Source organism: Narcine bancroftii, unplaced genomic scaffold, assembly GCF_036971445.1.
Source record: "Narcine bancroftii isolate sNarBan1 unplaced genomic scaffold, sNarBan1.hap1 Scaffold_159, whole genome shotgun sequence".
Classification (NCBI taxonomy): domain Eukaryota; kingdom Metazoa; phylum Chordata; class Chondrichthyes; order Torpediniformes; family Narcinidae; genus Narcine; species Narcine bancroftii.
In genome coordinates this window covers 10,549,367-10,693,049 of record NW_027211894.1, presented here as the reverse complement: position 1 = coordinate 10,693,049, position 143,683 = coordinate 10,549,367, and positions in this window count along the sequence as shown.

The following is a 143,683-nucleotide window of genomic DNA, read 5'->3' as shown; positions in this document are numbered from 1 at the left end:
CAGAGGCGGGGAATCAGAGCTTGGGAATCAGAGGTGGGGATCACAGTCAGGGAATCAGAGGCAGGGAATCAGATGTGCGGAATCCGAGATGGGGAATCAGAGGTGGGGAATCAGAGGCTGTGAATCAGAGATGGGGAATCAGAGGCGGGGAATCAGAGGCAGGAAATCAGACACGGGGATTCAGAGGCTGGGAATCAGACGGGGGGAATCAAAGGCGGGGAATCAGAGCTGGGGAATCAGAGGCAGGGAATCAGAGTTGGGGATTCAGAGGCGGGGAATCAGATATGGGGAAACAGAGGCGGGGAATCAGAGGCGGGCAAACAGAGGCGGGGAATTAGATATGGGGAATCAGAGGTGGGGAATCAGAGGTGGTGAATCAGAGATCGGGAATCACAGGCGGGGAATCAGAGGCAGGGAATAGAACGCGGGGAATCAGAGGCAGGGAATCAGAGTTGGGGCATCAGAGGTTGGGAATTAGATATGGGGAAACAGAGGCGGGGAATCAGAGGCGGGGAAACAGAGGCGGGAAATCAGATATGGGGAATCAGAGGTGGGGAATCAGAGGCAGGGAATCAGATGTGCGGAATCAGAGATGGGGAATCAGAGGCAGCGAATCAGAATCAGAAGCGGGGAATCAGAGGCCGGGAATCAGAGGCCGGGAATCAGATGCTGGGAATAAGAGGCCGGGAATCAGAGGTGGGGAATCAGAGTCCGGGAATCAGAGATGGGGATTCAGAGGCGGAAAATGAGATATGTAGAATCAGAGGCGGGGAATCAGAGGCGGGGAAACAGAGGTGGGGAATCAGATATGTGGAATCAGAGGTGGCGAATCAAAGGCGGTGAATCAGAGATGGGGAATCAGAGGCTGGGAATCAGAGGCAGGGAATCAAACACGGGAAATCAGGAGCGGGGAATCAGAGCTGGGGAATCAGAGGCGGGGAATCAGAGTTGGGGAATCAGAGGCAGGGAATCAGATATGGGGAAACAAGGGCAGGGAATCAGAGGCGGGGAAACAGAGGCGGGGAATCAGATATGGGGAATCAGAGGTGTGGAATCAGAGGTTGGGAATCAGAGGCAGGGAATCAGAGGCGGCGAAACAGAGGCGGGGAATCAGATATGGGGAATCAGAGGTGGCGAATCAAAGGCGGTGAAACAGAGATGGGGAATCAGGGCAGGGAATCAGATGCAGGGAATCAAACACGGGGAATCAGAGCTGGGGAATCAGAGGCGGGGAATTAGAGTTGGGGAATCAGAGGAGGGGAATCAGAGGCGGGGAAACAGAGGCGGGGAATCAGATATGGGGAATCAGAGGTGGGGAATCAGAGGTTCGGAATCAGAGGCAGGGAATCAGAGGCGGGGAATCAGAGGCAGGGAATCAGATGTGCGGAATCGGAGATGGGGAATCAGAGGTAGGGAATCAGAGGTGGGGAATCAGAGGCGGGGAATAAGAGGCCGGGAATCAGATATGGGGAAACAGAGGTGGGGAATCAGAGGCGGGGAAACACAGGCGGGGAATCAGATATGGGGAATCAGAGGTGGGGAATCAGAGGTTGGGAATCAGAGGCAGGGAATCAGAGGCTTGGAATCAGATGCAGGGAATCAGATGCGGGGAATCAGAGGCGGGGAATCAGAGCTGGGGAATCAGAGGTGGGGAATCAGAGTTGGGGAATCAGAGGCGGGGACTTAGATATTGGGAAACAGAGGCGGGAAATCAGAGGCGGGGAAACAGAGGCGGGGAATCAGATATGGGGAATCAGAGGTGGGGAATCAGAGGCAGGGAATCAGATGTGCGGAATCAGAGATGGGGAATCAGAGGCAGGGAATCAGAATCAGAAGCAGGGAATCAGAGGCCGGGAATCAGAGGCCGGAATCAGATGCCGGGAATAAGAGGCCGGGAATCAGAGATGGGGATTCAGAGGCGGGGAATGAGATATGGGGAATCAGAGGCGGGGAATCAGAGGCGGGGAATCAGAGGCGGGGAAACAGATGCGGGGAATCAGATATGGGGAATCAAAGGTGGCGAATCAAAGGCGGTGAATCAGAGATGCGGAATCAGAGGCCGGGAATCAGAGGCAGGGAATCAAACACGGGGAATCAGAGGCGGGGAATCAGAGCTGGGGAATCAGAGGCGGGGAATCAGAGTTGGGGAATCAGAGGCGGGGAAGCAGAGGCAGGGAATCAGACGCGGGGATTCAGAGGCGGGGAATCATAGTTGGGAATCAGAGGCGGATAATCAGATATGGGGATACAGAGGCGGGGAATCAGGGGCGGGGAAACAGAGGCGGGGAATCAGATATGGGGAATCGGATGCGGGGAATCAGAGGCGGGGAATCAGAGCTGTGTAATCAGAGGCGGGGAATCAGAGTTGGGGCATCAGAGGTGGGGAATTAGATATGGGGAAACAGAGGCGGGGAATCAGAGGTGGGGAATCAGAGTTGGGGAATCAGAGGCGGGGACTTAGATGTTGGGAAACAGAGGCGTGGAATCAGAGGCGGGGAAACAGAGGCGGGGAATCAGATATGGGGAATCAGAGATGGGGAATCAGAGGCAGGGAATCAGATGTGCGGAATCAGAGATGGGGAATCAAAGGCAGGGAATCAGAATCAGAAGCAGGGAATCAGAGGCCGGGAATCAGAGGCCGGAATCAGATGCCGGGAATAAGAGGCCGGGAATCAGAGGTGGGGAATCAGAGTCGGGGAATCAGAGATGGGGATTCAGAGGCGGGGAATGAGATATGGGGAATCAGAGGCGGCGAATCAGAGGCGGGGAAACAGAGGCGGGGAATCAGATATGGGGAATCAGAGGTGGCGAATCAAAGGCGGTGAATCAGAGATGGGGAATCAGATGCCGGGAATCAGAGGCAGGGAATCAAACACGGGGAATCAGAGGCGGGGAATCAGAGCTGGGGAATCAGAGGCTGGGAATCAAAGTTGGGGAATCAGAGGCAGGGAATCAGATATGGGGAAACAGGGGCGGGGAATCAGAGGCGGGGAAACAGAGGCGGGAATCAGATATGGGGAATCAGAGGCGGGGAATTAGAGTTGGGGAATCAGAGGCGGGGAATCAGAGGCGGGGAAACAGAGGCGGGGAATAAAACACGGGGAATCAGTGGTGGGGAATCAGAGGTTGGGAATCAGAGGCAGGGAATCAAAGTTGGGGAATCAGAGTCAGGGAATCAGATATGGGGAAACAGGGGCGGGGAATCAGAGGCGGGGAAACAGAGGCGGGGAATCAGATATGGGGAATCAGAGGCGGGGAATTAGAGTTGGGGAATCAGATGCGGGGAATCAGTGGTGGGGAAACAGAGGCGGGGAATCAAACACGGGGAATCAGAGGTGGGGAATCAGAGGTTGGAAATCAGAGGCAGGGAATCAGCGGCGGGGAATCAGAGGCGGGGAATCAGAGGCAGGGAATCAGATGTGCGGAATCGGTGATGGGGAATCAGAGGCAGGGAATCAGAGGCGGGGAATCAGAGGCCGGGAATCAGATATGGGGAAACAGAGGCGGGGAATCAGAGGCGGGGAAACAGAGGCTGGGAATCAGATATCGGGAATCAGAGGTGGGGATCAGAGGTTGGGAATCAGAGGCAGGGGATCAGAGGCTTGGAATCAGATGCAGGGAATCAGATGCCGGGAATCAGAGGCGGGTAATCAGAGCTGGGGAATCAGAGTCTGGGAATCAAACTTGGGGAATCAGAGTCCGGGAATCAGATATGGGGAAACAGAGGCGGGGAATCAGAGGCGGGGAACCAGAGGCTGGGAATCAAAGTTGGGGAATCAGAGTCAGGGAATCAGATATGGGGAAACAGGGGCGGGGAATCAGAGGCGGGGAAACAGAGGCGGGGAATCAGATATGGGGAATCAGAGGCGGGGAATTAGAGTTGGGGAATCAGATGCGGTGAATCAGTGGTGGGGAAACAGAGGCGGGGAATCAAACACGGGGAATCAGAGGTGGGGAATCAGAGGTTGGAAATCAGAGGCAGGGAATCAGCGGCGGGGAATCAGAGGCGGGGAATCAGAGGCAGGGAATCAGATGTGCGGAATCGGTGATGGGGAATCAGAGGCAGGGAATCAGAGGCGGGGAATCAGAGGCCGGGAATCAGATATGGGGAAACAGAGGCGGGGAATCAGAGGCGGGGAAACAGAGGCTGGGAATCAGATATCGGGAATCAGAGGTGGGGATCAGAGGTTGGGAATCAGAGGCAGGGGATCAGAGGCTTGGAATCAGATGCAGGGAATCAGATGCCGGGAATCAGAGGCGGGTAATCAGAGCTGGGGAATCAGAGTCTGGGAATCAAAGTTGGGGAATCAGAGGCAGGGAATAAGATATGGGGAAACAGGGGCGGGGAATCAGAGGCGGGGAAACAGAGGCGGGGAATCAGATATGGGGAATCAGAGGCGGGGAATTAGAGTTGGGGAATCAGAGGCGGTGAATCAGAGGCGGGGAAACAGAGGCGGGGCATCAAACACGGGGAATCAGAGGCGGGGAATGAGAGGCAGGGAATCAGATGTGCGGAATCGGAGATGGGGAATCAGAGGCAGGGAATCAGAGGCGGGGAATCAGAGGAGGGGAATCAGAGGCCGGGAATCAGATATGGGGAAACAGAAGCGGGGAATCAGAGGCGGGGAAACAGAGGCTGGGAATCAGGTATGGGGAATCAGATGTGGGGAATCAGAGGCGGGGAATCAGAGCTGGGGAATCAGAGGTGGGGAATCAAAGTTGGGGAATCAGAGGCGGGGACTTAGATATGGGAAAACAGAGGCGGGGAATCAGAGACGGGGATTCAGATATGGGGAATCAGAGGTGGGGAATCAGAGGCAGGGAATTAGATGTGCGGAATCAGAAATGGGGAATCAGAGGCAGGGAATCAGAATCAGAAGCAGGGAATCAGAGGCCGGGAATCAGAGGCCGGAATCAGATGCCGGGAATAAGAGGTCGGGAATCAGAGGTGGGGAATCAGAGTCCGGGAATCAGAGATGGGGAATCAGTGGCGGGGAATGAGATATGGGGAATCAGAGGCGGGGAATCAGAGTTGGGGATTCAGAGGCGGGGAATCAGATATGGGGAAACAGAGGCGGGGAATCAGAGGCGGGGAAACAGAGGCTGGGAATCAGATATGGGGAATCAGAGGTGGGGAATCAGAGGTTGGGAATCAGAGGCAGGGAATCAGAGGCTTGGAATCAGATGCAGGGAATCAGATGCGGGGAATCAGAGGCGGGGAATCAGAGCTGGGGAATCAGAGGTGGGGAATCAGAGTTGGGGAATCAGAGGCGGGGACTTAGATGTTGGGAAACAGAGGCGTGGAATCAGAGGCGGGGAAACAGAGGCGGGGAATCAGATATGGGGAATCAGAGATGGGGAATCAGAGGCAGGGAATCAGATGTGCGGAATCAGAGATGGGGAATCAAAGGCAGGGAATCAGAATCAGAAGCAGGGAATCAGAGGCCGGGAATCAGAGGCCGGAATCAGATGCCGGGAATAAGAGGCCGGGAATCAGAGGTGGGGAATCAGAGTCCGGGAATCAGAGATGGGGATTCAGAGGCGGGGAATGAGATATGGGGAATCAGAGGCGGTGAATCAGAGGCGGGGAAACAGAGGCGGGGAATCAGATATGGGGAATCAGAGGTGGCGAATCAAAGGCGGTGAATCAGAGATGGGGAATCAGAGGCCGGGAATCAGAGGCAGGGAATCAAACACGGGGAATCAGAGGCGGGGAATCAGAGCTGGGGAATCAGAGGCTGGGAATCAAAGTTGGGGAATCAGAGGCAGGGAATCAGATATGGGGAAACAGGGGCGGGGAATCAGAGGCGGGGAAACAGAGGCGGGAATCAGATATGGGGAATCAGAGGCGGGGAATTAGAGTTGGGGAATCAGAGGCGGGGAATCAGAGGCGGGGAAAGAGAGGCGGGGAATCAAACACGGGGAATCAGTGGTGGGGAATCAGAGGTTGGGAATCAGAGGCAGGGAATCAGAGGCGGGGAATCAGAGGCGGGGAATCAGAGGCAGGGAATCAGATGTGCGGAATCGGAGATGGGGAATCAGAGGCAGGGAATCAGAGGCGGGGAATCAGAGTCCGGGAATCAGATATGGGGAAACAGAGGCGGGGAATCAGAGGCGGGGAAACAGAGGCTGCGAATCAGATATGGGGAATCAGAGGTGGGGAATCAGAGGTTGTGAATCAGAGGCAGGGAATCAGAGGCTTGGAATCAGATGCAGGGAATCAGATGCAGGGAATCAGAGGCGGGGAATCAGAGCTGGGGAATCAGAGGTGGGGAATCAGAGTTGGGGAATCAGAGGCGGGGACTTAGATATTGGGAAACAGAGGCGGGGAATCAGAGGCGGGGAAACAGAGGCGGGGAATCAGATATGGGGAATCAGAGATGGGGAATCAGAGGCAGGGAATCAGATGTTCGGAATCAGAGATGGGGAATCAAAGGCAGGGAATCAGAATCAGAAGCAGGGAATCAGAGGCCGGGAATCAGAGGCCGGAATCAGATGCCGGGAATAAGAGGCTGGGAATCAGAGGTGGGGAATCAGAGTCCGGGAATCAGAGATGGGGAATCAGAGGCGGGGAATGAGATATGGGGAATCAGAGGCGGGGAATCAGAGGCGGGGAAACAGAGGCGAGGAATCAGATATGGGGATTCAGAGGTGGCGAATCAAAGGCGGTGAATCAGAGATGGGGAATCAGAGGCGGGGAATCAGAGGCAGGGAATGAAACACGGGGAATCAGAGGCGGGGAATCAGAGCTGGGGAATCAGAGGCGGGGAATCAGAGTTGGGGAATCAGAGGCGGGGAATCAGAGCTTGGGAATCAGAGGTGGGGATCAGAGTCAGGGAATCAGAGGCAGGGAATCAGATGTGCGGAATCCGAGATGGGGAATCAGAGGTGGGGAATCAGAGGCTGTGAATCAGAGATGGGGAATCAGAGGCGGGGAATCAGAGGCAGGAAATCAGACACGGGGATTCAGAGGCTGGGAATCAGACGGGGGGAATCAAAGGCGGGGAATCAGAGCTGGGGAATCAGAGGCAGGGAATCAGAGTTGGGGATTCAGAGGCGGGGAATCAGATATGGGGAAACAGAGGCGGGGAATCAGAGGCGGGCAAACAGAGGCGGGGAATTAGATATGGGGAATCAGAGGTGGGGAATCAGAGGTGGTGAATCAGAGATCGGGAATCACAGGCGGGGAATCAGAGGCAGGGAATAGAACGCGGGGAATCAGAGGCAGGGAATCAGAGTTGGGGCATCAGAGGTTGGGAATTAGATATGGGGAAACAGAGGCGGGGAATCAGAGGCGGGGAAACAGAGGCGGGAAATCAGATATGGGGAATCAGAGGTGGGGAATCAGAGGCAGGGAATCAGATGTGCGGAATCAGAGATGGGGAATCAGAGGCAGCGAATCAGAATCAGAAGCGGGGAATCAGAGGCCGGGAATCAGAGGCCGGGAATCAGATGCTGGGAATAAGAGGCCGGGAATCAGAGGTGGGGAATCAGAGTCCGGGAATCAGAGATGGGGATTCAGAGGCGGAAAATGAGATATGTAGAATCAGAGGCGGGGAATCAGAGGCGGGGAAACAGAGGTGGGGAATTAGATATGTGGAATCAGAGGTGGCGAATCAAAGGCGGTGAATCAGAGATGGGGAATCAGAGGCTGGGAATCAGAGGCAGGGAATCAAACACGGGAAATCAGGAGCGGGGAATCAGAGCTGGGGAATCAGAGGCGGGGAATCAGAGTTGGGGAATCAGAGGCAGGGAATCAGATATGGGGAAACAAGGGCAGGGAATCAGAGGCGGGGAAACAGAGGCGGGGAATCAGATATGGGGAATCAGAGGTGTGGAATCAGAGGTTGGGAATCAGAGGCAGGGAATCAGAGGCGGCGAAACAGAGGCGGGGAATCAGATATGGGGAATCAGAGGTGGCGAATCAAAGGCGGTGAAACAGAGATGGGGAATCAGGGCAGGGAATCAGAGGCAGGGAATCAAACACGGGGAATCAGAGCTGGGGAATCAGAGGCGGGGAATTAGAGTTGGGGAATCAGAGGAGGGGAATCAGAGGCGGGGAAACAGAGGCGGGGAATCAGATATGGGGAATCAGAGGTTGGAAATCAGAGGCAGGGAATCAGCGGCGGGGAATCAGAGGCGGGGAATCAGAGGCAGGGAATCAGATGTGCGGAATCGGTGATGGGGAATCAGAGGCAGGGAATCAGAGGCGGGGAATCAGAGGCCGGGAATCAGATATGGGGAAACAGAGGCGGGGAATCAGAGGCGGGGAAACAGAGGCTGGGAATCAGATATCGGGAATCAGAGGTGGGGATCAGAGGTTGGGAATCAGAGGCAGGGGATCAGAGGCTTGGAATCAGATGCATGGAATCAGATGCCGGGAATCAGAGGCGGGTAATCAGAGCTGGGGAATCAGAGTCTGGGAATCAAACTTGGGGAATCAGAGTCCGGGAATCAGATATGGGGAAACAGAGGCGGGGAATCAGAGGCGGGGAATCAGAGGCTGGGAATCAAAGTTGGGGAATCAGAGTCAGGGAATCAGATATGGGGAAACAGGGGCGGGGAATCAGAGGCGGGGAAACAGAGGCGGGGAATCAGATATGGGGAATCAGAGGCGGGGAATTAGAGTTGGGGAATCAGATGCGGGGAATCAGTGGTGGGGAAACAGAGGCGGGGAATCAAACACGGGGAATCAGAGGTGGGGAATCAGAGGTTGGAAATCAGAGGCAGGGAATCAGCGGCGGGGAATCAGAGGCGGGGAATCAGAGGCAGGGAATCAGATGTGCGGAATCGGTGATGGGGAATCAGAGGCAGGGAATCAGAGGCGGGGAATCAGAGGCCGGGAATCAGATATGGGGAAACAGAGGCGGGGAATCAGAGGCGGGGAAACAGAGGCTGGGAATCAGATATCGGGAATCAGAGGTGGGGATCAGAGGTTGGGAATCAGAGGCAGGGGATCAGAGGCTTGGAATCAGATGCAGGGAATCAGATGCCGGGAATCAGAGGCGGGTAATCAGAGCTGGGGAATCAGAGTCTGGGAATCAAAGTTGGGGAATCAGAGGCAGGGAATAAGATATGGGGAAACAGGGGCGGGGAATCAGAGGCGGGGAAACAGAGGCGGGGAATCAGATATGGGGAATCAGAGGCGGGGAATTAGAGTTGGGGAATCAGAGGCGGTGAATCAGAGGCGGGGAAACAGAGGCGGGGCATCAAACACGGGGAATCAGAGGCGGGGAATGAGAGGCAGAGAATCAGATGTGCGGAATCGGAGATGGGGAATCAGAGGCAGGGAATCAGAGGCGGGGAATCAGAGGCGGGGAATCAGAGGCCGGGAATCAGATATGGGGAAACAGAAGCGGGGAATCAGAGGCGGGGAAACAGAGGCTGGGAATCAGGTATGGGGAATCAGATGTGGGGAATCAGAGGCGGGGAATCAGAGCTGGGGAATCAGAGGTGGGGAATCAAAGTTGGGGAATCAGAGGCGGGGACTTAGATATGGGGAAACAGAGGCGGGGAATCAGAGACGGGGATTCAGATATGGGGAATCAGAGGTGGGGAATCAGAGGCAGGGAATTAGATGTGCGGAATCAGAAATGGGGAATCAGAGGCAGGGAATCAGAATCAGAAGCAGGGAATCAGAGGCCGGGAATCAGAGGCCGGAATCAGATGCCGGGAATAAGAGGTCGGGAATCAGAGGTGGGGAATCAGAGTCCGGGAATCAGAGATTGGGAATCAGTGGCGGGGAATGAGATATGGGGAATCAGAGGCGGGGAATCAGAGGCGGGGAAACAGTGGCGAGGAATCAGATATGGGGAATCAGAGGTGGCGAATCAAAGGCGGTGAATCAGAGATGGGGAATCAGAGCTGGGGAATCAGAGGCAGGGGATCAAACACGGGGAATCAGAGGCGAGGAATCAGAGCTGGGGAATCAGAGGCGGGGAATCAGAGTTGGGGAATCAGAGGCGGGGAATCAGAGCTGGGGAATCAGAGGTGGGGAATCAGAGTCGGGGAATCAGAGGCAGGGAATCGGATGTGCGGAATCAGAGATGGGGAATCAGAGGTGGGGAATCAGAGGCGGTGAATCTGAGATGGGGAATCAGAGGCGGGGAATCAGAGGCAGGTTATCAGACACGGGGATTCAGAGGCTGGGAATCAGACGGGGGGAATCAAAGGCGGGGAATGAAGCTGGGGAATCAGAGGCAGGGAATCAGAGTTGGGGATTCAGAGGCGGGGAATCAGATATGGGGAAACAGAGGCGGGGAATCAGAGGCGGGGAAACAGAGGCTGGGAATCAGATATGGGGAATCAGAGGTGGGGAATCAGAGGTTGGGAATCAGAGGCAGGGAATCAGAGGCTTGGAATCAGATGCAGGGAATCAGATGTGGGGAATCAGAGGCGGGGAATCAGAGCTGGGGAATCAGAGGTGGGGAATCAGAGTTGGGGAATCAGAGGCGGGGACTTAGATGTTGGGAAACAGAGGCGTGGAATCAGAGGCGGGGAAACAGAGGCGGGGAATCAGATATGGGGAATCAGAGATGGGGAATCAGAGGCAGGGAATCAGATGTGCGGAATCAGAGATGGGGAATCAAAGGCAGGGAATCAGAATCAGAAGCAGGGAATCAGAGGCCGGGAATCAGAGGCCGGAATCAGATGCCGGGAATAAGAGGCCGGGAATCAGAGGTGGGGAATCAGAGTCCGGGAATCAGAGATGGGGATTCAGAGGCGGGGAATGAGATATGGGGAATCAGAGGCGGTGAATCAGAGGCGGGGAAACAGAGGCGGGGAATCAGATATGGGGAATCAGAGGTGGCGAATCAAAGGCGGTGAATCAGAGATGGGGAATCAGAGGCCGGGAATCAGAGGCAGGGAATCAAACACGGGGAATCAGAGGCGGGGAATCAGAGCTGGGGAATCAGAGGCTGGGAATCAAAGTTGGGGAATCAGAGGCAGGGAATCAGATATGGGGAAACAGGGGCGGGGAATCAGAGGCGGGGAAACAGAGGCGGGAATCAGATATGGGGAATCAGAGGCGGGGAATTAGAGTTGGGGAATCAGAGGCGGGGAATCAGAGGCGGGGAAAGAGAGGCGGGGAATCAAACACGGGGAATCAGTGGTGGGGAATCAGAGGTTGGGAATCAGAGGCAGGGAATCAGAGGCGGGGAATCAGAGGCGGGGAATCAGAGGCAGGGAATCAGATGTGCGGAATCGGAGATGGGGAATCAGAGGCAGGGAATCAGAGGCGGGGAATCAGAGTCCGGGAATCAGATATGGGGAAACAGAGGCGGGGAATCAGAGGCGGGGAAACAGAGGCTGCGAATCAGATATGGGGAATCAGAGGTGGGGAATCAGAGGTTGTGAATCAGAGGCAGGGAATCAGAGGCTTGGAATCAGATGCAGGGAATCAGATGCAGGGAATCAGAGGCGGGGAATCAGAGCTGGGGAATCAGAGGTGGGGAATCAGAGTTGGGGAATCAGAGGCGGGGACTTAGATATTGGGAAACAGAGGCGGGGAATCAGAGGCGGGGAAACAGAGGCGGGGAATCAGATATGGGGAATCAGAGATGGGGAATCAGAGGCAGGGAATCAGATGTTCGGAATCAGAGATGGGGAATCAAAGGCAGGGAATCAGAATCAGAAGCAGGGAATCAGAGGCCGGGAATCAGAGGCCGGAATCAGATGCCGGGAATAAGAGGCTGGGAATCAGAGGTGGGGAATCAGAGTCCGGGAATCAGAGATGGGGAATCAGAGGCGGGGAATGAGATATGGGGAATCAGAGGCGGGGAATCAGAGGCGGGGAAACAGAGGCGAGGAATCAGATATGGGGAATCAGAGGTGGCGAATCAAAGGCGGTGAATCAGAGATGGGGAATCAGAGGCGGGGAATCAGAGGCAGGGAATCAAACACGGGGAATCAGAGGCGGGGAATCAGAGCTGGGGAATCAGAGGCGGGGAATCAGAGTTGGGGAATCAGAGGCGGGGAATCAGAGCTTGGGAATCAGAGGTGGGGATCACAGTCAGGGAATCAGAGGCAGGGAATCAGATGTGCGGAATCCGAGATGGGGAATCAGAGGTGGGGAATCAGAGGCTGTGAATCAGAGATGGGGAATCAGAGGCGGGGAATCAGAGGCAGGAAATCAGACACGGGGATTCAGAGGCTGGGAATCAGACGGGGGGAATCAAAGGCGGGGAATCAGAGCTGGGGAATCAGAGGCAGGGAATCAGAGTTGGGGATTCAGAGGCGGGGAATCAGATATGGGGAAACAGAGGCGGGGAATCAGAGGCGGGCAAACAGAGGCGGGGAATTAGATATGGGGAATCAGAGGTGGGGAATCAGAGGTGGTGAATCAGAGATCGGGAATCACAGGCGGGGAATCAGAGGCAGGGAATAGAACGCGGGGAATCAGAGGCAGGGAATCAGAGTTGGGGCATCAGAGGTTGGGAATTAGATATGGGGAAACAGAGGCGGGGAATCAGAGGCGGGGAAACAGAGGCGGGAAATCAGATATGGGGAATCAGAGGTGGGGAATCAGAGGCAGGGAATCAGATGTGCGGAATCAGAGATGGGGAATCAGAGGCAGCGAATCAGAATCAGAAGCGGGGAATCAGAGGCCGGGAATCAGAGGCCGGGAATCAGATGCTGGGAATAAGAGGCCGGGAATCAGAGGTGGGGAATCAGAGTCCGGGAATCAGAGATGGGGATTCAGAGGCGGAAAATGAGATATGTAGAATCAGAGGCGGGGAATCAGAGGCGGGGAAACAGAGGTGGGGAATCAGATATGTGGAATCAGAGGTGGCGAATCAAAGGCGGTGAATCAGAGATGGGGAATCAGAGGCTGGGAATCAGAGGCAGGGAATCAAACACGGGAAATCAGGAGCGGGGAATCAGAGCTGGGGAATCAGAGGCGGGGAATCAGAGTTGGGGAATCAGAGGCAGGGAATCAGATATGGGGAAACAAGGGCAGGGAATCAGAGGCGGGGAAACAGAGGCGGGGAATCAGATATGGGGAATCAGAGGTGTGGAATCAGAGGTTGGGAATCAGAGGCAGGGAATCAGAGGCGGCGAAACAGAGGCGGGGAATCAGATATGGGGAATCAGAGGTGGCGAATCAAAGGCGGTGAAACAGAGATGGGGAATCAGGGCAGGGAATCAGAGGCAGGGAATCAACCACGGGGAATCAGAGCTGGGGAATCAGAGGCGGGGAATTAGAGTTGGGGAATCAGAGGAGGGGAATCAGAGGCGGGGAAACAGAGGCGGGGAATCAGATATGGGGAATCAGAGGTGGGGAATCAGAGGTTCGGAATCAGAGGCAGGGAATCAGAGGCGGGGAATCAGAGGCAGGGAATCAGATGTGCGGAATCGGAGATGGGGAATCAGAGGTAGGGAATCAGAGGTGGGGAATCAGAGGCGGGGAATAAGAGGCCGGGAATCAGATATGGGGAAACAGAGGTGGGGAATCAGAGGCGGGGAAACAGAGGCGGGGAATCAGATATGGGGAATCAGAGGTGGGGAATCAGAGGTTGGGAATCAGAGGCAGGGAATCAGAGGCTTGGAATCAGATGCAGGGAATCAGATGCGGGGAATCAGAGGCGGGGAATCAGAGCTGGGGAATCAGAGGTGGGGAATCAGAGTTGGGGAATCAGAGGCGGGGACTTAGATATTGGGAAACAGAGGCGGGAAATCAGAGGCGGGGAAACAGAGGCGGGGAATCAGATATGGGGAATCAGAGGTGGGGAATCAGAGGCAGGGAATCAGATGTGCGGAATCAGAGATGGGGAATCAGAGGCAGGGAATCAGAATCAGAAGCAGGGAATCAGAGGCCGGGAATCAGAGGCCGGAATCAGATGCCGGGAATAAGAGGCCGGGAATCAGAGATGGGGATTCAGAGGCGGGGAATGAGATATGGGGAATCAGAGGCGGGGAATCAGAGGCGGGGAATCAGAGGCGGGGAAACAGATGCGGGGAATCAGATATGGGGAATCAGAGGTGGCGAATCAAAGGCGGTGAATCAGAGATGCGGAATCAGAGGCCGGGAATCAGAGGCAGGGAATCAAACACGGGGAATCAGAGGCGGGGAATCAGAGCTGGGGAATCAGAGGCGGGGAATCAGAGTTGGGGAATCAGAGGCGGGGAAGCAGAGGCAGGGAATCAGACGCGGGGATTCAGAGGCGGGGAATCATAGTTGGGAATCAGAGGCGGATAATCAGATATGGGGATACAGAGGCGGGGAATCAGGGGCGGGGAAACAGAGGCGGGGAATCAGATAGGGGAATCGGATGCGGGGAATCAGAGGCGGGGAATCAGAGCTGTGTAATCAGAGGCGGGGAATCAGAGTTGGGGCATCAGAGGTGGGGAATTAGATATGGGGAAACAGAGGCGGGGAATCAGAGGTGGGGAATCAGAGTTGGGGAATCAGAGGCGGGGACTTAGATGTTGGGAAACAGAGGCGTGGAATCAGAGGCGGGGAAACAGAGGCGGGGAATCAGATATGGGGAATCAGAGATGGGGAATCAGAGGCAGGGAATCAGATGTGCGGAATCAGAGATGGGGAATCAAAGGCAGGGAATCAGAATCAGAAGCAGGGAATCAGAGGCCGGGAATCAGAGGCCGGAATCAGATGCCGGGAATAAGAGGCCGGGAATCAGAGGTGGGGAATCAGAGTCGGGGAATCAGAGATGGGGATTCAGAGGCGGGGAATGAGATATGGGGAATCAGAGGCGGCGAATCAGAGGCGGGGAAACAGAGGCGGGGAATCAGATATGGGGAATCAGAGGTGGCGAATCAAAGGCGGTGAATCAGAGATGGGGAATCAGATGCCGGGAATCAGAGGCAGGGAATCAAACACGGGGAATCAGAGGCGGGGAATCAGAGCTGGGGAATCAGAGGCTGGGAATCAAAGTTGGGGAATCAGAGGCAGGGAATCAGATATGGGGAAACAGGGGCGGGGAATCAGAGGCGGGGAAACAGAGGCGGGAATCAGATATGGGGAATCAGAGGCGGGGAATTAGAGTTGGGGAATCAGAGGCGGGGAATCAGAGGCGGGGAAACAGAGGCGGGGAATCAAACACGGGGAATCAGTGGTGGGGAATCAGAGGTTGGGAATCAGAGGCAGGGAATCAGAGGCGGGGAATCAGAGGCGGGGAATCAGAGGCAGGGAATCAGATGTGCGGAATCGGAGATGGGGAATCAGAGGCAGGGAATCAGAGGCGGGGAATCAGAGTCCGGGAATCAGATATGGGGAAACAGAGGCGGGGAATCAGAGGCGGGGAAACAGAGGCTGCGAATCAGATATGGGGAATCAGAGGTGTGGAATCAGAGGTTGTGAATCAGAGGCAGGGAATCAGAGGCTTGGAATCAGATGCAGGGAATCAGATGCAGGGAATCAGAGGCGGGGAATCAGAGCTGGGGAATCAGAGGTGGGGAATCAGAGTTGGGGAATCAGAGGCGGGGACTTAGATATTGGGAAACAGAGGCGGGGAATCAGAGGCGGGGAAACAGAGGCGGGGAATCAGATATGGGGAATCAGATATGGGGAATCAGAGGCAGGGAATCAGATGTTCGGAATCAGAGATGGGGAATCAAAGGCAGGGAATCAGAATCAGAAGCAGGGAATCAGAGGCCGGGAATCAGAGGCCGGAATCAGATGCCGGGAATAAGAGGCTGGGAATCAGAGGTGGGGAATCAGAGTCCGGGAATCAGAGATGGGGAATCAGAGGCGGGGAATGAGATATGGGGAATCAGAGGCGGGGAATCAGAGGCGGGGAAACAGAGGCGAGGAATCAGATATGGGGAATCAGAGGTGGCGAATCAAAGGCGGTGAATCAGAGATGGGGAATCAGAGGCGGGGAATCAGAGGCAGGGAATCAAACACGGGGAATCAGAGGCGGGGAATCAGAGCTGGGGAATCAGAGGCGGGGAATCAGAGTTGGGGAATCAGAGGCGGGGAATCAGAGCTTGGGAATCAGAGGTGGGGATCAGAGTCAGGGAATCAGAGGCGGGGAATCAGATGTGCGGAATCCGAGATGGGGAATCAGAGGTGGGGAATCAGAGGCTGTGAATCAGAGATGGGGAATCAGAGGCGGGGAATCAGAGGCAGGAAATCAGACACGGGGATTCAGAGGCTGGGAATCAGACGGGGGGAATCAAAGGCGGGGAATCAGAGCTGGGGAATCAGAGGCAGGGAATCAGAGTTGGGGATTCAGAGGCGGGGAATCAGATATGGGGAAACAGAGGCGGGGAATCAGAGGCGGGCAAACAGAGGCGGGGAATTAGATATGGGGAATCAGAGGTGGGGAATCAGAGGTGGTGAATCAGAGATGGGGAATCACAGGCGGGGAATCAGAGGCAGGGAATAGAACGCGGGGAATCAGAGGCAGGGAATCAGAGTTGGGGCATCAGAGGTTGGGAATTAGATATGGGGAAACAGAGGCGGGGAATCAGAGGCGGGGAAACAGAGGCGGGAAATCAGATATGGGGAATCAGAGGTGGGGAATCAGAGGCAGGGAATCAGATGTGCGGAATCAGAGATGGGGAATCAGAGGCAGCGAATCAGAATCAGAAGCGGGGAATCAGAGGCCGGGAATCAGAGGCCGGGAATCAGATGCTGGGAATAAGAGGCCGGGAATCAGAGGTGGGGAATCAGAGTCCGGGAATCAGAGATGGGGATTCAGAGGCGGAAAATTAGATATGTAGAATCAGAGGCGGGGAATCAGAGGCGGGGAAACAGAGGTGGGGAATCAGATATGTGGAATCAGAGGTGGCGAATCAAAGGCGGTGAATCAGAGATGGGGAATCAGAGGCTGGGAATCAGAGGCAGGGAATCAAACACGGGAAATCAGGGGCGGGGAATCAGAGCTGGGGAATCAGAGGCGGGGAATCAGAGTTGGGGAATCAGAGGCAGGGAATCAGATATGGGGAAACAAGGGCAGGGAATCAGAGGCGGGGAAACAGAGGCGGGGAATCAGATATGGGGAATCAGAGGTGTGGAATCAGAGGTTGGGAATCAGAGGCAGGGAATCAGAGGCGGCGAAACAGAGGCGGGGAATCAGATATGGGGAATCAGAGGTGGCGAATCAAAGGCGGTGAAACAGAGATGGGGAATCAGGGCAGGGAATCAGAGGCAGGGAATCAAACACGGGGAATCAGAGCTGGGGAATCAGAGGCGGGGAATTAGAGTTGGGGAATCAGAGGAGGGGAATCAGAGGCGGGGAAACAGAGGCGGGGAATCAGATATGGGGAATCAGAGGTGGGGAATCAGAGGTTCGGAATCAGAGGCAGGGAATCAGAGGCGGGGAATCAGAGGCAGGGAATCAGATGTGCGGAATCGGAGATGGGGAATCAGAGGTAGGGAATCAGAGGTGGGGAATCAGAGGCGGGGAATAAGAGGCCGGGAATCAGATATGGGGAAACAGAGGTGGGGAATCAGAGGCGGGGAAACAGAGGCGGGGAATCAGATATGGGGAATCAGAGGTGGGGAATCAGAGGTTGGGAATCAGAGGCAGGGAATCAGAGGCTTGGAATCAGATGCAGGGAATCAGATGCGGGGAATCAGAGGCGGGGAATCAGAGCTGGGGAATCAGAGGTGGGGAATCAGAGTTGGGGAATCAGAGGCGGGGACTTAGATATTGGGAAACAGAGGCGGGAAATCAGAGGCGGGGAAACAGAGGCGGGGAATCAGATATGGGGAATCAGAGGTGGGGAATCAGAGGCAGGGAATCAGATGTGCGGAATCAGAGATGGGGAATCAGAGGCAGGGAATCAGAATCAGAAGCATGGAATCAGAGGCCGGGAATCAGAGGCCGGAATCAGATGCCGGGAATAAGAGGCCAGGAATCAGAGATGGGGATTCAGAGGCGGGGAATGAGATATGGGGAATCAGAGGCGGGGAATCAGAGGCGGGGAATCAGAGGCGGGGAAACAGATGCGGGGAATCAGATATGGGGAATCAGAGGTGGCGAATCAAAGGCGGTGAATCAGAGATGCGGAATCAGAGGCCGGGAATCAGAGGCAGGGAATCAAACACGGGGAATCAGAGGCGGGGAATCAGAGCTGGGGAATCAGAGGCGGGGAATCAGAGTTGGGGAATCAGAGGCGGGGAAGCAGAGGCAGGGAATCAGACGCGGGGATTCAGAGGCGGGGAATCATAGTTGGGAATCAGAGGCGGATAATCAGATATGGGGAAACAGAGGCGGGGAATCAGGGGCCGGGAAACAGAGGCGGGGAATCAGATATGGGGAATCGGATGCGGGGAATCAGAGGCGGGGAATCAGAGCTGTGGAATCAGAGGCGGGGAATCAGAGTTGGGGCATCAGAGGTGGGGAATTAGATATGGGGAAACAGAGGCGGGGAATCAGAGGTGTGGAAACAGAGGCGGGGAATCAGATATGGGGAATCAGACGTGGGGAATCAGAGGCAGGTAATCAGACGTGCGGAATCAGAGATGGGGAATCAGAGGCAGGGAATCAGAATCAGAAGCGGGGAGTCAGAGGCCGGGAATCAGAGGCCTGGAATCAGAGGCTGGGAATAAGAGGACGGGAATCAGAGGTGGGGAATCAGAGTCCGGGAATCAGAGATGGGGAGTCAGAGGCGGGGAATGAGATATGGAGAATCAGAGGCGGGGAATCAGAGGCGGGGAAACAGAGGTGGGGAATCAGATATGGGGAATCAGAGGTGGCGAATCAAAGGCGGTGAATCAGAGATGGGGAATCAGAGGCGGGGAATCAAACACGGGGAATCAGAGGTGGGGAATCAGAGGTTGGGAATCAGAGGCAGGGAATCAGAGGCGTGGAATCAGAGGCGGGGAATCAGAGGCAGGGATTCAGATGTGCGGAATCGGAGATGGGGAATCAGAGGCAGGGAATCAGAGGCGGGGAATCAGAGGCGGGGAATCAGAGGCCGGGAATCAGATATGGGGAATCAGAGGCGGGGAATCAGAGGTGGGGATACAGAGGCTGGGAATCAGATATGGGGAATCAGAGGTGGGGAATCAGAGGTTGGGAATCAGAGGCAGGGAATCAGAGGCTTGGAATCAGATGCAGGGAATCAGATGCGGGAAATCAGAGGCGGGGAATCAGAGCTGGGGAATCAGAGGTGGGGAATCAGAGTTGGGGAATCAGAGGCGGGGACTTAGATATTGGGAAACAGAGGCGTGGAATCAGGGGCGGGGAAACAGAGGCGGGGAATCAGATATGGGGAATCAGAGATGGGGAATCAGAGTCAGGGAATCAGATGTGCGGAATCAGAGATGGGGAATCAAAGGCAGGGAATCAGAATCAGAAGCAGGGAATCAGAGGCCGGGAATCAGAGGCCGGAATCAGATGCCGGGAATAAGAGGCCGGGAATCAGAGGTGGGGATTCAGAGGCGGGGAATGAGATATGGGGAATCAGAGGCGGGGAATCAGAGGCGGGGAAACAGAGGCGGGGAATCAGATATGGGGAATCAGAGGTGGCGAATCAAAGGCGGTGATTCAGAGATGGGGAATCAGAGGACGGGAATCAGAGGCAGGGAATCAAACACGGGGAATCAGAGGCGGGGAATCAGAGCTGGGGAATCAGAGGCTGGGAATCAAAGTTGGGGAATCAGAGGCAGGGAATCAGATATGGGGAAACAGGGGCGGGGAATCAGAGGCAGGGAAACAGAGGCGGGGAATCAGATATGGGGAATCAGAGGCGGGGAATTAGAGTTGGGGAATCAGAGGCGGGGAATCAGAGGCGGGGAAACAGAGACGGGGAATCAAACACGGGGAATCACAGGTGGGGAATCAGAGGTTGGGAATCAGAGGCAGGGAATCAGAGGCGGGGAATGAGATATGGGGAATCAGAGGCGGGGAATCAGAGGCGGGGAATCAGAGGCGGGGAAACAGATGCGGGGAATCAGATATGGGGAATCAGAGGTGGCGAATCAAAGGCGGTGAATCAGAGATGCGGAATCAGAGGCCGGAAATCAGAGGCAGGGAATCAAACACGGGGAATCAGAGGCGGGGAATCAGAGCTGGGGAATCAGAGGCGGGGAATCAGAGTTGGGGAATCAGAGGCGGGGAAGCAGAGGCAGGGAATCAGACGCGGGGATTCAGAGGCGGGGAATCATAGTTGGGAATCAGAGGCGGATAATCAGATATGGGGAAACAGAGGCGGGGAATCAGGGGCGGGGAAACAGAGGCGGGGAATCAGATATGGGAAATCGGATGCGGGGAATCAGAGGCGGGGAATCAGAGCTGTGGAATCAGAGGCGGGGAATCAGAGTTGGGGCATCAGACGTGGGGAATTAGATATGGGGAAACAGAGGCGGGGAATCAGAGGCGTGGAAACAGAGGCGGGGAATCAGATATGGGGAATCAGACGTGGGGAATCAGAGGCAGGTAATCAGACGTGCGGAATCAGAGATGGGGTATCAGAGGCAGGGAATCAGAATCAGAAGCGGGGAGTCAGAGGCCGGGAATCAGAGGCCTGGAATCAGATGCTGGGAATAAGAGGCCGGGAATCAGAGGTGGGGAATCAGAGTCCGGGAATCAGAGATGGGGAGTCAGAGGCGGGGAATGAGATATGGAGAATCAGAGGCGGGGAATCAGAGGCGGGGAAACAGAGGTGGGGAATCAGATATGGGGAATCAGAGGTGGCGAATCAAAGGCGGTGAATCAGAGATGGGGAATCAGAGGCGGGGAATCAGAGGCAGGGAATCAAACACGGGGAATCAGAGGCGGGGAATCAGAGCTGGGGAATCAGAGGCTGGGAATCAAAGTTGGGGAATCAGAGTCAGGGAATCAGATATGGGGAAACAGGGGCGGGGAATCAGAGGCGGGGAAACAGAGGCGGGGAATCAGATATGGGGAATCAGAGGCGGGGAATTAGAGGCGTGGAAACAGAGGCGGGGAATCAGATATGGGGAATCAGAGGCGGGGAATCAGAGGCTTGGAAACAGAGGCGGGGAATCAGATATGGGGAATCAGAGGTGGGGAATCAGAGGCAGGGAATCAGATATGGGGAAACAGGGGCGGGGAATCAGAGGCGGGGAAACAGAGGCGGGGAATCAGATATGGGGAATCAGACGCGGGGAATTAGAGCTGGGGGAATCAGAGGCTGGGAATCAAAGTTGTGGAATCAGAGGCAGGGAATCAGATATGGGGAATCAGAGGCGGGGAATCAGAGCTGGGGGAATCAGAGGCTGGGAATCAAAGTTGTGGAATCAGAGGCAGGGAATCAGATATGGGGAAACAGGGGCGGGGAATCAGAGGCGGGGAAACAGAGGCGGGGAATCAGATATGGGGAATCAGAGGCGGGGAATTAGAGTTGGGGAATCAGAGGCGGGGAATCAGAGGTGGGGAAACAGAGGCGGGGAATCAAACACGGGGAATCAGAGGTGGGGAATCAGAGGTTGGGAATCAGAGGCAGGGAATCAGAGGCGTGGAATCAGAGGCGGGGAATCAGAGGCAGGGATTCAGATGTGCGGAATCGGAGATGGGGAATCAGAGGCAGGGAATCAGAGGCGGGGAATCAGAGGCGGGGAATCAGAGGCCGGGAATCAGATATGGGGAATCAGAGGCGGGGAATCAGAGGTGGGGAAACAGAGGCTGGGAATCAGATATGGGGAATCAGAGGTGGGGAATCAGAGGTTGGGAATCAGAGGCAGGGAATCAGAGGCTTGGAATCAGATGCAGGGAATCAGATGCGGGAAATCAGAGGCGGGGAATCAGAGCTGGGGAATCAGAGGTGGGGAATCAGAGTTGGGGAATCAGAGGCGGGGACTTAGATATTGGGAAACAGAGGCGTGGAATCAGAGGCGGGGAAACAGAGGCGGGGAATCAGATATGGGGAATCAGAGATGGGGAATCAGAGTCAGGGAATCAGATGTGCGGAATCAGAGATGGGGAATCAAAGGCAGGGAATCAGAATCAGAAGCAGGGAATCAGAGGCCGGGAATCAGAGGCCGGAATCAGTTGCCGGGAATAAGAGGCCGGGAATCAGAGGTGGGGATTCAGAGGCGGGGAATGAGATATGGGGAATCAGAGGCGGGGAATCAGAGACGGGGAAACAGAGGCGGGGAATCAGATATGGGGAATCAGAGGTGGCGAATCAAAGGCGGTGATTCAGAGATGGGGAATCAGAGGACGGGAATCAGAGGCAGGGAATCAAACACGGGGAATCAGAGGCGGGGAATCAGAGCTGGGGAATCAGAGGCTGGGAATCAAAGTTGGGGAATCAGAGGCAGGGAATCAGATATGGGGAAACAGGGGCGGGGAATAAGAGGCAGGGAAACAGAGGCGGGGAATCAGATATGGGGAATCAGAGGCGGGGAATTAGAGTTGGGGAATCAGAGGCGGGGAATCAGAGGCGGGGAAACAGAGACGGGGAATCAAACACGGGGAATCAGAGGTGGGGAATCAGAGGTTGGGAATCAGAGGCAGGGAATCAGAGGCGGGGAATCAGAGGCGGGGAATCAGAGGCAGGGAATCAGAGGCAGGGAATCAGATGTTCGGAATCAGAGATGGGGAATCAAAGGCAGGGAATCAGAATCAGAAGCAGGGAATCAGAGGCCGGGAATCAGAGGCCGGAATCAGATGCCGGGAATAAGAGGCTGGGAATCAGAGGTGGGGAATCAGAGTCCGGGAATCAGAGATGGGGAATCAGAGGCGGGGAATGAGATATGGGGAATCAGAGGCGGGGAATCAGAGGCGGGGAAACAGAGGCGAGGAATCAGATATGGGGAATCAGAGGTGGCGAATCAAAGGCGGTGAATCAGAGATGGGGAATCAGAGGCGGGGAATCAGAGGCAGGGAATCAAACACGGGGAATCAGAGGCGGGGAATCAGAGCTGGGGAATCAGAGGCGGGGAATCAGAGTTGGGGAATCAGAGGCGGGGAATCAGAGCTTGGGAATCAGAGGTGGGGATCAGAGTCAGGGAATCAGAGGCAGGGAATCAGATGTGCGGAATCCGAGATGGGGAATCAGAGGTGGGGAATCAGAGGCTGTGAATCAGAGATGGGGAATCAGAGGCGGGGAATCAGAGGCAGGAAATCAGACACGGGGATTCAGAGGCTGGGAATCAGACGGGGCGAATCAAAGGCGGGGAATCAGAGCTGGGGAATCAGAGGCAGGGAATCAGAGTTGGGGATTCAGAGGCGGGGAATCAGATATGGGGAAACAGAGGCGGGGAATCAGAGCCGGGGAAACAGAGGCGGGAAATCAGATATGGGGAATCAGAGGTGGGGAATCAGAGGCAGGGAATCAGATGTGCGGAATCAGAGATGGGGAATCAGAGGCAGCGAATCAGAATCAGAAGCGGGGAATCAGAGGCCGGGAATCAGAGGCCGGGAATCAGATGCTGGGAATAAGAGGCCGGGAATCAGAGGTGGGGAATCAGAGTCCGGGAATCAGAGATGGGGATTCAGAGGCGGAAAATGAGATATGTAGAATCAGAGGCGGGGAATCAGAGGCGGGGAAACAGAGGTGGGGAATCAGATATGTGGAATCAGAGGTGGCGAATCAAAGGCAGTGAATCAGAGATGGGGAATCAGAGGCGGGGAATCAGAGGAAGGGAATCAAACACGGGAAATCAGGGGCGGGGAATCAGAGCTGGGGAATCAGAGGCGGGGAATCAGAGTTGGGGAATCAGAGGCAGGGAATCAGATATGGGGAAACAAGGGCAGGGAATCAGAGGCGGGGAAACAGAGGCGGGGAATCAGATATGGGGAATCAGAGGTGTGGAATCAGAGGTTGGGAATCAGAGGCAGGGAATCAGAGGCGGCGAAACAGAGGCGGGGAATCAGATATGGGGAATCAGAGGTGGCGAATCAAAGGCGGTGTAACAGAGATGGGGAATCAGGGCAGGGAATCAGAGGCAGGGAATCAAACACGGGGAATCAGAGCTGGGGAATCAGAGGCGGGGAATTAGAGTTGGGGAATCAGAGGAGGGGAATCAGAGGCGGGGCAACAGAGGCGGGGAATCAGATATGGGGAATCAGAGGTGGGGAATCAGAGGTTCGGAATCAGAGGCAGGGAATCAGAGGCGGGGAATCAGAGGCAGGGAATCAGATGTGCGGAATCGGAGATGGGGAATCAGAGGTAGGGAATCAGAGGTGGGGAATCAGAGGCGGGGAATAAGAGGCCGGGAATCAGATATGGGGAAACAGAGGTGGGGAATCAGAGGCGGGGTAACAGAGGCGGGGAATCAGATATGGGGAATCAGAGGTGGGGAATCAGAGGTTGGGAATCAGAGGCAGCGAATCAGAGGCTTGGAATCAGATGCAGGGAATCAGATGCGGGGAATCAGAGGCGGGGAATCAGAGCTGGGGAATCAGAGGTGGGGAATCAGAGTTGGGGAATCAGAGGCGGGGACTTAGATATTGGGAAACAGAGGCGGGAAATCAGAGGCGGGGAAACAGAGGCGGGGAATCAGATATGGGGAATCAGAGGTGGGGAATCAGAGGCAGGGAATCAGATGTGCGGAATCAGAGATGGGGAATCAGAGGCAGGGAATCAGAATCAGAAGCAGGGAATCAGAGGCCGGGAATCAGAGGCCGGAATCAGATGCCGGGAATAAGAGGCCGGGAATCAGAGGTGGGGAATCAGAGTCCGGGAATCAGAGATGGGGATTCAGAGGCGGGGAATGAGATATGGGGAATCAGAGGCGGGGAATCAGAGGCGGGGAAACAGATGCGGGGAATCAGATATGGGGAATCAGAGGTGGCGAATCAAAGGTGGTGAATCAGGGATGCGGAATCAGAGGCCGGGAATCAGAGGCAGGGAATCAAACACGGGGAATCAGAGGCGGGGAATCAGAGCTGGGGAATCAGAGGCGGGGAATCAGAGTTGGGGAATCAGAGGCGGGGAAGCAGAGGCAGGGAATCAGACGCGGGGATTCAGAGGCGGGGAATCATAGTTGGGAATCAGAGGCGGATAATCAGATATGGGGAAACAGAGGCGGGGAATCAGGGGCGGGGAAACAGAGGCGGGGAATCAGATATGGGGAATCGGATGCGGGGAATCAGAGGCGGGGAATCAGAGCTGTGGAATCAGAGGCGGGGAATCAGAGTTGGGGCATCAGAGGTGGGGAATTAGATATGGGGAAACAGAGGCGGGGAATCAGAGGCGTGGAAAGAGAGGCGGGGAATCAGATATGGGGAATCAGACGTGGGGAATCAGAGGCAGGGAATCAGAATCAGAAGCGGGGAGCCAGAGGCCGGGAATCAGAGGCCTGGAATCAGATGCTGGGAATAAGAGGCCGGGAATCAGAGGTGGGGAATCAGAGTCCGGGAATCAGAGATGGGGAGTCAGAGGCGGGGAATGAGATATGGAGAATCAGAGGCGGGGAATCAGAGGCGGGGAAACAGAGGTGGGGAATCAGATATGGGGAATCAGAGGTGGCGAATCAAAGGCGGTGAATCAGAGATGGGGAATCAGAGGCGGGGAATCAGAGGCAGGGAATCAAACACGGGGAATCAGAGGCGGGGAATCAGAGCTGGGGAATCAGAGGCTGGGAATCAAAGTTGGGGAATCAGAGTCAGGGAATCAGATATGCGGAATCGGAGATGGGGAATCAGAGGCAGGGAATCAGAGGCGGGGAATCAGAGTCCGGGAATCAGATATGGGGAAACAGAGGCGGGGAATCAGAGGCGGGGAAACAGAGGCTGCGAATCAGATATGGGGAATCAGAGGTGGGGAATCAGAGGTGGGGATTCAGAGGCGGGGAATGAGATATGGGGAATCAGAGGCGGGGAATCAGAGGCGGGGAAACAGAGGCGGGGAATCAGATATGGGGAATCAGAGGTGGCGAATCAAAGGCGGTGATTCAGAGATGGGGAATCAGAGGACGGGAATCAGAGGCAGGGAATCAAACACGGGGAATCAGAGGCGGGGAATCAGAGCTGGGGAATCAGAGGCTGGGAATCAAAGTTGGGGAATCAGAGGCAGGGAATCAGATATGGGGAAACAGGGGCGGGGAATCAGAGGCAGGGAAACAGAGGCGGGGAATCAGATATGGGGAATCAGAGGCGGGGAATTAGAGTTGGGGAATCAGAGGCGGGGAATCAGAGGCGGGGAAACAGAGACGGGGAATCAAACACGGGGAATCAGAGGTGGGGAATCAGAGGTTGGGAATCAGAGGCAGGGAATCAGAGGCGGGGAATGAGATATGGGGAATCAGAGGCGGGGAATCAGAGGCGGGGAATCAGAGGCGGGGAAACAGATGCGGGGAATCAGATATGGGGAATCAGAGGTGGCGAATCAAAGGCGGTGAATCAGAGATGCGGAATCAGAGGCCGGGAATCAGAGGCAGGGAATCAAACACGGGGAATCAGAGGCGGGGAATCAGAGCTGGGGAATCAGAGGCGGGGAATCAGAGTTGGGGAATCAGAGGCGGGGAAGCAGAGGCAGGGAATCAGACGCGGGGATTCAGAGGCGGGGAATCATAGTTGGGAATCAGAGGCGGATAATCAGATATGGGGAAACAGAGGCGGGGAATCAGGGGCGGGGAAACAGAGGCGGGGAATCAGATATGGGAAATCGGATGCGGGGAATCAGAGGCGGGGAATCAGAGCTGTGGAATCAGAGGCGGGGAAGCAGAGTTGGGGCATCAGACGTGGGGAATTAGATATGGGGAAACAGAGGCGGGGAATCAGAGGCGTGGAAACAGAGGCGGGGAATCAGATATGGGGAATCAGACGTGGGGAATCAGAGGCAGGTAATCAGACGTGCAGAATCAGAGATGGGGAATCAGAGGCAGGGAATCAGAATCAGAAGCGGGGAGTCAGAGGCCGGGAATCAGAGGCCTGGAATCAGATGCTGGGAATAAGAGGCCGGGAATCAGAGGTGGGGAATCAGAGTCCGGGAATCAGAGATGGGGAGTCAGAGGCGGGGAATGAGATATGGAGAATCAGAGGCGGGGAATCAGAGGCGGGGAAACAGAGGTGGGGAATCAGATATGGGGAATCAGAGGTGGCGAATCAAAGGTGGTGAATCAGAGATGGGGAATCAGAGGCGGGGAATCAGAGGCAGGGAATCAAACACGGGGAATCAGAGGCGGGGAATCAGAGCTGGGGAATCAGAGGCTGGGAATCAAAGTTGGGGAATCAGAGTCAGGGAATCAGATATGGGGAAACAGGGGCGGGGAATCAGAGGCGGGGAAACAGAGGCGGGGAATCAGATATGGGGAATCAGAGGCGGGGAATTAGAGGCGTGGAAACAGAGGCGGGGAATCAGATATGGGGAATCAGAGGCGGGGAATCAGAGGCTTGGAAACAGAGGCGGGGAATCAGATATGGGGAATCAGAGGTGGGGAATCAGAGGCAGGTAATCAGATGTGCGGAATCAGAGATGGGGAATCAGAGGCAGGGAATCAGAATCAGAAGCGGGGAGTCAGAGGCCGGGAATCAGAGGCCTGGAATCAGATGCTGGGAATAAGAGGCCGGGAATCAGAGGTGGGGAATCAGAGTCCGGGAGTCAGAGATGGGGATTCAGAGGCGGGGAATGAGGTATGGAGAATCAGAGGCGGGGAATCAGAGGCGGGGAAACAGAGGTGGGGAATCAGATATGGGGAATCAGAGGTGGCGAATCAAAGGCGGTGAATCAGAGATGGGGAATCAGAGGCGGGGAATCAGAGGCAGGGAATCAAACACGGGGAATCAGAGGCGGGGAATCAGAGCTGGGGTAATCAGAGGCTGGGAATCAAAGTTGTGGAATCAGAGGCAGGGAATCAGATATGGGGAAACAGGGGCGGGGAATCAGAGGCGGGGAAACAGAGGCGGGGAATCAGATATGGGGAATCAGAGGCGGGGAATTAGAGTTGGGGAATCAGAGGCGGGGAATCAGAGGTGGGCAAACAGAGGCGGGGAATCAAACACGGGGAATCAGAGGTGGGGAATCAGAGGTTGGGAATCAGAGGCAGGGAATCAGAGGCGTGGAATCAGAGGCGGGGAATCAGAGGCAGGGATTCAGATGTGCGGAATCGGAGATGGGGAATCAGAGGCAGGGAATCAGAGGCGGGGAATCAGAGGCGGGGAATCAGAGGCCGGGAATCAGATATGGGGAATCAGAGGCGGGGAATCAGAGGTGGGGAAACAGAGGCTGGGAATCAGATATGGGGAATCAGAGGTGGGGAATCAGAGGTTGGGAATCAGAGGCAGGGAATCAGAGGCTTGGAATCAGATGCAGGGAATCAGATGCGGGAAATCAGAGGCGGGGAATCAGAGCTGGGGAATCAGAGGTGGGGAATCAGAGTTGGGGAATCAGAGGCGGGGACTTAGATATTGGGAAACAGAGGCGTGGAATCAGAGGCGGGGAAACAGAGGCGGGGAATCAGATATGGGGAATCAGAGATGGGGAATCAGAGTCAGGGAATCAGATGTGCGGAATCAGAGATGGGGAATCAAAGGCAGGGAATCAGAATCAGAAGCAGGGAATCAGAGGCCGGGAATCAGAGGCCGGAATCAGTTGCCGGGAATAAGAGGCCGGGAATCAGAGGTGGGGATTCAGAGGCGGGGAATGAGATATGGGGAATCAGAGGCGGGGAATCAGAGGCGGGGAAACAGAGGCGGGGAATCAGATATGGGGAATCAGAGGTGGCGAATCAAAGGCGGTGATTCAGAGATGGGGAATCAGAGGACGGGAATCAGAGGCAGGGAATCAAACACGGGGAATCAGAGGCGGGGAATCAGAGCTGGGGAATCAGAGGCTGGGAATCAAAGTTGGGGAATCAGAGGCAGGGAATCAGATATGGGGAAACAGGGGCGGGGAATCAGAGGCAGGGAAACAGAGGCGGGGAATCAGATATGGGGAATCAGAGGCGGGGAATTAGAGTTGGGGAATCAGAGGCGGGGAATCAGAGGCGGGGAAACAGAGACGGGGAATCAAACACGGGGAATCAGAGGTGGGGAATCAGAGGTTGGGAATCAGAGGCAGGGAATCAGAGGCGGGGAATCAGAGGCGGGGAATCAGAGGCAGGGAATCAGAGGCAGGGAATCAGATGTTCGGAATCAGAGATGGGGAATCAAAGGCAGGGAATCAGAATCAGAAGCAGGGAATCAGAGGCCGGGAATCAGAGGCCGGAATCAGATGCCGGGAATAAGAGGCTGGGAATCAGAGGTGGGGAATCAGAGTCCGGGAATCAGAGATGGGGAATCAGAGGCGGGGAATGAGATATGGGGAATCAGAGGCGGGGAATCAGAGGCGGGGAAACAGAGGCGAGGAATCAGATATGGGGAATCAGAGGTGGCGAATCAAAGGCGGTGAATCAGAGATGGGGAATCAGAGGCGGGGAATCAGAGGCAGGGAATCAAACACGGGGAATCAGAGGCGGGGAATCAGAGCTGGGGAATCAGAGGCGGGGAATCAGAGTTGGGGAATCAGAGGCGGGGAATCAGAGCTTGGGAATCAGAGGTGGGGATCAGAGTCAGGGAATCAGAGGCAGGGAATCAGATGTGCGGAATCCGAGATGGAGAATCAGAGGTGGGGAATCAGAGGCTGTGAATCAGAGATGGGGAATCAGAAGCGGGGAATCAGAGGCAGGAAATCAGACACGGGGATTCAGAGGCTGGGAATCAGACGGGGCGAATCAAAGGCGGGGAATCAGAGCTGGGGAATCAGAGGCAGGGAATCAGAGTTGGGGATTCAGAGGCGGGGAATCAGATATGGGGAAACAGAGGCGGGGAATCAGAGCCGGGCAAACAGAGGCGGGGAATTAGATATGGGGAATCAGAGGTGGGGAATCAGAGGTGGTGAATCAGAGATGGGGAATCACAGGCGGGGAATCAGAGGCAGGGAATAGAACGCGGGGAATCAGAGGCAGGGAATCAGAGTTGGGGCATCAGAGGTTGGGAATTAGATATGGGGAAACAGAGGCGGGGAATCAGAGGCGGGGAAACAGAGGCGGGAAATCAGATATGGGGAATCAGAGGTGGGGAATCAGAGGCAGGGAATCAGATGTGCGGAATCAGAGATGGGGAATCAGAGGCAGCGAATCAGAATCAGAAGCGGGGAATCAGAGGCCGGGAATCAGAGGCCGGGAATCAGATGCTGGGAATAAGAGGCCGGGAATCAGAGGTGGGGAATCAGAGTCCGGGAATCAGAGATGGGGATTCAGAGGCGGAAAATGAGATATGTAGAATCAGAGGCGGGGAATCAGAGGCGGGGAAACAGAGGTGGGGAATCAGATATGTGGAATCAGAGGTGGCGAATCAAAGGCAGTGAATCAGAGATGGGGAATCAGAGGCGGGGAATCAGAGGCAGGGAATCAAACACGGGAAATCAGGGGCGGGGAATCAGAGCTGGGGAATCAGAGGCGGGGAATCAGAGTTGGGGAATCAGAGGCAGGGAATCAGATATGGGGAAACAAGGGCAGGGAATCAGAGGCGGGGAAACAGAGGCGGGGAATCAGATATGGGGAATCAGAGGTGTGGAATCAGAGGTTGGGAATCAGAGGCAGGGAATCAGAGGCGGCGAAACAGAGGCGGGGAATCAGATATGGGGAATCAGAGGTGGCGAATCAAAGGCGGTGTAACAGAGATGGGGAATCAGGGCAGGGAATCAGAGGCAGGGAATCAAACACGGGGAATCAGAGCTGGGGAATCAGAGGCGGGGAATTAGAGTTGGGGAATCAGAGGAGGGGAATCAGAGGCGGGGCAACAGAGGCGGGGAATCAGATATGGGGAATCAGAGGTGGGGAATCAGAGGTTCGGAATCAGAGGCAGGGAATCAGAGGCGGGGAATCAGAGGCAGGGAATCAGATGTGCGGAATCGGAGATGGGGAATCAGAGGTAGGGAATCAGAGGTGGGGAATCAGAGGCGGGGAATAAGAGGCCGGGAATCAGATATGGGGAAACAGAGGTGGGGAATCAGAGGCGGGGTAACAGAGGCGGGGAATCAGATATGGGGAATCAGAGGTGGGGAATCAGAGGTTGGGAATCAGAGGCAGCGAATCAGAGGCTTGGAATCAGATGCAGGGAATCAGATGCGGGGAATCAGAGGCGGGGAATCAGAGCTGGGGAATCAGAGGTGGGGAATCAGAGTTGGGGAATCAGAGGCGGGGACTTAGATATTGGGAAACAGAGGCGGGAAATCAGAGGCGGGGAAACAGAGGCGGGGAATCAGATATGGGGAATCAGAGGTGGGGAATCAGAGGCAGGGAATCAGATGTGCGGAATCAGAGATGGGGAATCAGAGGCAGGGAATCAGAATCAGAAGCATGGAATCAGAGGCCGGGAATCAGAGGCCGGAATCAGATGCCGGGAATAAGAGGCCGGGAATCAGAGGTGGGGAATCAGAGTCCGGGAATCAGAGATGGGGATTCAGAGGCGGGGAATGAGATATGGGGAATCAGAGGCGGGGAATCAGAGGCGGGGAAACAGATGCGGGGAATCAGATATGGGGAATCAGAGGTGGCGAATCAAAGGCGGTGAATCAGAGATGCGGAATCAGAGGCCGGGAATCAGAGGCAGGGAATCAAACACGGGGAATCAGAGGCGGGGAATCAGAGCTGGGGAATCAGAGGCGGGGAATCAGAGTTGGGGAATCAGAGGCGGGGAAGCAGAGGCAGGGAATCAGACGCGGGGATTCAGAGGCGGGGAATCATAGTTGGGAATCAGAGGCGGATAATCAGATATGGGGAAACAGAGGCGGGGAATCAGGGGCGGGGAAACAGAGGCGGGGAATCAGATATGGGGAATCGGATGCGGGGAATCAGAGGCGGGGAATCAGAGCTGTGGAATCAGAGGCGGGGAATCAGAGTTGGGGCATCAGAGGTGGGGAATTAGATATGGGGAAACAGAGGCGGGGAATCAGAGGCGTGGAAAGAGAGGCGGGGAATCAGATATGGGGAATCAGACGTGGGGAATCAGAGGCAGGGAATCAGAATCAGAAGCGGGGAGCCAGAGGCCGGGAATCAGAGGCCTGGAATCAGATGCTGGGAATAAGAGGCCGGGAATCAGAGGTGGGGAATCAGAGTCCGGGAATCAGATGGGGAGTCAGAGGCGGGGAATGAGATATGGAGAATCAGAGGCGGGGAATCAGAGGCGGGGAAACAGAGGTGGGGAATCAGATATGGGGAATCAGAGGTGGCGAATCAAAGGCGGTGAATCAGAGATGGGGAATCAGAGGCGGGGAATCAGAGGCAGGGAATCAAACACGGGGAATCAGAGGCGGGGAATCAGAGCTGGGGAATCAGAGGCTGGGAATCAAAGTTGGGGAATCAGAGTCAGGGAATCAGATATGCGGAATCGGAGATGGGGAATCAGAGGCAGGGAATCAGAGGCGGGGATTCAGAGTCCGGGAATCAGATATGGGGAAACAGAGGCGGGGAATCAGAGGCGGGGAAACAGAGGCTGCGAATCAGATATGGGGAATCAGAGGTGGGGAATCAGAGGTTGTGAATCAGAGGCAGGGAATCAGAGGCTTGGAATCAGATGCAGGGAATCAGAGGCAGGGAATCAGAGGCGGGGAATCAGAGCTGGGGAATCAGAGGTGGGGAATCAGAGTTGGGGAATCAGAGGCGGGGACTTAGATATTGGGAAACAGAGGCGGGGAATCAGAGGCGGGGAAACAGAGGCGGGGAATCAGATATGGGGAATCAGAGATGGGGAATCAGAGGCAGGGAATCAGATGTTCGGAATCAGAGATGGGGAATCAAAGGCAGGGAATCAGAATCAGAAGCAGGGAATCAGAGGCCGGGAATCAGAGGAGGGATCAGATGCCGGGAATAAGTGCCTGGGAATCAGAGGTGGGGAATCAGAGTCCGGGAATCAGAGATGGGGAATCAGAGGCGGGGAATGAGATATGGGGAATCAGAGGCGGGGAATCAGAGGCGGGGAAACAGAGGCGAGGAATCAGATATGGGGAATCAGAGGTGGCGAATCAAAGGCGGTGAATCAGAGATGTGGAATCAGAGGCGGGGAATCAGAGGCAGGGAATCAAACACGGGGAATCAGAGGCGGGGAATCAGAGCTGGGGAATCAGAGGCGGGGAATCAGAGCTGGGGAATCAGAGGCGGGGAATCAGAGCTTGGGAATCAGAGGTGGGGATCAGAGTCAGGGAATCAGAGGCAGGGAATCAGATGTGCGGAATCCGAGATGGGGAATCAGAGGTGGGGAATCAGAGGCTGTGAATCAGAGATGGGGAATCAGAGGCGGGGAATCAGAGGCAGGAAATCAGACACGGGGATTCAGAGGCTGGGAATCAGACGGGGCGAATCAAAGGCGGGGAATCAGAGCTGGGGAATCAGAGGCAGGGAATGAGAGTTGGGGATTCAGAGGCGGGGAATCAGATATGGGGAAACAGAGGCGGGGAATCAGAGGCGGGCAAACAGAGGCGGGGAATTAGATATGGGGAATCAGAGGTGGGGAATCAGAGGTGGTGAATCAGAGATGGGGAATCACAGGCGGGGAATCAGAGGCAGGGAATAGAACGCGGGGAATCAGAGGCAGGGAATCAGAGTTGGGGCATCAGAGGTTGGGAATTAGATATGGGGAAACAGAGGCGGGGAATCAGAGGCGGGGAAAAGAGGCGGGAAATCAGATATGGGGAATCAGAGGTGGGGAATCAGAGGCAGGGAATCAGATGTGCGGAATCAGAGATGGGGAATCAGAGGCAGCGAATCAGAATCAGAAGCGGGGAATCAGAGGCCGGGAATCAGAGGCCGGGAATCAGATGCTGGGAATAAGAGGCCGGGAATCAGAGGTGGGGAATCAGAGTCCGGGAATCAGAGATGGGGATTCAGAGGCGGAAAATGAGATATGTAGAATCAGAGGCGGGGAATCAGAGGCGGGGAAACAGAGGTGGGGAATCAGATATGTGGAATCAGAGGTGGCGAATCAAAGGCGGTGAATAAGAGATGGGGAATCAGAGGCTGGGAATCAGAGGCAGGGAATCAAACACGGGAAATCAGGGGCGGGGAATCAGAGCTGGGGAATCAGAGGCGGGGAATCAGAGTTGGGGAATCAGAGGCAGGGAATCAGATATGGGGAAACAAGGGCAGGGAATCAGAGGCGGGGAAACAGAGGCGGGGAATCAGATATGGGGAATCAGAGGTGTGGAATCAGAGGTTGGGAATCAGAGGCAGGGAATCAGACACGGGGATTCAGAGGCTGGGAATCAGACGGGGCGAATCAAAGGCGGGGAATCAGATATGGGGAATCAGAGGTGGGGAATTAGATATGGGGAAACAGAGGCGGGGAATCAGAGGCGTGGAAAGAGAGGCGGGGAATCAGATATGGGGAATCAGACGTGGGGAATCAGAGGCAGGGAATCAGAATCAGAAGCGGGGAGCCAGAGGCCGGGAATCAGAGGCCTGGAATCAGATGCTGGGAATAAGAGGCCGGGAATCAGAGGTGGGGAATCAGAGTCCGGGAATCAGATGGGGAGTCAGAGGCGGGGAATGAGATATGGAGAATCAGAGGCGGGGAATCAGAGGCGGGGAAACAGAGGTGGGGAATCAGATATGGGGAATCAGAGGTGGCGAATCAAAGGCGGTGAATCAGAGATGGGGAATCAGAGGCGGGGAATCAGAGGCAGGGAATCAAACACGGGGAATCAGAGGCGGGGAATCAGAGCTGGGGAATCAGAGGCTGGGAATCAAAGTTGGGGAATCAGAGTCAGGGAATCAGATATGCGGAATCGGAGATGGGGAATCAGAGGCAGGGAATCAGAGGCGGGGAATCAGAGTCCGGGAATCAGATATGGGGAAACAGAGGCGGGGAATCAGAGGCGGGGAAACAGAGGCTGCGAATCAGATATGGGGAATCAGAGGTGGGGAATCAGAGGTTGTGAATCAGAGGCAGGGAATCAGAGGCTTGGAATCAGATGCAGGGAATCAGATGCAGGGAATCAGAGGCGGGGAATCAGAGCTGGGGAATCAGAGGTGGGGAATCAGAGTTGGGGAATCAGAGGCGGGGACTTAGATATTGGGAAACAGAGGCGGGGAATCAGAGGCGGGGAAACAGAGGCGGGGAATCAGATATGGGGAATCAGAGATGGGGAATCAGAGGCAGGGAATCAGATGTTCGGAATCAGAGATGGGGAATCAAAGGCAGGGAATCAGAATCAGAAGCAGGGAATCAGAGGCCGGGAATCAGAGGAGGGATCAGATGCCGGGAATAAGTGCCTGGGAATCAGAGGTGGGGAATCAGAGTCCGGGAATCAGAGATGGGGAATCAGAGGCGGGGAATGAGATATGGGGAATCAGAGGCGGGGAATCAGAGGCGGGGAAACAGAGGCGAGGAATCAGATATGGGGAATCAGAGGTGGCGAATCAAAGGCGGTGAATCAGAGATGGGGAATCAGAGGCGGGGAATCAGAGGCAGGGAATCAAACACGGGGAATCAGAGGCGGGGAATCAGAGCTGGGGAATCAGAGGCGGGGAATCAGAGTTGGGGAATCAGAGGCGGGGAATCAGAGCTTGGGAATCAGAGGTGGGGATCAGAGTCAGGGAATCAGAGGCAGGGAATCAGATGTGCGGAATCCGAGATGGGGAATCAGAGGTGGGGAATCAGAGGCTGTGAATCAGAGATGGGGAATCAGAGGCGGGGAATCAGAGGCAGGAAATCAGACACGGGGATTCAGAGGCTGGGAATCAGACGGGGGGAATCAAAGGCGGGGAATCAGAGCTGGGGAATCAGAGACAGGGAATGAGAGTTGGGGATTCAGAGGCGGGGAATCAGATATGGGGAAACAGAGGCGGGGAATCAGAGGCGGGCAAACAGAGGCGGGGAATTAGATATGGGGAATCAGAGGTGGGGAATCAGAGGTGGTGAATCAGAGATGGGGAATCACAGGCGGGGAATCAGAGGCAGGGAATAGAACGCGGGGAATCAGAGGCAGGGAATCAGAGTTGGGGCATCAGAGGTTGGGAATTAGATATGGGGAAACAGAGGCGGGGAATCAGAGGCGGGGAAAAGAGGCGGGAAATCAGATATGGGGAATCAGAGGTGGGGAATCAGAGGCAGGGAATCAGATGTGCGGAATCAGAGATGGGGAATCAGAGGCAGCGAATCAGAATCAGAAGCGGGGAATCAGAGGCCGGGAATCAGAGGCCGGGAATCAGATGCTGGGAATAAGAGGCCGGGAATCAGAGGTGGGGAATCAGAGTCCGGGAATCAGAGATGGGGATTCAGAGGCGGAAAATGAGATATGTAGAATCAGAGGCGGGGAATCAGAGGCGGGGAAACAGAGGTGGGGAATCAGATATGTGGAATCAGAGGTGGCGAATCAAAGGCGGTGAATCAGAGATGGGGAATCAGAGGCTGGGAATCAGAGGCAGGGAATCAAACACGGGAAATCAGGGGCGGGGAATCAGAGCTGGGGAATCAGAGGCGGGGAATCAGAGTTGGGGAATCAGAGGCAGGGAATCAGATATGGGGAAACAAGGGCAGGGAATCAGAGGCGGGGAAACAGAGGCGGGGAATCAGATATGGGGAATCAGAGGTGTGGAATCAGAGGTTGGGAATCAGAGGCAGGGAATCAGAGGCGGCGAAACAGAGGCGGGGAATCAGATATGGGGAATCAGAGGTGGCGAATCAAAGGCGGTGAAACAGAGATGGGGAATCAGGGCAGGGAATCAGAGGCAGGGAATCAAACACGGGGAATCAGAGCTGGGGAATCAGAGGCGGGGAATTAGAGTTGGGGAATCAGAGGAGGGGAATCAGAGGCGGGGAAACAGAGGCGGGGAATCAGATATGGGGAATCAGAGGTGGGGAATCAGAGGTTCGGAATCAGAGGCAGGGAATCAGAGGCGGGGAATCAGAGGCAGGGAATCAGATGTGCGGAATCGGAGATGGGGAATCAGAGGTAGGGAATCAGAGGTGGGGAATCAGAGGCGGGGAATAAGAGGCCGGGAATCAGATATGGGGAAACAGAGGTGGGGAATCAGAGGCGGGGAAACAGAGGCGGGGAATCAGATATGGGGAATCAGAGGTGGGGAATCAGAGGTTGGGAATCAGAGGCAGGGAATCAGAGGCTTGGAATCAGATGCAGGGAATCAGATGCGGGGAATCAGAGGCGGGGAATCAGAGCTGGGGAATCAGAGGTGGGGAATCAGAGTTGGGGAATCAGAGGCGGGGACTTAGATATTGGGAAACAGAGGCGGGAAATCAGAGGCGGGGAAACAGAGGCGGGGAATCAGATATGGGGAATCAGAGGTAGCGAATCAGAGGCAGGGAATCAGATGTGCGGAATCAGAGATGGGGAATCAGAGGCAGGGAAGCAGAATCAGAAGCAGGGAATCAGAGGCCGGGAATCAGAGGCCGGAATCAGATGCCGGGAATAAGAGGCCGGGAATCAGAGATGGGGATTCAGAGGCGGGGAATGAGATATGGGGAATCAGAGGCGGGGAATCAGAGGCGGGGAATCAGAGGCGGGGAAACAGATGCGGGGAATCAGATATGGGGAATCAGAGGTGGCGAATCAAAGGCGGTGAATCAGAGATGCGGAATCAGAGGCCGGCAATCAGAGGCAGGGAATCAAACACGGGGAATCAGAGGCGGGGAATCAGAGCTGGGGAATCAGAGGCGGGGAATCAGAGTTGGGGAATCAGAGGCGGGGAAGCAGAGACAGGGAATCAGACGCGGGGATTCAGAGGCGGGGAATCATAGTTGGGAATCAGAGGCGGATAATCAGATATGGGGAAACAGAGGCGGGGAAACAGGGGCGGGGAAACAGAGGCGGGGAATCAGATATGGGGAATCGGATGCGGGGAATCAGAGGCGGGGAATCAGAGCTGTGGAATCAGAGGCGGGGAATCAGAGTTGGGGCATCAGAGGTGGGGAATTAGATATGGGGAAACAGAGGCGGGGAATCAGAGGCGTGGAAACAGAGGCGGGGAATCAGATATGGGGAATCAGACGTGGGGAATCAGAGGCAGGTAATCAGACGTGCGGAATCAGAGATGGGGAATCAGAGGCAGGGAATCAGAATCAGAAGCGGGGAGTCAGAGGCCTGGAATCAGAGGCCTGGAATCAGATGCTGGGAATAAGAGGCCGGGAATCAGAGGTGGGGAATCAGAGTCCGGGAATCAGAGATGGGGAGTCAGAGGCGGGGAATGAGATATGGAGAATCAGAGGCGGGGAATCAGAGGCGGGGAAACAGAGGTGGGGAATCAGATATGGGGAATCAGAGGTGGCGAATCAAAGGCGGTGAATCAGAGATGGGGAATCAGAGGCGGGGAATCAGAGGCAGGGAATCAAACACGGGGAATCAGAGGCGGGGAATCAGAGCTGGGGAATCAGAGGCTGGGAATCAAAGTTGGGGAATCAGAGTCATGGAATCAGATATGGGGAAACAGGGGCGGGGAATCAGAGGCGGGGAAACAGAGGCGGGGAATCAGATATGGGGAATCAGAGGCGGGGAATTAGAGGCGTGGAAACAGAGGCGGGGAATCAGATATGGGGAATCAGATGCGGGGAATCAGAGGCGTGGAAACAGAGGCGTGGAATCAGATATGGGGAATCAGAGGCAGGGAATCAGATATGGGGAAACAGGGGCGGGGAATCAGAGGCGGGGAAACAGAGGCGGGGAATCAGATATTGGGAATCAGGGGCGGGGAATTAGAGTTGGGGAATCAGAGGCGGGGAATCAGAGGTGGGGAAACAGAGGCGGGGAATCAAACACGGGGAATCAGAGGTGGGGAATCAGAGGTTGGGAATCAGAGGCAGGGAATCAGAGGCGGGGAATCAGAGGCGGGGAATCAGAGGCAGGGATTCAGATGTGCGGAATCGGAGATGGGGAATCAGAGGCAGGGAATCAGAGGCGGGGAATCAGAGGCGGGGAATCAGAGGCCGGGAATCAGATATGGGGAATCAGAGGCGGGGAATCAGAGGTGCGGAAACAGAGGCTGGGAATCAGATATGGGGAATCAGAGGTGGGGAATCAGAGGTTGGGAATCAGAGGCAGGGAATCAGAGGCTTGGAATCAGATGCAGGGAATCAGATGCGGGGAATCAGAGGCGGGGAATCAGAGCTGGGGAATCAGAGGTGGGGAATCAGAGTTGGGGAATCAGAGGCGGGGACTTAGATATTGGGAAACAGAGGCGTGGAATCAGAGGCGGGGAAACGGAGGCAGGGAATCAAATATGGGGAATCAGAGATGGGGAATCAGAGGCAGGGAATCAGATGTGCGGAATCAGAGATGGGTAATCAAAGGCAGGGAATCAGAATCAGAAGCAGGGAATCAGAGGCCGGGAATCAGAGGCCGGAATCAGATGCCGGGAATAAGAGGCCGGGAATCAGAGGTGGGGATTCAGAGGCGGGGAATGAGATATGGGGAATCAGAGGCGGGGAATCAGAGGCGGGGAAACAGAGGCGGGGAATCAGATATGGGGAATCAGAGGTGGCGAATCAAAGGCGGTGATTCAGAGATGGGGAATCAGAGGACGGGAATCAGAGGCGGGGAATCAAACACGGGGAATCAGAGGCGGGGAATCAGAGCTGGGGAATCAGAGGCTGGGAATCAAAGTTGGGGAATCAGAGGCAGGGAATCAGATATGGGGAAACAGGGGCGGGGAATCAGAGGCAGGGAAACAGAGGCGGGGAATCAGATATGGGGAATCAGAGGCGGGGAATTAGAGTTGGGGAATCAGAGGCGGGGAATCAGAGGCGGGGAAACAGAGACGGGGAATCAAACACGGGGAATCAGAGGTGGGGAATCAGAGGTTGGGAATCAGAGGCAGGGAATCAGAGGCGGGGAATCAGAGGCGGGGAATCAGAGGCAGGGAATCAGATGGGCGGAATCGGAGATGGGGAATCAGAGGCAGGGAATCAGAGGCGGGGAATCAGAGTCCGGGAATCAGATATGGGGAAACAGAGGCGGGGAATCAGAGGCGGGGAAACAGAGGCTGGGAATCAGATATGGGGAATCAGAGGTGGGGAATCAGAGGTTGGGAATCAGAGGCAGGGAATCAGAGGCTTGGAATCAGATGCAGGGAATCAGATGCAGGGAATCAGAGGCGGGGAATCAGAGCTGGGGAATCAGAGGTGGGGAATCAGAGTTGGGGAATCAGAGGCGGGGACTTAGATATTGGGAAACAGAGGCAGGGAATCAGAGGCGGGGAAACAGAGGCGGGGAATCAGATATGGGGAATCAGAGATGGGGAATCAGAGGCAGGGAATCAGATGTTCGGAATCAGAGATGGGGAATCAAAGGCAGGGAATCAGAATCAGAAGCAGGGAATCAGAGGCCGGGAATCAGAGGCCGGAATCAGATGCCGGGAATAAGAGGCTGGGAATCAGAGGTGGGGAATCAGAGTCCAGGAATCAGAGATGGGGAATCAGAGGCGGGGAATGAGATATGGGGAATCAGAGGCGGGGAATCAGAGGCGGGGAAACAGAGGCGAGGAATCAGATATGGGGAATCAGAGGTGGCGAATCAAAGGCGGTGAATCAGAGATGGGGAATCAGAGGCGGGGAATCAGAGGCAGGGAATCAAACACGGGGAATCAGAGGCGGGGAATCAGAGCTGGGGAATCAGAGGCGGGGAATCAGAGTTGGGGAATCAGAGGCGGGGAATCAGAGCTTGGGAATCAGAGGTGGGGATCAGAGTCAGGGAATCAGAGGCAGGGAATCAGATGTGCGGAATCCGAGATGGGGAATCAGAGGTGGGGAATAAGAGGCTGTGAATCAGAGATGGGGAATCAGAGGCGGGGAATCAGAGGCAGGAAATCAGACACGGGGATTCAGAGGCTGGGAATCAGACGGGGCGAATCAAAGGCGGGGAATCAGAGCTGGGGAATCAGAGGCAGGGAATCAGAGTTGGGGATTCAGAGGCGGGGAATCAGATATGGGGAAACACAGGCGGGGAATCAGAGGCGGGCAAACAGAGGCGGGGAATTAGATATGGGGAATCAGAGGTGGGGAATCAGAGGTGGTGAATCAGAGATGGGGAATCACAGGCGGGGAATCAGAGGCAGGGAATAGAACGCGGGGAATCAGAGGCAGGGAATCAGAGTTGGGGCATCAGAGGTTGGGAATTAGATATGGGGAAACAGAGGCGGGGAATCAGAGGCGGGGAAACAGAGGCGGGAAATCAGATATGGGGAATCAGAGGTGGGGAATCAGAGGCAGGGAATCAGATGTGCGGAATCAGAGATGGGGAATCAGAGGCAGCGAATCAGAATCAGAAGCGGGGAATCAGAGGCCGGGAATCAGAGGCCGGGAATCAGATGCTGGGAATAAGAGGCCGGGAATCAGAGGTGGGGAATCAGAGTCCGGGAATCAGAGATGGGGATTCAGAGGCGGAAAATGAGATATGTAGAATCAGAGGCGGGGAATCAGAGGCGGGGAAACAGAGGTGGGGAATCAGATATGTGGAATCAGAGGTGGCGAATCAAAGGCAGTGAATCAGAGATGGGGAATCAGAGGCGGGGAATCAGAGGCAGGGAATCAAACACGGGAAATCAGGGGCGGGGAATCAGAGCTGGGGAATCAGAGGCGGGGAATCAGAGTTGGGGAATCAGAGGCAGGGAATCAGATATGGGGAAACAAGGGCAGGGAATCAGAGGCGGGGAAACAGAGGCGGGGAATCAGATATGGGGAATCAGAGGTGTGAAATCAGAGGTTGGGAATCAGAGGCAGGGAATCAGAGGCGGCGAAACAGAGGCGGGGAATCAGATATGGGGAATCAGAGGTGGCGAATCAAAGGCGGTGTAACAGAGATGGGGAATCAGGGCAGGGAATCAGAGGCAGGGAATCAAACACGGGGAATCAGAGCTGGGGAATCAGAGGCGGGGAATTAGAGTTGGGGAATCAGAGGAGGGGAATCAGAGGCGGGGCAACAGAGGCGGGGAATCAGATATGGGGAATCAGAGGTGGGGAATCAGAGGTTCGGAATCAGAGGCAGGGAATCAGAGGCGGGGAATCAGAGGCAGGGAATCAGATGTGCGGAATCGGAGATGGGGAATCATAGGTAGGGAATCAGAGGTGGGGAATCAGAGGCGGGGAATAAGAGGCCGGGAATCAGATATGGGGAAACAGAGGTGGGGAATCAGAGGCGGGGTAACAGAGGCGGGGAATCAGATATGGGGAATCAGAGGTGGGGAATCAGAGGTTGGGAATCAGAGGCAGCGAATCAGAGGCTTGGAATCAGATGCAGGGAATCAGATGCGGGGAATCAGAGGCGGGGAATCAGAGCTGGGGAATCAGAGGTGGGGAATCAGAGTTGGGGAATCAGAGGCGGGGACTTAGATATTGGGAAACAGAGGCGGGAAATCAGAGGCGGGGAAACAGAGGCGGGGAATCAGATATGGGGAATCAGAGGTGGGGAATCAGAGGCAGGGAATCAGATGTGCGGAATCAGAGATGGGGAATCAGAGGCCGGAATCAGATGCCGGGAATAAGAGGCCGGGAATCAGAGGTGGGGAATCAGAGTCCGGGAATCAGAGATGGGGATTCAGAGGCGGGGAATGAGATATGGGGAATCAGAGGCGGGGAATCAGAGGCGGGGAAACAGATGCGGGGAATCAGATATGGGGAATCAGAGGTGGCGAATCAAAGGCGGTGAATCAGAGATGCAGAATCAGAGGCCGGGAATCAGAGGCAGGGAATCAAACACGGGGAATCAGAGGCGGGGAATCAGAGCTGGGGAATCAGAGGCGGGGAAGCAGAGGCAGGGAATCAGACGCGGGGATTCAGAGGCGGGGAATCATAGTTGGGAATCAGAGACGGATAATCAGATATGGGGAAACAGAGTCGGGGAATCAGGGGCGGGGAAACAGAGGCGGGGAATCAGATATGGGGAATCGGATGCGGGGAATCAGAGGCGGGGAATCAGAGCTGTGGAATCAGAGGCGGGGAATCAGAGTTGGGGCATCAGAGGTGGGGAATTAGATATGGGGAAACAGAGGCGGGGAATCAGAGGCGTGGAAACAGAGGCGGGGAATCAGATATGGGGAATCAGACGTGGGGAATCAGAGGCAGGGAATCAGAATCAGAAGCGGGGAGCCAGAGGCCGGGAATCAGAGGCCTGGAATCAGATGCTGGGAATAAGAGGCCGGGAATCAGAGGTGGGGAATCAGAGTCCGGGAATCAGAGATGGGGAGTCAGAGGCGGGGAATGAGATATGGAGAATCAGAGGCGGGGAATCAGAGGCGGGGAAACAGAGGCGGTGAATCAGAGATGGGGAATCAGAGGCGGGGAATCAGAGGCAGGGAATCAAACACGGGGAATCAGAGGCGGGGAATCAGAGCTGGGGAATCAGAGGCTGGGAATCAAAGTTGGGGAATCAGAGTCAGGGAATCAGATATGGGGAAACAGGGGCGGGGAATCAGAGGCGGGGAAACAGAGGCGGGGAATCAGATATGGGGAATCAGAGGCGGGGAATTAGAGTTGGGGAATCAGAGGCGGGGAATTAGTGGTGGGGAAACAGAGGCGGGGAATCAAACACGGGGAATCAGAGGTGGGGAATCAGAGGTTGGAAATTAGAGGCAGGGAATCAGCGGCGGGGAATCAGAGGCGGGGAATCAGAGGCAGGGAATCAGATGTGCGGAATCGGTGATGGGGAATCAGAGGCAGGGAATCAGAGGCGGGGAATCAGAGGCCGGGAATCAGATATGGGGAAACAGAGGCGGGGAATCAGAGGCGGGGAAACAGAGGCTGGGAATCATATATGGGGAATCAGAGGTGGGGAATCAGAGGTTGGGAATCAGAGGCAGGGGATCAGAGGCTTGGAATCAGATGCAGGGAATCAGATGCGGGGAATCAGAGGCGGGGAATCAGAGCTGGGGAATCAGAGTCTGGGAATCAAAGTTGGGGAATCAGAGGCAGGGAATCAGATATGGGGAAACAGGGTCGGGGAATCAGAGGCGGGGAAACAGAGGCGGGGAATCAAATATGGGGAATCAGGGGCGGGGAATTAGAGTTGGGGAATCAGAGGCGGGGAATCAGAGGCGGGGAAACAGAGGCGGGGAATCAAACACGGGGAATCAGAGGTGGGGAATCAGAGGTTGGGAATCAGAGGCAGGGAATCAGAGGCGGGGAATCAGAGGCGGGGAATGAGAGGCAGGGAATCAGATGTGCGGAATCGGAGATGGGGAATCAGAGGCAGGGAATCAGAGGCGGGGAATCAGAGGCGGGGAATCAGAGGCCGGGAATCAGATATGGGGAAACAGAAGCGGGGAATCAGTGGCGGGGAAACAGAGGCTGGGAATCAGGTATGGGGAATCAGATGTGGGGAATCAGAGGCGGGGAATCAGAGCTGGGGAATCAGAGGTGGGGAATCAAAGTTGGGGAATCAGAGGCGGGGACTTAGATATGGGGAAACAGAGGCGTGGAATCAGAGATGGGGAAACAGAGGCGGGGATTCAGATATGGGGAATCAGAGGTGGGGAATCAGAGGCAGGGAATTAGATGTGCGGAATCAGAAATGGGGAATCAGAGGCAGGGAATCAGAATCAGAAGCAGGGAATCAGAGGCCGGGAATCAGAGGCCGGAATCAGATGCCGGGAATAAGAGGTCGGGAATCAGAGGTGGGGAATAAGAGTCCGGGAATCAGAGATGGGGAATCAGAGGTGGGGAATGAGATATGGGGAATCAGAGGCGGGGAATCAGAGGCGGGGAAACAGTGGCGAGGAATCAGATATGGGGAATCAGAGGTGGCGAATCAAAGGCGGTGAATCAGAGATGGGGAATCAGAGCTGGGGAATCAGAGGCAGGGGATCAAACACGGGGAATCAGAGGCGGGGAATCAGATATGGGGAAACAAGGGCAGGGAATCAGAGGCGGGGAAACAGAGGCGGGGAATCAGATATGGGGAATCAGAGGTGTGAAATCAGAGGTTGTGAATCAGAGGCAGGGAATCAGAGGCGGCGAAACAGAGGCGGGGAATCAGATATGGGGAATCAGAGGTGGCGAATCAAAGGCGGTGTAACAGAGATGGGGAATCAGGGCAGGGAATCAGAGGCAGGGAATCAAACACGGGGAATCAGAGCTGGGGAATCAGAGGCGGGGAATTAGAGTTGGGGAATCAGAGGAGGGGAATCAGAGGCGGGGCAACAGAGGCGGGGAATCAGATATGGGGAATCAGAGGTGGGGAATCAGAGGTTCGGAATCAGAGGCAGGGAATCAGAGGCGGGGAATCAGAGGCAGGGAATCAGATGTGCGGAATCGGAGATGGGGAATCATAGGTAGGGAATCAGAGGTGGGGAATCAGAGGCGGGGAATAAGAGGCCGGGAATCAGATATGGGGAAACAGAGGTGGGGAATCAGAGGCGGGGTAACAGAGGCGGGGAATCAGATATGGGGAATCAGAGGTGGGGAATCAGAGGTTGGGAATCAGAGGCAGCGAATCAGAGGCTTGGAATCAGATGCAGGGAATCAGATGCGGGGAATCAGAGGCGGGGAATCAGAGCTGGGGAATCAGAGGTGGGGAATCAGAGTTGGGGAATCAGAGGCGGGGACTTAGATATTGGGAAACAGAGGCGGGAAATCAGAGGCGGGGAAACAGAGGCGGGGAATCAGATATGGGGAATCAGAGGTGGGGAATCAGAGGCAGGGAATCAGATGTGCGGAATCAGAGATGGGGAATCAGAGGCCGGAATCAGATGCCGGGAATAAGAGGCCGGGAATCAGAGGTGGGGAATCAGAGTCCGGGAATCAGAGATGGGGATTCAGAGGCGGGGAATGAGATATGGGGAATCAGAGGCGGGGAATCAGAGGCGGGGAAACAGATGCGGGGAATCAGATATGGGGAATCAGAGGTGGCGAATCAAAGGCGGTGAATCAGAGATGCAGAATCAGAGGCCGGGAATCAGAGGCAGGGAATCAAACACGGGGAATCAGAGGCGGGGAATCAGAGCTGGGGAATCAGAGGCGGGGAAGCAGAGGCAGGGAATCAGACGCGGGGATTCAGAGGCGGGGAATCATAGTTGGGAATCAGAGACGGATAATCAGATATGGGGAAACAGAGTCGGGGAATCAGGGGCGGGGAAACAGAGGCGGGGAATCAGATATGGGGAATCGGATGCGGGGAATCAGAGGCGGGGAATCAGAGCTGTGGAATCAGAGGCGGGGAATCAGAGTTGGGGCATCAGAGGTGGGGAATTAGATATGGGGAAACAGAGGCGGGGAATCAGAGGCGTGGAAACAGAGGCGGGGAATCAGATATGGGGAATCAGACGTGGGGAATCAGAGGCAGGGAATCAGAATCAGAAGCGGGGAGCCAGAGGCCGGGAATCAGAGGCCTGGAATCAGATGCTGGGAATAAGAAGCCGGGAATCAGAGGTGGGGAATCAGAGTCCGGGAATCAGAGATGGGGAGTCAGAGGCGGGGAATGAGATATGGAGAATCAGAGGCGGGGAATCAGAGGCGGGGAAACAGAGGCGGTGAATCAGAGATGGGGAATCAGAGGCGGGGAATCAGAGGCAGGGAATCAAACACGGGGAATCAGAGGCGGGGAATCAGAGCTGGGGAATCAGAGGCTGGGAATCAAAGTTGGGGAATCAGAGTCAGGGAATCAGATATGGGGAAACAGGGGCGGGGAATCAGAGGCGGGGAAACAGAGGCGGGGAATCAGATATGGGGAATCAGAGGCGGGGAATTAGAGTTGGGGAATCAGAGGCGGGGAATTAGTGGTGGGGAAACAGAGGCGGGGAATCAAACACGGGGAATCAGAGGTGGGGAATCAGAGGTTGGAAATTAGAGGCAGGGAATCAGCGGCGGGGAATCAGAGGCGGGGAATCAGAGGCAGGGAATCAGATGTGCGGAATCGGTGATGGGGAATCAGAGGCAGGGAATCAGAGGCGGGGAATCAGAGGCCGGGAATCAGATATGGGGAAACAGAGGCGGGGAATCAGAGGCGGGGAAACAGAGGCTGGGAATCATATATGGGGAATCAGAGGTGGGGAATCAGAGGTTGGGAATCAGAGGCAGGGGATCAGAGGCTTGGAATCAGATGCAGGGAATCAGATGCGGGGAATCAGAGGCGGGGAATCAGAGCTGGGGAATCAGAGTCTGGGAATCAAAGTTGGGGAATCAGAGGCAGGGAATCAGATATGGGGAAACAGGGTCGGGGAATCAGAGGCGGGGAAACAGAGGCGGGGAATCAAATATGGGGAATCAGGGGCGGGGAATTAGAGTTGGGGAATCAGAGGCGGGGAATCAGAGGCGGGGAAACAGAGGCGGGGAATCAAACACGGGGAATCAGAGGTGGGGAATCAGAGGTTGGGAATCAGAGGCAGGGAATCAGAGGCGGGGAATCAGAGGCGGGGAATGAGAGGCAGGGAATCAGATGTGCGGAATCGGAGATGGGGAATCAGAGGCAGGGAATCAGAGGCGGGGAATCAGAGGCGGGGAATCAGAGGCCGGGAATCAGATATGGGGAAACAGAAGCGGGGAATCAGTGGCGGGGAAACAGAGGCTGGGAATCAGGTATGGGGAATCAGATGTGGGGAATCAGAGGCGGGGAATCAGAGCTGGGGAATCAGAGGTGGGGAATCAAAGTTGGGGAATCAGAGGCGGGGACTTAGATATGGGGAAACAGAGGCGTGGAATCAGAGATGGGGAAACAGAGGCGGGGATTCAGATATGGGGAATCAGAGGTGGGGAATCAGAGGCAGGGAATTAGATGTGCGGAATCAGAAATGGGGAATCAGAGGCAGGGAATCAGAATCAGAAGCAGGGAATCAGAGGCCGGGAATCAGAGGCCGGAATCAGATGCCGGGAATAAGAGGTCGGGAATCAGAGGTGGGGAATAAGAGTCCGGGAATCAGAGATGGGGAATCAGAGGTGGGGAATGAGATATGGGGAATCAGAGGCGGGGAATCAGAGGCGGGGAAACAGTGGCGAGGAATCAGATATGGGGAATCAGAGGTGGCGAATCAAAGGCGGTGAATCAGAGATGGGGAATCAGAGCTGGGGAATCAGAGGCAGGGGATCAAACACGGGGAATCAGAGGCGGGGAATCAGAGCTGGGGAATCAGAGGCGGGGAATCAGAGTTGGGGAATCAGAGGCGGGGAATCAGAGCTGGGGAATCAGAGGTGGGGAATCAGAGTCGGGGAATCAGAGGCAGGGAATCGGATGTGCGGAATCAGAGATGGGGAATCAGAGGTGGGGAATCAGAGGCCGTGAATCTGAGATGGGGAATCAGAGGCGGGGAATCAGAGGCAGGTTATCAGACACGGGGATTCAGAGTCTGGGAATCAGACGGGGGGAATCAAAGGCGGGGAATGAAGCTGGGGAATCAGAGGCAGGGAATCAGAGTTGGGGATTCAGAGGCGGGGAATCAGATATGGGGAAACAGAGGCGGGGAATCAGAGGCGGGCAAACAGAGGCGGGGAATTAGATATGGGGAATCAGTGGTGGGGAATCAGAGGTGGTGAATCAATGATGGGGAACCACAGGCGGGGAATCAGAGGCAGGGAATAGAACGCGGGGAATCAGAGGCAGGGAATCAGAGCTGGGGAATAAGAGGCGGGGAATCATAGTTGGGAATCAGAGGCGGGGAATCAGATATGGGGAAACAGAGGCGGGGAATCAGGGGCGGGGAAACAGAGGCGGGGAATCAGATATGGGGAATCGGATGTGGAGAATCAGAGGCAGGGAATCAGAGCTGGGGAATCAGAGGCGGGAAATCAGAGATGGGGCATCAGAGGTGGGGAATTAGATCTGGGGAAACAGAGGCGGGGAATCAGATGTGCGGAATCAGAGGCGGGGAATCAGAGGCAGGGAATCAGAATCAGAAGCGGGGAGTCAGAGGCCGGGAATCAGAGGCCTGGAATCAGATGCTGGGAATAAGAGGCCGGGAATCAGAGGTGGGGAATCAGAGTCCGGGAATCAGAGATGGGGAGTCAGAGGCGGGGAATGAGATATGGAGAATCAGAGGCGGGGAATCAGAGGTGGGGAAACAGAGGTGGGGAATCAGATATGGGGAATCAGAGGTGGCGAATCAAAGGCTGTGAATCAGAGATGGGGAATCAGAGGCGGGGAATCAGAGGCAGGGAATCAAACACGGGGAATTAGAGGCGGGGAATCAGAGCTGGGGAATCAAAGGCTGGGAATCAAAGTTGGGGAATCAGAGGCAGGGAATCAGATATGGGGAAACAGGGGCGGGGAATCAGAGGCGGGGAAACAGAGGCAGGGAATCAGATATGGGGAATCAGAGGCGGGGAATTAGAGTTGGGGAATCAGAGGCGGGGAATCAGAGGCGGGGAAACAGAGGCGGGGAATCAAACACGGGGAATCAGAGGTGGGGAATCAGAGGTTGGGAATCAGAGGCAGGGAATCAGAGGCGGGGAATCAGAGGCGGGGAATCAGAGGCAGGGAATCAGATGTGCGGAATCGGAGATGAGGAATCAGAGGCAGGGAATCAGAGGCGGGGAATCAGATGCGGGGAATCAGAGGCCGGGAATCAGATATGGGGAAACAGAGGCGGGGAATCAGAGGCGGGGAAACAGAGGCTGGGAATCAGATATGGGGAATCAGAGGTGGGGAAACAGAGGTTGGGAATCAGAGGCAGGGAATCAGAGGCTTGGAATCAGATGCAGGGAATCAGATGCGGGGAATCAGAGGCGGGGAATCAGAGCTGGGGAATCAGAGGCTGGGAATCAAAGTTGGGGAATCAGAGGCAGGGAATCAGAGGCGGGGAATCAGATGCGGGGAATCAGAGGCCGGGAATCAGATTTGGGGAAACAGAGGCGGGGAATCAGAGGCGGGGAAACAGAGGCTGGGAATCAGATATGGGGAATCAGAGGTGGGGAATCAGAGGTTGGGAATCAGAGGCAGGGAATCAGAGGCTTGGAATCAGATGCAGGGAATCAGATGCGGGGAATCAGAGGCGGGGAATCAGAGCTGGGGAATCAGAGGCTGGGAATCAAAGTTGGGGAATCAGAGGCAGGGAATCAGATATGGGGAAACAGGGGCGGGGAATCAGAGGCGGGGAAACAGAGGCGGGGAATCAGATATGTGGAATCAGAGGCGGGGAATTAGAGTTGGGGAATCAGAGGCGGGGAATCAGAGGCGGGGTTACAGAGGCGGGGAATCAAACACGGGGAATCAGAGGTGGGGAATCAGAGGTTGGGAATCAGAGGCAGGGAATCAGAGGCGGGGAATAAGAGGCGGGGAATCAGAGGCAGGGAATCAGATGTGCGGAATCGGAGATGGGGAATCAGAGGCAGGGAATCAGAGGCGGGGAATCAGAGGCGGGGAACCAGAGGCCGGGAATCAGATATGGGGAAACAGAGGCGGGGAATCAGAGGCGGGGAAACAGATGCTGGGAATCAGATATGGGGAATCAGAGGTGGGGAATCAGAGGTTGGGAATCAGAGGCAGGGGATCAGAGGCTTGGAATCAGATGCAGGGAATCAGATGCGGGGAATCAGAGGCGGGGAATCAGAGCTGGGGAATCAGAGTCCGGGAATCAAAGTTGGGGAATCAGAGGCGGGGAATCAGATATGGGGAAACAGGGGCGGGGAATCAGAGGCGGGGAAACAGAGGCGGGGAATCAGATATGGGGAAGCAGAGGCGGGGAATTAGAGTTGGGGAATCAGAGGCGGGGAATCAGAGGCGGGGAGACAGAGGCGGGGAATCAAACACGGGGAATCAGAGGTGGGGAATCAGAGGTTGGGAATCAGAGGCAGGGAATCAGAGGCGGGGAATCAGAGGCGGGGAATGAGAGGCAGGGAATCAGATGTGCGGAATCGGAGATGGGGAATCAGAGGCACGGAATCAGAGGCGGGGAATCAGAGGCGGGGAATCAGAGGCCGGGAATCAGATATGGGGAAACAGAAGCGGGGAATCAGAGGCGGGGAAACAGAGGCTGGGAATCAGGTATGGGGAATCAGATGTGGGGAATCAGAGGCGGGGAATCAGAGCTGGGGAATCAGAGGTGGGGAATCAAAGTTGGGGAATCAGAGGCGGGGACTTAGATATGGGGAAACAGAGGCGGGGAATCAGAGACGGGGAAACAGAGGCGGGGATTCAGATATGGGGAATCAGAGGTGGGGAATAAGAGGCAGGGAATTAGATGTGCGGGATCAGAAATGGGGAATCAGAGGCAGGGAATCAGAATCAGAAGCAGGGAATCAGAGGCCGGGAATCAGAGGCCGGAATCAGATGCCGGGAATAAGAGGTCGGGAATCAGAGGTGGGGAATCAGAGTCCGGGAATCAGAGATGGGGAATCAGAGGCGGGGAATGAGATATGGGGAATCAGAGGCGGGGAATCAGAGGCGGGGAAACAGTGGCGAGGAATCAGATATGGGGAATCAGAGGTGGCGAATCAAAGGCGGTGAATCAGAGATGGGGAATCAGAGCTGGGGAATCAGAGGCAGGGGATCAAACACGGGGAATCAGAGGCGGGGAATCAGAGCTGGGGAATCAGAGGCGGGGAATCAGAGTTGGGGAATCAGAGGCGGGGAATCAGAGCTGGGGAATCAGAGGTGGGGAATCAGAGTCGGGGAATCAGAGGCAGGGAATCGGATGTGCGGAAACAGAGATGGGGAATCAGAGGTGGGGAATCAGAGGCGGTGAATCTGAGATGGGGAATCAGAGGCGGGGAATCAGAGGCAGGTTATCAGACACGGGGATTCAGAGGCTGGGAATCAGACGGGGGGAATCAAAGGCGGGGAATGAAGCTGGGGAATCAGAGGCAGGGAATCAGAGTTGGGGATTCAGAGGCGGGGAATCAGATATGGGGAAACAGAGGCGGGGAATCAGAGGCGGGCAAACAGAGGCGGGGAATTAGATATGGGGAATCAGTGGTGGGGAATCAGAGGTGGTGAATCAATGATGGGGAATCACAGGCGGGGAATCAGAGGCAGGGAATAGAACGCGGGGAATCAGAGGCAGGGAATCAGAGCTGGGGAATAAGAGGCGGGGAATCATAGTTGGGAATCAGAGGCGGGGAATCAGATATGGGGAAACAGAGGCGGGGAATCAGGGGCGGGGAAACAGAGGCGGGGAATCAGATATGGGGAATCGGATGTGGAGAATCAGAGGCTGGGAATCAGAGCTGGGGAATCAGAGGCGGGAAATCAGAGTTGGGGCATCAGAGGTGGGGAATTAGATCTGGGGAAACAGAGGCGGGGAATCAGATGTGCGGAATCAGAGGCGGGGAATCAGAGGCAGGGAATCAGAATCAGAAGCGGGGAGTCAGAGGCCGGGAATCAGAGGCCTGGAATCAGATGCTGGGAATAAGAGGCCGGGAATCAGAGGTGGGGAATCAGAGTCCGGGAATCAGAGATGGGGAGTCAGAGGCGGGGAATGAGATATGGAGAATCAGAGGCGGGGAATCAGAGGTGGGGAAACAGAGGTGGGGAATCAGATATGGGGAATCAGAGGTGGCGAATCAAAGGCTGTGAATCAGAGATGGGGAATCAGAGGCGGGGAATCAGAGGCAGGGAATCAAACACGGGGAATCAGAGGCGGGGAATCAGAGCTGGGGAATCAAAGGCTGGGAATCAAAGTTGGGGAATCAGAGGCAGGGAATCAGATATGGGGAAACAGGGGCGGGGAATCAGAGGCGGGGAAACAGAGGCAGGGAATCAGATATGGGGAATCAGAGGCGGGGAATTAGAGTTGGGGAATCAGAGGCGGGGAATCAGAGGCGGGGAAACAGAGGCGGGGAATCAAACACGGGGAATCAGAGGTGGGGAATCAGAGGTTGGGAATCAGAGGCAGGGAATCAGAGGCGGGGAATCAGAGGCGGGGAATCAGAGGCAGGGAATCAGATGTGCGGAATCGGAGATGAGGACTTAGAGGCAGGGAATCAGAGGCGGGGAATCAGATGCGGGGAATCAGAGGCCGGGAATCAGATATGGGGAAACAGAGGCGGGGAATCAGAGGCGGGGAAACAGAGGCTGGGAATCAGATATGGGGAATCAGAGGTGGGGAAACAGAGGTTGGGAATCAGAGGCAGGGAATCAGAGGCTTGGAATCAGATGCAGGGAATCAGATGCGGGGAATCAGAGGCGGGGAATCAGAGCTGGGGAATCAGAGGCTGGGAATCAAAGTTGGGGAATCAGAGGCAGGGAATCAGAGGCGGGGAATCAGATGCGGGGAATCAGAGGCCGGGAATCAGATATGGGGAAACAGAGGCGGGGAATCAGAGGCGGGGAAACAGAGGCTGGGAATCAGATATGGGGAATCAGAGCTGGGGAATCAGAGGTTGGGAATCAGAGGCAGGGAATAAGAGGCTTGGAATCAGATGCAGGGAATCAGATGCGGGGAATCAGAGGCGGGGAATCAGAGCTGGGGAATCAGAGGCTGGGAATCAAAGTTGGGGAATCAGAGGCAGGGAATCAGATATGGGGAAACAGGGGCGGGGATACAGAGGCGGGGAACCAAACACGGGGAATCAGAGGTGGGGAATCAGAGGTTGGGAATCAGAGGCAGGGAATCAGAGGCGGGGAATCAGATATGGGGAAGCAGAGGCGGGGAATTAGAGTTGGGGAATCAGAGGCGGGGAATCAGAGGCGGGGAGACAGAGGCGGGGAATCAAACACGGGGAATCAGAGGTGGGGAATCAGAGGTTGGGAATCAGAGGCAGGGAATCAGAGGCGGGGAATCAGAGGCGGGGAATGAGAGGCAGGGAATCAGATGTGCGGAATCGGAGATGGGGAATCAGAGGCACGGAATCAGAGGCGGGGAATCAGAGGCGGGGAATCAGAGGCCGGGAATCAGATATGGGGAAACAGAAGCGGGGAATCAGAGGCGGGGAAACAGAGGCTGGGAATCAGGTATGGGGAATCAGATGTGGGGAATCAGAGGCGGGGAATCAGAGCTGGGGAATCAGAGGTGGGGAATCAAAGTTGGGGAATCAGAGGCGGGGACTTAGATATGGGGAAACAGAGGCGGGGAATCAGAGACGGGGAAACAGAGGCGGGGATTCAGATATGGGGAATCAGAGGTGGGGAATAAGAGGCAGGGAATTAGATGTGCGGAATCAGAAATGGGGAATCAGAGGCAGGGAATCAGAATCAGAAGCAGGGAATCAGAGGCCGGGAATCAGAGGCTGGAATCAGATGCCGGGAATAAGAGGTCGGGAATCAGAGGTGGGGAATCAGATTCCGGGAATCAGAGATGGGGAATCAGAGGCGGGGAATGAGATATGGGGAATCAGAGGCGGGGAATCAGAGGCGGGGAAACAGTGGCGAGGAATCAGATATGGGGAATCAGAGGTGGCGAATCAAAGGCGGTGAATCAGAGATGGGGAATCAGAGCTGGGGAATCAGAGGCAGGGGATCAAACACGGGGAATCAGAGGCGGGGAATCAGAGCTGGGGAATCAGAGGCGGGGAATCAGAGTTGGGGAATCAGAGGCGGGGAATCAGAGCTGGGGAATCAGAGGTGGGGAATCAGAGTCGGGGAATCAGAGGCAGGGAATCGGATGTGCGGAAACAGAGATGGGGAATCAGAGGTGGGGAATCAGAGGCGGTGAATCTGAGATGGGGAATCAGAGGCGGGGAATCAGAGGCAGGTTATCAGACACGGGGATTCAGAGGCTGGGAATCAGACGGGGGGAATCAAAGGCGGGGAATGAAGCTGGGGAATCAGAGGCAGGGAATCAGAGTTGGGGATTCAGAGGCGGGGAATCAGATATGGGGAAACAGAGGCGGGGAATCAGAGGCGGGCAAACAGAGGCGGGGAATTAGATATGGGGAATCAGTGGTGGGGAATCAGAGGTGGTGAATCAGTGATGGGGAATCACAGGCGGGGAATCAGAGGCAGGGAATAGAACACGGGGAATCAGAGGCAGGGAATCAGAGCTGGGGAATAAGAGGCGGGGAAACAGAGGTTGGGAATCAGAGGCAGGGAATCAGAGGCTTGGAATCAGATGCAGGGAATCAGATGCGGGGAATCAGAGGCGGGGAATCAGAGCTGGGGAATCAGAGGCTGGGAATCAAAGTTGGGGAATCAGAGGCAGGGAATCAGAGGCGGGGAATCAGATGCGGGGAATCAGAGGCCGGGAATCAGATTTGGGGAAACAGAGGCGGGGAATCAGAGGCGGGGAAACAGAGGCTGGGAATCAGATATGGGGAATCAGAGGTGGGGAATCAGAGGTTGGGAATCAGAGGCAGGGAATCAGAGGCTTGGAATCAGATGCAGGGAATCAGATGCGGGGAATCAGAGGCGGGGAATCAGAGCTGGGGAATCAGAGGCTGGGAATCAAAGTTGGGGAATCAGAGGCAGGGAATCAGATATGGGGAAACAGGGGCGGGGAATCAGAGGCGGGGAAACAGAGGCTGGGAATCAGATATGGGGAATCAGAGCTGGGGAATCAGAGGTTGGGAATCAGAGGCAGGGAATAAGAGGCTTGGAATCAGATGCAGGGAATCAGATGCGGGGAATCAGAGGCGGGGAATCAGAGCTGGGGAATCAGAGGCTGGGAATCAAAGTTGGGGAATCAGAGGCAGGGAATCAGATATGGGGAAACAGGGGCGGGGATACAGAGGCGGGGAATCAAACACGGGGAATCAGAGGTGGGGAATCAGAGGTTGGGAATCAGAGGCAGGGAATCAGAGGCGGGGAATCAGAGGCGGGGAATCAGAGGAATGGAATCAGATGTGCGGAATCGGAGATGGGGAATCAGAGGCAGGGAATCAGAGGCGGGGAATCAGAGGCGGGGAACCAGAGGCCGGGAATCAGATATGGGGAAACAGAGGCGGGGAATCAGAGGCGGGGAAACAGATGCTGGGAATCAGATATGGGGAATCAGAGGTGGGGAATCAGAGGTTTGGAATCAGAGGCAGGGGATCAGAGGCTTGGAATCAGATGCAGGGAATCAGATGCGGGGAATCAGAGGCGGGGAATCAGAGCTGGGGAATCAGAGTCTGGGAATCAAAGTTGGGGAATCAGAGGCGGGGAATCAGATATGGGGAAACAGGGGCGGGGAATCAGAGGCGGGGAAACAGAGGCGGGGAATCAGATATGGGGAAGCAGAGGCGGGGAATTAGAGTTGGGGAATCAGAGGCGGGGAATCAGAGGCGGGGAGACAGAGGCGGGGAATCAAACACGGGGAATCAGAGGTGGGGAATCAGAGGTTGGGAATCAGAGGCAGGGAATCAGAGGCGGGGAATCAGAGGCGGGGAATGAGAGGCAGGGAATCAGATGTGCGGAATCGGAGATGGGGAATCAGAGGCACGGAATCAGAGGCGGGGAATCAGAGGCGGGGAATCAGAGGCCGGGAATCAGATATGGGGAAACAGAAGCGGGGAATCAGAGGCGGGGAAACAGAGGCTGGGAATCAGGTATGGGGAATCAGATGTGGGGAATCAGAGGCGGGGAATCAGAGCTGGGGAATCAGAGGTGGGGAATCAAAGTTGGGGAATCAGAGGCGGGGACTTAGATATGGGGAAACAGAGGCGGGGAATCAGAGACGGGGAAACAGAGGCGGGGATTCAGATATGGGGAATCAGAGGTGGGGAATAAGAGGCAGGGAATTAGATGTGCGGAATCAGAAATGGGGAATCAGAGGCAGGGAATCAGAATCAGAAGCAGGGAATCAGAGGCCGGGAATCAGAGGCTGGAATCAGATGCCGGGAATAAGAGGTCGGGAATCAGAGGTGGGGAATCAGATTCCGGGAATCAGAGATGGGGAATCAGAGGCGGGGAATGAGATATGGGGAATCAGAGGCGGGGAATCAGAGGCGGGGAAACAGTGGCGAGGAATCAGATATGGGGAATCAGAGGTGGCGAATCAAAGGCGGTGAATCAGAGATGGGGAATCAGAGCTGGGGAATCAGAGGCAGGGGATCAAACACGGGGAATCAGAGGCGGGGAATCAGAGCTGGGGAATCAGAGGCGGGGAATCAGAGTTGGGGAATCAGAGGCGGGGAATCAGAGCTGGGGAATCAGAGGTGGGGAATCAGAGTCGGGGAATCAGAGGCAGGGAATCGGATGTGCGGAAACAGAGATGGGGAATCAGAGGTGGGGAATCAGAGGCGGTGAATCTGAGATGGGGAATCAGAGGCGGGGAATCAGAGGCAGGTTATCAGACACGGGGATTCAGAGGCTGGGAATCAGACGGGGGGAATCAAAGGCGGGGAATGAAGCTGGGGAATCAGAGGCAGGGAATCAGAGTTGGGGATTCAGAGGCGGGGAATCAGATATGGGGAAACAGAGGCGGGGAATCAGAGGCGGGCAAACAGAGGCGGGGAATTAGATATGGGGAATCAGTGGTGGGGAATCAGAGGTGGTGAATCAGTGATGGGGAATCACAGGCGGGGAATCAGAGGCAGGGAATAGAACACGGGGAATCAGAGGCAGGGAATCAGAGCTGGGGAATAAGAGGCGGGGAAACAGAGGTTGGGAATCAGAGGCAGGGAATCAGAGGCTTGGAATCAGATGCAGGGAATCAGATGCGGGGAATCAGAGGCGGGGAATCAGAGCTGGGGAATCAGAGGCTGGGAATCAAAGTTGGGGAATCAGAGGCAGGGAATCAGAGGCGGGGAATCAGATGCGGGGAATCAGAGGCCGGGAATCAGATTTGGGGAAACAGAGGCGGGGAATCAGAGGCGGGGAAACAGAGGCTGGGAATCAGATATGGGGAATCAGAGGTGGGGAATCAGAGGTTGGGAATCAGAGGCAGGGAATCAGAGGCTTGGAATCAGATGCAGGGAATCAGATGCGGGGAATCAGAGGCGGGGAATCAGAGCTGGGGAATCAGAGGCTGGGAATCAAAGTTGGGGAATCAGAGGCAGGGAATCAGATATGGGGAAACAGGGGCGGGGAATCAGAGGCGGGGAAACAGAGGCGGGGAATCAGATATGTGGAATCAGAGGCGGGGAATTAGAGTTGGGGAATCAGAGGCGGGGAATCAGAGGCGGGGATACAGAGGCGGGGAATCAAACACGGGGAATCAGAGGTGGGGAATCAGAGGTTGGGAATCAGAGGCAGGGAATCAGAGGCGGGGAATCAGAGGCGGGGAATCAGAGGCAGGGAATCAGATGTGCGGAATCGGAGATGGGGAATCAGAGGCAGGGAATCAGAGGCGGGGAATCAGAGGCGGGGAACCAGAGGCCGGGAATCAGATATGGGGAAACAGAGGCGGGGAATCAGAGGCGGGGAAACAGATGCTGGGAATCAGATATGGGGAATCAGAGGTGGGGAATCAGAGGTTGGGAATCAGAGGCAGGGGATCAGAGGCTTGGAATAAGATGCAGGGAATCAGATGCGGGGAATCAGAGGCGGGGAATCAGAGCTGGGGAATCAGAGTCTGGGAATCAAAGTTGGGGAATCAGAGGCGGGGAATCAGATATGGGGAAACAGGGGCGGGGAATCAGAGGCGGGGAAGCAGAGGCGGGGAATTAGAGTTGGGGAATCAGAGGCGGGGAATCAGAGGCGGGGAGACAGAGGCGGGGAATCAAACACGGGGAATCAGAGGTGGGGAATCAGAGGTTGGGAATCAGAGGCAGGGAATCAGAGGCGGGGAATCAGAGGCGGGGAATGAGAGGCAGGGAATCAGATGTGCGGAATCGGAGATGGGGAATCAGAGGCACGGAATCAGAGGCGGGGAATCAGAGGCGGGGAATCAGAGGCCGGGAATCAGATATGGGGAAACAGAAGCGGGGAATCAGAGGCGGGGAAACAGAGGCTGGGAATCAGGTATGGGGAATCAGATGTGGGGAATCAGAGGCGGGGAATCAGAGCTGGGGAATCAGAGGTGGGGAATCAAAGTTGGGGAATCAGAGGCGGGGACTTAGATATGGGGAAACAGAGGCGGGGAATCAGAGACGGGGAAACAGAGGCGGGGATTCAGATATGGGGAATCAGAGGTGGGGAATAAGAGGCAGGGAATTAGATGTGCGGAATCAGAAATGGGGAATCAGAGGCAGGGAATCAGAATCAGAAGCAGGGAATCAGAGGCCGGGAATCAGAGGCCGGAATCAGATGCCGGGAATAAGAGGTCGGGAATCAGAGGTGGGGAATCAGAGTCCGGGAATCAGAGATGGGGAATCAGAGGCGGGGAATGAGATATGGGGAATCAGAGGCGGGGAATCAGAGGCGGGGAAACAGTGGCGAGGAATCAGATATGGGGAATCAGAGGTGGCGAATCAAAGGCGGTGAATCAGAGATGGGGAATCAGAGCTGGGGAATCAGAGGCAGGGGATCAAACACGGGGAATCAGAGGCGGGGAATCAGAGCTGGGGAATCAGAGGCGGGGAATCAGAGTTGGGGAATCAGAGGCGGGGAATCAGAGCTGGGGAATCAGATATGTGGAATCAGAGGCGGGGAATTAGAGTTGGGGAATCAGAGGCGGGGAATCAGAGGCGGGGATACAGAGGCGGGGAATCAAACACGGGGAATCAGAGGTGGGGAATCAGAGGTTGGGAATCAGAGGCAGGGAATCAGAGGCGGGGAATCAGAGGCGGGGAATCAGAGGCAGGGAATCAGATGTGCGGAATCGGAGATGGGGAATCAGAGGCAGGGAATCAGAGGCGGGGAATCAGAGGCGGGGAACCAGAGGCCGGGAATCAGATATGGGGAAACAGAGGCGGGGAATCAGAGGCGGGGAAACAGATGCTGGGAATCAGATATGGGGAATCAGAGGTGGGGAATCAGAGGTTGGGAATCAGAGGCAGGGGATCAGAGGCTTGGAATAAGATGCAGGGAATCAGATGCGGGGAATCAGAGGCGGGGAATCAGAGCTGGGGAATCAGAGTCTGGGAATCAAAGTTGGGGAATCAGAGGCGGGGAATCAGATATGGGGAAACAGGGGCGGGGAATCAGAGGCGGGGAAGCAGAGGCGGGGAATTAGAGTTGGGGAATCAGAGGCGGGGAATCAGAGGCGGGGAGACAGAGGCGGGGAATCAAACACGGGGAATCAGAGGTGGGGAATCAGAGGTTGGGAATCAGAGGCAGGGAATCAGAGGCGGGGAATCAGAGGCGGGGAATGAGAGGCAGGGAATCAGATGTGCGGAATCGGAGATGGGGAATCAGAGGCACGGAATCAGAGGCGGGGAATCAGAGGCGGGGAATCAGAGGCCGGGAATCAGATATGGGGAAACAGAAGCGGGGAATCAGAGGCGGGGAAACAGAGGCTGGGAATCAGGTATGGGGAATCAGATGTGGGGAATCAGAGGCGGGGAATCAGAGCTGGGGAATCAGAGGCGGGGAATCAGAGCTGGGGAATCAGAGGCTGGGAATCAAAGTTGGGGAATCAGAGGCAGGGAATCAGATATGGGGAAACAGGGGCGGGGAATCAGAGGCGGGGAAACAGAGGCGGGGAATCAGATATGTGGAATCAGAGGCGGGGAATTAGAGTTGGGGAATCAGAGGCGGGGAATCAGAGGCGGGGATACAGAGGCGGGGAATCAAACACGGGGAATCAGAGGTGGGGAATCAGAGGTTGGGAATCAGAGGCAGGGAATCAGAGGCGGGGAATCAGAGGCGGGGAATCAGAGGCAGGGAATCAGATGTGCGGAATCGGAGATGGGGAATCAGAGGCAGGGAATCAGAGGCGGGGAATCAGAGGCGGGGAACCAGAGGCCGGGAATCAGATATGGGGAAACAGAGGCGGGGAATCAGAGGCGGGGAAACAGATGCTGGGAATCAGATATGGGGAATCAGAGGTGGGGAATCAGAGGTTGGGAATCAGAGGCAGGGGATCAGAGGCTTGGAATAAGATGCAGGGAATCAGATGCGGGGAATCAGAGGCGGGGAATCAGAGCTGGGGAATCAGAGGCGGGGAATCAGAGGCGGGGAGACAGAGGCGGGGAATCAAACACGGGGAATCAGAGGTGGGGAATCAGAGGTTGGGAATCAGAGGCAGGGAATCAGAGGCGGGGAATCAGAGGCGGGGAATGAGAGGCAGGGAATCAGATGTGCGGAATCGGAGATGGGGAATCAGAGGCACGGAATCAGAGGCGGGGAATCAGAGGCGGGGAATCAGAGGCCGGGAATCAGATATGGGGAATCAGAGGTGGGGAATCAGAGGTTGGGAATCAGAGGCAGGGGATCAGAGGCTTGGAATAAGATGCAGGGAATCAGATGCGGGGAATCAGAGGCGGGGAATCAGAGCTGGGGAATCAGAGTCTGGGAATCAAAGTTGGGGAATCAGAGGCGGGGAATCAGATATGGGGAAACAGGGGCGGGGAATCAGAGGCGGGGAAACAGAGGCGGGGAATCAGATATGGGGAAGCAGAGGCGGGGAATTAGAGTTGGGGAATCAGAGGCGGGGAATCAGAGGCGGGGAGACAGAGGCGGGGAATCAAACACGGGGAATCAGAGGTGGGGAATCAGAGGTTGGGAATCAGAGGCAGGGAATCAGAGGCGGGGAATCAGAGGCGGGGAATGAGAGGCAGGGAATCAGATGTGCGGAATCGGAGATGGGGAATCAGAGGCACGGAATCAGAGGCGGGGAATCAGAGGCGGGGAATCAGAGGCCGGGAATCAGATATGGGGAAACAGAAGCGGGGAATCAGAGGCGGGGAAACAGAGGCTGGGAATCAGGTATGGGGAATCAGATGTGGGGAATCAGAGGCGGGGAATCAGAGCTGGGGAATCAGAGGTGGGGAATCAAAGTTGGGGAATCAGAGGCGGGGACTTAGATATGGGGAAACAGAGGCGGGGAATCAGAGACGGGGAAACAGAGGCGGGGATTCAGATATGGGGAATCAGAGGTGGGGAATAAGAGGCAGGGAATTAGATGTGCGGAATCAGAAATGGGGAATCAGAGGCAGGGAATCAGAATCAGAAGCAGGGAATCAGAGGCCGGGAATCAGAGGCCGGAATCAGATGCCGGGAATAAGAGGTCGGGAATCAGAGGTGGGGAATCAGAGTCCGGGAATCAGAGATGGGGAATCAGAGGCGGGGAATGAGATATGGGGAATCAGAGGCGGGGAATCAGAGGCGGGGAAACAGTGGCGAGGAATCAGATATGGGGAATCAGAGGTGGCGAATCAAAGGCGGTGAATCAGAGATGGGGAATCAGAGCTGGGGAATCAGAGGCAGGGGATCAAACACGGGGAATCAGAGGCGGGGAATCAGAGCTGGGGAATCAGAGGCGGGGAATCAGAGTTGGGGAATCAGAGGCGGGGAATCAGAGCTGGGGAATCAGAGGTGGGGAATCAGAGTCGGGGAATCAGAGGCAGGGAATCGGATGTGCGGAAACAGAGATGGGGAATCAGAGGTGGGGAATCAGAGGCGGTGAATCTGAGATGGGGAATCAGAGGCGGGGAATCAGAGGCAGGTTATCAGACACGGGGATTCAGAGGCTGGGAATCAGACGGGGGGAATCAAAGGCGGGGAATGAAGCTGGGGAATCAGAGGCAGGGAATCAGAGTTGGGGATTCAGAGGCGGGGAATCAGATATGGGGAAACAGAGGCGGGGAATCAGAGGCGGGCAAACAGAGGCGGGGAATTAGATATGGGGAATCAGTGGTGGGGAATCAGAGGTGGTGAATCAATGATGGGGAATCACAGGCGGGGAATCAGAGGCAGGGAATAGAACGCGGGGAATCAGAGGCAGGGAATCAGAGCTGGGGAATAAGAGGCGGGGAATCATAGTTGGGAATCAGAGGCGGGGAATCAGATATGGGGAAACAGAGGCGGGGAATCAGGGGCGGGGAAACAGAGGCGGGGAATCAGATATGGGGAATCGGATGTGGAGAATCAGAGGCAGGGAATCAGAGCTGGGGAATCAGAGGCGGGAAATCAGAGTTGGGGCATCAGAGGTGGGGAATTAGATCTGGGGAAACAGAGGCGGGGAATCAGATGTGCGGAATCAGAGGCGGGGAATCAGAGGCAGGGAATCAGAATCAGAAGCGGGGAGTCAGAGGCCGGGAATCAGAGGCCTGGAATCAGATGCTGGGAATAAGAGGCCGGGAATCAGAGGTGGGGAATCAGAGTCCGGGAATCAGAGATGGGGAGTCAGAGGCGGGGAATGAGATATGGAGAATCAGAGGCGGGGAATCAGAGGTGGGGAAACAGAGGTGGGGAATCAGATATGGGGAATCAGAGGTGGCGAATCAAAGGCTGTGAATCAGAGATGGGGAATCAGAGGCGGGGAATCAGAGGCAGGGAATCAAACACGGGGAATCAGAGGCGGGGAATCAGAGCTGGGTAATCAAAGGCTGGGAATCAAAGTTGGGGAATCAGAGGCAGGGAATCAGATATGGGGAAACAGGGGCGGGGAATCAGAGGCGGGGAAACAGAGGCAGGGAATCAGATATGGGGAATCAGAGGCGGGGAATTAGAGTTGGGGAATCAGAGGCGGGGAATCAGAGGCGGGGAAACAGAGGCGGGGAATCAAACACGGGGAATCAGAGGTGGGGAATCAGAGGTTGGGAATCAGAGGCAGGGAATCAGAGGCGGGGAATCAGAGGCGGGGAATCAGAGGCAGGGAATCAGATGTGCGGAATCGGAGATGAGGACTCAGAGGCAGGGAATCAGAGGCGGGGAATCAGATGCGGGGAATCAGAGGCCGGGAATCAGATATGGGGAAACAGAGGCGGGGAATCAGAGGCGGGGAAACAGAGGCTGGGAATCAGATATGGGGAATCAGAGGTGGGGAAACAGAGGTTGGGAATCAGAGGCAGGGAATCAGAGGCTTGGAATCAGATGCAGGGAATCAGATGCGGGGAATCAGAGGCGGGGAATCAGAGCTGGGGAATCAGAGGCTGGGAATCAAAGTTGGGGAATCAGAGGCAGGGAATCAGAGGCGGGGAATCAGATGCGGGGAATCAGAGGCCGGGAATCAGATATGGGGAAACAGAGGCGGGGAATCAGAGGCGGGGAAACAGAGGCTGGGAATCAGATATGGGGAATCAGAGGTGGGGAATCAGAGGTTGGGAATCAGAGGCAGGGAATAAGAGGCTTGGAATCAGATGCAGGGAATCAGATGCGGGGAATCAGAGGCGGGGAATCAGAGCTGGGGAATCAGAGGCTGGGAATCAAAGTTGGGGAATCAGAGGCAGGGAATCAGATATGGGGAAACAGGGGCGGGGATACAGAGGCGGGGAATCAAACATGGGGAATCAGAGGTGGGGAATCAGAGGTTGGGAATCAGAGGCAGGGAATCAGAGGCGGGGAATCAGAGGCGGGGAATCAGAGGCAGGGAATCAGATGTGCGGAATCGGAGATGGGGAATCAGAGGCAGGGAATCAGAGGCGGGGAATCAGAGGCGGGGAACCAGAGGCCGGGAATCAGATATGGGGAAACAGAGGCGGGGAATCAGAGGCGGGGAAACAGATGCTGGGAATCAGATATGGGGAATCAGAGGTGGGGAATCAGAGGTTGGGAATCAGAGGCAGGGGATCAGAGGCTTGGAATCAGATGCAGGGAATCAGATGCGGGGAATCAGAGGCGGGGAATCAGAGCTGGGGAATCAGAGTCTGGGAATCAAAGTTGGGGAATCAGAGGCGGGGAATCAGATATGGGGAAACAGGGGCGGGGAATCAGAGGCGGGGAAACAGAGGCGGGGAATCAGATATGGGGAAGCAGAGGCGGGGAATTAGAGTTGGGGAATCAGAGGCGGGGAATCAGAGGCGGGGAGACAGAGGCGGGGAATCAAACACGGGGAATCAGAGGTGGGGAATCAGAGGTTGGGAATCAGAGGCAGGGAATCAGAGGCGGGGAATCAGAGGCGGGGAATGAGAGGCAGGGAATCAGATGTGCGGAATCGGAGATGGGGAATCAGAGGCACGGAATCAGAGGCGGGGAATCAGAGGCGGGGAATCAGAGGCCGGGAATCAGATATGGGGAAACAGAAGCGGGGAATCAGAGGCGGGGAAACAGAGGCTGGGAATCAGGTATGGGGAATCAGATGTGGGGAATCAGAGGCGGGGAATCAGAGCTGGGGAATCAGAGGTGGGGAATCAAAGTTGGGGAATCAGAGGCGGGGACTTAGATATGGGGAAACAGAGGCGGGGAATCAGAGACGGGGAAACAGAGGCGGGGATTCAGATATGGGGAATCAGAGGTGGGGAATAAGAGGCAGGGAATTAGATGTGCGGAATCAGAAATGGGGAATCAGAGGCAGGGAATCAGAATCAGAAGCAGGGAATCAGAGGCCGGGAATCAGAGGCTGGAATCAGATGCCGGGAATAAGAGGTCGGGAATCAGAGGTGGGGAATCAGAGTCCGGGAATCAGAGATGGGGAATCAGAGGCGGGGAATGAGATATGGGGAATCAGAGGCGGGGAATCAGAGGCGGGGAAACAGTGGCGAGGAATCAGATATGGGGAATCAGAGGTGGCGAATCAAAGGCGGTGAATCAGAGATGGGGAATCAGAGCTGGGGAATCAGAGGCAGGGGATCAAACACGGGGAATCAGAGGCGGGGAATCAGAGCTGGGGAATCAGAGGCGGGGAATCAGAGTTGGGGAATCAGAGGCGGGGAATCAGAGCTGGGGAATCAGAGGTGGGGAATCAGAGTCGGGGAATCAGAGGCAGGGAATCGGATGTGCGGAAACAGAGATGGGGAATCAGAGGTGGGGAATCAGAGGCGGTGAATCTGAGATGGGGAATCAGAGGCGGGGAATCAGAGGCAGGTTATCAGACACGGGGATTCAGAGGCTGGGAATCAGACGGGGGGAATCAAAGGCGGGGAATGAAGCTGGGGAATCAGAGGCAGGGAATCAGAGTTGGGGATTCAGAGGCGGGGAATCAGATATGGGGAAACAGAGGCGGGGAATCAGAGGCGGGCAAACAGAGGCGGGGAATTAGATATGGGGAATCAGTGGTGGGGAATCAGAGGTGGTGAATCAGTGATGGGGAATCACAGGCGGGGAATCAGAGGCAGGGAATAGAACACGGGGAATCAGAGGCAGGGAATCAGAGCTGGGGAATAAGAGGCGGGGAAACAGAGGTTGGGAATCAGAGGCAGGGAATCAGAGGCTTGGAATCAGATGCAGGGAATCAGATGCGGGGAATCAGAGGCGGGTAATCAGAGCTGGGGAATCAGAGGCTGGGAATCAAAGTTGGGGAATCAGAGGCAGGGAATCAGAGGCGGGGAATCAGATGCGGGGAATCAGAGGCCGGGAATCAGATTTGGGGAAACAGAGGCGGGGAATCAGAGGCGGGGAAACAGAGGCTGGGAATCAGATATGGGGAATCAGAGGTGGGGAATCAGAGGTTGGGAATCAGAGGCAGGGAATCAGAGGCTTGGAATCAGATGCAGGGAATCAGATGCGGGGAATCAGAGGCGGGGAATCAGAGCTGGGGAATCAGAGGCTGGGAATCAAAGTTGGGGAATCAGAGGCAGGGAATCAGATATGGGGAAACAGGGGCGGGGAATCAGAGGCGGGGAAACAGAGGCGGGGAATCAGATATGTGGAATCAGAGGCGGGGAATTAGAGTTGGGGAATCAGAGGCGGGGAATCAGAGGCGGGGATACAGAGGCGGGGAATCAAACACGGGGAATCAGAGGTGGGGAATCAGAGGTTGGGAATCAGAAGCAGGGAATCAGAGGCGGGGAATCAGAGGCGGGGAATCAGAGGCAGGGAATCAGATGTGCGGAATCGGAGATGGGGAATCAGAGGCAGGGAATCAGAGGCGGGGAATCAGAGGCGGGGAACCAGAGGCCGGGAATCAGATATGGGGAAACAGAGGCGGGGAATCAGAGGCGGGGAAACAGATGCTGGGAATCAGATATGGGGAATCAGAGGTGGGGAATCAGAGGTTGGGAATCAGAGGCAGGGGATCAGAGGCTTGGAATCAGATGCAGGGAATCAGATGCGGGGAATCAGAGGCGGGGAATCAGAGCTGGGGAATCAGAGTCTGGGAATCAAAGTTGGGGAATCAGAGGCGGGGAATCAGATATGGGGAAACAGGGGCGGGGAATCAGAGGCGGGGAAACAGAGGCGGGGATTCAGATATGGGGAAGCAGAGGCGGGGAATTAGAGTTGGGGAATCAGAGGCGGGGAATCAGAGGCGGGGAGACAGAGGCGGGGAATCAAACACGGGGAATCAGAGGTGGGGAATCAGAGGTTGGGAATCAGAGGCAGGGAATCAGAGGCGGGGAATCAGAGGCGGGGAATGAGAGGCAGGGAATCAGATGTGCGGAATCGGAGATGGGGAATCAGAGGCACGGAATCAGAGGCGGGGAATCAGAGGCGGGGAATCAGAGGCCGGGAATCAGATATGGGGAAACAGAAGCGGGGAATCAGAGGCGGGGAAACAGAGGCTGGGAATCAGGTATGGGGAATCAGATGTGGGGAATCAGAGGCGGGGAATCAGAGCTGGGGAATCAGAGGTGGGGAATCAAAGTTGGGGAATCAGAGGCGGGGACTTAGATATGGGGAAACAGAGGCGGGGAATCAGAGACGGGGAAACAGAGGCGGGGATTCAGATATGGGGAATCAGAGGTGGGGAATAAGAGGCAGGGAATTAGATGTGCGGAATCAGAAATGGGGAATCAGAGGCAGGGAATCAGAATCAGAAGCAGGGAATCAGAGGCCGGGAATCAGAGGCCGGAATCAGATGCCGGGAATAAGAGGTCGGGAATCAGAGGTGGGGAATCAGAGTCCGGGAATCAGAGATGGGGAATCAGAGGCGGGGAATGAGATATGGGGAATCAGAGGCGGGGAATCAGAGGCGGGGAAACAGTGGCGAGGAATCAGATATGGGGAATCAGAGGTGGCGAATCAAAGGCGGTGAATCAGAGATGGGGAATCAGAGCTGGGTAATCAGAGGCAGGGGAATCAGAGGCAGGGAATCAAACACGGGGAATCAGAGGCGGGGAATCAGAGCTGGGGAATCAGAGGCGGGGAATCAGAGTTGGGGAATCAGAGGCGGGGAATCAGAGCTTGGGAATCAGAGGTGGGGATCAGAGTCAGGGAATCAGAGGCAGGGAATCAGATGTGCGGAATCCGAGATGGGGAATCAGAGGTGGGGAATCAGAGGCTGTGAATCAGAGATGGGGAATCAGAAGCGGGGAATCAGAGGCAGGAAATCAGACACGGGGATTCAGAGGCTGGGAATCAGACGGGGCGAATCAAAGGCGGGGAATCAGAGCTGGGGAATCAGAGGCAGGGAATCAGAGTTGGGGATTCAGAGGCGGGGAATCAGATATGGGGAAACAGAGGCGGGGAATCAGAGCCGGGCAAACAGAGGCGGGGAATTAGATATGGGGAATCAGAGGTGGGGAATCAGAGGTGGTGAATCAGAGATGGGGAATCACAGGCGGGGAATCAGAGGCAGGGAATAGAACGCGGGGAATCAGAGGCAGGGAATCAGAGTTGGGGCATCAGAGGTTGGGAATTAGATATGGGGAAACAGAGGCGGGGAATCAGAGGCGGGGAAACAGAGGCGGGAAATCAGATATGGGGAATCAGAGGTGGGGAATCAGAGGCAGGGAATCAGATGTGCGGAATCAGAGATGGGGAATCAGAGGCAGCGAATCAGAATCAGAAGCGGGGAATCAGAGGCCGGGAATCAGAGGCCGGGAATCAGATGCTGGGAATAAGAGGCCGGGAATCAGAGGTGGGGAATCAGAGTCCGGGAATCAGAGATGGGGATTCAGAGGCGGAAAATGAGATATGTAGAATCAGAGGCGGGGAATCAGAGGCGGGGAAACAGAGGTGGGGAATCAGATATGTGGAATCAGAGGTGGCGAATCAAAGGCAGTGAATCAGAGATGGGGAATCAGAGGCGGGGAATCAGAGGAAGGGAATCAAACACGGGAAATCAGGGGCGGGGAATCAGAGCTGGGGAATCAGAGGCGGGGAATCAGAGTTGGGGAATCAGAGGCAGGGAATCAGATATGGGGAAACAAGGGCAGGGAATCAGAGGCGGGGAAACAGAGGCGGGGAATCAGATATGGGGAATCAGAGGTGTGGAATCAGAGGTTGGGAATCAGAGGCAGGGAATCAGAGGCGGCGAAACAGAGGCGGGGAATCAGATATGGGGAATCAGAGGTGGCGAATCAAAGGCGGTGTAACAGAGATGGGGAATCAGGGCAGGGAATCAGAGGCAGGGAATCAAACACGGGGAATCAGAGCTGGGGAATCAGAGGCGGGGAATTAGAGTTGGGGAATCAGAGGAGGGGAATCAGAGGCGGGGCAACAGAGGCGGGGAATCAGATATGGGGAATCAGAGGTGGGGAATCAGAGGTTCGGAATCAGAGGCAGGGAATCAGAGGCGGGGAATCAGAGGCAGGGAATAAGATGTGCGGAATCGGAGATGGGGAATCAGAGGTAGGGAATCAGAGGTGGGGAATCAGAGGCGGGGAATAAGAGGCCGGGAATCAGATATGGGGAAACAGAGGTGGGGAATCAGAGGCGGGGTAACAGAGGCGGGGAATCAGATATGGGGAATCAGAGGTGGGGAATCAGAGGTTGGGAATCAGAGGCAGCGAATCAGAGGCTTGGAATCAGATGCAGGGAATCAGATGCGGGGAATCAGAGGCGGGGAATCAGAGCTGGGGAATCAGAGGTGGGGAATCAGAGTTGGGGAATCAGAGGCGGGGACTGAGATATTGGGAAACAGAGGCGGGAAATCAGAGGCGGGGAAACAGAGGCGGGGAATCAGATATGGGGAATCAGAGGTGGGGAATCAGAGGCAGGGAATCAGATGTGCGGAATCAGAGATGGGGAATCAGAGGCAGGGAATCAGAATCAGAAGCAGGGAATCAGAGGCCGGGAATCAGAGGCCGGAATCAGATGCCGGGAATAAGAGGCCGGGAATCAGAGGTGGGGAATCAGAGTCCGGGAATCAGAGATGGGGATTCAGAGGCGGGGAATGAGATATGGGGAATCAGAGGCGGGGAATCAGAGGCGGGGAAACAGATGCGGGGAATCAGATATGGGGAATCAGAGGTGGCGAATCAAAGGCGGTGAATCAGAGATGCGGAATCAGAGGCCGGGAATCAGAGGCAGGGAATCAAACACGGGGAATCAGAGGCGGGGAATCAGAGCTGGGGAATCAGAGGCGGGGAATCAGAGTTGGGGAATCAGAGGCGGGGAAGCAGAGGCAGGGAATCAGACGCGGGGATTCAGAGGCGGGGAATCATAGTTGGGAATCAGAGGCGGATAATCAGATATGGGGAAACAGTGGCGGGGAATCAGGGGCGGGGAAACAGAGGCGGGGAATCAGATATGGGGAATCGGATGCGGGGAATCAGAGGCGGGGAATCAGAGCTGTGGAATCAGAGGCGGGGAATCAGAGTTGGGGCATCAGAGGTGGGGAATTAGATATGGGGAAACAGAGGCGGGGAATCAGAGGCGTGGAAAGAGAGGCGGGGAATCAGATATGGGGAATCAGACGTGGGGAATCAGAGGCAGGGAATCAGAATCAGAAGCGGGGAGCCAGAGGCCGGGAATCAGAGGCCTGGAATCAGATGCTGGGAATAAGAGGCCGGGAATCAGAGGTGGGGAATCAGAGTCCGGGAATCAGATGGGGAGTCAGAGGCGGGGAATGAGATATGGAGAATCAGAGGCGGGGAATCAGAGGCGGGGAAACAGAGGTGGGGAATCAGATATGGGGAATCAGAGGTGGCGAATCAAAGGCGGTGAATCAGAGATGGGGAATCAGAGGCGGGGAATCAGAGGCAGGGAATCAAACACGGGGAATCAGAGGCGGGGAATCAGAGCTGGGGAATCAGAGGCTGGGAATCAAAGTTGGGGAATCAGAGTCAGGGAATCAGATATGCGGAATCGGAGATGGGGAATCAGAGGCAGGGAATCAGAGGCGGGGAATCAGAGTCCGGGAATCAGATATGGGGAAACAGAGGCGGGGAATCAGAGGCGGGGAAACAGAGGCTGCGAATCAGATATGGGGAATCAGAGGTGGGGAATCAGAGGTTGTGAATCAGAGGCAGGGAATCAGAGGCTTGGAATCAGATGCAGGGAATCAGATGCAGGGAATCAGAGGCGGGGAATCAGAGCTGGGGAATCAGAGGTGGGGAATCAGAGTTGGGGAATCAGAGGCGGGGACTTAGATATTGGGAAACAGAGGCGGGGAATCAGAGGCGGGGAAACAGAGGCGGGGAATCAGATATGGGGAATCAGAGATGGGGAATCAGAGGCAGGGAATCAGATGTTCGGAATCAGAGATGGGGAATCAAAGGCAGGGAATCAGAATCAGAAGCAGGGAATCAGAGGCCGGGAATCAGAGGAGGGATCAGATGCCGGGAATAAGTGCCTGGGAATCAGAGGTGGGGAATCAGAGTCCGGGAATCAGAGATGGGGAATCAGAGGCGGGGAATGAGATATGGGGAATCAGAGGCGGGGAATCAGAGGCGGGGAAACAGAGGCGAGGAATCAGATATGGGGAATCAGAGGTGGCGAATCAAAGGCGGTGAATCAGAGATGGGGAATCAGAGGCGGGGAATCAGAGGCAGGGAATCAAACACGGGGAATCAGAGGCGGGGAATCAGAGCTGGGGAATCAGAGGCGGGGAATCAGAGTTGGGGAATCAGAGGCGGGGAATCAGAGCTTGGGAATCAGAGGTGGGGATCAGAGTCAGGGAATCAGAGGCAGGGAATCAGATGTGCGGAATCCGAGATGGGGAATCAGAGGTGGGGAATCAGAGGCTGTGAATCAGAGATGGGGAATCAGAGGCGGGGAATCAGAGGCAGGAAATCAGACACGGGGATTCAGAGGCTGGGAATCAGACGGGGGGAATCAAAGGCGGGGAATCAGAGCTGGGGAATCAGAGGCAGGGAATGAGAGTTGGGGATTCAGAGGCGGGGAATCAGATATGGGGAAACAGAGGCGGGGAATCAGAGGCGGGCAAACAGAGGCGGGGAATTAGATATGGGGAATCAGAGGTGGGGAATCAGAGGTGGTGAATCAGAGATGGGGAATCACAGGCGGGGAATCAGAGGCAGGGAATAGAACGCGGGGAATCAGAGGCAGGGAATCAGAGTTGGGGCATCAGAGGTTGGGAATTAGATATGGGGAAACAGAGGCGGGGAATCAGAGGCGGGGAAAAGAGGCGGGAAATCAGATATGGGGAATCAGAGGTGGGGAATCAGAGGCAGGGAATCAGATGTGCGGAATCAGAGATGGGGAATCAGAGGCAGCGAATCAGAATCAGAAGCGGGGAATCAGAGGCCGGGAATCAGAGGCCGGGAATCAGATGCTGGGAATAAGAGGCCGGGAATCAGAGGTGGGGAATCAGAGTCCGGGAATCAGAGATGGGGATTCAGAGGCGGAAAATGAGATATGTAGAATCAGAGGCGGGGAATCAGAGGCGGGGAAACAGAGGTGGGGAATCAGATATGTGGAATCAGAGGTGGCGAATCAAAGGCGGTGAATCAGAGATGGGGAATCAGAGGCTGGGAATCAGAGGCAGGGAATCAAACACGGGAAATCAGGGGCGGGGAATCAGAGCTGGGGAATCAGAGGCGGGGAATCAGAGTTGGGGAATCAGAGGCAGGGAATCAGATATGGGGAAACAAGGGCAGGGAATCAGAGGCGGGGAAACAGAGGCGGGGAATCAGATATGGGGAATCAGAGGTGTGGAATCAGAGGTTGGGAATCAGAGGCAGGGAATCAGAGGCGGCGAAACAGAGGCGGGGAATCAGATATGGGGAATCAGAGGTGGCGAATCAAAGGCGGTGAAACAGAGATGGGGAATCAGGGCAGGGAATCAGAGGCAGGGAATCAAACACGGGGAATCAGAGCTGGGGAATCAGAGGCGGGGAATTAGAGTTGGGGAATCAGAGGAGGGGAATCAGAGGCGGGGAAACAGAGGCGGGGAATCAGATATGGGGAATCAGAGGTGGGGTATCAGAGGTTCGGAATCAGAGGCAGGGAATCAGAGGCGGGGAATCAGAGGCAGGGAATCAGATGTGCGGAATCGGAGATGGGGAATCAGAGGTAGGGAATCAGAGGTGGGGAATCAGAGGCGGGGAATAAGAGGCCGGGAATCAGATATGGGGAAACAGAGGTGGGGAATCAGAGGCGGGGAAACAGAGGCGGGGAATCAGATATGGGGAATCAGAGGTGGGGAATCAGAGGTTGGGAATCAGAGGCAGGGAATCAGAGGCTTGGAATCAGATGCAGGGAATCAGATGCGGGGAATCAGAGGCGGGGAATCAGAGCTGGGGAATCAGAGGTGGGGAATCAGAGTTGGGGAATCAGAGGCGGGGACTTAGATATTGGGAAACAGAGGCGGGAAATCAGAGGCGGGGAAACAGAGGCGGGGAATCAGATATGGGGAATCAGAGGTAGCGAATCAGAGGCAGGGAATCAGATGTGCGGAATCAGAGATGGGGAATCAGAGGCAGGGAAGCAGAATCAGAAGCAGGGAATCAGAGGCCGGGAATCAGAGGCCGGAATCAGATGCCGGGAATAAGAGGCCGGGAATCAGAGATGGGGATTCAGAGGCGGGGAATGAGATATGGGGAATCAGAGGTGGCGAATCAAAGGCGGTGAATCAGAGATGCGGAATCAGAGGCCGGCAATCAGAGGCAGGGAATCAAACACGGGGAATCAGAGGCGGGGAATCAGAGCTGGGGAATCAGAGGCGGGGAATCAGAGTTGGGGAATCAGAGGCGGGGAAGCAGAGACAGGGAATCAGACGCGGGGATTCAGAGGCGGGGAATCATAGTTGGGAATCAGAGGCGGATAATCAGATATGGGGAAACAGAGGCGGGGAAACAGGGGCGGGGAAACAGAGGCGGGGAATCAGATATGGGGAATCGGATGCGGGGAATCAGAGGCGGGGAATCAGAGCTGTGGAATCAGAGGCGGGGAATCAGAGTTGGGGCATCAGAGGTGGGGAATTAGATATGGGGAAACAGAGGCGGGGAATCAGAGGCGTGGAAACAGAGGCGGGGAATCAGATATGGGGAATCAGACGTGGGGAATCAGAGGCAGGTAATCAGACGTGCGGAATCAGAGATGGGGAATCAGAGGCAGGGAATCAGAATCAGAAGCGGGGAGTCAGAGGCCGGGAATCAGAGGCCTGGAATCAGATGCTGGGAATAAGAGGCCGGGAATCAGAGGTGGGGAATCAGAGTCCGGGAATCAGAGATGGGGAGTCAGAGGCGGGGAATGAGATATGGAGAATCAGAGGCGGGGAATCAGAGGCGGGGAAACAGAGGTGGGGAATCAGATATGGGGAATCAGAGGTGGCGAATCAAAGGCGGTGAATCAGAGATGGGGAATCAGAGGCGGGGAATCAGAGGCAGGGAATCAAACACGGGGAATCAGAGGCGGGGAATCAGAGCTGGGGAATCAGAGGCTGGGAATCAAAGTTGGGGAATCAGAGTCATGGAATCAGATATGGGGAAACAGGGGCGGGGAATCAGAGGCGGGGAAACAGAGGCGGGGAATCAGATATGGGGAATCAGAGGCGGGGAATTAGAGGCGTGGAAACAGAGGCGGGGAATCAGATATGGGGAATCAGATGCGGGGAATCAGAGGCGTGGAAACAGAGGCGGGGAATCAGATATGGGGAATCAGAGGCAGGGAATCAGATATGGGGAAACAGGGGCGGGGAATCAGAGGCGGGGAAACAGAGGCGGGGAATCAGATATTGGGAATCAGGGGCGGGGAATTAGAGTTGGGGAATCAGAGGCGGGGAATCAGAGGTGGGGAAACAGAGGCGGGGAATCAAACACGGGGAATCAGAGGTGGGGAATCAGAGGTTGGGAATCAGAGGCAGGGAATCAGAGGCGGGGAATCAGAGGCGGGAAATCAGAGGCAGGGATTCAGATGTGCGGAATCGGAGATGGGGAATCAGAGGCAGGGAATCAGAGGCGGGGAATCAGAGGCGGGGAATCAGAGGTGGGGAAACAGAGGCTGGGAATCAGAGGTGGGGAATCAGAGGTTGGGAATCAGAGGCAGGGAATCAGAGGCTTGGAATCAGATGCAGGGAATCAGATGCGGGGAATCAGAGGCGGGGAATCAGAGCTGGGGAATCAGAGGTGGGGAATCAGAGTTGGGGAATCAGAGGCGGGGACTTAGATATTGGGAAACAGAGGCGTGGAATCAGAGGCGGGGAAACAGAGGCGGGGAATCAAATATGGGGAATCAGAGATGGGGAATCAGAGGCAGGGAATCAGATGTGCGGAATCAGAGATGGGTAATCAAAGGCAGGGAATCAGAATCAGAAGCAGGGAATCAGAGGCCGGGAATCAGAGGCCGGAATCAGATGCCGGGAATAAGAGGCCGGGAATCAGAGGTGGGGATTCAGAGGCGGGGAATGAGATATGGGGAATCAGAGGCGGGGAATCAGAGGCGGGGAAACAGAGGCGGGGAATCAGATATGGGGAATCAGAGGTGGCGAATCAAAGGCGGTGATTCAGAGATGGGGAATCAGAGGACGGGAATCAGAGGCAGGGAATCAAACACGGGGAATCAGAGGCGGGGAATCAGAGCTGGGGAATCAGAGGCTGGGAATCAAAGTTGGGGAATCAGAGGCAGGGAATCAGATATGGGGAAACAGGGGCGGGGAATCAGAGGCAGGGAAACAGAGGCGGGGAATCAGATATGGGGAATCAGAGGCGGGGAATTAGAGTTGGGGAATCAGAGGCGGGGAATCAGAGGCGGGGAAACAGAGACGGGGAATCAAACACGGGGAATCAGAGGTGGGGAATCAGAGGTTGGGAATCAGAGGCAGGGAATCAGAGGCGGGGAATCAGAGGCGGGGAATCAGAGGCAGGGAATCAGATGTGCGGAATCGGAGATGGGGAATCAGAGGCAGGGAATCAGAGGCGGGGAATCAGAGTCCGGGAATCAGATATGGGGAAACAGAGGCGGGGAATCAGAGGCGGGGAAACAGAGGCTGGGAATCAGATATGGGGAATCAGAGGTGGGGAATCAGAGGTTGGGAATCAGAGGCAGGGAATCAGAGGCTTGGAATCAGATGCAGGGAATCAGATGCAGGGAATCAGAGGCGGGGAATCAGAGCTGGGGAATCAGAGGTGGGGAATCAGAGTTGGGGAATCAGAGGCGGGGACTTAGATATTGGGAAACAGAGGCAGGGAATCAGAGGCGGGGAAACAGAGGCGGGGAATCAGATATGGGGAATCAGAGATGGGGAATCAGAGGCAGGGAATCAGATGTTCGGAATCAGAGATGGGGAATCAAAGGCAGGGAATCAGAATCAGAAGCAGGGAATCAGAGGCCGGGAATCAGAGGCCGGAATCAGATGCCGGGAATAAGAGGCTGGGAATCAGAGGTGGGGAATCAGAGTCCAGGAATCAGAGATGGGGAATCAGAGGCGGGGAATGAGATATGGGGAATCAGAGGCGGGGAATCAGAGGCGGGGAAACAGAGGCGAGGAATCAGATATGGGGAATCAGAGGTGGCGAATCAAAGGCGGTGAATCAGAGATGGGGAATCAGAGGCGGGGAATCAGAGGCAGGGAATCAAACACGGGGAATCAGAGGCGGGGAATCAGAGCTGGGGAATCAGAGGCGGGGAATCAGAGTTGGGGAATCAGAGGCGGGGAATCAGAGCTTGGGAATCAGAGGTGGGGATCAGAGTCAGGGAATCAGAGGCAGGGAATCAGATGTGCGGAATCCGAGATGGGGAATCAGAGGTGGGGAATCAGAGGCTGTGAATCAGAGATGGGGAATCAGAGGCGGGGAATCAGAGGCAGGAAATCAGACACGGGGATTCAGAGGCTGGGAATCAGACGGGGCGAATCAAAGGCGGGGAATCAGAGCTGGGGAATCAGAGGCAGGGAATCAGAGTTGGGGATTCAGAGGCGGGGAATCAGATATGGGGAAACACAGGCGGGGAATCAGAGGCGGGCAAACAGAGGCGGGGAATTAGATATGGGGAATCAGAGGTGGGGAATCAGAGGTGGTGAATCAGAGATGGGGAATCACAGGCGGGGAATCAGAGGCAGGGAATAGAACGCGGGGAATCAGAGGCAGGGAATCAGAGTTGGGGCATCAGAGGTTGGGAATTAGATATGGGGAAACAGAGGCGGGGAATCAGAGGCGGGGAAACAGAAGCGGGAAATCAGATATGGGGAATCAGAGGTGGGGAATCAGAGGCAGGGAATCAGATGTGCGGAATCAGAGATGGGGAATCAGAGGCAGCGAATCAGAATCAGAAGCGGGGAATCAGAGGCCGGGAATCAGAGGCCGGGAATCAGATGCTGGGAATAAGAGGCCGGGAATCAGAGGTGGGGAATCAGAGTCCGGGAATCAGAGATGGGGATTCAGAGGCGGAAAATGAGATATGTAGAATCAGAGGCGGGGAATCAGAGGCGGGGAAACAGAGGTGGGGAATCAGATATGTGGAATCAGAGGTGGCGAATCAAAGGCAGTGAATCAGAGATGGGGAATCAGAGGCGGGGAATCAGAGGCAGGGAATCAAACACGGGAAATCAGGGGCGGGGAATCAGAGCTGGGGAATCAGAGGCGGGGAATCAGAGTTGGGGAATCAGAGGCAGGGAATCAGATATGGGGAAACAAGGGCAGGGAATCAGAGGCGGGGAAACAGAGGCGGGGAATCAGATATGGGGAATCAGAGGTGTGAAATCAGAGGTTGGGAATCAGAGGCAGGGAATCAGAGGCGGCGAAACAGAGGCGGGGAATCAGATATGGGGAATCAGAGGTGGCGAATCAAAGGCGGTGTAACAGAGATGGGGAATCAGGGCAGGGAATCAGAGGCAGGGAATCAAACACGGGGAATCAGAGCTGGGGAATCAGAGGCGGGGAATTAGAGTTGGGGAATCAGAGGAGGGGAATCAGAGGCGGGGCAACAGAGGCGGGGAATCAGATATGGGGAATCAGAGGTGGGGAATCAGAGGTTCGGAATCAGAGGCAGGGAATCAGAGGCGGGGAATCAGAGGCAGGGAATCAGATGTGCGGAATCGGAGATGGGGAATCATAGGTAGGGAATCAGAGGTGGGGAATCAGAGGCGGGGAATAAGAGGCCGGGAATCAGATATGGGGAAACAGAGGTGGGGAATCAGAGGCGGGGTAACAGAGGCGGGGAATCAGATATGGGGAATCAGAGGTGGGGAATCAGAGGTTGGGAATCAGAGGCAGCGAATCAGAGGCTTGGAATCAGATGCAGGGAATCAGATACGGGGAATCAGAGGCGGGGAATCAGAGCTGGGGAATCAGAGGTGGGGAATCAGAGTTGGGGAATCAGAGGCGGGGACTTAGATATTTGGAAACAGAGGCGGGAAATCAGAGGCGGGGAAACAGAGGCGGGGAATCAGATATGGGGAATCAGAGGTGGGGAATCAGAGGCAGGGAATCAGATGTGCGGAATCAGAGATGGGGAATCAGAGGCAGGGAATCAGAATCAGAAGCAGGGAATCAGAGGCCGGGAATCAGAGGCCGGAATCAGATGCCGGGAATAAGAGGCCGGGAATCAGAGGTGGGGAATCAGAGTCCGGGAATCAGAGATGGGGATTCAGAGGCGGGGAATGAGATATGGGGAATCAGAGGCGGGGAATCAGAGGCGGGGAAACAGATGCGGGGAATCAGATATGGGGAATCAGAGGTGGCGAATCAAAGGCGGTGAATCAGAGATGCAGAATCAGAGTCCGGGAATCAGAGGCAGGGAATCAAACACGGGGAATCAGAGGCGGGGAATCAGAGCTGGGGAATCAGAGGCGGGGAATCAGAGTTGGGGAATCAGAGGCGGGGAAGCAGAGGCAGGGAATCAGACGCGGGGATTCAGAGGCGGGGAATCATAGTTGGGAATCAGAGACGGATAATCAGATATGGGGAAAAAGAGTCGGGGAATCAGGGGCGGGGAAACAGAGGCGGGGAATCAGATATGGGGAATCGGATGCGGGGAATCAGAGGCGGGGAATCAGAGCTGTGGAATCAGAGGCGGGGAATCAGAGTTGGGGCATCAGAGGTGGGGAATTAGATATGGGGAAACAGAGGCGGGGAATCAGAGGCGTGGAAACAGAGGCGGGGAATCAGATATGGGGAATCAGACGTGGGGAATCAGAGGCAGGGAATCAGAATCAGAAGCGTGGAGCCAGAGGCCGGGAATCAGAGGCCTGGAATCAGATGCTGGGAATAAGAGGCCGGGAATCAGAGGTGGGGAATCAGAGTCCGGGAATCAGAGATGGGGAGTCAGAGGCGGGGAATGAGATATGGAGAATCAGAGGCGGGGAATCAGAGGCGGGGAAACAGAGGTGGGGAATCAGATATGGGGAATCAGAGGTGGCGAATCAAAGGCGGTGAATCAGAGATGGGGAATCAGAGGCGGGGAATCAGAGGCAGGGAATCAAACACGGGGAATCAGAGGCGGGGAATCAGAGCTGGGGAATCAGAGGCTGGGAATCAAAGTTGGGGAATCAGAGTCAGGGAATCAGATATGGGGAAACAGGGGCGGGGAATCAGAGGCGGGGAAACAGAGGCGGGGAATCAGATATGGGGAATCAGAGGCGGGGAATTAGAGTTGGGGAATCAGAGGCGGGGAATTAGTGGTGGGGAAACAGAGGCGGGGAATCAAACACGGGGAATCAGAGGTGGGGAATCAGAGGTTGGAAATTAGAGGCAGGGAATCAGCGGCGGGGAATCAGAGGCGGGGAATCAGAGGCAGGGAATCAGATGTGCGGAATCGGTGATGGGGAATCAGAGGCAGGGAATCAGAGGCGGGGAATCAGAGGCCGGGAATCAGATATGGGGAAACAGAGGCGGGGAATCAGAGGCGGGGAAACAGAGGCTGGGAATCATATATGGGGAATCAGAGGTGGGGAATCAGAGGTTGGGAATCAGAGGCAGGGGATCAGAGGCTTGGAATCAGATGCAGGGAATCAGATGCGGGGAATCAGAGGCGGGGAATCAGAGCTGGGGAATCAGAGTCTGGGAATCAAAGTTGGGGAATCAGAGGCAGGGAATCAGATATGGGGAAACAGGGTCGGGGAATCAGAGGCGGGGAAACAGAGGCGGGGAATCAAATATGGGGAATCAGGGGCGGGGAATTAGTGTTGGGGAATCAGAGGCGGGGAATCAGAGGCGGGGAAACAGAGGCGGGGAATCAAACACGGGGAATCAGAGGTGGGGAATCAGAGGTTGGGAATCAGAGGCAGGGAATCAGAGGCGGGGAATCAGAGGCGGGGAATGAGAGGCAGGGAATCAGATGTGCGGAATCGGAGATGGGGAATCAGAGGCAGGGAATCAGAGGCGGGGAATCAGAGGCGGGGAATCAGAGGCCGGGAATCAGATATGGGGAAACAGAAGCGGGGAATCAGTGGCGGGGAAACAGAGGCTGGGAATCAGGTATGGGGAATCAGATGTGGGGAATCAGAGGCGGGGAATCAGAGCTGGGGAATCAGAGGTGGGGAATCAAAGTTGGGGAATCAGAGGCGGGGACTTAGATATGGGGAAACAGAGGCGTGGAATCAGAGATGGGGAAACAGAGGCGGGGATTCAGATATGGGGAATCAGAGGTGGGGAATCAGAGGCAGGGAATTAGATGTGCGGAATCAGAAATGGGGAATCAGAGGCAGGGAATCAGAATCAGAAGCAGGGAATCAGAGGCCGGGAATCAGAGGCCGGAATCAGATGCCGGGAATAAGAGGTCGGGAATCAGAGGTGGGGAATAAGAGTCCGGGAATCAGAGATGGGGAATCAGAGGCGGGGAATGAGATATGGGGAATCAGAGGCGGGGAATCAGAGGCGGGGAAACAGTGGCGAGGAATCAGATATGGGGAATCAGAGGTGGCGAATCAAAGGCGGTGAATCAGAGATGGGGAATCAGAGCTGGGGAATCAGAGGCAGGGGATCAAACACGGGGAATCAGAGGCGTGGAATCAGAGCTGGGGAATCAGAGGCGGGGAATCAGAGTTGGGGAATCAGAGGCGGGGAATCAGAGCTGGGGAATCAGAGGTGGGGAATCAGAGTCGGGGAATCAGAGGCAGGGAATCGGATGTGCGGAATCAGAGATGGGGAATCAGAGGTGGGGAATCAGAGGCCGTGAATCTGAGATGGGGAATCAGAGGCGGGGAATCAGAGGCAGGTTATCAGACACGGGGATTCAGAGTCTGGGAATCAGACGGGGGGAATCAAAGGCGGGGAATGAAGCTGGGGAATCAGAGGCAGGGAATCAGAGTTGGGGATTCAGAGGCGGGGAATCAGATATGGGGAAACAGAGGCGGGGAATCAGAGGCGGGCAAACAGAGGCGGGGAATTAGATATGGGGAATCAGTGGTGGGGAATCAGAGGTGGTGAATCAATGATGGGGAACCACAGGCGGGGAATCAGAGGCAGGGAATAGAACGCGGGGAATCAGAGGCAGGGAATCAGAGCTGGGGAATAAGAGGCGGGGAATCATAGTTGGGAATCAGAGGCGGGGAATCAGATATGGGGAAACAGAGGCGGGGAATCAGGGGCGGGGAAACAGAGGCGGGGAATCAGATATGGGGAATCGGATGTGGAGAATCAGAGGCAGGGAATCAGAGCTGGGGAATCAGAGGCGGGAAATCAGAGTTGGGGCATCAGAGGTGGGGAATTAGATCTGGGGAAACAGAGGCGGGGAATCAGATGTGCGGAATCAGAGGCGGGGAATCAGAGGCAGGGAATCAGAATCAGAAGCGGGGAGTCAGAGGCCGGGAATCAGAGGCCTGGAATCAGATGCTGGGAATAAGAGGCCGGGAATCAGAGGTGGGGAATCAGAGTCCGGGAATCAGAGATGGGGAGTCAGAGGCGGGGAATGAGATATGGAGAATCAGAGGCGGGGAATCAGAGGTGGGGAAACAGAGGTGGGGAATCAGATATGGGGAATCAGAGGTGGCGAATCAAAGGCTGTGAATCAGAGATGGGGAATCAGAGGCGGGGAATCAGAGGCAGGGAATCAAACACGGGGAATCAGAGGCGGGGAATCAGAGCTGGGGAATCAAAGGCTGGGAATCAAAGTTGGGGAATCAGAGGCAGGGAATCAGATATGGGGAAACAGGGGCGGGGAATCAGAGGCGGGGAAACAGAGGCAGGGAATCAGATATGGGGAATCAGAGGCGGGGAATTAGAGTTGGGGAATCAGAGGCGGGGAATCAGAGGCGGGGAAACAGAGGCGGGGAATCAAACACGGGGAATCAGAGGTGGGGAATCAGAGGTTGGGAATCAGAGGCAGGGAATCAGAGGCGGGGAATCAGAGGCGGGGAATCAGAGGCAGAGAATCAGATGTGCGGAATCGGAGATGAGGAATCAGAGGCAGGGAATCAGAGGCGGGGAATCAGATGCGGGGAATCAGAGGCCGGGAATCAGATATGGGGAAACAGAGGCGGGGAATCAGAGGCGGGGAAACAGAGGCTGGGAATCAGATATGGGGAATCAGAGGTGGGGAAACAGAGGTTGGGAATCAGAGGCAGGGAATCAGAGGCTTGGAATCAGATGCAGGGAATCAGATGCGGGGAATCAGAGGCGGGGAATCAGAGCTGGGGAATCAGAGGCTGGGAATCAAAGTTGGGGAATCAGAGGCAGGGAATCAGAGGCGGGGAATCAGATGCGGGGAATCAGAGGCCGGGAATCAGATTTGGGGAAACAGAGGCGGGGAATCAGAGGCGGGGAAACAGAGGCTGGGAATCAGATATGGGGAATCAGAGGTGGGGAATCAGAGGTTGGGAATCAGAGGCAGGGAATCAGAGGCTTGGAATCAGATGCAGGGAATCAGATGCGGGGAATCAGAGGCGGGGAATCAGAGCTGGGGAATCAGAGGCTGGGAATCAAAGTTGGGGAATCAGAGGCAGGGAATCAGATATGGGGAAACAGGGGCGGGGAATCAGAGGCGGGGAAACAGAGGCGGGGAATCAGATATGTGGAATCAGAGGCGGGGAATTAGAGTTGGGGAATCAGAGGCGGGGAATCAGAGGCGGGGATACAGAGGCGGGGAATCAAACACGGGGAATCAGAGGTGGGGAATCAGAGGTTGGGAATCAGAGGCAGGGAATCAGAGGCGGGGAATCAGAGGCGGGGAATCAGAGGCAGGGAATCAGATGTGCGGAATCGGAGATGGGGAATCAGAGGCAGGGAATCAGAGGCGGGGAATCAGAGGCGGGGAACCAGAGGCCGGGAATCAGATATGGGGAAACAGAGGCGGGGAATCAGAGGCGGGGAAACAGATGCTGGGAATCAGATATGGGGAATCAGAGGTGGGGAATCAGAGGTTGGGAATCAGAGGCAGGGGATCAGAGGCTTGGAATCAGATGCAGGGAATCAGATGCGGGGAATCAGAGGCGGGGAATCAGAGCTGGGGAATCAGAGTCTGGGAATCAAAGTTGGGGAATCAGAGGCGGGGAATCAGATATGGGGAAACAGGGGCGGGGAATCAGAGGCGGGGAAACAGAGGCGGGGAATCAGATATGGGGAAGCAGAGGCGGGGAATTAGAGTTGGGGAATCAGAGGCGGGGAATCAGAGGCGGGGAGACAGAGGCGGGGAATCAAACACGGGGAATCAGAGGTGGGGAATCAGAGGTTGGGAATCAGAGGCAGGGAATCAGAGGCGGGGAATCAGAGGCGGGGAATGAGAGGCAGGGAATCAGATGTGCGGAATCGGAGATGGGGAATCAGAGGCACGGAATCAGAGGCGGGGAATCAGAGGCGGGGAATCAGAGGCCGGGAATCAGATATGGGGAAACAGAAGCGGGGAATCAGAGGCGGGGAAACAGAGGCTGGGAATCAGGTATGGGGAATCAGATGTGGGGAATCAGAGGCGGGGAATCAGAGCTGGGGAATCAGAGGTGGGAAATCAAAGTTGGGGAATCAGAGGCGGGGACTTAGATATGGGGAAACAGAGGCGGGGAATCAGAGACGGGGAAACAGAGGCGGGGATTCAGATATGGGGAATCAGAGGTGGGGAATAAGAGGCAGGGAATTAGATGTGCGGAATCAGAAATGGGGAATCAGAGGCAGGGAATCAGAATCAGAAGCAGCGAATCAGAGGCCGGGAATCAGAGGCCGGAATCAGATGCCGGGAATAAGAGGTCGGGAATCAGAGGTGGGGAATCAGAGTCCGGGAATCAGAGATGGGGAATCAGAGGCGGGGAATGAGATATGGGGAATCAGAGGCGGGGAATCAGAGGCGGGGAAACAGTGGCGAGGAATCAGATATGGGGAATCAGAGGTGGCGAATCAAAGGCGGTGAATCAGAGATGGGGAATCAGAGCTGGGGAATCAGAGGCAGGGGATCAAACACGGGGAATCAGAGGCGGGGAATCAGAGCTGGGGAATCAGAGGCGGGGAATCAGAGTTGGGGAATCAGAGGCGGGGAATCAGAGCTGGGGAATCAGAGGTGGGGAATCAGAGTCGGGGAATCAGAGGCAGGGAATCGGATGTGCGGAAACAGAGATGGGGAATCAGAGGTGGGGAATCAGAGGCGGTGAATCTGAGATGGGGAATCAGAGGCGGGGAATCAGAGGCAGGTTATCAGACACGGGGATTCAGAGGCTGGGAATCAGACGGGGGGAATCAAAGGCGGGGAATGAAGCTGGGGAATCAGAGGCAGGGAATCAGAGTTGGGGATTCAGAGGCGGGGAATCAGATATGGGGAAACAGAGGCGGGGAATCAGAGGCGGGCAAACAGAGGCGGGGAATTAGATATGGGGAATCAGTGGTGGGGAATCAGAGGTGGTGAATCAATGATGGGGAATCACAGGCGGGGAATCAGAGGCAGGGAATAGAACGCGGGGAATCAGAGGCAGGGAATCAGAGCTGGGGAATAAGAGGCGGGGAATCATAGTTGGGAATCAGAGGCGGGGAATCAGATATGGGGAAACAGAGGCGGGGAATCAGGGGCGGGGAAACAGAGGCGGGGAATCAGATATGGGGAATCGGATGTGGAGAATCAGAGGCAGGGAATCAGAGCTGGGGAATCAGAGGCGGGAAATCAGAGTTGGGGCATCAGAGGTGGGGAATTAGATCTGGGGAAACAGAGGCGGGGAATCAGATGTGCGGAATCAGAGGCGGGGAATCAGAGGCAGGGAATCAGAATCAGAAGCGGGGAGTCAGAGGCCGGGAATCAGAGGCCTGGAATCAGATGCTGGGAATAAGAGGCCGGGAATCAGAGGTGGGGAATCAGAGTCCGGGAATCAGAGATGGGGAGTCAGAGGCGGGGAATGAGATATGGAGAATCAGAGGCGGGGAATCAGAGGTGGGGAAACAGAGGTGGGGAATCAGATATGGGGAATCAGAGGTGGCGAATCAAAGGCTGTGAATCAGAGATGGGGAATCAGAGGCGGGGAATCAGAGGCAGGGAATCAAACACGGGGAATCAGAGGCGGGGAATCAGAGCTGGGGAATCAAAGGCTGGGAATCAAAGTTGGGGAATCAGAGGCAGGGAATCAGATATGGGGAAACAGGGGCGGGGAATCAGAGGCGGGGAAACAGAGGCAGGGAATCAGATATGGGGAATCAGAGGCGGGGAATTAGAGTTGGGGAATCAGAGGCGGGGAATCAGAGGCGGGGAAACAGAGGCGGGGAATCAAACACGGGGAATCAGAGGTGGGGAATCAGAGGTTGGGAATCAGAGGCAGGGAATCAGAGGCGGGGAATCAGAGGCGGGGAATCAGAGGCAGGGAATCAGATGTGCGGAATCGGAGATGAGGACTCAGAGGCAGGGAATCAGAGGCGGGGAATCAGATGCGGGGAATCAGAGGCCGGGAATCAGATATGGGGAAACAGAGGCGGGGAATCAGAGGCGGGGAAACAGAGGCTGGGAATCAGATATGGGGAATCAGAGGTGGGGAAACAGAGGTTGGGAATCAGAGGCAGGGAATCAGAGGCTTGGAATCAGATGCAGGGAATCAGATGCGGGGAATCAGAGGCGGGGAATCAGAGCTGGGGAATCAGAGGCTGGGAATCAAAGTTGGGGAATCAGAGGCAGGGAATCAGAGGCGGGGAATCAGATGCGGGGAATCAGAGGCCGGGAATCAGATATGGGGAAACAGAGGCGGGGAATCAGAGGCGGGGAAACAGAGGCTGGGAATCAGATATGGGGAATCAGAGCTGGGGAATCAGAGGTTGGGAATCAGAGGCAGGGAATAAGAGGCTTGGAATCAGATGCAGGGAATCAGATGCGGGGAATCAGAGGCGGGGAATCAGAGCTGGGGAATCAGAGGCTGGGAATCAAAGTTGGGGAATCAGAGGCAGGGAATCAGATATGGGGAAACAGGGGCGGGGATACAGAGGCGGGGAATCAAACACGGGGAATCAGAGGTGGGGAATCAGAGGTTGGGAATCAGAGGCAGGGAATCAGAGGCGGGGAATCAGAGGCGGGGAATCAGAGGCAGGGAATCAGATGTGCGGAATCGGAAATGGGGAATCAGAGGCAGGGAATCAGAGGCGGGGAATCAGAGGCGGGGAACCAGAGGCCGGGAATCAGATATGGGGAAACAGAGGCGGGGAATCAGAGGCGGGGAAACAGATGCTGGGAATCAGATATGGGGAATCAGAGGTGGGGAATCAGAGGTTGGGAATCAGAGGCAGGGGATCAGAGGCTTGGAATCAGATGCAGGGAATCAGATGCGGGGAATCAGAGGCGGGGAATCAGAGCTGGGGAATCAGAGTCTGGGAATCAAAGTTGGGGAATCAGAGGCGGGGAATCAGATATGGGGAAACAGGGGCGGGGAATCAGAGGCGGGGAAACAGAGGCGGGGAATCAGATATGGGGAAGCAGAGGCGGGGAATTAGAGTTGGGGAATCAGAGGCGGGGAATCAGAGGCGGGGAGACAGAGGCGGGGAATCAAACACGGGGAATCAGAGGTGGGGAATCAGAGGTTGGGAATCAGAGGCAGGGAATCAGAGGCGGGGAGTCAGAGGCGGGGAATGAGAGGCAGGGAATCAGATGTGCGGAATCGGAGATGGGGAATCAGAGGCACGGAATCAGAGGCGGGGAATCAGAGGCGGGGAATCAGAGGCCGGGAATCAGATATGGGGAAACAGAAGCGGGGAATCAGAGGCGGGGAAACAGAGGCTGGGAATCAGGTATGGGGAATCAGATGTGGGGAATCAGAGGCGGGGAATCAGAGCTGGGGAATCAGAGGTGGGGAATCAAAGTTGGGGAATCAGAGGCGGGGACTTAGATATGGGGAAACAGAGGCGGGGAATCAGAGACGGGGAAACAGAGGCGGGGATTCAGATATGGGGAATCAGAGGTGGGGAATAAGAGGCAGGGAATTAGATGTGCGGAATCAGAAATGGGGAATCAGAGGCAGGGAATCAGAATCAGAAGCAGGGAATCAGAGGCCGGGAATCAGAGGCTGGAATCAGATGCCGGGAATAAGAGGTCGGGAATCAGAGGTGGGGAATCAGAGTCCGGGAATCAGAGATGGGGAATCAGAGGCGGGGAATGAGATATGGGGAATCAGAGGCGGGGAATCAGAGGCGGGGAAACAGTGGCGAGGAATCAGATATGGGGAATCAGAGGTGGCGAATCAAAGGCGGTGAATCAGAGATGGGGAATCAGAGCTGGGGAATCAGAGGCAGGGGATCAAACACGGGGAATCAGAGGCGGGGAATCAGAGCTGGGGAATCAGAGGCGGGGAATCAGAGTTGGGGAATCAGAGGCGGGGAATCAGAGCTGGGGAATCAGAGGTGGGGAATCAGAGTCGGGGAATCAGAGGCAGGGAATCGGATGTGCGGAAACAGAGATGGGGAATCAGAGGTGGGGAATCAGAGGCGGTGAATCTGAGATGGGGAATCAGAGGCGGGGAATCAGAGGCAGGTTATCAGACACGGGGATTCAGAGGCTGGGAATCAGACGGGGGGAATCAAAGGCGGGGAATGAAGCTGGGGAATCAGAGGCAGGGAATCAGAGTTGGGGATTCAGAGGCGGGGAATCAGATATGGGGAAACAGAGGCGGGGAATCAGAGGCGGGCAAACAGAGGCGGGGAATTAGATATGGGGAATCAGTGGTGGGGAATCAGAGGTGGTGAATCAGTGATGGGGAATCACAGGCGGGGAATCAGAGGCAGGGAATAGAACACGGGGAATCAGAGGCAGGGAATCAGAGCTGGGGAATAAGAGGCGGGGAAACAGAGGTTGGGAATCAGAGGCAGGGAATCAGAGGCTTGGAATCAGATGCGGGGAATCAGATGCGGGGAATCAGAGGCCGGGAATCAGATATGGGGAAACAGAGGCGGGGAATCAGAGGCGGGGAAACAGAGGCTGGGAATCAGATATGGGGAATCAGAGCTGGGGAATCAGAGGTTGGGAATCAGAGGCAGGGAATAAGAGGCTTGGAATCAGATGCAGGGAATCAGATGCGGGGAATCAGAGGCGGGGAATCAGAGCTGGGGAATCAGAGGCTGGGAATCAAAGTTGGGGAATCAGAGGCAGGGAATCAGATATGGGGAAACAGGGGCGGGGATACAGAGGCGGGGAATCAAACACGGGGAATCAGAGGTGGGGAATCAGAGGTTGGGAATCAGAGGCAGGGAATCAGAGGCGGGGAATCAGAGGCGGGGAATCAGAGGCAGGGAATCAGATGTGCGGAATCGGAAATGGGGAATCAGAGGCAGGGAATCAGAGGCGGGGAATCAGAGGCGGGGAACCAGAGGCCGGGAATCAGATATGGGGAAACAGAGGCGGGGAATCAGAGGCGGGGAAACAGATGCTGGGAATCAGATATGGGGAATCAGAGGTGGGGAATCAGAGGTTGGGAATCAGAGGCAGGGGATCAGAGGCTTGGAATCAGATGCAGGGAATCAGATGCGGGGAATCAGAGGCGGGGAATCAGAGCTGGGGAATCAGAGTCTGGGAATCAAAGTTGGGGAATCAGAGGCGGGGAATCAGATATGGGGAAACAGGGGCGGGGAATCAGAGGCGGGGAAACAGAGGCGGGGAATCAGATATGGGGAAGCAGAGGCGGGGAATTAGAGTTGGGGAATCAGAGGCGGGGAATCAGAGGCGGGGAGACAGAGGCGGGGAATCAAACACGGGGAATCAGAGGTGGGGAATCAGAGGTTGGGAATCAGAGGCAGGGAATCAGAGGCGGGGAATCAGAGGCGGGGAATGAGAGGCAGGGAATCAGATGTGCGGAATCGGAGATGGGGAATCAGAGGCACGGAATCAGAGGCGGGGAATCAGAGGCGGGGAATCAGAGGCCGGGAATCAGATATGGGGAAACAGAAGCGGGGAATCAGAGGCGGGGAAACAGAGGCTGGGAATCAGGTATGGGGAATCAGATGTGGGGAATCAGAGGCGGGGAATCAGAGCTGGGGAATCAGAGGTGGGGAATCAAAGTTGGGGAATCAGAGGCGGGGACTTAGATATGGGGAAACAGAGGCGGGGAATCAGAGACGGGGAAACAGAGGCGGGGATTCAGATATGGGGAATCAGAGGTGGGGAATCAGAGGAAGGTAATCAGATGTGCGGAATCAGAAATGGGGAATCAGAGGCAGGGAATCAGAATCAGAAGCAGGGAATCAGAGGCCGGGAATCAGAGGCTGGAATCAGATGCCGGGAATAAGAGGTCGGGAATCAGAGGTGGGGAATAAGAGGCAGGGAATTAGATGTGCGGAATCAGAAATGGGGAATCAGAGGCAGGGAATCAGAATCAGAAGCAGGGAATCAGAGGCCGGGAATCAGAGGCTGGAATCAGATGCCGGGAATAAGAGGTCGGGAATCAGAGGTGGGGAATCAGAGTCCGGGAATCAGAGATGGGGAATCAGAGGCGGGGAATGAGATATGGGGAATCAGAGGCGGGGAATCAGAGGCGGGGAAACAGTGGCGAGGAATCAGATATGGGGAATCAGAGGTGGCGAATCAAAGGCGGTGAATCAGAGATGGGGAATCAGAGCTGGGGAATCAGAGGCAGGGGATCAAACACGGGGAATCAGAGGCGGGGAATCAGAGCTGGGGAATCAGAGGCGGGGAATCAGAGTTGGGGAATCAGAGGCGGGGAATCAGAGCTGGGGAATCAGAGGTGGGGAATCAGAGTCGGGGAATCAGAGGCAGGGAATCGGATGTGCGGAAACAGAGATGGGGAATCAGAGGTGGGGAATCAGAGGCGGTGAATCTGAGATGGGGAATCAGAGGCGGGGAATCAGAGGCAGGTTATCAGACACGGGGATTCAGAGGCTGGGAATCAGACGGGGGGAATCAAAGGCGGGGAATGAAGCTGGGGAATCAGAGGCAGGGAATCAGAGTTGGGGATTCAGAGGCGGGGAATCAGATATGGGGAAACAGAGGCGGGGAATCAGAGGCGGGCAAACAGAGGCGGGGAATTAGATATGGGGAATCAGTGGTGGGGAATCAGAGGTGGTGAATCAGTGATGGGGAATCACAGGCGGGGAATCAGAGGCAGGGAATAGAACACGGGGAATCAGAGGCAGGGAATCAGAGCTGGGGAATAAGAGGCGGGGAAACAGAGGTTGGGAATCAGAGGCAGGGAATCAGAGGCTTGGAATCAGATGCAGGGAATCAGATGCGGGGAATCAGAGGCGGGGAATCAGAGCTGGGGAATCAGAGGCTGGGAATCAAAGTTGGGGAATCAGAGGCAGGGAATCAGAGGCGGGGAATCAGATGCGGGGAATCAGAGGCCGGGAATCAGATTTGGGGAAACAGAGGCGGGGAATCAGAGGCGGGGAAACAGAGGCTGGGAATCAGATATGGGGAATCAGAGGTGGGGAATCAGAGGTTGGGAATCAGAGGCAGGGAATCAGAGGCTTGGAATCAGATGCAGGGAATCAGATGCGGGGAATCAGAGGCGGGGAATCAGAGCTGGGGAATCAGAGGCTGGGAATCAAAGTTGGGGAATCAGAGGCAGGGAATCAGATATGGGGAAACAGGGGCGGGGAATCAGAGGCGGGGAAACAGAGGCGGGGAATCAGATATGTGGAATCAGAGGCGGGGAATTAGAGTTGGGGAATCAGAGGCGGGGAATCAGAGGCGGGGATACAGAGGCGGGGAATCAAACACGGGGAATCAGAGGTGGGGAATCAGAGGTTGGGAATCAGAGGCAGGGAATCAGAGGCGGGGAATCAGAGGCGGGGAATCAGAGGCAGGGAATCAGATGTGCGGAATCGGAGATGGGGAATCAGAGGCAGGGAATCAGAGGCGGGGAATCAGAGGCGGGGAACCAGAGGCCGGGAATCAGATATGGGGAAACAGAGGCGGGGAATCAGAGGCGGGGAAACAGATGCTGGGAATCAGATATGGGGAATCAGAGGTGGGGAATCAGAGGTTGGGAATCAGAGGCAGGGGATCAGAGGCTTGGAATCAGATGCAGGGAATCAGATGCGGGGAATCAGAGGCGGGGAATCAGAGCTGGGGAATCAGAGTCTGGGAATCAAAGTTGGGGAATCAGAGGCGGGGAATCAGATATGGGGAAACAGGGGCGGGGAATCAGAGGCGGGGAAACAGAGGCGGGGAATCAGATATGGGGAAGCAGAGGCGGGGAATTAGAGTTGGGGAATCAGAGGCGGGGAATCAGAGGCGGGGAGACAGAGGCGGGGAATCAAACACGGGGAATCAGAGGTGGGGAATCAGAGGTTGGGAATCAGAGGCAGGGAATCAGAGGCGGGGAATCAGAGGCGGGGAATGAGAGGCAGGGAATCAGATGTACGGAATCGGAGATGGGGAATCAGAGGCACGGAATCAGAGGCGGGGAATCAGAGGCGGGGAATCAGAGGCCGGGAATCAGATATGGGGAAACAGAAGCGGGGAATCAGAGGCGGGGAAACAGAGGCTGGGAATCAGGTATGGGGAATCAGATGTGGGGAATCAGAGGCGGGGAATCAGAGCTGGGGAATCAGAGGTGGGGAATCAAAGTTGGGGAATCAGAGGCGGGGACTTAGATATGGGGAAACAGAGGCGGGGAATCAGAGACGGGGAAACAGAGGCGGGGATTCAGATATGGGGAATCAGAGGTGGGGAATAAGAGGCAGGGAATTAGATGTGCGGAATCAGAAATGGGGAATCAGAGGCAGGGAATCAGAATCAGAAGCAGGGAATCAGAGGCCGGGAATCAGAGGCCGGAATCAGATGCCGGGAATAAGAGGTCGGGAATCAGAGGTGGGGAATCAGAGTCCGGGAATCAGAGATGGGGAATCAGAGGCGGGGAATGAGATATGGGGAATCAGAGGCGGGGAATCAGAGGCGGGGAAACAGTGGCGAGGAATCAGATATGGGGAATCAGAGGTGGCGAATCAAAGGCGGTGAATCAGAGATGGGGAATCAGAGCTGGGGAATCAGAGGCAGGGGATCAAACACGGGGAATCAGAGGCGGGGAATCAGAGCTGGGGAATCAGAGGCGGGGAATCAGAGTTGGGGAATCAGAGGCGGGGAATCAGAGCTGGGGAATCAGAGGTGGGGAATCAGAGTCGGGGAATCAGAGGCAGGGAATCGGATGTGCGGAAACAGAGATGGGGAATCAGAGGTGGGGAATCAGAGGCGGTGAATCTGAGATGGGGAATCAGAGGCGGGGAATCAGAGGCAGGTTATCAGACACGGGGATTCAGAGGCTGGGAATCAGACGGGGGGAATCAAAGGCGGGGAATGAAGCTGGGGAATCAGAGGCAGGGAATCAGAGTTGGGGATTCAGAGGCGGGGAATCAGATATGGGGAAACAGAGGCGGGGAATCAGAGGCGGGCAAACAGAGGCGGGGAATTAGATATGGGGAATCAGTGGTGGGGAATCAGAGGTGGTGAATCAATGATGGGGAATCACAGGCGGGGAATCAGAGGCAGGGAATAGAACGCGGGGAATCAGAGGCAGGGAATCAGAGCTGGGGAATAAGAGGCGGGGAATCATAGTTGGGAATCAGAGGCGGGGAATCAGATATGGGGAAACAGAGGCGGGGAATCAGGGGCGGGGAAACAGAGGCGGGGAATCAGATATGGGGAATCGGATGTGGAGAATCAGAGGCAGGGAATCAGAGCTGGGGAATCAGAGGCGGGAAATCAGAGTTGGGGCATCAGAGGTGGGGAATTAGATCTGGGGAAACAGAGGCGGGGAATCAGATGTGCGGAATCAGAGGCGGGGAATCAGAGGCAGGGAATCAGAATCAGAAGCGGGGAGTCAGAGGCCGGGAATCAGAGGCCTGGAATCAGATGCTGGGAATAAGAGGCCGGGAATCAGAGGTGGGGAATCAGAGTCCGGGAATCAGAGATGGGGAGTCAGAGGCGGGGAATGAGATATGGAGAATCAGAGGCGGGGAATCAGAGGTGGGGAAACAGAGGTGGGGAATCAGATATGGGGAATCAGAGGTGGCGAATCAAAGGCTGTGAATCAGAGATGGGGAATCAGAGGCGGGGAATCAGAGGCAGGGAATCAAACACGGGGAATCAGAGGCGGGGAATCAGAGCTGGGGAATCAAAGGCTGGGAATCAAAGTTGGGGAATCAGAGGCAGGGAATCAGATATGGGGAAACAGGGGCGGGGAATCAGAGGCGGGGAAACAGAGGCAGGGAATCAGATATGGGGAATCAGAGGCGGGGAATTAGAGTTGGGGAATCAGAGGCGGGGAATCAGAGGCGGGGAAACAGAGGCGGGGAATCAAACACGGGGAATCAGAGGTGGGGAATCAGAGGTTGGGAATCAGAGGCAGGGAATCAGAGGCGGGGAATCAGAGGCGGGGAATCAGAGGCAGGGAATCAGATGTGCGGAATCGGAGATGAGGACTCAGAGGCAGGGAATCAGAGGCGGGGAATCAGATGCGGGGAATCAGAGGCCGGGAATCAGATATGGGGAAACAGAGGCGGGGAATCAGAGGCGGGGAAACAGAGGCTGGGAATCAGATATGGGGAATCAGAGGTGGGGAAACAGAGGTTGGGAATCAGAGGCAGGGAAACAGAGGCTTGGAATCAGATGCAGGGAATCAGATGCGGGGAATCAGAGGCGGGGAATCAGAGCTGGGGAATCAGAGGCTGGGAATCAAAGTTGGGGAATCAGAGGCAGGGAATCAGAGGCGGGGAATCAGATGCGGGGAATCAGAGGCCGGGAATCAGATATGGGGAAACAGAGGCGGGGAATCAGAGGCGGGGAAACAGAGGCTGGGAATCAGATATGGGGAATCAGAGGTGGGGAATCAGAGGTTGGGAATCAGAGGCAGGGAATAAGAGGCTTGGAATCAGATGCAGGGAATCAGATGCGGGGAATCAGAGGCGGGGAATCAGAGCTGGGGAATCAGAGGCTGGGAATCAAAGTTGGGGAATCAGAGGCAGGGAATCAGATATGGGGAAACAGGGGCGGGGATACAGAGGCGGGGAATCAAACACGGGGAATCAGAGGTGGGGAATCAGAGGTTCGGAATCAGAGGCAGGGAATCAGAGGCGGGGAATCAGAGGCGGGGAATCAGAGGCAGGGAATCAGATGTGCGGAATCGGAGATGGGGAATCAGAGGCAGGGAATCAGAGGCGGGGAATCAGAGGCGGGGAACCAGAGGCCGGGAATCAGATATGGGGAAACAGAGGCGGGGAATCAGAGGCGGGGAAACAGATGCTGGGAATCAGATATGGGGAATCAGAGGTGGGGAATCAGAGGTTGGGAATCAGAGGCAGGGGATCAGAGGCTTGGAATCAGATGCAGGGAATCAGATGCGGGGAATCAGAGGCGGGGAATCAGAGCTGGGGAATCAGAGTCTGGGAATCAAAGTTGGGGAATCAGAGGCGGGGAATCAGATATGGGGAAACAGGGGCGGGGAATCAGAGGCGGGGAAACAGAGGCGGGGAATCAGATATGGGGAAGCAGAGGCGGGGAATTAGAGTTGGGGAATCAGAGGCGGGGAATCAGAGGCGGGGAGACAGAGGCGGGGAATCAAACACGGGGAATCAGAGGTGGGGAATCAGAGGTTGGGAATCAGAGGCAGGGAATCAGAGGCGGGGAATCAGAGGCGGGGAATGAGAGGCAGGGAATCAGATGTGCGGAATCGGAGATGGGGAATCAGAGGCACGGAATCAGAGGCGGGGAATCAGAGGCGGGGAATCAGAGGCCGGGAATCAGATATGGGGAAACAGAAGCGGGGAATCAGAGGCGGGGAAACAGAGGCTGGGAATCAGGTATGGGGAATCAGATGTGGGGAATCAGAGGCGGGGAATCAGAGCTGGGGAATCAGAGGTGGGGAATCAAAGTTGGGGAATCAGAGGCGGGGACTTAGATATGGGGAAACAGAGGCGGGGAATCAGAGACGGGGAAACAGAGGCGGGGATTCAGATATGGGGAATCAGAGGTGGGGAATAAGAGGCAGGGAATTAGATGTGCGGAATCAGAAATGGGGAATCAGAGGCAGGGAATCAGAATCAGAAGCAGGGAATCAGAGGCCGGGAATCAGAGGCTGGAATCAGATGCCGGGAATAAGAGGTCGGGAATCAGAGGTGGGGAATCAGAGTCCGGGAATCAGAGATGGGGAATCAGAGGCGGGGAATGAGATATGGGGAATCAGAGGCGGGGAATCAGAGGCGGGGAAACAGTGGCGAGGAATCAGATATGGGGAATCAGAGGTGGCGAATCAAAGGCGGTGAATCAGAGATGGGGAATCAGAGCTGGGGAATCAGAGGCAGGGGATCAAACACGGGGAATCAGAGGCGGGGAATCAGAGCTGGGGAATTAGAGGCGGGGAATCAGAGTTGGGGAATCAGAGGCGGGGAATCAGAGCTGGGGAATCAGAGGTGGGGAATCAGAGTCGGGGAATCAGAGGCAGGGAATCGGATGTGCGGAAACAGAGATGGGGAATCAGAGGTGGGGAATCAGAGGCGGTGAATCTGAGATGGGGAATCAGAGGCGGGGAATCAGAGGCAGGTTATCAGACACGGGGATTCAGAGGCTGGGAATCAGACGGGGGGAATCAAAGGCGGGGAATGAAGCTGGGGAATCAGAGGCAGGGAATCAGAGTTGGGGATTCAGAGGCGGGGAATCAGATATGGGGAAACAGAGGCGGGGAATCAGAGGCGGGCAAACAGAGGCGGGGAATTAGATATGGGGAATCAGTGGTGGGGAATCAGAGGTGGTGAATCAGTGATGGGGAATCACAGGCGTGGAATCAGAGGCAGGGAATAGAACACGGGGAATCAGAGGCAGGGAATCAGAGCTGGGGAATAAGAGGCGGGGAAACAGAGGTTGGGAATCAGAGGCAGGGAATCAGAGGCTTGGAATCAGATGCAGGGAATCAGATGCGGGGAATCAGAGGCGGGGAATCAGAGCTGGGGAATCAGAGGCTGGGAATCAAAGTTGGGGAATCAGAGGCAGGGAATCAGAGGCGGGGAATCAGATGCGGGGAATCAGAGGCCGGGAATCAGATTTGGGGAAACAGAGGCGGGGAATCAGAGGCGGGGAAACAGAGGCTGGGAATCAGATATGGGGAATCAGAGGTGGGGAATCAGAGGTTGGGAATCAGAGGCAGGGAATCAGAGGCTTGGAATCAGATGCAGGGAATCAGATGCGGGGAATCAGAGGCGGGGAATCAGAGCTGGGGAATCAGAGGCTGGGAATCAAAGTTGGGGAATCAGAGGCAGGGAATCAGATATGGGGAAACAGGGGCGGGGAATCAGAGGCGGGGAAACAGAGGCGGGGAATCAGATATGTGGAATCAGAGGCGGGGAATTAGAGTTGGGGAATCAGAGGCGGGGAATCAGAGGCGGGGATACAGAGGCGGGGAATCAAACACGGGGAATCAGAGGTGGGGAATCAGAGGTTGGGAATCAGAGGCAGGGAATCAGAGGCGGGGAATCAGAGGCGGGGAATCAGAGGCAGGGAATCAGATGTGCGGAATCGGAGATGGGGAATCAGAGGCAGGGAATCAGAGGCGGGGAATCAGAGGCGGGGAACCAGAGGCCGGGAATCAGATATGGGGAAACAGAGGCGGGGAATCAGAGGCGGGGAAACAGATGCTGGGAATCAGATATGGGGAATCAGAGGTGGGGAATCAGAGGTTGGGAATCAGAGGCAGGGGATCAGAGGCTTGGAATCAGATGCAGGGAATCAGATGCGGGGAATCAGAGGCGGGGAATCAGAGCTGGGGAATCAGAGTCTGGGAATCAAAGTTGGGGAATCAGAGGCGGGGAATCAGATATGGGGAAACAGGGGCGGGGAATCAGAGGCGGGGAAACAGAGGCGGGGATTCAGATATGGGGAAGCAGAGGCGGGGAATTAGAGTTGGGGAATCAGAGGCGGGGAATCAGAGGCGGGGAGACAGAGGCGGGGAATCAAACACGGGGAATCAGAGGTGGGGAATCAGAGGTTGGGAATCAGAGGCAGGGAATCAGAGGCGGGGAATCAGAGGCGGGGAATGAGAGGCAGGGAATCAGATGTGCGGAATCGGAGATGGGGAATCAGAGGCACGGAATCAGAGGCGGGGAATCAGAGGCGGGGAATCAGAGGCCGGGAATCAGATATGGGGAAACAGAAGCGGGGAATCAGAGGCGGGGAAACAGAGGCTGGGAATCAGGTATGGGGAATCAGATGTGGGGAATCAGAGGCGGGGAATCAGAGCTGGGGAATCAGAGGTGGGGAATCAAAGTTGGGGAATCAGAGGCGGGGACTTAGATATGGGGAAACAGAGGCGGGGAATCAGAGACGGGGAAACAGAGGCGGGGATTCAGATATGGGGAATCAGAGGTGGGGAATAAGAGGCAGGGAATTAGATGTGCGGAATCAGAAATGGGGAATCAGAGGCAGGGAATCAGAATCAGAAGCAGGGAATCAGAGGCCGGGAATCAGAGGCCGGAATCAGATGCCGGGAATAAGAGGTCGGGAATCAGAGGTGGGGAATCAGAGTCCGGGAATCAGAGATGGGGAATCAGAGGCGGGGAATGAGATATGGGGAATCAGAGGCGGGGAATCAGAGGCGGGGAAACAGTGGCGAGGAATCAGATATGGGGAATCAGAGGTGGCGAATCAAAGGCGGTGAATCAGAGATGGGGAATCAGAGCTGGGGAATCAGAGGCAGGGGATCAAACACGGGGAATCAGAGGCGGGGAATCAGAGCTGGGGAATCAGAGGCGGGGAATCAGAGTTGGGGAATCAGAGGCGGGGAATCAGAGCTGGGGAATCAGAGGTGGGGAATCAGAGTCGGGGAATCAGAGGCAGGGAATCGGATGTGCGGAAACAGAGATGGGGAATCAGAGGTGGGGAATCAGAGGCGGTGAATCTGAGATGGGGAATCAGAGGCGGGGAATCAGAGGCAGGTTATCAGACACGGGGATTCAGAGGCTGGGAATCAGACGGGGGGAATCAAAGGCGGGGAATGAAGCTGGGGAATCAGAGGCAGGGAATCAGAGTTGGGGATTCAGAGGCGGGGAATCAGATATGGGGAAACAGAGGCGGGGAATCAGAGGCGGGCAAACAGAGGCGGGGAATTAGATATGGGGAATCAGTGGTGGGGAATCAGAGGTGGTGAATCAATGATGGGGAATCACAGGCGGGGAATCAGAGGCAGGGAATAGAACGCGGGGAATCAGAGGCAGGGAATCAGAGCTGGGGAATAAGAGGCGGGGAATCATAGTTGGGAATCAGAGGCGGGGAATCAGATATGGGGAAACAGAGGCGGGGAATCAGGGGCGGGGAAACAGAGGCGGGGAATCAGATATGGGGAATCGGATGTGGAGAATCAGAGGCAGGGAATCAGAGCTGGGGAATCAGAGGCGGGAAATCAGAGTTGGGGCATCAGAGGTGGGGAATTAGATCTGGGGAAACAGAGGCGGGGAATCAGATGTGCGGAATCAGAGGCGGGGAATCAGAGGCAGGGAATCAGAATCAGAAGCGGGGAGTCAGAGACCGGGAATCAGAGGCCTGGAATCAGATGCTGGGAATAAGAGGCCGGGAATCAGAGGTGGGGAATCAGAGTCCGGGAATCAGAGATGGGGAGTCAGAGGCGGGGAATGAGATATGGAGAATCAGAGGCGGGGAATCAGAGGTGGGGAAACAGAGGTGGGGAATCAGATATGGGGAATCAGAGGTGGCGAATCAAAGGCTGTGAATCAGAGATGGGGAATCAGAGGCGGGGAATCAGAGGCAGGGAATCAAACACGGGGAATCAGAGGCGGGGAATCAGAGCTGGGGAATCAAAGGCTGGGAATCAAAGTTGGGGAATCAGAGGCAGGGAATCAGATATGGGGAAACAGGGGCGGGGAATCAGAGGCGGGGAAACAGAGGCAGGGAATCAGATATGGGGAATCAGAGGCGGGGAATTAGAGTTGGGGAATCAGAGGCGGGGAATCAGAGGCGGGGAAACAGAGGCGGGGAATCAAACACGGGGAATCAGAGGTGGGGAATCAGAGGTTGGGAATCAGAGGCAGGGAATCAGAGGCGGGGAATCAGAGGCGGGGAATCAGAGGCAGGGAATCAGATGTGCGGAATCGGAGATGAGGAATCAGAGGCAGGGAATCAGAGGCGGGGAATCAGATGCGGGGAATCAGAGGCCGGGAATCAGATATGGGGAAACAGAGGCGGGGAATCAGAGGCGGGGAAACAGAGGCTGGGAATCAGATATGGGGAATCAGAGGTGGGGAAACAGAGGTTGGGAATCAGAGGCAGGGAATCAGAGGCTTGGAATCAGATGCAGGGAATCAGATGCGGGGAATCAGAGGCGGGGAATCAGAGCTGGGGAATCAGAGGCTGGGAATCAAAGTTGGGGAATCAGAGGCAGGGAATCAGAGGCGTGGAATCAGATGCGGGGAATCAGAGGCCGGGAATCAGATATGGGGAAACAGAGGCGGGGAATCAGAGGCGGGGAAACAGAGGCTGGGAATCAGATATGGGGAATCAGAGGTGGGGAATCAGAGGTTGGGAATCAGAGGCAGGGAATAAGAGGCTTGGAATCAGATGCAGGGAATCAGATGCGGGGAATCAGAGGCGGGGAATCAGAGCTGGGGAATCAGAGGCTGGGAATCAAAGTTGGGGAATCAGAGGCAGGGAATCAGATATGGGGAAACAGGGGCGGGGAATCAGAGGCGGGGAAACAGAGGCGGGGAATCAGATATGGGGAATCAGAGGCGGGGAATTAGAGTTGGGGAATCAGAGGCGGGGAATCAGAGGCGGGGATACAGAGGCGGGGAATCAAACACGGGGAATCAGAGGTGGGGAATCAGAGGTTGGGAATCAGAGGCAGGGAATCAGAGGCGGGGAATCAGAGGCGGGGAATCAGAGGCAGGGAATCAGATGTGCGGAATCGGAGATGGGGAATCAGAGGCAGGGAATCAGAGGCGGGGAATCAGAGGCGGGGAACCAGAGGCCGGGAATCAGATATGGGGAAACAGAGGCGGGGAATCAGAGGCGGGGAAACAGATGCTGGGAATCAGATATCGGGAATCAGAGGTGGGGAATCAGAGGTTGGGAATCAGAGGCAGGGGATCAGAGGCTTGGAATCAGATGCAGGGAATCAGATGCGGGGAATCAGAGGCGGGGAATCAGAGCTGGGGAATCAGAGTCTGGGAATCAAAGTTGGGGAATCAGAGGCGGGGAATCAGATATGGGGAAACAGGGGCGGGGAATCAGAGGCGGGGAAACAGAGGCGGGGAATCAGATATGGGGAAGCAGAGGCGGGGAATTAGAGTTGGGGAATCAGAGGCGGGGAATCAGAGGCGGGGAGACAGAGGCGGGGAATCAAACACGGGGAATCAGAGGTGGGGAATCAGAGGTTGGGAATCAGAGGCAGGGAATCAGAGGCGGGGAATCAGAGGCGGGGAATGAGAGGCAGGGAATCAGATGTGCGGAATCGGAGATGGGGAATCAGAGGCACGGAATCAGAGGCGGGGAATCAGAGGCGGGGAATCAGAGGCCGGGAATCAGATATGGGGAAACAGAAGCGGGGAATCAGAGGCGGGGAAACAGAGGCTGGGAATCAGGTATGGGGAATCAGATGTGGGGAATCAGAGGCGGGGAATCAGAGCTGGGGAATCAGAGGTGGGGAATCAAAGTTGGGGAATCAGAGGCGGGGACTTAGATATGGGGAAACAGAGGCGGGGAATCAGAGACGGGGAAACAGAGGCGGGGATTCAGATATGGGGAATCAGAGGTGGGGAATAAGAGGCAGGGAATTAGATGTGCGGAATCAGAAATGGGGAATCAGAGGCAGGGAATCAGAATCAGAAGCAGGGAATCAGAGGCCGGGAATCAGAGGCTGGAATCAGATGCCGGGAATAAGAGGTCGGGAATCAGAGGTGGGGAATCAGAGTCCGGGAATCAGAGATGGGGAATCAGAGGCGGGGAATGAGATATGGGGAATCAGAGGCGGGGAATCAGAGGCGGGGAAACAGTGGCGAGGAATCAGATATGGGGAATCAGAGGTGGCGAATCAAAGGCGGTGAATCAGAGATGGGGAATCAGAGCTGGGGAATCAGAGGCAGGGGATCAAACACGGGGAATCAGAGGCGGGGAATCAGAGCTGGGGAATCAGAGGCGGGGAATCAGAGTTGGGGAATCAGAGGCGGGGAATCAGAGCTGGGGAATCAGAGGTGGGGAATCAGAGTCGGGGAATCAGAGGCAGGGAATCGGATGTGCGGAAACAGAGATGGGGAATCAGAGGTGGGGAATCAGAGGCGGTGAATCTGAGATGGGGAATCAGAGGCGGGGAATCAGAGGCAGGTTATCAGACACGGGGATTCAGAGGCTGGGAATCAGACGGGGGGAATCAAAGGCGGGGAATGAAGCTGGGGAATCAGAGGCAGGGAATCAGAGTTGGGGATTCAGAGGCGGGGAATCAGATATGGGGAAACAGATGCGGGGAATCAGAGGCGGGCAAACAGAGGCAGGGAATTAGATATGGGGAATCAGTGGTGGGGAATCAGAGGTGGTGAATCAGTGATGGGGAATCACAGGCGGGGAATCAGAGGCAGGGAATAGAACACGGGGAATCAGAGGCAGGGAATCAGAGCTGGGGAATAAGAGGCGGGGAATCATAGTTGGGAATCAGAGGCGGGGAATCAGATATGGGGAAACAGAGGCGGGGAATCAGGGGCTGGGAAACAGAGGCGGGGAATCAGATATGGGGAATCGGATGTGGAGAATCAGAGGCAGGGAATCAGAGCTGGGGAATCAGAGGCGGGGAATCAGAGTTGGGGCATCAGAGGTGGGGAATTAGATCTGGGGAAACAGAGGCGGGGAATCAGATGTGCGGAATCAGAGGCGGGGAATCAGAGGCAGGGAATCAGAATCAGAAGCGGGGAGTCAGAGGCCGGGAATCAGAGGCCTGGAATCAGATGCTGGGAATAAGAGGCCGGGAATCAGAGGTGGGGAATCAGAGTCCGGGAATCAGAGATGGGGAGTCAGAGGCGGGGAATGAGATATGGAGAATCAGAGGCGGGGAATCAGAGGTGGGGAAACAGAGGTGGGGAATCAGATATGGGGAATCAGAGGTGGCGAATCAAAGGCTGTGAATCAGAGATGGGGAATCAGAGGCGGGGAATCAGAGGCAGGGAATCAAACACGGGGAATCAGAGGCGGGGAATCAGAGCTGGGGAATCAGAGGCTGGGAATCAAAGTTGGGGAATCAGAGGCAGGGAATCAGATATGGGGAAACAGGGGCGGGGAATCAGAGGCGGGGAAACAGAGGCAGGGAATCAGATATGGGGAATCAGAGGCGGGGAATTAGAGTTGGGGAATCAGAGGCGGGGAATCAGAGGCGGGGAAACAGAGGCGGGGAATCAAACACGGGGAATCAGAGGTGGGGAATCAGAGGTTGGGAATCAGAGGCAGGGAATCAGAGGCGGGGAATCAGAGGCGGGGAATCAGAGGCAGGGAATCAGATGTGCGGAATCGGAGATGAGGAATCAGAGGCAGGGAATCAGAGGCGGGGAATCAGATGCGGGGAATCAGAGGCCGGGAATCAGATATGGGGAAACAGAGGCGGGGAATCAGAGGCGGGGAAACAGAGGCTGGGAATCAGATATGGGGAATCAGAGGTGGGGAATCAGAGGTTGGGAATCAGAGGCAGGGAATCAGAGGCTTGGAATCAGATGCAGGGAATCAGATGCGGGGAATCAGAGGCGGGGAATCAGAGCTGGGGAATCAGAGGCTGGGAATCAAAGTTGGGGAATCAGAGGCAGGGAATCAGAGGCGGGGAATCAGATGCGGGGAATCAGAGGCCGGGAATCAGATATGGGGAAACAGAGGAGGGGAATCAGAGGCGGGGAAACAGAGGCTGGGAATCAGATATGGGGAATCAGAGGTGGGGAATCAGAGGTTGGGAATCAGAGGCAGGGAATCAGAGGCTTGGAATCAGATGCAGGGAATCAGATGCGGGGAATCAGAGGCGGGGAATCAGAGATGGGGAATCAGAGGCTGGGAATCAAAGTTGGGGAATCAGAGGCAGGGAATCAGATATGGGGAAACAGGGGCGGGGAATCAGAGGCGGGGAAACAGAGGCGGGGAATCAGATATGGGGAATCAGAGGCGGGGAATTAGAGTTGGGGAATCAGGCGGGGAATCAGAGGCGGGGATACAGAGGCGGGGAATCAAACACGGGGAATCAGAGGTGGGGAATCAGAGGTTGGGAATCAGAGGCAGGGAATCAGAGGCGGGGAATCAGAGGCGGGGAATCAGAGGCAGGGAATCAGATGTGCGGAATCGGAGATGGGGAATCAGAGGCAGGGAATCAGAGGCGGGGAATCAGAGGCGGGGAACCAGAGGCCGGGAATCAGATATGGGGAAACAGAGGCGGGGAATCAGAGGCGGGGAAACAGATGCTTGGAATCAGATATGGGGAATCAGAGGTGGGGAATCAGAGGTTGGGAATCAGAGGCAGGGAATCAGAGGCTTGGAATCAGATGCAGGGAATCAGATGCAGGGAATCAGAGGCGGGGAATCAGAGCTGGGGAATCAGAGGTGGGGAATTAGAGTTGGGGAATCAGAGGCGGGGACTTAGATATTGGGAAACAGAGGCGGGGAATCAGAGGCGGGGAAACATAGGCGGGGAATCAAACACGGGGAATCAGAGGTGGGGAATCAGAGGTTGGAAATCAGAGGCAGGGAATCAGAGGCGGGGAATCAGATGCGGGGAATCAGAGGCAGGGAATCACATGTGCGGAATCGGAGATGGGAATCAGAGGCAGGGAATCAGAGGCGGGGAATCAGAGGCGGGGAATCAGAGGCCGGGAATCAGATATGGGGAAACAGAGGCGGGGAATCAGAGGTGGGGAAACAGAGGCTGGGAATCAGATATGGGGAATCAGAGGTGGGGAATCAGAGGTTGGGAATCAGAGGCAGGGAATCAGAGGCTTGGAATCAGATGCAGGGAATCAGATGCGGGGAATCAGAGGCGGGGAATCAGAGCTGGGGAATCAGAGGCTGGGAATCAAAGTTGGGGAATCAGAGGCAGGGAATCAGATATGGGGAAACAGGGGCGGGGAATCAGAGGCGGGGAAACAGAGACGGGGAATCAGATATGGGGAATCAGAGGCGGGGAATTAGAGTTGGGGAATCAGAGGCGGGGAATCAGAGGCGGGGAAACAGAGGCGGGGAATCAAACACGCGGAATCAGAGGTGGGGAATCAGAGGTTGGGAATCAGAGGCAGGGAATCAGAGGCGGGGAATCAGAGGCGGGGAATGAGAGGCAGGGAATCAGATGTGCGGAATCGGAGATGGGGAATCAGAGGCAGGGAATCAGAGGCGGGGAATCAGAGGCAGGGAATCAGAGGCCGGGAATCAGATATGGGGAAACAGAGGCGGGGAATCAGAGGCGGGGAAACAGAGTCTGGGAATCAGATATGGGGAATCAGAGGTGGGGAATCAGAGGCGGGGAATCAGAGCTGGGGAATCAGAGGTGGGGATTCAAAGTTGGGGAATCAGAGGCGGGGACTTAGATATGGGGAAACAGAGGCGGGGAATCAGAGACGGGGAAACAGAGGCGGGGATTCAGATATGGGGAATCAGAGGTGGGGAATCAGAGGCAGGGAATTAGATGTACGGAATCAGAAATGGGGAATCAGAGGCAGGGAATCAGAACCAGAAGCAGGGAATCAGAGGCCGGGAATCAGAGGCCGGAATCAGATGCCGGGAATAAGAGGTCGGGAATCAGAGGTGGGGAATCAGAGTCCGGGAATCAGAGATGGGGAATCAGAGGCGGGGAATGAGATATGGGGAATCAGAGGCGGGGAATCAGAGGCGGGGAAACAGTGGCGAGGAATCAGATATGGGGAATCAGAGGTGGCGAATCAAAGGCGGTGAATCAGAGATGGGGAATCAGAGCTGGGGAATCAGAGGCAGGGGATCAAACACGCGGAATCAGAGGCGGGGAATCAGAGCTGGGGAATCAAAGGCTGGGAATCAAAGTTGGGGAATCAGAGGCAGGGAATCAGATATGGGGAAACAGGGGCGGGGAATCAGAGGCGGGGAAACAGAGGCAGGGAATCAGATATGGGGAATCAGAGGCGGGGAATTAGAGTTGGGGAATCAGAGGCGGGGAATCAGAGGCGGGGAAACAGAGGCGGGGAATCAAACACGGGGAATCAGAGGTGGGGAATCAGAGGTTGGGAATCAGAGGCAGGGAATCAGAGGCGGGGAATCAGAGGCGGGGAATCAGAGGCAGGGAATCAGATGTGCGGAATCGGAGATGAGGAATCAGAGGCAGGGAATCAGAGGCGGGGAATCAGATGCGGGGAATCAGAGGCCGGGAATCAGATATGGGGAAACAGAGGCGGGGAATCAGAGGCGGGGAAACAGAGGCTGGGAATCAGATATGGGGAATCAGAGGTGGGGAAACAGAGGTTGGGAATCAGAGGCAGGGAATCAGAGGCTTGGAATCAGATGCAGGGAATCAGATGCGGGGAATCAGAGGCGGGGAATCAGAGCTGGGGAATCAGAGGCTGGGAATCAAAGTTGGGGAATCAGAGGCAGGGAATCAGAGGCGTGGAATCAGATGCGGGGAATCAGAGGCCGGGAATCAGATATGGGGAAACAGAGGCGGGGAATCAGAGGCGGGGAAACAGAGGCTGGGAATCAGATATGGGGAATCAGAGGTGGGGAATCAGAGGTTGGGAATCAGAGGCAGGGAATAAGAGGCTTGGAATCAGATGCAGGGAATCAGATGCGGGGAATCAGAGGCGGGGAATCAGAGCTGGGGAATCAGAGGCTGGGAATCAAAGTTGGGGAATCAGAGGCAGGGAATCAGATATGGGGAAACAGGGGCGGGGAATCAGAGGCGGGGAAACAGAGGCGGGGAATCAGATATGGGGAATCAGAGGCGGGGAATTAGAGTTGGGGAATCAGAGGCGGGGAATCAGAGGCGGGGATACAGAGGCGGGGAATCAAACACGGGGAATCAGAGGTGGGGAATCAGAGGTTGGGAATCAGAGGCAGGGAATCAGAGGCGGGGAATCAGAGGCGGGGAATCAGAGGCAGGGAATCAGATGTGCGGAATCGGAGATGGGGAATCAGAGGCAGGGAATCAGAGGCGGGGAATCAGAGGCGGGGAACCAGAGGCCGGGAATCAGATATGGGGAAACAGAGGCGGGGAATCAGAGGCGGGGAAACAGATGCTGGGAATCAGATATCGGGAATCAGAGGTGGGGAATCAGAGGTTGGGAATCAGAGGCAGGGGATCAGAGGCTTGGAATCAGATGCAGGGAATCAGATGCGGGGAATCAGAGGCGGGGAATCAGAGCTGGGGAATCAGAGTCTGGGAATCAAAGTTGGGGAATCAGAGGCGGGGAATCAGATATGGGGAAACAGGGGCGGGGAATCAGAGGCGGGGAAACAGAGGCGGGGAATCAGATATGGGGAAGCAGAGGCGGGGAATTAGAGTTGGGGAATCAGAGGCGGGGAATCAGAGGCGGGGAGACAGAGGCGGGGAATCAAACACGGGGAATCAGAGGTGGGGAATCAGAGGTTGGGAATCAGAGGCAGGGAATCAGAGGCGGGGAATCAGAGGCGGGGAATGAGAGGCAGGGAATCAGATGTGCGGAATCGGAGATGGGGAATCAGAGGCACGGAATCAGAGGCGGGGAATCAGAGGCGGGGAATCAGAGGCCGGGAATCAGATATGGGGAAACAGAAGCGGGGAATCAGAGGCGGGGAAACAGAGGCTGGGAATCAGGTATGGGGAATCAGATGTGGGGAATCAGAGGCGGGGAATCAGAGCTGGGGAATCAGAGGTGGGGAATCAAAGTTGGGGAATCAGAGGCGGGGACTTAGATATGGGGAAACAGAGGCGGGGAATCAGAGACGGGGAAACAGAGGCGGGGATTCAGATATGGGGAATCAGAGGTGGGGAATAAGAGGCAGGGAATTAGATGTGCGGAATCAGAAATGGGGAATCAGAGGCAGGGAATCAGAATCAGAAGCAGGGAATCAGAGGCCGGGAATCAGAGGCTGGAATCAGATGCCGGGAATAAGAGGTCGGGAATCAGAGGTGGGGAATCAGAGTCCGGGAATCAGAGATGGGGAATCAGAGGCGGGGAATGAGATATGGGGAATCAGAGGCGGGGAATCAGAGGCGGGGAAACAGTGGCGAGGAATCAGATATGGGGAATCAGAGGTGGCGAATCAAAGGCGGTGAATCAGAGATGGGGAATCAGAGCTGGGGAATCAGAGGCAGGGGATCAAACACGGGGAATCAGAGGCGGGGAATCAGAGCTGGGGAATCAGAGGCGGGGAATCAGAGTTGGGGAATCAGAGGCGGGGAATCAGAGCTGGGGAATCAGAGGTGGGGAATCAGAGTCGGGGAATCAGAGGCAGGGAATCGGATGTGCGGAAACAGAGATGGGGAATCAGAGGTGGGGAATCAGAGGCGGTGAATCTGAGATGGGGAATCAGAGGCGGGGAATCAGAGGCAGGTTATCAGACACGGGGATTCAGAGGCTGGGAATCAGACGGGGGGAATCAAAGGCGGGGAATGAAGCTGGGGAATCAGAGGCAGGGAATCAGAGTTGGGGATTCAGAGGCGGGGAATCAGATATGGGGAAACAGATGCGGGGAATCAGAGGCGGGCAAACAGAGGCAGGGAATTAGATATGGGGAATCAGTGGTGGGGAATCAGAGGTGGTGAATCAGTGATGGGGAATCACAGGCGGGGAATCAGAGGCAGGGAATAGAACACGGGGAATCAGAGGCAGGGAATCAGAGCTGGGGAATAAGAGGCGGGGAATCATAGTTGGGAATCAGAGGCGGGGAATCAGATATGGGGAAACAGAGGCGGGGAATCAGGGGCTGGGAAACAGAGGCGGGGAATCAGATATGGGGAATCGGATGTGGAGAATCAGAGGCAGGGAATCAGAGCTGGGGAATCAGAGGCGGGGAATCAGAGTTGGGGCATCAGAGGTGGGGAATTAGATCTGGGGAAACAGAGGCGGGGAATCAGATGTGCGGAATCAGAGGCGGGGAATCAGAGGCAGGGAATCAGAATCAGAAGCGGGGAGTCAGAGGCCGGGAATCAGAGGCCTGGAATCAGATGCTGGGAATAAGAGGCCGGGAATCAGAGGTGGGGAATCAGAGTCCGGGAATCAGAGATGGGGAGTCAGAGGCGGGGAATGAGATATGGAGAATCAGAGGCGGGGAATCAGAGGTGGGGAAACAGAGGTGGGGAATCAGATATGGGGAATCAGAGGTGGCGAATCAAAGGCTGTGAATCAGAGATGGGGAATCAGAGGCGGGGAATCAGAGGCAGGGAATCAAACACGGGGAATCAGAGGCGGGGAATCAGAGCTGGGGAATCAGAGGCTGGGAATCAAAGTTGGGGAATCAGAGGCAGGGAATCAGATATGGGGAAACAGGGGCGGGGAATCAGAGGCGGGGAAACAGAGGCAGGGAATCAGATATGGGGAATCAGAGGCGGGGAATTAGAGTTGGGGAATCAGAGGCGGGGAATCAGAGGCGGGGAAACAGAGGCGGGGAATCAAACACGGGGAATCAGAGGTGGGGAATCAGAGGTTGGGAATCAGAGGCAGGGAATCAGAGGCGGGGAATCAGAGGCGGGGAATCAGAGGCAGGGAATCAGATGTGCGGAATCGGAGATGAGGAATCAGAGGCAGGGAATCAGAGGCGGGGAATCAGATGCGGGGAATCAGAGGCCGGGAATCAGATATGGGGAAACAGAGGCGGGGAATCAGAGGCGGGGAAACAGAGGCTGGGAATCAGATATGGGGAATCAGAGGTGGGGAATCAGAGGTTGGGAATCAGAGGCAGGGAATCAGAGGCTTGGAATCAGATGCAGGGAATCAGATGCGGGGAATCAGAGGCGGGGAATCAGAGCTGGGGAATCAGAGGCTGGGAATCAAAGTTGGGGAATCAGAGGCAGGGAATCAGAGGCGGGGAATCAGATGCGGGGAATCAGAGGCCGGGAATCAGATATGGGGAAACAGAGGAGGGGAATCAGAGGCGGGGAAACAGAGGCTGGGAATCAGATATGGGGAATCAGAGGTGGGGAATCAGAGGTTGGGAATCAGAGGCAGGGAATCAGAGGCTTGGAATCAGATGCAGGGAATCAGATGCGGGGAATCAGAGGCGGGGAATCAGAGATGGGGAATCAGAGGCTGGGAATCAAAGTTGGGGAATCAGAGGCAGGGAATCAGATATGGGGAAACAGGGGCGGGGAATCAGAGGCGGGGAAACAGAGGCGGGGAATCAGATATGGGGAATCAGAGGCGGGGAATTAGAGTTGGGGAATCAGAGGCGGGGAATCAGAGGCGGGGATACAGAGGCGGGGAATCAAACACGGGGAATCAGAGGTGGGGAATCAGAGGTTGGGAATCAGAGGCAGGGAATCAGAGGCGGGGAATCAGAGGCGGGGAATCAGAGGCAGGGAATCAGATGTGCGGAATCGGAGATGGGGAATCAGAGGCAGGGAATCAGAGGCGGGGAATCAGAGGCGGGGAACCAGAGGCCGGGAATCAGATATGGGGAAACAGAGGCGGGGAATCAGAGGCGGGGAAACAGATGCTTGGAATCAGATATGGGGAATCAGAGGTGGGGAATCAGAGGTTGGGAATCAGAGGCAGGGAATCAGAGGCTTGGAATCAGATGCAGGGAATCAGATGCAGGGAATCAGAGGCGGGGAATCAGAGCTGGGGAATCAGAGGTGGGGAATTAGAGTTGGGGAATCAGAGGCGGGGACTTAGATATTGGGAAACAGAGGCGGGGAATCAGAGGCGGGGAAACATAGGCGGGGAATCAAACACGGGGAATCAGAGGTGGGGAATCAGAGGTTGGAAATCAGAGGCAGGGAATCAGAGGCGGGGAATCAGATGCGGGGAATCAGAGGCAGGGAATCACATGTGCGGAATCGGAGATGGGAATCAGAGGCAGGGAATCAGAGGCGGGGAATCAGAGGCGGGGAATCAGAGGCCGGGAATCAGATATGGGGAAACAGAGGCGGGGAATCAGAGGTGGGGAAACAGAGGCTGGGAATCAGATATGGGGAATCAGAGGTGGGGAATCAGAGGTTGGGAATCAGAGGCAGGGAATCAGAGGCTTGGAATCAGATGCAGGGAATCAGATGCGGGGAATCAGAGGCGGGGAATCAGAGCTGGGGAATCAGAGGCTGGGAATCAAAGTTGGGGAATCAGAGGCAGGGAATCAGATATGGGGAAACAGGGGCGGGGAATCAGAGGCGGGGAAACAGAGACGGGGAATCAGATATGGGGAATCAGAGGCGGGGAATTAGAGTTGGGGAATCAGAGGCGGGGAATCAGAGGCGGGGAAACAGAGGCGGGGAATCAAACACGCGGAATCAGAGGTGGGGTATCAGAGGTTGGGAATCAGAGGCAGGGAATCAGAGGCGGGGAATCAGAGGCGGGGAATGAGAGGCAGGGAATCAGATGTGCGGAATCGGAGATGGGGAATCAGAGGCAGGGAATCAGAGGCGGGGAATCAGAGGCAGGGAATCAGAGGCCGGGAATCAGATATGGGGAAACAGAGGCGGGGAATCAGAGGCGGGGAAACAGAGTCTGGGAATCAGATATGGGGAATCAGAGGTGGGGAATCAGAGGCGGGGAATCAGAGCTGGGGAATCAGAGGTGGGGATTCAAAGTTGGGGAATCAGAGGCGGGGACTTAGATATGGGGAAACAGAGGCGGGGAATCAGAGACGGGGAAACAGAGGCGGGGATTCAGATATGGGGAATCAGAGGTGGGGAATCAGAGGCAGGGAATTAGATGTACGGAATCAGAAATGGGGAATCAGAGGCAGGGAATCAGAACCAGAAGCAGGGAATCAGAGGCCGGGAATCAGAGGCCGGAATCAGATGCCGGGAATAAGAGGTCGGGAATCAGAGGTGGGGAATCAGAGTCCGGGAATCAGAGATGGGGAATCAGAGGCGGGGAATGAGATATGGGGAATCAGAGGCGGGGAATCAGAGGCGGGGAAACAGTGGCGAGGAATCAGATATGGGGAATCAGAGGTGGCGAATCAAAGGCGGTGAATCAGAGATGGGGAATCAGAGCTGGGGAATCAGAGGCAGGGGATCAAACACGCGGAATCAGAGGCGGGGAATCAGAGCTGGGGAATCAGAGGCGGGGAATCAGAGTTGGGGAATCAGAGGCGGGGAATCAGAGCTGGGGAATCAGAGGTGGGGAATCAGAGTCGGGGAATCAGAGGCAGGGAATCGGATGTGCGGAATCAGAGATGGGGAATCAGAGTTGGGGAATCAGAGGCGGTGAATCTGAGATGGGGAATCAGAGGCGGGGAATCAGAGGCAGGTTATCAGACACGGGGATTCAGAGGCTGGGAATCAGACGGGGGGAATCAAAGGCGGGGAATGAAGCTGGGGAATCAGAGGCAGGGAATCAGAGTTGGGGATTCAGAGGCGGGGAATCAGATATGGGGAAACAGAGGCGGGGAATCAGAGGCGGGCAAACAGAGGCGGGGAATTAGATATGGGGAATCAGTGGTGGGGAATCAGAGGTGGTGAATCAGAGATGGGGAATCACAGGCGGGGAATCAGAGGCAGGGAATAGAACGCGGGGAATCAGAGGCAGGGAATCAGAGCTGGGGAATAAGAGGCGGGGAATCATAGTTGGGAATCAGAGGCGGGGAATTAGATATGGGGAAACAGAGGCGGGGAATCAGGGGCGGGGAAACAGAGGCGGGGAATCAGATATGGGGAATCGGATGTGGGGAATCAGAGGCGGGGAATCAGAGCTGTGGAATCAGAGGCGGGGAAACAGAGGCGGGGAATCAAACACGGGGAATCAGAGGTGGGGAATCAGAGGTTGGGAATCAGAGGCAGGGAATCAGAGGCGGGGAATCAGAGGCGGTGAATCAGAGGCAGGGAATCAGATGTGCGGAATCGGAGATGAGGAATCAGAGGCAGGGAATCAGAGGCGGGGAATCAGATGCGGGGAATCAGAGGCCGGGAATCAGATATGGGGAAACAGAGGCGGGGAATCAGAGGCGGGGAAACAGAGGCTGGGAATCAGATATGGGGAATCAGAGGTGGGGAATCAGAGGTTGGGAATCAGAGGCAGGGAATCAGAGGCTTGGAATCAGATGCAGGGAATCAGATGCGGGGAATCAGAGGCGGGGAATCAGAGCTGGGGAATCAGAGGCTGGGAATCAAAGTTGGGGAATCAGAGGCAGGGAATCAGATATGGGGAAACAGGGGCAGGGAATCAGAGGCGGGGAAACAGAGGCGGGGAATCAGATATGGGGAATCAGAGGCGGGGAATTAGAGTTGGGGAATCAGAGGAGGGGAATCAGAGGCGGGGATACAGAGGCGGGGAATCAAACACGGGGAATCAGAGGTGGGTAATCAGAGGTTGGGAATCAGAGGCAGGGAATCAGAGGCGGGGAATCAGAGGCGGGGAATCAGAGGCAGGGAATCAGATGTGCGGAATCGGAGATGGGGAATCAGAGGCAGGGAATCAGAGTCGGGGAATCAGAGGCGGGGAACCAGAGGCCGGGAATCAGATATGGGGAAACAGAGGCGGGGAATCAGAGGCGGGGAAAAAGATGCTGGGAATCAGATATGGGGAATCAGAGGTGGGGAATCAGAGGTTGGGAATCAGAGGCAGGGAATCAGAGGCTTGGAATCAGTTGCAGGGAATCAGATGCAGGGAATCAGAGGCGGGGAATCAGAGCTGGGGAATCGGAGGTGGGGAATTAGAGTTGGGGAATCAGAGGCGGGGACTTAGATATTGGGAAACAGAGGCGGGGAATCAGAGGCGGGGAAACATAGGCGGGGAATCAAACACGGGGAATCAGAGGTGGGGAATCAGAGGTTGGAAATCAGAGGCAGGGAATCAGAGGCGGGGAATCAGAGGCGGGGAATCAGAGGCAGGGGATCAGATGTGCGGAATCGGAGATGGGGAATCAGAGGCAGGGAATCAGAGGCGGGGAATCAGAGGCGGGGAATCAGAGGCCGGGAATCAGATATGGGGAAACAGAGGCGGGGAATCAGAGGCGGGGAAACAGAGGCTGGGAATCAGATATGGGGAATCAGAGGTGGGGAATCAGAGGTTGGGAATCAGAGGCAGGGAATCAGAGGCTTGGAATCAGATGCAGGGAATCAGATGCGGGGAATCAGAGGCGGGGAATCAGAGCTGGGGAATCAGAGGCTGGGAATCAAAGTTGGGGAATCAGAGGCAGGGAATCAGATATGGGGAAACAGGGGCAGGGAATCAGAGGCGGGGAAACAGAGGCGGGGAATCAGATATGGGGAATCAGAGGCGGGGAATTAGAGTTGGGGAATCAGAGGCGGGGAATCAGAGGCGGGGAGACAGAGGCGGGGAATCAAACACGGGGAATCAGAGGTGGGGAATCAGAGGTTGGGAATCAGAGGCAGGGAATCAGAGGCGGGGAATCAGAGGCGGGGAATCAGAGGCAGGGAATCAGATGTGCGGAATCGGAGATGGGGAATCAGAGGCACGGAATCAGAGGCGGGGAATCAGAGGCGGGGAATCAGAGGCCGGGAATCAGATATGGGGAAACAGAAGCGGGGAATCAGAGGCGGGGAAACAGAGGCTGGGAATCAGGTATGGGGAATCAGATGTGGGGAATCAGAGGCGGGGAATCAGAGCTGGGGAATCAGAGGTGGGGAATCAAAGTTGGGGAATCAGAGGCGGGGACTTAGATATGGGGAAACAGAGGCGGGGAATCAGAGACGGGGAAACAGAGGCGGGGATTCAGATATGGGGAATCAGAGGTGGGGAATAAGAGGCAGGGAATTAGATGTGCGGAATCAGAAATGGGGAATCAGAGGCAGGGAATCAGAATCAGAAGCAGGGAATCAGAGGCCGGGAATCAGAGGCTGGAATCAGATGCCGGGAATAAGAGGTCGGGAATCAGAGGTGGGGAATCAGAGTCCGGGAATCAGAGATGGGGAATCAGAGGCGGGGAATGAGATATGGGGAATCAGAGGCGGGGAATCAGAGGCGGGGAAACAGTGGCGAGGAATCAGATATGGGGAATCAGAGGTGGCGAATCAAAGGCGGTGAATCAGAGATGGGGAATCAGAGCTGGGGAATCAGAGGCAGGGGATCAAACACGGGGAATCAGAGGCGGGGAATCAGAGCTGGGGAATCAGAGGCGGGGAATCAGAGTTGGGGAATCAGAGGCGGGGAATCAGAGCTGGGGAATCAGAGGTGGGGAATCAGAGTCGGGGAATCAGAGGCAGGGAATCGGATGTGCGGAAACAGAGATGGGGAATCAGAGGTGGGGAATCAGAGGCGGTGAATCTGAGATGGGGAATCAGAGGCGGGGAATCAGAGGCAGGTTATCAGACACGGGGATTCAGAGGCTGGGAATCAGACGGGGGGAATCAAAGGCGGGGAATGAAGCTGGGGAATCAGAGGCAGGGAATCAGAGTTGGGGATTCAGAGGCGGGGAATCAGATATGGGGAAACAGAGGTGGGGAATCAGAGGCGGGCAAACAGAGGCGGGGAATTAGATATGGGGAATCAGTGGTGGGGAATCAGAGGTGGTGAATCAGTGATGGGGAATCACAGGCGGGGAATCAGAGGCAGGGAATAGAACACGGGGACTCAGAGGCAGGGAATCAGAGCTGGGGAATAAGAGGCGGGGAATCATAGTTGGGAATCAGAGGCGGGGAATCAGATATGGGGAAACAGAGGCGGGGAATCAGGGGCTGGGAAACAGAGGCGGGGAATCAGATATGGGGAATCGGATGTGGAGAATCAGAGGCAGGGAATCAGAGCTGGGGAATCAGAGGCGGGGAATCAGAGTTGGGGCATCAGAGGTGGGGAATTAGATCTGGGGAAACAGAGGCGGGGAATCAGATGTGCGGAATCAGAGGCGGGGAATCAGAGGCAGGGAATCAGAATCAGAAGCGGGGAGTCAGAGGCCGGGAATCAGAGGCCTGGAATCAGATGCTGGGAATAAGAGGCCGGGAATCAGAGGTGGGGAATCAGAGTCCGGGAATCAGAGATGGGGAGTCAGAGGCGGGGAATGAGATATGGAGAATCAGAGGCGGGGAATCAGAGGTGGGGAAACAGAGGTGGGGAATCAGATATGGGGAATCAGAGGTGGCGAATCAAAGGCTGTGAATCAGAGATGGGGAATCAGAGGCGGGGAATCAGAGGCAGGGAATCAAACACGGGGAATCAGAGGCGGGGAATCAGAGCTGGGGAATCAGAGGCTGGGAATCAAAGTTGGGGAATCAGAGGCAGGGAATCAGATATGGGTAAACAGGGGCGGGGAATCAGAGGCGGGGAAACAGAGGCAGGGAATCAGATATGGGGAATCAGAGGCGGGGAATTAGAGTTGGGGAATCAGAGGCGGGGAATCAGAGGCGGGGAAACAGAGGCGGGGAATCAAACACGGGGAATCAGAGGTGGGGAATCAGAGGTTGGGAATCAGAGGCAGGGAATCAGAGGCGGGGAATCAGAGGCGGGGAATCAGAGGCAGGGAATCAGATGTGCGGAATCGGAGATGAGGAATCAGAGGCAGGGAATCAGAGGCGGGGAATCAGATGCGGGGAATCAGAGGCCGGGAATCAGATATGGGGAAACAGAGGCGGGGAATCAGAGGCGGGGAAACAGAGGCTGGGAATCAGATATGGGGAATCAGAGGTGGGGAATCAGAGGTTGGGAATCAGAGGCAGGGAATCAGAGGCTTGGAATCAGATGCAGGGAATCAGATGCGGGGAATCAGAGGCGGGGAATCAGAGCTGGGGAATCAGAGGCTGGGAATCAAAGTTGGGGAATCAGAGGCAGGGAATCAGAGGCGGGGAATCAGATGCGGGGAATCAGAGGCCGGGAATCAGATATGGGGAAACAGAGGAGGAAATCAGAGGCGGGGAAACAGAGGCTGGGAATCAGATATGGGGAATCAGAGGTGGGGAATCAGAGGTTGGGAATCAGAGGCAGGGAATCAGAGGCTTGGAATCAGATGCAGGGAATCAGATGCGGGGAATCAGAGGCGGGGAATCAGAGATGGGGAATCAGAGGCTGGGAATCAAAGTTGGGGAATCAGAGGCAGGGAATCAGATATGGGGAAACAGGGGCGGGGAATCAGAGGCGGGGAAACAGAGGCGGGGAATCAGATATGGGGAATCAGAGGCGGGGAATTAGAGTTGGGGAATCAGAGGCGGGGAATCAGAGGCGGGGATACAGAGGCGGGGAATCAAACACGGGGAATCAGAGGTGGGGAATCAGAGGTTGGGAATCAGAGGCAGGGAATCAGAGGCGGGGAATCAGAGGCGGGGAATCAGAGGCAGGGAATCAGATGTGCGGAATCGGAGATGGGGAATCAGAGGCAGGGAATCAGAGGCGGGGAATCAGAGGCGGGGAACCAGAGGCCGGGAATCAGATATGGGGAAACAGAGGCGGGGAATCAGAGGCGGGGAAACAGATGCTGGGAATCAGATATGGGGAATCAGAGGTGGGGAATCAGAGGTTGGGAATCAGAGGCAGGGAATCAGAGGCTTGGAATCAGATGCAGGGAATCAGATGCAGGGAATCAGAGGCGGGGAATCAGAGCTGGGGAATCAGAGGTGGGGAATTAGAGTTGGGGAATCAGAGGCGGGGACTTAGATATTGGGAAACAGAGGCGGGGAATCAGAGGCGGGGAAACATAGGCGGGGAATCAAACACGGGGAATCAGAGGTGGGGAATCAGAGGTTGGAAATCAGAGGCAGGGAATCAGAGGCGGGGAATCAGATGCGGGGAATCAGAGGCAGGGAATCACATGTGCGGAATCGGAGATGGGGAATCAGAGGCAGGGAATCAGAGGCGGGGAATCAGAGGCGGGGAATCAGAGGCCGGGAATCAGATATGGGGAAACAGAGGCAGGGAATCAGAGGTGGGGAAACAGAGGCTGGGAATCAGATATGGGGAATCAGAGGTGGGGAATCAGAGGTTGGGAATCAGAGGCAGGGAATCAGAGGCTTGGAATCAGATGCAGGGAATCAGATGCGGGGAATCAGAGGCGGGGAATCAGAGCTGGGGAATCAGAGGCTGGGAATCAAAGTTGGGGAATCAGAGGCAGGGAATCAGATATGGGGAAACAGGGGCGGGGAATCAGAGGCGGGGAAACAGAGGCGGGGAATCAGATATGGGGAATCAGAGGCGGGGAATTAGAGTTGGGGAATCAGAGGCGGGGAATCAGAGGCGGGGAAACAGAGGCGGGGAATCAAACACGGGGAATCAGAGGTGGGGAATCAGAGGTTGGGAATCAGAGGCAGGGAATCAGAGGCGGGGAATCAGAGGCGGGGAATGAGAGGCAGGGAATCAGATGTGCGGAATCGGAGATGGGGAATCAGAGGCAGGGAATCAGAGGCGGGGAATCAGAGGCAGGGAATCAGAGGCCGGGAATCAGATATGGGGAAACAGAGGCGGGGAATCAGAGGCGGGGAAACAGAGTCTGGGAATCAGATATGGGGAATCAGAGGTGGGGAATCAGAGGCGGGGAATCAGAGCTGGGGAATCAGAGGTGGGGAATCAAAGTTGGGGAATCAGAGGCGGGGACTTAGATATGGGGAAACAGAGGCGGGGAATCAGAGACGGGGAAACAGAGGCGGGGATTCAGATATGGGGAATCAGAGGTGGGGAATCAGAGGCAGGGAATTAGATGTACGGAATCAGAAATGGGGAATCAGAGGCAGGGAATCAGAACCAGAAGCAGGGAATCAGAGGCCGGGAATCAGAGGCCGGAATCAGATGCCGGGAATAAGAGGTCGGGAATCAGAGGTGGGGAATCAGAGTCCGGGAATCAGAGATGGGGAATCAGAGGCGGGGAATGAGATATGGGGAATCAGAGGCGGGGAATCAGAGGCGGGGAAACAGTGGCGAGGAATCAGATATGGGGAATCAGAGGTGGCGAATCAAAGGCGGTGAATCAGAGATGGGGAATCAGAGCTGGGGAATCAGAGGCAGGGGATCAAACACGCGGAATCAGAGGCGGGGAATCAGAGCTGGGGAATCAGAGGCGGGGAATCAGAGTTGGGGAATCAGAGGCGGGGAATCAGAGCTGGGGAATCAGAGGTGGGGAATCAGAGTCGGGGAATCAGAGGCAGGGAATCGGATGTGCGGAATCAGAGATGGGGAATCAGAGTTGGGGAATCAGAGGCGGTGAATCTGAGATGGGGAATCAGAGGCGGGGAATCAGAGGCAGGTTATCAGACACGGGGATTCAGAGGCTGGGAATCAGACGGGGGGAATCAAAGGCGGGGAATGAAGCTGGGGAATCAGAGGCAGGGAATCAGAGTTGGGGATTCAGAGGCGGGGAATCAGATATGGGGAAACAGAGGCGGGGAATCAGAGGCGGGCAAACAGAGGCGGGGAATTAGATATGGGGAATCAGTGGTGGGGAATCAGAGGTGGTGAATCAGAGATGGGGAATCACAGGCGGGGAATCAGAGGCAGGGAATAGAACGCGGGGAATCAGAGGCAGGGAATCAGAGCTGGGGAATAAGAGGCGGGGAATCATAGTTGGGAATCAGAGGCGGGGAATTAGATATGGGGAAACAGAGGCGGGGAATCAGGGGCGGGGAAACAGAGGCGGGGAATCAGATATGGGGAATCGGATGTGGGGAATCAGAGGCGGGGAATCAGAGCTGTGGAATCAGAGGCGGGGAAACAGAGGCGGGGAATCAAACACGGGGAATCAGAGGTGGGGAATCAGAGGTTGGGAATCAGAGGCAGGGAATCAGAGGCGGGGAATCAGAGGCGGTGAATCAGAGGCAGGGAATCAGATGTGCGGAATCGGAGATGAGGAATCAGAGGCAGGGAATCAGAGGCGGGGAATCAGATGCGGGGAATCAGAGGCCGGGAATCAGATATGGGGAAACAGAGGCGGGGAATCAGAGGCGGGGAAACAGAGGCTGGGAATCAGATATGGGGAATCAGAGGTGGGGAATCAGAGGTTGGGAATCAGAGGCAGGGAATCAGAGGCTTGGAATCAGATGCAGGGAATCAGATGCGGGGAATCAGAGGCGGGGAATCAGAGCTGGGGAATCAGAGGCTGGGAATCAAAGTTGGGGAATCAGAGGCAGGGAATCAGATATGGGGAAACAGGGGCAGGGAATCAGAGGCGGGGAAACAGAGGCGGGGAATCAGATATGGGGAATCAGAGGCGGGGAATTAGAGTTGGGGAATCAGAGGAGGGGAATCAGAGGCGGGGATACAGAGGCGGGGAATCAAACACGGGGAATCAGAGGTGGGTAATCAGAGGTTGGGAATCAGAGGCAGGGAATCAGAGGCGGGGAATCAGAGGCGGGGAATCAGAGGCAGGGAATCAGATGTGCGGAATCGGAGATGGGGAATCAGAGGCAGGGAATCAGAGTCGGGGAATCAGAGGCGGGGAACCAGAGGCCGGGAATCAGATATGGGGAAACAGAGGCGGGGAATCAGAGGCGGGGAAACAGATGCTGGGAATCAGATATGGGGAATCAGAGGTGGGGAATCAGAGGTTGGGAATCAGAGGCAGGGAATCAGAGGCTTGGAATCAGATGCAGGGAATCAGATGCAGGGAATCAGAGGCGGGGAAATAGAGCTGGGGAATCGGAGGTGGGGAATTAGAGTTGGGGAATCAGAGGCGGGGACTTAGATATTGGGAAACAGAGGCGGGGAATCAGAGGCGGGGAAACATAGGCGGGGAATCAAACGGGGAATCAGAGGTGGGGAATCAGAGGTTGGAAATCAGAGGCAGGGAATCAGAGGCGGGGAATCAGAGGCGGGGAATCAGAGGCAGGGGATCAGATGTGCGGAATCGGAGATGGGGAATCAGAGGCAGGGAATCAGAGGCGGGGAATCAGAGGCGGGGAATCAGAGGCCGGGAATCAGATATGGGGAAACAGAGGCGGGGAATCAGAGGCGGGGAAACAGAGGCTGGGAATCAGATATGGGGAATCAGAGGTGGGGAATCAGAGGTTGGGAATCAGAGGCAGGGAATCAGAGGCTTGGAATCAGATGCAGGGAATCAGATGCGGGGAATCAGAGGCGGGGAATCAGAGCTGGGGAATCAGAGGCTGGGAATCAAAGTTGGGGAATCAGAGGCAGGGAATCAGATATGGGGAAACAGGGGCGGGGAATCAGAGGCGGGGAAACAGAGGCGGGGAATCAGATATGGGGAATCAGAGGCGGGGAATTAGAGTTGGGGAATCAGAGGCGGGGAATCAGAGGCGGGGAAACAGAGGCGGGGAATCAAACACGGGGAATCAGAGGTGGGGAATCAGAGGTTGGGAATCAGAGGCAGGGAATCAGAGGCGGGGAATCAGAGGCGGGGAATCAGAGGCAGGGAATCAGATGTGCGGAATCGGAGATGGGGAATCAGAGGCAGGGAATCAGAGGCGGGGAATCAGAGGCGGGGAACCAGAGGCCGGGAATCAGATATGGGGAAACAGAGGCGGGGAATCAGAGGCGGGGAAACAGATGCTGGGAATCAGATATGGGGAATCAGAGGTGGGGAATCAGAGGTTGGGAATCAGAGGCAGGGAATCAGAGGCTTGGAATCAGATGCAGGGAATCAGATGCAGGGAATCAGAGGCGGGGAATGAGAGGCAGGGAATCAGATGTGCGGAATCGGAGATGGGGAATCAGAGGCAGGGAATCAGAGGCGGGGAATCAGAGGCTTGGAATCAGATGCAGGGAATCAGATGCAGGGAATCAGAGGCGGGGAATCAGAGCTGGGGAATCAGAGGTGGGGAATCAGAGTTGGGGAATCAGAGGCGGGGACTTAGATATTGGGAAACAGAGGCAGGGAATCAGAGGCGGGGAAACAGAGGCGGGGAATCAGATATGGGGAATCAGAGATGGGGAATCAGAGGCAGGGAATCAGATGTTCGGAATCAGAGATGGGGAATCAAAGGCAGGGAATCAGAATCAGAAGCAGGGAATCAGAGGCCGGGAATCAGAGGCCGGAATCAGATGCCGGGAATAAGAGGCTGGGAATCAGAGGTGGGGAATCAGAGTCCGGGAATCAGAGATGGGGAATCAGAGGCGGGGAATGAGATATGGGGAATCAGAGGCGGGGAATCAGAGGCGGGGAAACAGAGGCGAGGAATCAGATATGGGGAATCAGAGGTGGCGAATCAAAGGCGGTGAATCAGAGATGGGGAATCAGAGGCGGGGAATCAGAGGCAGGGAATCAAACACGGGGAATCAGAGGCGGGGAATCAGAGCTGGGGAATCAGAGGCGGGGAATCAGAGTTGGGAAATCAGAGGCGGGGAATCAGAGCTTGGGAATCAGAGGTGGGGATCAGAGTCAGGGAATCAGAGGCAGGGAATCAGATGTGCGGAATCCGAGATGGGGAATCAGAGGTGGGGAATCAGAGGCTGTGAATCAGAGATGGGGAATCAGAGGCGGGGAATCAGAGGCAGGAAATCAGACACGGGGATTCAGAGGCTGGGAATCAGACGGGGCGAATCAAAGGCGGGGAATCAGAGCTGGGGAATCAGAGGCAGGGAATCAGAGTTGGGGATTCAGAGGCGGGGAATCAGATATGGGGAAACAGAGGCGGGGAATCAGAGGCGGGCAAACAGAGGCGGGGAATTAGATATGGGGAATCAGAGGTTGGGAATCAGAGGTGGTGAATCAGAGATGGGGAATCACAGGCGGGGAATCAGAGGCAGGGAATAGAACGCGGGGAATCAGAGGCAGGGAATCAGAGTTGGGGCATCAGAGGTTGGGAATTAGATATGGGGAAACAGAGGAGGGGAATCAGAGGCGGGGAAACAGAGGCGGGAAATCAGATATGGGGAATCAGAGGTGGGGAATCAGAGGCAGGGAATCAGATGTGCGGAATCAGAGATGGGGAATCAGAGGCAGCGAATCAGAATCAGAAGCGGGGAATCAGAGGCCGGGAATCAGAGGCCGGGAATCAGATGCTGGGAATAAGAGGCCGGGAATCAGAGGTGGGGAATCAGAGTCCGGGAATCAGAGATGGGGATTCAGAGGCGGAAAATGAGATATGTAGAATCAGAGGCGGGGAATCAGAGGCGGGGAAACAGAGGTGGGGAATCAGATATGTGGAATCAGAGGTGGCGAATCAAAGGCAGTGAATCAGAGATGGGGAATCAGAGGCGGGGAATCAGAGGCAGGGAATCAAACACGGGAAATCAGGGGCGGGGAATCAGAGCTGGGGAATCAGAGTTGGGGAATCAGAGGCAGGGAATCAGATATGGGGAAACAAGGGCAGGGAATCAGAGGCGGGGAAACAGAGGCGGGGAATCAGATATGGGGAATCAGAGGTGGCGAATCAAAGGCGGTGTAACAGAGATGGGGAATCAGGGCAGGGAATCAGAGGCAGGGAATCAAACACGGGGAATCAGAGCTGGGGAATCAGAGGCGGGGAATTAGAGTTGGGGAATCAGAGGAGGGGAATCAGAGGCGGGGAATCAGAGGCAGGGAATCAGATGTGCGGAATCGGAGATGGGGAATCAGATGTAGGGAATCAGAGGTGGGGAATCAGAGGCGGGAAATAAGAGGCCGGGAATCAGATATGGGGAAACAGAGGTGGGGAATCAGAGGCGGGGTAACAGAGGCGGGGAATCAGATATGGGGAATCAGAGGTGGGGAATCAGAGGTTGGGAATCAGAGGCAGCGAATCAGAAGCTTGGAATCAGATGCAGGGAATCAGATGCGGGGAATCAGAGGCGGGGAATCAGAGCTGGGGAATCAGAGGTGGGGAATCAGAGTTGGGGAATCAGAGGCGGGGACTTAGATATTGGGAAACAGAGGCGGGAAATCAGAGGCGGGGAAACAGAGGCGGGGAATCAGATATGGGGAATCAGAGGTGGGGAATCAGAGGCAGGGAATCAGATGTGCGGAATCAGAGATGGGGAATCAGAGGCAGGGAATCAGAATCAGAAGCAGGGAATCAGAGGCCGGGAATCAGAGGCCGGAATCAGATGCCGGGAATAAGAGGCCGGGAATAAGAGGTGGGGAATCAGAGTCCGGGAATCAGAGATGGGGATTCAGAGGCGGGGAATGAGATATGGGGAATCAGAGGCGGGGAATCAGAGGCGGGGAAACAGATGCGGGGAATCAGATATGGGGAATCAGAGGTGGCGAATCAAAGGCGGTGAATCAGAGATGCGGAATCAGAGGCCGGGAATCAGAGGCAGGGAATCAAACACGGGGAATCAGAGGCGGGGAATCAGAGCTGGGGAATCAGAGGCGGGGAATCAGAGTTGGGGAATCAGAGGCGGGGAAGCAGAGGCAGGGAATCAGACGCGGGGATTCAGAGGCGGGGAATCATAGTTGGGAATCAGAGGCGGATAATCAGATATGGGGAAACAGAGGCGGGGAATCAGGGGCTGGGAAACAGAGGCGGGGAATCAGATATGGGGAATCGGATGCGGGGAATCAGAGGCGGGGAATCAGAGCTGTGGAATCAGAGGCGGGGAATCAGAGTTGGGGCATCAGAGGTGGGGAATTAGATATGGGGAAACAGAGGCGGGGAATCAGAGGCGTGGAAACAGAGGCGGGGAATCAGATATGGGGAATCAGACGTGGGGAATCAGAGGCAGGGAATCAGAATCAGAAGCGGGGAGCCAGAGGCCGGGAATCAGAGGCCTGGAATCAGATGCTGGGAATAAGAGGTCGGGAATCAGAGGTGGGGAATCAGAGTCCGGGAATCAGAGATGGGGAATCAGAGGCGGGGAATGAGATATGGGGAATCAGAGGCGGGGAATCAGAGGCGGGGAAACAGTGGCGAGGAATCAGATATGGGGAATCAGAGGTGGCGAATCAAAGGCGGTGAATCAGAGATGGGGAATCAGAGCTGGGGAATCAGAGGCAGGGGATCAAACACGGGGAATCAGAGGCGGGGAATCAGAGCTGGGGAATCAGAGGCGGGGAATCAGAGTTGGGGAATCAGAGGCGGGGAATCAGAGCTGGGGAATCAGAGGTGGGGAATCAGAGTCGGGGAATCAGAGGCAGGGAATCGGATGTGCGGAAACAGAGATGGGGAATCAGAGGTGGGGAATCAGAGGCGGTGAATCTGAGATGGGGAATCAGAGGCGGGGAATCAGAGGCAGGTTATCAGACACGGGGATTCAGAGGCTGGGAATCAGACGGGGGGAATCAAAGGCGGGGAATGAAGCTGGGGAATCAGAGGCAGGGAATCAGAGTTGGGGATTCAGAGGCGGGGAATCAGATATGGGGAAACAGAGGCGGGGAATCAGAGGCGGGCAAACAGAGGCGGGGAATTAGATATGGGGAATCAGTGGTGGGAAATCAGAGGTGGTGAATCAGTGATGGGGAATCACAGGCGGGGAATCAGAGGCAGGGAATAGAACACGGGGAATCAGAGGCAGGGAATCAGAGCTGGGGAATAAGAGGCGGGGAATCATAGTTGGGAATCAGAGGCGGGGAATCAGATATGGGGAAACAGAGGCGGGGAATCAGGGGCTGGGAAACAGAGGCGGGGAATCAGATATGGGGAATCGGATGTGGAGAATCAGAGGCAGGGAATCAGAGCTGGGGAATCAGAGGTGGGGAATCAGAGTTGGGGCATCAGAGGTGGGGAATTAGATCTGGGGAAACAGAGGCGGGGAATCAGATGTGCGGAATCAGACGCGGGGAATCAGAGGCAGGGAATCAGAATCAGAAGCGGGGAGTCAGAGGCCGGGAATCAGAGGCCTGGAATCAGATGCTGGGAATAAGAGGCCGGGAATCAGAGGTGGGGAATCAGAGTCCGGGAATCAGAGATGGGGAGTCAGAGGTGGGGAATGAGATATGGAGAATCAGAGGCGGGGAATCAGAGGTGGGGAAACAGAGGTGGGGAATCAGATATGGGGAATCAGAGGTGGCGAATCAAAGGCTGTGAATCAGAGATGGGGAATCAGAGGCGGGGAATCAGAGGCAGGGAATCAAACACGGGGAATCAGAGGCGGGGAATCAGAGCTGGGGAATCAGAGGCTGGGAATCAAAGTTGGGGAATCAGAGGCAGGGAATCAGATATGGGGAAACAGGGGCGGGGAATCAGAGGCGGGGAAACAGAGGCAGGGAATCAGATATGGGGAATCAGAGGCGGGGAATTAGAGTTGGGGAATCAGAGGCGGGGAATCAGAGGCGGGGAAACAGAGGCGGGGAATCAAACACGGGGAATCAGAGGTGGGGAATCAGAGGTTGGGAATCAGAGGCAGGGAATCAGAGGCGGGGAATCAGAGGCGGGGAATCAGAGGCAGGGAATCAGATGTGCGGAATCGGAGATGAGGAATCAGAGGCAGGGAATCAGAGGCGGGGAATCAGATGCGGGGAATCAGAGGCCGGGAATCAGATATGGGGAAACAGAGGCGGGGAATCAGAGGCGGGGAAACAGAGGCTGGGAATCAGATATGGGGAATCAGAGGTGGGGAATCAGAGGTTGGGAATCAGAGGCAGGGAATCAGAGGCTTGGAATCAGATGCAGGGAATCAGATGCGGGGAATCAGAGGCGGGGAATCAGAGCTGGGGAATCAGAGGCTGGGAATCAAAGTTGGGGAATCAGAGGCAGGGAATCAGAGGCGGGGAATCAGATGCGGGGAATCAGAGGCCGGGAATCAGATATGGGGAAACAGAGGAGGGGAATCAGAGGCGGGGAAACAGAGGCTGGGAATCAGATATGGGGAATCAGAGGTGGGGAATCAGAGGTTGGGAATCAGAGGCAGGGAATCAGAAGCTTGGAATCAGATGCAGGGAATCAGATGCGGGGAATCAGAGGCGGGGAATCAGAGATGGGGAATCAGAGGCTGGGAATCAAAGTTGGGGAATCAGAGGCAGGGAATCAGATATGGGGAAACAGGGGCGGGGAATCAGAGGCGGGGAAACAGAGGCGGGGAATCAGATATGGGGAATCAGAGGCGGGGAATTAGAGTTGGGGAATCAGAGGCGGGGAATCAGAGGCGGGGATACAGAGGCGGGGAATCAAACACGGGGAATCAGAGGTGGGGAATCAGAGGTTGGGAATCAGAGGCAGGGAATCAGAGGCGGGGAATCAGAGGCGGGGAATCAGAGGCAGGGAATCAGATGTGCGGAATCGGAGATGGGGAATCAGAGGCAGGGAATCAGAGGCGGGGAATCAGAGGCGGGGAACCAGAGGCCGGGAATCAGATATGGGGAAACAGAGGCGGGGAATCAGAGGCGGGGAAACAGATGCTGGGAATCAGATATGGGGAATCAGAGGTGGGGAATCAGAGGTTGGGAATCAGAGGCAGGGAATCAGAGGCTTGGAATCAGATGCAGGGAATCAGATGCAGGGAATCAGAGGCGGGGAATCAGAGCTGGGGAATCAGAGGTGGGGAATTAGAGTTGGGGAATCAGAGGCGGGGACTTAGATATTGGGAAACAGAGGCGGGGAATCAGAGGCGGGGAAACATAGGCGGGGAATCAAACACGGGGAATCAGAGGTGGGGAATCAGAGGTTGGAAATCAGAGGCAGGGAATCAGAGGCGGGGAATCAGATGCGGGGAATCAGAGGCAGGGAATCACATGTGCGGAATCGGAGATGGGGAATCAGAGGCAGGGAATCAGAGGCGGGGAATCAGAGGCGGGGAATCAGAGGCCGGGAATCAGATATGGGGAAACAGAGGCGGGGAATCAGAGGTGGGGAAACAGAGGCTGGGAATCAGATATGGGGAATCAGATGTGGGGAATCAGAGGTTGGGAATCAGAGGCAGGGAATCAGAGGCTTGGAATCAGATGCAGGGAATCAGATGCGGGGAATCAGAGGCGGGGAATCAGAGCTGGGGAATCAGAGGCTGGGAATCAAAGTTGGGGAATCAGAGGCAGGGAATCAGATATGGGGAAACAGGGGCGGGGAATCAGAGGCGGGGAAACAGAGGCGGGGAATCAGATATGGGGAATCAGAGGCGGGGAATTAGAGTTGGGGAATCAGAGGCGGGGAATCAGAGGCGGGGAAACAGAGGCGGGGAATCAAACACGGGGAATCAGAGGTGGGGAATCAGAGGTTGGGAATCAGAGGCAGGGAATCAGAGGCGGGGAATCAGAGGCGGGGAATGAGAGGCAGGGAATCAGATGTGCGGAATCGGAGATGGGAAATCAGAGGCAGGGAATCAGAGGCGGGGAATCAGAGGCAGGGAATCAGAGGCCGGGAATCAGATATGGGGAAACAGAGGCGGGGAATCAGAGGCGGGGAAACAGAGTCTGGGAATCAGATATGGGGAATCAGAGGTGGGGAATCAGAGGCGGGGAATCAGAGCTGGGGAATCAGAGGTGGGGAATCAAAGTTGGGGAATCAGAGGCGGGGACTTAGATATGGGGAAACAGAGGCGGGGAATCAGAGACGGGGAAACAGAGGCGGGGATTCAGATATGGGGAATCAGAGGTGGGGAATCAGAGGCAGGGAATTAGATGTACGGAATCAGAAATGGGGAATCAGAGGCAGGGAATCAGAACCAGAAGCAGGGAATCAGAGGCCGGGAATCAGAGGCCGGAATCAGATGCCGGGAATAAGAGGTCGGGAATCAGAGGTGGGGAATCAGAGTCCGGGAATCAGAGATGGGGAATCAGAGGCGGGGAATGAGATATGGGGAATCAGAGGCGGGGAATCAGAGGCGGGGAAACAGTGGCGAGGAATCAGATATGGGGAATCAGAGGTGGCGAATCAAAGGCGGTGAATCAGAGATGGGGAATCAGAGCTGGGGAATCAGAGGCAGGGGATCAAACACGCGGAATCAGAGGCGGGTAATCAGAGCTGGGGAATCAGAGGCGGGGAATCAGAGTTGGGGAATCAGAGGCGGGGAATCAGAGCTGGGGAATCAGAGGTGGGGAATCAGAGTCGGGGAATCAGAGGCAGGGAATCGGATGTGCGGAATCAGAGATGGGGAATCAGAGTTGGGGAATCAGAGGCGGTGAATCTGAGATGGGGAATCAGAGGCGGGGAATCAGAGGCAGGTTATCAGACACGGGGATTCAGAGGCTGGGAATCAGACGGGGGGAATCAAAGGCGGGGAATGAAGCTGGGGAATCAGAGGCAGGGAATCAGAGTTGGGGATTCAGAGGCGGGGAATCAGATATGGGGAAACAGAGGCGGGGAATCAGAGGCGGGCAAACAGAGGCGGGGAATTAGATATGGGGAATCAGTGGTGGGGAATCAGAGGTGGTGAATCTGAGATGGGGAATCACAGGCGGGGAATCAGAGGCAGGGAATAGAACGCGGGGAATCAGAGGCAGGGAATCAGAGCTGGGGAATAAGAGGCGGGGAATCATAGTTGGGAATCAGAGGCGGGGAATTAGATATGGGGAAACAGAGGCGGGGAATCAGGGGCGGGGAAACAGAGGCGGGGAATCAGATATGGGGAATCGGATGTGGGGAATCAGAGGCGGGGAATCAGAGCTGTGGAATCAGAGGCGGGGAAACAGAGGCGGGGAATCAAACACGGGGAATCAGAGGTGGGGAATCAGAGGTTGGGAATCAGAGGCAGGGAATCAGAGGCGGGGAATCAGAGGCGGTGAATCAGAGGCAGGGAATCAGATGTGCGGAATCGGAGATGAGGAATCAGAGGCAGGGAATCAGAGGCGGGGAATCAGATGCGGGGAATCAGAGGCCGGGAATCAGATATGGGGAAACAGAGGCGGGGAATCAGAGGCGGGGAAACAGAGGCTGGGAATCAGATATGGGGAATCAGAGGTGGGGAATCAGAGGTTGGGAATCAGAGGCAGGGAATCAGAGGCTTGGAATCAGATGCAGGGAATCAGATGCGGGGAATCAGAGGCGGGGAATCAGAGCTGGGGAATCAGAGGCTGGGAATCAAAGTTGGGGAATCAGAGGCAGGGAATCAGATATGGGGAAACAGGGGCAGGGAATCAGAGGCGGGGAAACAGAGGCGGGGAATCAGATATGGGGAATCAGAGGCGGGGAATTAGAGTTGGGGAATCAGAGGAGGGGAATCAGAGGCGGGGATACAGAGGCGGGGAATCAAACACGGGGAATCAGAGGTGGGTAATCAGAGGTTGGGAATCAGAGGCAGGGAATCAGAGGCGGGGAATCAGAGGCGGGGAATCAGAGGCAGGGAATCAGATGTGCGGAATCGGAGATGGGGAATCAGAGGCAGGGAATCAGAGTCGGGGAATCAGAGGCGGGGAACCAGAGGCCGGGAATCAGATATGGGGAAACAGAGGCGGGGAATCAGAGGCGGGGAAACAGATGCTGGGAATCAGATATGGGGAATCAGAGGTGGGGAATCAGAGGTTGGGAATCAGAGGCAGGGAATCAGAGGCTTGGAATCAGATGCAGGGAATCAGATGCAGGGAATCAGAGGCGGGGAATCAGAGCTGGGGAATCGGAGGTGGGGAATTAGAGTTGGGGAATCAGAGGCGGGGACTTAGATATTGGGAAACAGAGGCGGGGAATCAGAGGCGGGGAAACATAGGCGGGGAATCAAACACGGGGAATCAGAGGTGGGGAATCAGAGGTTGGAAATCAGAGGCAGGGAATCAGAGGCGGGGAATCAGAGGCGGGGAATCAGAGGCAGGGGATCAGATGTGCGGAATCGGAGATGGGGAATCAGAGGCAGGGAATCAGAGGCGGAGAATCAGAGGCGGGGAATCAGAGGCCGGGAATCAGATATGGGGAAACAGAGGCGGGGAATCAGAGGCGGGGAAACAGAGGCTGGGAATCAGATATGGGGAATCAGAGGTGGGGAATCAGAGGTTGGGAATCAGAGGCAGGGAATCAGAGGCGGGGAATCAGAGCTGGGGAATCAGAGGCTGGGAATCAAAGTTGGGGAATCAGAGGCAGGGAATCAGATATGGGGAAACAGGGGCGGGGAATCAGAGGCGGGGAAACAGAGGCGGGGAATCAGATATGGGGAATCAGAGGCGGGGAATTAGAGTTGGGGAATCAGAGGCGGGGAATCAGAGGCGGGGAAACAGAGGCGGGGAATCAAACACGGGGAATCAGAGGTGGGGAATCAGAGGTTGGGAATCAGAGCTGGGGAATCAGAGGTGGGGAATCAGAGTCGGGGAATGAGATATGGGGAATCAGAGGCGGGGAATCAGAGGCGGGGAAACAGTGGCGAGGAATCAGATATGGGGAATCAGAGGTGGCGAATCAAAGGCGGTGAATCAGAGATGGGGAATCAGAGCTGGGGAATCAGAGGCAGGGGATCAAACACGCGGAATCAGAGGCGGGGAATCAGAGCTGGGGAATCAGAGGCGGGGAATCAGAGTTGGGGAATCAGAGGCGGGGAATCAGAGCTGGGGAATCAGAGGTGGGGAATCAGAGTCGGGGAATCAGAGGCAGGGAATCGGATGTGCGGAATCAGAGATGGGGAATCAGAGTTGGGGAATCAGAGGCGGTGAATCTGAGATGGGGAATCAGAGGCGGGGAATCAGAGGCAGGTTATCAGACACGGGGATTCAGAGGCTGGGAATCAGACGGGGGGAATCAAAGGCGGGGAATGAAGCTGGGGAATCAGAGGCAGGGAATCAGAGTTGGGGATTCAGAGGCGGGGAATCAGATATGGGGAAACAGAGGCGGGGAATCAGAGGCGGGCAAACAGAGGCGGGGAATTAGATATGGGGAATCAGTGGTGGGGAATCAGAGGTGGTGAATCTGAGATGGGGAATCACAGGCTGGGAATCAGAGGCAGGGAATAGAACGCGGGGAATCAGAGGCAGGGAATCAGAGCTGGGGAATAAGAGGCGGGGAATCATAGTTGGGAATCAGAGGCGGGGAATTAGATATGGGGAAACAGAGGCGGGGAATCAGGGGCGGGGAAACAGAGGCGGGGAATCAGATATGGGGAATCGGATGTGGGGAATCAGAGGCGGGGAATCAGAGCTGTGGAATCAGAGGCGGGGAAACAGAGGCAGGGAATCAAACACGGGGAATCAGAGGTGGGGAATCAGAGGTTGGGAATCAGAGGCAGGGAATCAGAGGCGGGGAATCAGAGGCGGTGAATCAGAGGCAGGGAATCAGATGTGCGGAATCGGAGATGAGGAATCAGAGGCAGGGAATCAGAGGCGGGGAATCAGATGCGGGGAATCAGAGGCCGGGAATCAGATATGGGGAAACAGAGGCGGGGAATCAGAGGCGGGGAAACAGAGGCTGGGAATCAGATATGGGGAATCAGAGGTGGGGAATCAGAGGTTGGGAATCAGAGGCAGGGAATCAGAGGCTTGGAATCAGATGCAGGGAATCAGATGCGGGGAATCAGAGGCGGGGAATCAGAGCTGGGGAATCAGAGGCTGGGAATCAAAGTTGGGGAATCAGAGGCAGGGAATCAGATATGGGGAAACAGGGGCAGGGAATCAGAGGCGGGGAAACAGAGGCGGGGAATCAGATATGGGGAATCAGAGGCGGGGAATTAGAGTTGGGGAATCAGAGGAGGGGAATCAGAGGCGGGGATACAGAGGCGGGGAATCAAACACGGGGAATCAGAGGTGGGTAATCAGAGGTTGGGAATCAGAGGCAGGGAATCAGAGGCGGGGAATCAGAGGCGGGGAATCAGAGGCAGGGAATCAGATGTGCGGAATCGGAGATGGGGAATCAGAGGCAGGGAATCAGAGTCGGGGAATCAGAGGCGGGGAACCAGAGGCCGGGAATCAGATATGGGGAAACAGAGGCGGGGAATCAGAGGCGGGGAAACAGATGCTGGGAATCAGATATGGGGAATCAGAGGTGGGGAATCAGAGGTTGGGAATCAGAGGCAGGGAATCAGAGGCTTGGAATCAGATGCAGGGAATCAGATGCAGGGAATCAGAGGCGGGGAATCAGAGCTGGGGAATCGGAGGTGGGGAATTAGAGTTGGGGAATCAGAGGCGGGGACTTAGATATTGGGAAACAGAGGCGGGGAATCAGAGGCGGGGAAACATAGGCGGGGAATCAAACACGGGGAATCAGAGGTGGGGAATCAGAGGTTGGAAATCAGAGGCAGGGAATCAGAGGCGGGGAATCAGAGGCGGGGAATCAGAGGCAGGGGATCAGATGTGCGGAATCGGAGATGGGGAATCAGAGGCAGGGAATCAGAGGCGGAGAATCAGAGGCGGGGAATCAGAGGCCGGGAATCAGATATGGGGAAACAGAGGCGGGGAATCAGAGGCGGGGTAACAGAGGCTGGGAATCAGATATGGGGAATCAGAGGTGGGGAATCAGAGGTTGGGAATCAGAGGCAGGGAATCAGAGGCGGGGAATCAGAGCTGGGGAATCAGAGGCTGGGAATCAAAGTTGGGGAATCAGAGGCAGGGAATCAGATATGGGGAAACAGGGGCGGGGAATCAGAGGCGGGGAAACAGAGGCGGGGAATCAGATATGGGGAATCAGAGGCGGGGAATTAGAGTTGGGGAATCAGAGGCGGGGAATCAGAGGCGGGGAAACAGAGGCGGGGAATCAAACACGGGGAATCAGAGGTGGGGAATCAGAGGTTGGGAATCAGAGGCAGGGAATCAGAGGCGGGGAATCAGAGGCGGGGAATCAGAGGCAGGGAATCAGATGTGCGGAATCGGAGATGGGGAATCAGAGGCAGGGAATCAGAGGCGGGGAATCAGAGGCGGGGAACCAGAGGCCGGGAATCAGATATGGGGAAACAGAGGCGGGGAATCAGAGGCGGGGAAACAGATGCTGGGAATCAGATATGGGGAATCAGAGGTGGGGAATCAGAGGTTGGGAATCAGAGGCAGGGAATCAGAGGCTTGGAATCAGATGCAGGGAATCAGATGCAGGGAATCAGAGGCGGGGAATGAGAGGCAGGGAATCAGATGTGCGGAATCGGAGATGGGGAATCAGAGGCAGGGAATCAGAGGCGGGGAGTCAGAGTCCGGGAATCAGATATGGGGAAACAGAGGCGGGGAATCAGAGGCGGGGAAACAGAGGCTGGGAATCAGATATGGGGAATCAGAGGTGGGGAATCAGAGGTTGGGAATCAGAGGCAGGGAATCAGTGGCTTGGAATCAGATGCAGGGAATCAGATGCAGGGAATCAGAGGCGGGGAATCAGAGCTGGGGAATCAGAGGTGGGGAATCAGAGTTGGGGAATCAGAGGCGGGGACTTAGATATTGGGAAACAGAGGCAGGGAATCAGAGGCGTGGAAACAGAGGCGGGGAATCAGATATGGGGAATCAGAGATGGGGAATCAGAGGCAGGGAATCAGATGTTCGGAATCAGAGATGGGGAATCAAAGGCAGGGAATCAGAATCAGAAGCAGGGAATCAGAGGCCGGGAATCAGAGGCCGGAATCAGATGCCGGGAATAAGAGGCTGGGAATCAGAGGTGGGGAATCAGAGTCCGGGAATCAGAGATGGGGAATCAGAGGCGGGGAATGAGATATGGGGAATCAGAGGCGGGGAATCAGAGGCGGGGAAACAGAGGCGAGGAATCAGATATGGGGAATCAGAGGTGGCGAATCAAAGGCGGTGAATCAGAGATGGGGAATCAGAGGCGGGGAATCAGCGGCAGGGAATCAAACACGGGGAATCAGAGGCGGGGAATCAGAGCTGGGGAATCAGAGGCGGGGAATCAGAGTTGGGAAATCAGAGGCGGGGAATCAGAGCTTGGGAATCAGAGGTGGGGATCAGAGTCAGGGAATCAGAGGCAGGGAATCAGATGTGCGGAATCCGAGATGGGGAATCAGAGGTGGGGAATCAGAGGCTGTGAATCAGAGATGGGGAATCAGAGGCGGGGAATCAGAGGCAGGAAATCAGACACGGGGATTCAGAGGCTGGGAATCAGACGGGGCGAATCAAAGGCGGGGAATCAGAGCTGGGGAATCAGAGGCAGGGAATCAGAGTTGGGGATTCAGAGGCGGGGAATCAGATATGGGGAAACAGAGGCGGGGAATCAGAGGCGGGCAAACAGAATCGGGGAATTAGATATGGGGAATCAGAGGTGGGGAATCAGAGGTGGTGAATCAGAGATGGGGAATCACAGGCGGGGAATCAGAGGCAGGGAATAGAACGCGGGGAATCAGAGGCAGGGAATCAGAGTTGGGGCATCAGAGGTTGGGAATTAGATATGGGGAAACAGAGGCGGGGAATCAGAGGCGGGGAAACAGAGGCGGGAAATCAGATATGGGGAATCAGAGGTGGGGAATCAGAGGCAGGGAATCAGATGTGCGGAATCAGAGATGGGGATTCAGAGGCGGAAAATGAGATATGTAGAATCAGAGGCGGGGAATCAGAGGCGGGGTAACAGAGGTGGGGAATCAGATATGTGGAATCAGAGGTGGCGAATCAAAGGCAGTGAATCAGAGATGGGGAATCAGAGGCGGGGAATCAGAGGCAGGGAATCAAACACGGGAAATCAGGGGCGGGGGATCAGAGCTGGGGAATCAGAGGCGGGGAATCAGAGTTGGGGAATCAGAGGCAGGGAATCAGATATGGGGAAACAAGGGCAGGGAATCAGAGGCGGGGAAACAGAGGCGGGGAATCAGATATGGGGAATCAGAGGTGTGGAATCAGAGGTTGGGAATCAGAGGCAGGGAATCAGAGGCGGCGAAACAGAGGCGGGGAATCAGATATGGGGAATCAGAGGTGGCGAATCAAAGGCGGTGTAACAGAGATGGGGAATCAGGGCAGGGAATCAGAGGCAGGGAATCAAACACGGGGAATCAGAGCTGGGGAATCAGAGGCGGGGAATTAGAGTTGGGGAATCAGAGGAGGGGAATCAGAGGCGGGGAATCAGAGGCAGGGAATCAGATGTGCGGAATCGGAGATGGGGAATCAGATGTAGGGAATCAGAGGTGGGGAATCAGAGGCGGGGAATAAGAGGCCGGGAATCAGATATGGGGAAACAGAGGTGGGGAATCAGAGGCGGGGTAACAGAGGCGGGGAATCAGATATGGGGAATCAGAGGTGGGGAATCAGAGGTTGGGAATCAGAGGCAGCGAATCAGAGGCTTGGAATCAGATGCAGGGAATCAGATGCGGGGATTCAGAGGCGGGGAATCAGAGCTGGGGAATCAGAGGTGGGGAATCAGAGTTGGGGAATCAGAGGCGGGGACTTAGATATTGGGAAACAGAGGCGGGAAATCAGAGGCGGGGAAACAGAGGCGGGGAATCAGATATGGGGAATCAGAGGTGGGGAATCAGAGGCAGGGAATCAGATGTGCGGAATCAGAGATGGGGAATCAGAGGCAGGGAATCAGAATCAGAAGCAGGGAATCAGAGGCGGGGAATCAGAGGAGGGGAATCAGAGGCGGGGAAGCAGAGGCAGGGAATCAGACGCGGGGATTCAGAGGCGGGGAATCATAGTTGGGAATCAGAGGCGGATAATCAGATATGGGGAAACAGAGGCGGGGAATCAGGGGCTGGGAAACAGAGGCGGGGAATCAGATATGGGGAATCGGATGCGGGGAATCAGAGGCGGGGAATCAGAGCTGTGGAATCAGAGGCGGGGAATCAGAGTTGGGGCATCAGAGGTGGGGAATTAGATATGGGGAAGCAGAGGCGGGGAATCAGAGGCGTGGAAACAGAGGCGGGGAATCAGATATGGGGAATCAGACGTGGGGAATCAGAGGCAGGGAATCAGAATCAGAAGCGGGGAGCCAGAGGCCGGGAATCAGAGGCCTGGAATCAGATGCTGGGAATAAGAGGCCGGGAATCAGAGGTGGGGAATCAGAGTCCGGGAATCAGAGATGGGGAGTCAGAGGCGGGGAATGAGATATGGAGAATCAGAGGCGGGGAATCAGAGGCGGGGAAACAGAGGTGGGGAATCAGATATGGGGAATCAGAGGTGGCGAATCAAAGGCGGTGAATCAGAGATGGGGAATCAGAGGCAGGGAATCAGAGGCGGGGAATCAGAGGCGGGGAATCAGAGGCCGGGAATCAGATATGGGGAAACAGAAGCGGGGAATCAGAGGCGGGGAAACAGAGGCTGGGAATCAGGTATGGGGAATCAGATGTGGGGAATCAGAGGCGGGGAATCAGAGCTGGGGAATCAGAGGTGGGGAATCAAAGTTGGGGAATCAGAGGCGGGGACTTAGATATGGGGAAACAGAGGCGGGGAATCAGAGACGGGGAAACAGAGGCGGGGATTCAGATATGGGGAATCAGAGGTGGGGAATAAGAGGCAGGGAATTAGATGTGCGGAATCGGAGATGGGGAATCAGAGGCACGGAATCAGAGGCGGGGAATCAGAGGCGGGGAATCAGAGGCCGTGAATCAGATATGGGGAAACAGAAGCGGGGTATCAGAGGCGGGGAAACAGAGGCTGGGAATCAGGTATGGGGAATCAGATGTGGGGAATCAGAGGCGGGGAATCAGAGCTGGGGAATCAGAGGTGGGGAATCAAAGTTGGGGAATCAGAGGCGGGGACTTAGATATGGGGAAACAGAGGCGGGGAATCAGAGACGGGGAAACAGAGGCGGGGATTCAGATATGGGGAATCAGAGGTGGGGAATAAGAGGCAGGGAATTAGATGTGCGGAATCAGAAATGGGGAATCAGAGGCAGGGAATCAGAATCAGAAGCAGGGAATCAGGGGCCGGGAATCAGAGGCCGGAATCAGATGCCGGGAATAAGAGGTCGGGAATCAGAGGTGGGGAATCAGAGTCCGGGAATCAGAGATGGGGAATCAGAGGCGGGGAATGAGATATGGGGAATCAGAGGCGGGGAATCAGAGGCGGGGAAACAGAGGCGAGGAATCAGATATGGGGAATCAGAGGTGGCGAATCAAAGGCGGTGAATCAGAGATGGGGAATCAGAGGCGGGGAATCAGCGGCAGGGAATCAAACACGGGGAATCAGAGGCGGGGAATCAGAGCTGGGGAATCAGAGGCGGGGAATCAGAGTTGGGAAATCAGAGGCGGGGAATCAGAGCTTGGGAATCAGAGGTGGGGATCAGAGTCAGGGAATCAGAGGCAGGGAATCAGATGTGCGGAATCCGAGATGGGGAATCAGAGGTGGGGAATCAGAGGCTGTGAATCAGAGATGGGGAATCAGAGGCGGGGAATCAGAGGCAGGAAATCAGACACGGGGATTCAGAGGCTGGGAATCAGACGGGGCGAATCAAAGGCGGGGAATCAGAGCTGGGGAATCAGAGGCAGGGAATCAGAGTTGGGGATTCAGAGGCGGGGAATCAGATATGGGGAAACAGAGGCGGGGAATCAGAGGCGGGCAAACAGAATCGGGGAATTAGATATGGGGAATCAGAGGTGGGGAATCAGAGGTGGTGAATCAGAGATGGGGAATCACAGGCGGGGAATCAGAGGCAGGGAATAGAACGCGGGGAATCAGAGGCAGGGAATCAGAGTTGGGGCATCAGAGGTTGGGAATTAGATATGGGGAAACAGAGGCGGGGAATCAGAGGCGGGGAAACAGAGGCGGGAAATCAGATATGGGGAATCAGAGGTGGGGAATCAGAGGCAGGGAATCAGATGTGCGGAATCAGAGATGGGGATTCAGAGGCGGAAAATGAGATATGTAGAATCAGAGGCGGGGAATCAGAGGCGGGGTAACAGAGGTGGGGAATCAGATATGTGGAATCAGAGGTGGCGAATCAAAGGCAGTGAATCAGAGATGGGGAATCAGAGGCGGGGAATCAGAGGCAGGGAATCAAACACGGGAAATCAGGGGCGGGGGATCAGAGCTGGGGAATCAGAGGCGGGGAATCAGAGTTGGGGAATCAGAGGCAGGGAATCAGATATGGGGAAACAAGGGCAGGGAATCAGAGGCGGGGAAACAGAGGCGGGGAATCAGATATGGGGAATCAGAGGTGTGGAATCAGAGGTTGGGAATCAGAGGCAGGGAATCAGAGGCGGCGAAACAGAGGCGGGGAATCAGATATGGGGAATCAGAGGTGGCGAATCAAAGGCGGTGTAACAGAGATGGGGAATCAGGGCAGGGAATCAGAGGCAGGGAATCAAACACGGGGAATCAGAGCTGGGGAATCAGAGGCGGGGAATTAGAGTTGGGGAATCAGAGGAGGGGAATCAGAGGCGGGGAATCAGAGGCAGGGAATCAGATGTGCGGAATCGGAGATGGGGAATCAGATGTAGGGAATCAGAGGTGGGGAATCAGAGGCGGGGAATAAGAGGCCGGGAATCAGATATGGGGAAACAGAGGTGGGGAATCAGAGGCGGGGTAACAGAGGCGGGGAATCAGATATGGGGAATCAGAGGTGGGGAATCAGAGGTTGGGAATCAGAGGCAGCGAATCAGAGGCTTGGAATCAGATGCAGGGAATCAGATGCGGGGATTCAGAGGCGGGGAATCAGAGCTGGGGAATCAGAGGTGGGGAATCAGAGTTGGGGAATCAGAGGCGGGGACTTAGATATTGGGAAACAGAGGCGGGAAATCAGAGGCGGGGAAACAGAGGCGGGGAATCAGATATGGGGAATCAGAGGTGGGGAATCAGAGGCAGGGAATCAGATGTGCGGAATCAGAGATGGGGAATCAGAGGCAGGAAATCAGAATCAGAAGCAGGGAATCAGAGGCGGGGAATCAGAGGAGGGGAATCAGAGGCGGGGAAGCAGAGGCAGGGAATCAGACGCGGGGATTCAGAGGCGGGGAATCATAGTTGGGAATCAGAGGCGGATAATCAGATATAGGGAAACAGAGGCGGGGAATCAGGGGCTGGGAAACAGAGGCGGGGAATCAGATATGGGGAATCGGATGCGGGGAATCAGAGGCGGGGAATCAGAGCTGTGGAATCAGAGGCGGGGAATCAGAGTTGGGGCATCAGAGGTGGGGAATTAGATATGGGGAAGCAGAGGCGGGGAATCAGAGGCGTGGAAACAGAGGCGGGGAATCAGATATGGGGAATCAGACGTGGGGAATCAGAGGCAGGGAATCAGAATCAGAAGCGGGGAGCCAGAGGCCGGGAATCAGAGGCCTGGAATCAGATGCTGGGAATAAGAGGCCGGGAATCAGAGGTGGGGAATCAGAGTCCGGGAATCAGAGATGGGGAGTCAGAGGCGGGGAATGAGATATGGAGAATCAGAGGCGGGGAATCAGAGGCGGGGAAACAGAGGTGGGGAATCAGATATGGGGAATCAGAGGTGGCGAATCAAAGGCGGTGAATCAGAGATGGGGAATCAGAGGCAGGGAATCAGAGGCGGGGAATCAGAGGCGGGGAATCAGAGGCCGGGAATCAGATATGGGGAAACAGAAGCGGGGAATCAGAGGCGGGGAAACAGAGGCTGGGAATCAGGTATGGGGAATCAGATGTGGGGAATCAGAGGCGGGGAATCAGAGCTGGGGAATCAGAGGTGGGGAATCAAAGTTGGGGAATCAGAGGCGGGGACTTAGATATGGGGAAACAGAGGCGGGGAATCAGAGACGGGGAAACAGAGGCGGGGATTCAGATATGGGGAATCAGAGGTGGGGAATAAGAGGCAGGGAATTAGATGTGCGGAATCGGAGATGGGGAATCAGAGGCACGGAATCAGAGGCGGGGAATCAGAGGCGGGGAATCAGAGGCCGTGAATCAGATATGGGGAAACAGAAGCGGGGTATCAGAGGCGGGGAAACAGAGGCTGGGAATCAGGTATGGGGAATCAGATGTGGGGAATCAGAGGCGGGGAATCAGAGCTGGGGAATCAGAGGTGGGGAATCAAAGTTGGGGAATCAGAGGCGGGGACTTAGATATGGGGAAACAGAGGCGGGGAATCAGAGACGGGGAAACAGAGGCGGGGATTCAGATATGGGGAATCAGAGGTGGGGAATAAGAGGCAGGGAATTAGATGTGCGGAATCAGAAATGGGGAATCAGAGGCAGGGAATCAGAATCAGAAGCAGGGAATCAGGGGCCGGGAATCAGAGGCCGGAATCAGATGCCGGGAATAAGAGGTCGGGAATCAGAGGTGGGGAATCAGAGTCCGGGAATCAGAGATGGGGAATCAGAGGCGGGGAATGAGATATGGGGAATCAGAGGCGGGGAATCAGAGGCGGGGAAACAGTGGCGAGGAATCAGATATGGGGAATCAGAGGTGGCGAATCAAAGGCGGTGAATCAGAGATGGGGAATCAGAGCTGGGGAATCAGAGGCAGGGGATCAAACACGGGGAATCAGAGGCGGGGAATCAGAGCTGGGGAATCAGAGGCTGGGAATCAAAGTTGGGGAATCAGAGGCAGGGAATCAGATATGGGGAAACAGGGGCGGGGAATCAGAGGCGGGGAAACAGAGGCAGGGAATCAGATATGGGGAATCAGAGGCGGGGAATTAGAGTTGGGGAATCAGAGGCGGGGAATCAGAGGCGGGGAAACAGAGGCGGGGAATCAAACACGGGGAATCAGAGGTGGGGAATCAGAGGTTGGGAATCAGAGGCAGGGAATCAGAGGCGGGGAATCAGAGGCGGGGAATCAGAGGCAGGGAATCAGAGGCCGGGAATCAGAGGCCGGAATCAGATGCCGGGAATAAGAGGTCGGGAATCAGAGGTGGGGAATCAGAGTCCGGGAATCAGAGATGGGGAATCAGAGGCGGGGAATGAGATATGGGGAATCAGAGGCGGGGAATCAGAGGCGGGGAAACAGTGGCGAGGAATCAGATATGGGGAATCAGAGGTGGCGAATCAAAGGCGGTGAATCAGAGATGGGGAATCAGAGCTGGGGAATCAGAGGCAGGGGATCAAACACGCGGAATCAGAGGCGGGGAATCAGAGCTGGGGAATCAGAGGCGGGGAATCAGAGTTGGGGAATCAGAGGCGGGGAATCAGAGCTGGGGAATCAGAGGTGGGGAATCAGAGTCGGGGAATCAGAGGCAGGGAATCGGATGTGCGGAATCAGAGATGGGGAATCAGAGTTGGGGAATCAGAGGCGGTGAATCTGAGATGGGGAATCAGAGGCGGGGAATCAGAGGCAGGTTATCAGACACGGGGATTCAGAGGCTGGGAATCAGACGGGGGGAATCAAGGGCGGGGAATGAAGCTGGGGAATCAGAGGCAGGGAATCAGAGTTGGGGATTCAGAGGCGGGGAATCAGATATGGGGAAACAGAGGCGGGGAATCAGAGGCGGGCAAACAGAGGCGGGGAATTAGATATGGGGAATCAGTGGTGGGGAATCAGAGGTGGTGAATCAGAGATGGGGAATCACAGGCGGGGAATCAGAGGCAGGGAATAGAACGCGGGGAATCAGAGGCAGGGAATCAGAGCTGGGGAATAAGAGGCGGGGAATCATAGTTGGGAATCAGAGGCGGGGAATTAGATATGGGGAAACAGAGGCGGGGAATCAGGGGCGGGGAAACAGAGGCGGGGAATCAGATATGGGGAATCGGATGTGGGGAATCAGAGGCGGGGAATCAGAGCTGTGGAATCAGAGGCGGGGAAACAGAGGCGGGGAATCAAACACGGGGAATCAGAGGTGGGGAATCAGAGGTTGGGAATCAGAGGCAGGGAATCAGAGGCGGGGAATCAGAGGCGGGGAATCAGAGGCAGGGAATCAGATGTGCGGAATCGGAGATGAGGAATCAGAGGCAGGGAATCAGAGGCGGGGAATCAGATGCGGGGAATCAGAGGCCGGGAATCAGATATGGGGAAACAGAGGCGGGGAATCAGAGGCGGGGAAACAGAGGCTGGGAATCAGATATGGGGAATCAGAGGTGGGGAATCAGAGGTTGGGAATCAGAGGCAGGGAATCAGAGGCTTGGAATCAGATGCAGGGAATCAGATGCGGGGAAACAGAGGCGGGGAATCAGATATGGGGAATCAGAGGCGGGGAATTAGAGTTGGGGAATCAGAGGAGGGGAATCAGAGGCGGGGATACAGAGGCGGGGAATCAAACACGGGGAATCAGAGGTGGGTAATCAGAGGTTGGGAATCAGAGGCAGGGAATCAGAGGCGGGGAATCAGAGGCGGGGAATCAGAGGCAGGGAATCAGATGTGCGGAATCGGAGATGGGGAATCAGAGGCAGGGAATCAGAGTCGGGGAATCAGAGGCGGGGAACCAGAGGCCGGGAATCAGATATGGGGAAACAGAGGCGGGGAATCAGAGGCGGGGAAACAGATGCTGGGAATCAGATATGGGGAATCAGAGGTGGGGAATCAGAGGTTGGGAATCAGAGGCAGGGAATCAGAGGCTTGGAATCAGATGCAGGGAATCAGATGCAGGGAATCAGAGGCGGGGAATCAGAGCTGGGGAATCGGAGGTGGGGAATTAGAGTTGGGGAATCAGAGGCGGGGACTTAGATATTGGCAAACAGAGGCGGGGAATCAGAGGCGGGGAAACATAGGCGGGGAATCAAACACGGGGAATCAGAGGTGGGGAATCAGAGGTTGGAAATCAGAGGCAGGGAATCAGAGGCGGGGAATCAGAGGCGGGGAATCAGAGGCAGGGGATCAGATGTGCGGAATCGGAGATGGGGAATCAGAGGCAGGGAATCAGAGGCGGGGAATCAGAGGCGGGGAATCAGAGGCCGGGAATCAGATATGGGGAAACAGAGGCGGGGAATCAGAGGCGGGGAAACAGAGGCTGGGAATCAGATATGGGGAATCAGAGGTGGGGAATCAGAGGTTGGGAATCAGAGGCAGGGAATCAGAGGCTTGGAATCAGATGCAGGGAATCAGATGCGGGGAATCAGAGGCGGGGAATCAGAGCTGGGGAATCAGAGGCTGGGAATCAAAGTTGGGGAATCAGAGGCAGGGAATCAGATATGGGGAAACAGGGGCGGGGAATCAGAGGCGGGGAAACAGAGGCGGGGAATCAGATATGGGGAATCAGAGGCGGGGAATTAGAGTTGGGGAATCAGAGGCGGGGAATCAGAGGCGGGGAAACAGAGGCGGGGAATCAAACACGGGGAATCAGAGGTGGGGAATCAGAGGTTGGGAATCAGAGGCAGGGAATCAGAGGCGGGGAATCAGAGGCGGGGAATGAGAGGCAGGGAATCAGATGTGCGGAATCGGAGATGGGGAATCAGAGGCAGGAAATCAGAGGCGGGGAATCAGATATGGGGAATCAGAGGTGGCGAATCAAAGGCGGTGATTCAGAGATGGGGAATCAGAGGACGGGAATCAGAGGCAGGGAATCAAACACGGGGAATCAGAGGCGGGGAATCAGAGCTGGGGAATCAGAGGCTGGGAATCAAAGTTGGGGAATCAGAGGCAGGGAATCAGATATGGGGAAACAGGGGCGGGGAATCAGAGGCAGGGAAACAGAGGCGGGGAATCAGATATGGGGAATCAGAGGCGGGGAATTAGAGTTGGGGAATCAGAGGCGGGGAATCAGAGGCGGGGAAACAGAGACGGGGAATCAAACACGGGGAATCAGAGGTGGGGAATCAGAGGTTGGGAATCAGAGGCAGGGAATCAGAGGCGGGGAATCAGAGGCGGGGAATCAGAGGCAGGGAATCAGATGTGCGGAATCGGAGATGGGGAATCAGAGGCAGGGAATCAGAGGCGGGGAGTCAGAGTCCGGGAATCAGATATGGGGAAACAGAGGCGGGGAATCAGAGGCGGGGAAACAGAGGCTGGGAATCAGATATGGGGAATCAGAGGTGGGGAATCAGAGGTTGGGAATCAGAGGCAGGGAATCAGAGGCTTGGAATCAGATGCAGGGAATCAGATGCATGGAATCAGAGGCGGGGAATCAGAGCTGGGGAATCAGAGGTGGGGAATCAGAGTTGGGGAATCAGAGGCGGGGACTTAGATATTGGGAAACAGAGGCAGGGAATCAGAGGCGGGGAAACAGAGGCGGGGAATCAGATATGGGGAATCAGAGATGGGGAATCAGAGGCAGGGAATCAGATGTTCGGAATCAGAGATGGGGAATCAAAGGCAGGGAATCAGAATCAGAAGCAGGGAATCAGAGGCCGGGAATCAGAGGCCGGAATCAGATGCCGGGAATAAGAGGCTG